The 132,645-nt window shown below is 33.8% G+C and overlaps 9 protein-coding genes and 2 long non-coding RNA genes across 21 annotated transcripts; 2 read left to right on the top strand and 9 right to left on the bottom strand.

Moving 5' to 3' along the window:
* Positions 1-11,251: 11,251 nt before the first annotated feature.
* LOC123221501 (UPF0481 protein At3g47200-like) lies at positions 11,252-12,484 on the bottom strand. Its single transcript, XM_044644341.1, has one exon. The coding sequence runs from the start codon at positions 12,482-12,484 to the stop codon at positions 11,252-11,254; it is 1,233 nt and encodes a 410-aa protein (XP_044500276.1).
* A 15,059-nt stretch (positions 12,485-27,543) lies between these two features.
* LOC123220073 (serine--tRNA ligase-like) lies at positions 27,544-31,257 on the bottom strand. The gene is made up of 9 exons (XM_044642075.1): positions 31,045-31,257; positions 30,892-30,962; positions 29,959-30,120; positions 29,772-29,877; positions 29,305-29,498; positions 29,004-29,107; positions 28,733-28,916; positions 28,259-28,438; positions 27,544-27,927 (listed from the first exon to the last, which is right to left on the bottom strand). Exons 1-9 carry the CDS (start codon positions 31,175-31,177, stop codon positions 27,718-27,720), a joined length of 1,344 nt encoding a protein of 447 aa, XP_044498010.1. The 5' UTR covers positions 31,178-31,257; the 3' UTR covers positions 27,544-27,717.
* Positions 31,258-41,099: 9,842 nt separating this feature from the next.
* On the bottom strand, positions 41,100-45,993 carry LOC123221090. The gene is made up of 2 exons (XM_044643776.1): positions 44,565-45,993; positions 41,100-43,981 (listed from the first exon to the last, which is right to left on the bottom strand). The coding sequence occupies exons 1-2, from the start codon at positions 45,706-45,708 to the stop codon at positions 41,562-41,564; spliced, it is 3,564 nt and encodes a 1,187-aa protein (XP_044499711.1). The 5' UTR covers positions 45,709-45,993; the 3' UTR covers positions 41,100-41,561.
* A 5,667-nt stretch (positions 45,994-51,660) lies between these two features.
* Positions 51,661-60,251, bottom strand: LOC123221252 (acyl-CoA-binding domain-containing protein 4-like). The gene is made up of 18 exons (XM_044644044.1): positions 59,879-60,251; positions 59,192-59,262; positions 58,713-58,776; positions 58,535-58,606; positions 57,931-58,125; positions 57,748-57,825; positions 57,394-57,495; positions 57,181-57,247; positions 56,932-56,993; positions 56,441-56,580; positions 55,772-55,898; positions 55,578-55,692; positions 54,638-54,726; positions 54,006-54,089; positions 53,732-53,920; positions 53,101-53,256; positions 52,447-52,506; positions 51,661-52,197 (listed from the first exon to the last, which is right to left on the bottom strand). Exons 1-18 carry the CDS (start codon positions 60,038-60,040, stop codon positions 52,006-52,008), a joined length of 2,025 nt encoding a protein of 674 aa, XP_044499979.1. The 5' UTR covers positions 60,041-60,251; the 3' UTR covers positions 51,661-52,005.
* Positions 60,252-61,347: 1,096 nt separating this feature from the next.
* On the top strand, positions 61,348-68,367 carry LOC123221013 (lysine-specific demethylase JMJ25-like). Of its 6 annotated transcripts, none has more exons than XM_044643676.1 (14): positions 61,350-61,562; positions 62,303-62,884; positions 63,307-63,449; positions 63,528-63,627; positions 63,790-63,922; positions 64,001-64,055; positions 64,402-65,083; positions 65,216-65,545; positions 65,870-66,289; positions 66,384-66,456; positions 66,609-66,694; positions 67,396-67,515; positions 67,691-67,761; positions 68,032-68,367. In XM_044643676.1, exons 2-14 carry the CDS (start codon positions 62,357-62,359, stop codon positions 68,129-68,131), a joined length of 2,841 nt encoding a protein of 946 aa, XP_044499611.1. In that variant the 5' UTR covers positions 61,350-61,562; positions 62,303-62,356; the 3' UTR covers positions 68,132-68,367. The 6 variants fall into 6 exon arrangements, 5 of the variants coding, with proteins under 5 accessions (XP_044499612.1, XP_044499609.1, XP_044499608.1 ...); XM_044643675.1 differs by having other exon boundaries at positions 67,396-67,542; XR_006503195.1 differs by having other exon boundaries at positions 61,348-61,562; positions 63,790-64,055; positions 67,396-67,591; positions 68,032-68,167.
* A 1,372-nt stretch (positions 68,368-69,739) lies between these two features.
* Positions 69,740-72,500, bottom strand: LOC123219905 (protein indeterminate-domain 12-like). Its single transcript, XM_044641870.1, has 3 exons — positions 71,891-72,500; positions 71,078-71,474; positions 69,740-70,678 (listed from the first exon to the last, which is right to left on the bottom strand). The coding sequence occupies exons 1-3, from the start codon at positions 72,117-72,119 to the stop codon at positions 69,919-69,921; spliced, it is 1,386 nt and encodes a 461-aa protein (XP_044497805.1). The 5' UTR covers positions 72,120-72,500; the 3' UTR covers positions 69,740-69,918.
* Positions 72,501-90,540: 18,040 nt separating this feature from the next.
* On the bottom strand, positions 90,541-95,120 carry LOC123221932. Of its 3 annotated transcripts, none has more exons than XR_006503325.1 (2): positions 94,768-95,120; positions 90,541-94,384 (listed from the first exon to the last, which is right to left on the bottom strand). It is a non-coding gene; the product is annotated as an uncharacterized LOC123221932 (long non-coding RNA). The 3 variants fall into 3 exon arrangements; XR_006503326.1 differs by having other exon boundaries at positions 90,541-93,616; XR_006503327.1 differs by having other exon boundaries at positions 90,541-93,576.
* Positions 95,121-98,888: 3,768 nt separating this feature from the next.
* LOC123221859 (nuclear transcription factor Y subunit B-4-like) lies at positions 98,889-100,132 on the top strand. Its single transcript, XM_044644804.1, has one exon. The coding sequence runs from the start codon at positions 98,892-98,894 to the stop codon at positions 99,441-99,443; it is 552 nt and encodes a 183-aa protein (XP_044500739.1). The 5' UTR covers positions 98,889-98,891; the 3' UTR covers positions 99,444-100,132.
* An 8,922-nt stretch (positions 100,133-109,054) lies between these two features.
* LOC123220596 lies at positions 109,055-112,766 on the bottom strand. 4 transcript variants are annotated; one of them, XR_006503074.1, is made up of 5 exons: positions 112,736-112,766; positions 112,508-112,633; positions 110,791-110,891; positions 110,581-110,641; positions 109,055-109,655 (listed from the first exon to the last, which is right to left on the bottom strand). It is a non-coding gene; the product is annotated as an uncharacterized LOC123220596 (long non-coding RNA). The 4 variants fall into 4 exon arrangements; XR_006503075.1 differs by lacking the exon at positions 112,736-112,766 and having other exon boundaries at positions 109,055-109,380; positions 109,612-109,655; positions 112,508-112,697; XR_006503073.1 differs by lacking the exon at positions 112,736-112,766 and having other exon boundaries at positions 109,055-109,400; positions 109,612-109,655; positions 112,508-112,696.
* A 1,893-nt stretch (positions 112,767-114,659) lies between these two features.
* LOC123220036 (luminal-binding protein 5-like) lies at positions 114,660-117,434 on the bottom strand. The gene is made up of 7 exons (XM_044642034.1): positions 117,275-117,434; positions 116,919-117,180; positions 116,613-116,824; positions 115,803-116,525; positions 115,560-115,714; positions 115,385-115,467; positions 114,660-115,304 (listed from the first exon to the last, which is right to left on the bottom strand). The coding sequence occupies exons 1-7, from the start codon at positions 117,423-117,425 to the stop codon at positions 114,809-114,811; spliced, it is 2,082 nt and encodes a 693-aa protein (XP_044497969.1). The 5' UTR covers positions 117,426-117,434; the 3' UTR covers positions 114,660-114,808.
* Positions 117,435-118,782: 1,348 nt separating this feature from the next.
* Positions 118,783-122,366, bottom strand: LOC123220331 (formin-like protein 11). The gene is made up of 4 exons (XM_044642517.1): positions 120,360-122,366; positions 120,092-120,282; positions 119,758-119,993; positions 118,783-119,672 (listed from the first exon to the last, which is right to left on the bottom strand). Exons 1-4 carry the CDS (start codon positions 121,952-121,954, stop codon positions 118,944-118,946), a joined length of 2,751 nt encoding a protein of 916 aa, XP_044498452.1. The 5' UTR covers positions 121,955-122,366; the 3' UTR covers positions 118,783-118,943.
* Between the last annotated feature and the right edge of the window lie 10,279 nt (positions 122,367-132,645).

Raw genomic sequence — 132,645 nt, 5'->3', positions numbered from 1 at the left:
AAAAATTAGATGAATTTTGGATCCTTCAGGAAGCTTTAATTTATACGCAACCTTGCCCACTCGTTGCTCAATCGGAAACGGACCATAGAATCGACATGCTAGTTTTTGAGAAGCTCGGCGAACGACCGTTTTCTGCCGATAAGGGTGTAGTCGAAGAAAGACCAAGTCGCTGACTTGATACTCAATGTGACGCCGTTTTGAATCAGCTACTTGCTTCATGCGGTTGATAGCCGAATGTAAGTTGATTTTTAGTTGGTTCAATATGTCACCTCGACATGCTAGAATTTGGTCCACTTCATGAACAGGAGACGTACGGATCAGGTAGCACGGAATGGTTGGAGGTAGTCATCCATACAAAGCTTGAAAAGGAGTCATCCCTGTGGAAGTGTGGTATGTTGTGTTATACCAAAACTCAGCCCATGGAAGAAAGGAAGTCCATTTTCGTGGTTGATGATGGACAAAGCAGCGAAGATATTGTTCGAGACACCAATTGACAACTTCGGATTGGCCGTTTGTTTGAGGATGGTATGAGGAGCTCATGTTTAACTTTGTGCCTGATAGCTTGAAGAACTCTTGCCAAAAAAGACTAATGAACACCGGGTCCCGATCACTAATGATTGATTGGGGCATTCCATGCAGCTTGAATGTGCCATCAACAAATTTTTCAGCTACCATTTTGGCTGTGAAAGGATGGGTTAAGGGCAGAAAATGCTCCGATTTACTCAATCGATCGACCACCACAAGGATTGTACTTTTGCCGTTAGAAGTCGGAAGTCCTTCAATGAAGTCCATTGTAATGTCATCCCATACTTGACATGGAATGGGCAAAGTTGTAAAAGTCCCACTGGTGCCAGCGTTTCAGATTTAATTCTTTGGCAAACATCACAAGCAGAGACGTACTCTTGCACTATACGAAACATCGAGGGCCAATAAAATTGTTGAGCAAGTCTTTTGTATGTCCGCAACACTCCGGAATGACCACTAATATGAGAATCATGGAATTCTTGCAGTAGCTTTTTAATTAATGATGAATGTGGAGGTAGCACCACCCTATTTTTATAGCGCACTAATCTATTTCTCTATGTGTAAGGAGCACCTGGCCTTTCAGTTGCTAATTTGCCAATCTTTTCCATGTATGGATGTCCAATAGCCTCGGCCTTTAGTTCATCCCAAAGTGGAGCTTGAAAAGTGAATAAAGCATTAAGAGAAGGGTTGCCCATGACTCTGGAAAGTGCATCTGCTGCAGAGTTTTCTTGACCCGGTTTGTAAGTGGTTTCATAGTCATATCCATGCAACTTTGCAACCCATTTTTGCTACTCCGGTGTTGTTATTCGCTGCTCTAGCAAGTATTTAAGGCTTCATTTATCTGTTTGGATGTAGAATTTTCGTCCCAATAGATACAGTCGCCAGGTTTGAATGGCATGAACAATGGCCAACATCTCTCAGGCATAAATAGACCACGATCATTTGGACACTCCCAAAGCTCAGCTCATAAAGGCTATTGGTTTTCCCTGTTGAGTGAGAATTGCACCAATTCCTTCTCCTGAAGCATCAGACTCAATGACAAAAGGTTCATTAAAATTAGGCATAGCTAATGTAAGAGTTGAAGTCTAGCCTGTTTAAGTGCGTGGAATGATGTTTCGACATCCTCCGTCCTGTTATCAAGTATAAGAATGAAAGAAGATCAGGAGTATTAAAATGCTGAAGAAAAGATCAAGTGACAGATTAAGAAAGTTACGCCGGAGCAGAGTTGTAAAGTGAAGGAAAACTTGAAAAACAGAGGAAGATATGAGAGAATTTTCTGCTGTATTTTTCTGCTTTTTTTCGTTCATAATACAAGGCTTTTTTAACATCACTAAAACAATGAAGCCATGCTTACATTAAATGCAAACCATACTTGACTGAGCAAAAGTACCAAAAATTATGGATCATCACACATTCTAAAGTTCAACTGCCTTGAATAAGTAAAATACAAAAATAACCTCAATATTTAACACTCCTCCTTTGAGGTTATTGTAGTAACACCAAGCTTAGTTCTTAAATACTCAAACTGTGGCTTAGGCAAAGCTTTGGTGAATATATCTGCAACTTGATCTTTGGAGGAGCAGTGAGCAATTTTAATGTCTCCAGATTTAACAGCCTCTCTGATTGCATGGAACTTAACACTGATATGTTTTGTTCGGCCATGGTAAACTGGATTTTGAGTGATGGCTATGGCAGCATTGTTGTCAATATGAAGCACAATCCCATTGTTCTGCATTTGTCCAAGGTCAGTGAGTAACTTCTTCAGCCAAATAGCTTGGTTTGAGGCATTTGAAGCTGCTATGTATTCAGCTTCAGCTGAAGATTGGGCAACTACAGCTTGTTTCTTTGAATTCCAGCAAAAGACAGCACTTCCAAGTGAAAAACAATAACCTGAAGTGCTCTTTGAATCTGAAAGACTTCCAGCCCAGTCACTGTCTGAGTAACCAATAACATCACAGCTTTGAGATTTCGAAAACCACAGTCCAAACTCTGCTGTCCCTCTAATGTATCTCAAGACTCTTTTAGCAGCCCTCATGTGAATTAACTTAGGTGACTGCATGAATCTTGATAGCAAAGAGGTAGAGAACATTATGTCAGGTCTAGTGGATGATAAATACAAAAGACTTCCAATTAAGCTTCTGTAACTAGTGACATCTACAAAATCACTGGATTCCTTGTCTTTAAACTTTTCATTTGCAACTAGAGGAATGGTCACAGGCTTGCAATTCTGCATATTAAACTTCTTAAGCAAATCAGAAGCATATTTGCTTTGAGAAATAAAAATGCCATCCTCAAATTGATTAAACTCTATTCCCAGAAAATATGTCATCACACCTAAGTCTGCCATTTCAAATTCACACTGCATATTGTCTTTAAATTTTGAAATGAAGCTTAAGTCTCCTCCTATCACCAGCAAGTCATCCACATACAGAGACACAACCATTTTTACTTTACCTTTTCCATACTTGACATACAAAGTGGATTCATTTAGGCTGCAGAAAAAGCCTTGACTAAGTAGATAATTATGAATTCGGGTATACCAAGTTTTTGGAGCTTGCTTGAGGCCATAGAGTGCCTTATGTAATTTATACACTCCATCTTCTTTACCTTTCACAACATACCCCACTGGTTGCTCAACATAAATGGTTTCATCAAGAACACCATTAAGGAAAGCCGATTTTACATCAAGGTGGTAAATTTTCCAATCTAAATTAACAGCCAAAGTAGTCAAAAGTCTGATGGTGTCATACCTTGCCACTGGAGCGAAGGTATCAGTGAAATCAATTCCACATTGTTGTTGATATCCCTTCACCACTAATCTTGCCTTATGCTTATTAATTGACCCATCTGGATTGTACTTGGTCCTGTAAATCCATTTTACTCCAAGCACTTTGTGATCTTGAGGCCTTTCTACCAAAGTCCAGGTTGAGTTTTTATTTATCATTTGAAGTTCATCATCCATAGCAGTCTTCCACTCATTACTTTGGACAGCTTCTTCATAAGAGCTTGGTTCAACTAGTGCCATATTACACCTGTTATAAACATCTTCAAGAGATCTCATTCTAGTTTCAGGAACATTCTCATCATCACTGGAATAAGATTCATCTTCAGACCTTTTATCAAGGTTGGGCCTAATTCCAGAAGGTTGTTCTGTTTCTTCATCAGCTTCCCAATTCCAAGCTACAAGCTCACTGAATTTTACATCTCTGCTTATCACAACCTTTTTTGTTTTAGGATTATAAATTCGAAATCCTTTAGTAAGGCTGCTGTAACCAATAAAAATTCCTACTTCAGCCTTTTCATCTAGTTTTGTTCTTTTTTCCTTTGGTACATGCACATAACATAGACAACCAAACACCTTCAAGTGATCCACCTCTGGTTTGTTTCCATACCATAACTCATGAGGAGTTCTATAATTTAAAGCCTTGGTAGGAAGTAGATTTAACAAATATGCTGATGTGTTTGAAGCTTCAGCCCAAAACTCCTTAGGGAGTTTTTTCTCAAACATGAGACACCTAGCCATTTCCAAGATGGATCTGTTCTTTCTCTCAGAAACTCCATTCTGCTGTGGAGTATAAGGGGCAGTGAACTGATGCACTACTCCTTCAGCACAACAGAAATCAGCAAACTCTTTAGAGGAATACTCACCTCCATTGTCAGTTCTTAATATTTTCAACTTGAAACTGGATTGCTTCTCCATTTCTGCTTTAAATTTCTTAAACAAATTCAGAACTTCAGTCTTTTGTTTCATAAAATAAATCCAGCAGAACCTTGAATAGTCATCAACAAATAGCAAGAAGTATTTGCTTCCATTTAAGGAAGGAATGCTCATAGGTCCACACACATCTGAATGCACTAAATTCAGTCTTTCAGAAGCTCTAGAGTTGCTGCTTGCAAAAGGAGATCTAACTTGTTTACCCAACTGACAAGTTTCACACACATCTTCAACCTCATCAACTGTTGGCATTTTTAAAACTATTTGCTTGGCATGCATTTGTTTCAAAGTTGAGTAACTGAAATGGCCAAATCTTTTGTGCCATAATTGTGAATTAAACTCAACATGATGTAAAACATTGTCACACAATTGCATCCAACTTATTTCAAAATTTTTATTATGCATTTCAACTATCATCAATTCATTTCCTGCTTGATCTTTAATTGAGCATGATTTGTTTTCAAAATGCAAAGAATAACCCTTATCAACCATTTGAGCAACACTCAGCAAGTTATGATTTATTCCAGGAACATAAAGAACATCATTAATGATTTTGGTACCTGTTTGAGTTGGAATATGAACAACACCCTTTCCTTTAACTTCCAACAATTCTCCATTACCAATCTTCACTTTAGATGAATAGGAAGTATCCAAGTCCTGCAAAATTGATGCATTAAAGGTCATATGGTTCGAACAGCCACTATCTATCAACCATACTGATTTGTCATCTTGTTTTGCATAGCTAGAGGCAACAAACAGGTTTTCTCCTTCATTATCCTGCTTTTCTGCATTTTGAGCATGCTGCACTGGATGATTTCTAGCTTTGTTTTTGCACACACGATCAATATGACCAAGCTGTCCACATAATCTGCATTTTACATTTGGCCGAAACCAACACTGATTTGGAAAATGCCCCTTTTTTTTGCAATGAGGACAAGGGTTGTATTTTCCCTTTTTCTCTCCACTTTTTGAAACTTCGCTGCTATGTTTACCTTTATCTCCTCCTTTCTCAAAGTAATTTTTCTTACTGGAATTATATCCAGATTTCTTCTCATACAGCTTGGCATTAAAAGCTCCTTCGACTGACTCCTCTTGTCTAAGTGCTCTTCTTTGATCCTGAGCTTTTAGAGCATTGATTAATTCTGATATGGTGAGCTCAGAAAAATTTTTTGTATCCTCAAGTGAGGATATTTTTGACTCATATCTCTCAGGAATACTAACGAGTACTTTCTCAACTATCCTCTGATCAGTTAAAGTCTCTCCAAACAATCTAATTTGGTTGACAATTTTCATTGCTCTATCAGCATACTCTTGAATAGTCTCTGTCTCCTTCATCTTCAACACTTCGAATTCTCTTCTTAAGTTTAAAACTAACATCTGTTTTGAACGTTCACTTCCCATGGAGTCTTCCCTTAGCCTATCCCAAGCTTGTTTAGCTGTCTCACAGGCCACAATCTTGGAGAAGACAGCATCTGTAACAGCTTGGTGTATCACAGACAAAGCTCTGGGTGCTTTGGCCACTTCATCCTCATGCATCCTCAACTGATTCAGAGTAGGATTCGGTCCTAAAAGAGGTGGTTCCCTTTCCTCCTCAACATATTGCCACAGGCCAGCACCTCTCAAGTAAGCTTTCATCTTAACAGCCCAGATATGGTAGTTTTCTCCATTATAAACTGGAGGTGACATGGAAGAAGAAGATGTTGAAGCCATAAATTTTTAGAAAAAACACAGTTCAAGGAATTGTTATTTTTTGAGCCTTCAACCACACAGCCCTTTAAGAACAATAATGCTCTGATACCATGTTATCAAGTATAAGAATGAAAGAAGATCAGGAGTATTAAAATGCTGAAGAAAAGATCAAGTGACAGATTAAGAAAGTTACGCCGGAGCAGAGTTGTAAAGTGAAGGAAAACTTGAAAAACAGAGGAAGATATGAGAGAATTTTCTGCTGTATTTTTCTGCTTTTTTTCGTTCATAATACAAGGCTTTTTTAACATCACTAAAACAATGAAGCCATGCTTACATTAAATGCAAACCATACTTGACTGAGCAAAAGTACCAAAAATTATGGATCATCACACATTCTAAAGTTCAACTGCCTTGAATAAGTAAAATACAAAAATAACCTCAATATTTAACACGTCCATGTGAATTATCCTTTCTTTAACAGATTGGTAAGTGGTCGAGCAATGGTGTCATAGTTATGAATAAACTTTTTGTAATAACCTATAAGGCCTGATGATAGTCGGCTCGAAGGTCGAGTTTAGTAAAGTAATTTGCCCCATAAAGCTCATCAAACATGTCATCAACCGTAGGAATTGAAAAGTGATCTTTGATGGTTACAGCGTTAAGTGCCCGATAGTCAGTATAAAAACACCATGTGCCATTTTTCTTTTTAACCAATAAAATAGGAGATGAAAAGGATTACTACTTAGTCTTATAAGCCCCAATTTTAACATGTCATGAACTTGTTTTTCAATTTCAGCTTTTTGAAAATAGGCATACCGGTAGGGTCTCACATTGATGGGTTCAGTTCCTTCCTTGAGGGTAATTCGGTGGTCAATCTCCCTTTCTGGGGGTAATTGGTTTGGCTCTTGAAAAATATCCTCAAACTCTATAAGCATTTGTTGCATGTCTGGGTGTCTTTCTTGTGGTTCTTTGTTAGTTGTAGTTCGTAGGTAGATGGCAAACACCGAACTACCATGTCATAATTCCTTTGAAATAACGTTCATAGGTGCCATTTGAATAGGTGGAATATCAGTGCCATGTAGTCGATGTGTGCGTTCACCCCATTGGAACTCCATTGTCATTTTCTTCCAATCGCATATCACTGTATCTAGTTGTTCTAACCATTGTACTCCTAGGACTAAGTCTAACCCAGTTAGTGGTAAAGGGTAGAGTGTTAAGGAGAAAGGAATACCTTGGAGTATCACAGGCATGTGTTCAAATCTCCCTTTGCACATTAATGGTCTTCTGTTGGCTACTTTGACGGTGAATGGCTCAGTTAGGATTGCAGGTAAGTGCAATTTATCAGCTATCTTTTCGCTAACAAAATTATGAGTGGAACCACTATCGATAAGAACAACCACCTCGTGATGCCCGATCTTTGCTGTAATTCGCATGGTTTTTGACGTTGTCCATCCGGTGAGTGCATGGAGAGAGATTTCAGGTTAAGTTTGATTGTTGGTGACAATGTCTTCTATCTCATCATCTAGATCTGCTTCCATATTTACACTAGAATCCCCTACTAGCAATAATAGTTGAGGTCCTCGACACTTATGGCCTAGAGTAAATTTTTCATCACAATTGAAACAGAGGCCTTGTGCATGCCTCTTCTGCATTTCCTCCCAAGTGAGACGTCTCATAGTTGCTGCTGATTTGGATTTTGTTGGGGAAGAATAGTCCGGTTGTAAACGGTTGGTCGATAGTGGTCTTATGAGCCTTCGTTGTCGATTAAGTTGCTCATCTCTCATTCGTGCCAAACTGATTGCTTCTTTTAACGATTTGGGTTTGAACATTCGAATGTCGTTGGCGATTTCCGAGTTCAGACCACCCATAAATGTCCCAACCAACGCCTTTTGTGTCCATCCTTGAACCCGATTTCCCAGCTTTTCAAATTCTCGCTGATAATCTCATAACGTGCCCACTTGTTTCACCCGTGATAAGGCCTCATCAAAGTCTTCGCACTCCGTCAGTCCGAAACGAGCCCACAGTTCATCTGAAAATTCTGCCCAGGTTATTTCTCGTCCTTCCTCCTTGTTTGACCGGTGTAACCACTGCCACCATTGATTCGCTTCTCCTTCTAAATGGAATGGCGCCAACGACACCCTTTGGCTTGCTGTGGTGCCTTGGTATTCAAAAAATTGTTCCACTCTGTTGAACCATTCTGTTGGGTCGGTGCCGGAGTACCTCGAAAATTCCAGCTTAGCTAATTTGGACGAAAAGACGTGTCGGCTTCCATCTGTTTGATCTCGATAGTTGTCACTCGTGTTTTTGAAATGGCCATGACGATCATTAGTGCTGGTATTTGATCCTTCTCGGTTGGACAACAAAGCTTCTGATAATTTGTGGATGGTTTCTTCCATTTGATGCAACTTGTCGGTGAGACCAAATTCTATCCGACTCATGCCGTCTTGAAGTCCTCCTAGCCCAGATTCCAGCTGTTCGATCCGTTCCCTGTTGGTTGCCATTGAAGTCTGGCTCTGATACCACTGTAGGTCCTAGTCCAAGCTTAATATATTAACTAGCAAATAGTTCTCTTCGGGTGAGAACAAACCACAATATTTGGAAATTTTTCTCTGCCCTTCTTTATTCATTAGAAGCGTTTAAATACAAAAGATTCCTAACACCCTCTCCTATTATTGCGACCACGTCCTACATGCATAAATAGAAACTAACTACATGAATAAAACAGAAACTAATTCATGGCAACTTAAATAACAACGTGCCGGAAAAATGGTTGTTTACGTGTCATCATAAATGAGACCATAACTGCACTGTGACTCCTTTGTGAACGTTGCTGCCCATGACTTAGTCCATATACTTCTGATTTGGCCGTTGAATTCGCTGAGACCTTCGTGGTTGTTGAGGTCGTGGCTTATCAATCTACATGAGTCTCCATTCTTCTTGTGTATAGTATGCAATACCCACGTTGCTTGGAAGCAAGGAGCGTATAAAATAGTAATATATCTATCTCTCGGTGTTTCTGAACCTATTCAAGTGACTTTTGTTTATAATTTTCAGAAAGCTTCTCTGCAAAATCTGCATCATTAGAACTATTAGCTTCCTTTCGCTGTATGTAGCAATCTTACTTTGCCTAATCAATACCAAGTATTTATTTAGATAACATGAATACTTATTTCTTGATTAAAAAAGGTGTCTCTTTTGGGCTCTCTGTCAAGATAGTGAGCTTTGCTTTTGAGTTTTGTAAGCCAAAACATGTCTTTGAATGTTTAGAAGTTATTTGATTAATCTTTTCTTATAATTTCCTAGCAAATTGGGATGTCTATGCATACCCAAGCTTTGTCAACATGGGATTTGGATAAGAGTGTTATGGTTGCTTTACAGTTTTTTTTTATGAATGCAATTGTTTGATGGCACTGGGATTGGAATATTTGTAATAAAATCTATACACAGTTCTGTATGATAAAAAAGTCTGCTCGATCTAACTATTGTTTGCACGCATTTTGCAGGATTTGGTGACTCCGAGAATCTTTTTCTCAGGGAGGTGAGAAATCCCTTCATCTATACTCAAATTTTGGTTTCAGACTTATTAGCACAAATTTAGCTTGATAATTTTGCTGAATTATGTAGTACTGAATTGGTGGCTGAGCCCCCTGGGCACCATTTTCTTCATTCGAATGGCACTTCGCGGCTAGCATATGTGAAATGCAGAGGATGCAATGAGGTGCTGGGCATGAAAATGGTAAAATTTTTTTACATAGTTTTCCTTCTTTGTTTTCAGGAATATTGTAAGCTAACTTTTATATTACTTGTCCAGATTTATGAAGAAGATCCTAGTTAAGGACTCCTAGCAGAAAAAGTTGGTCTGGATATGTAAGTTGGTAGAAGTTGTTCATTGATGGAAGACATTCAAGTACATTACTGTAGGCCTGATAGGAAAATCTTATTGTGGGACCATGCTGAAGATTTGGAATGGAACTGTTCACGGGGTGTTTTCTTTAATGAAACGCGAGACAATGCTAATGTACCCTCTGGTGTTAGAACATCCAAAGATACCACCACCACCACCACCATCACCATTGTCGCCGCCGCCACCACCAGTGGACACTTAGTTGTGTTGAGTTGGAAGTTGCATTCAATTGTCAGTAATCTCTGTTGACAAGCAATTGTGGCGCTGGACTATTCTTTCATTTTAGTTTTTAGTTGTTTCAAGACATTGAGAAAGAAATGAACAATTATATGCTCTGAGGTCATAAGCTTCAAATGGAAATAACACTTGACAATTCCAAAATTGATAGTTTGATCAAGTCAATTTTTGGAGATGCAATCAAAGATTTGAGAAGAAGATTAAATTCAAACTAGAGCTCTAATTTAGTAAAGAGGAACTCGCATTGGTTAAGTCTTCTATCATTGCCATCAGAGTAAAATGATTTGAATTAAGTAGAGAATTGTTAACCATGCTTTAGACATTAGTATTCAATGCTCCAACAACATAAGAAGGATAGAGGTTTAGAGAGAGAATAGAAAGAAAATCATGTGAATAATTGGCTTCTGTATATTCAATTTTTCAAACTCTACACTTTAGAATATATTCAATTACTAATGAAACTGTGAACAGAGAAACATAATGTATTAGAGAAGAGTAACTATGTGAAGAATGATCTCGGAGGTTAGCTTGAGGGTGAAGCGAAAGGGTTACTCATAGAAGGCTAGGGTTCAAATAGCATGAGTTCTCTCTCATGTGAAAGAATCTTGGACCGACTTGCTTGAGGATTATGGGTCCAATCACTGCTCTGAGGGTTTATTTGTCCAACGAAGTTAGATAGAATGATTATCAAATTATGGGTCCAATCACTGCTCCGAGGGTTTATTTGTCGAACGAAGTCAAATAGGACAATTATCAAATCAAAATATGCTATTTATTTCTTAAGACTAAGGGTATAAGACCTACTTAAATTGGTCTAACCTAAAATTTTTCTTGGTGGGTTAAAGAATGGTATTACATTTAGAATGACGGGTTAAAGAAGGGTTTATTTGTCCAACAAAGTCAGATAGGACAATTATCAAATCAAAATATGCTATTTATTTCTTAAGACTAAGACTGTAAGACCTACATAAATTGGTTTAGCCTAAAATTTTTCTTGGTAGGGAAAAGAATGGTATTACATTTATAAAAAATTAGTAGAAGCCGTGCCATAAAAAGTGATTATAGTAAAATAGTGGTTTAAAAATCAAAGAGAACATACATTAAAAATGAATAATATGTAAATAGAAAGCTTTTATTATCAATAATAATACGGACAAAGCTTCAAATGCAAAATAACTAATTCACGATTGCTTGAAAGAATTTATGGTTTGTAGAAAAGTGAGTATCAAGAGTACAGAAGCTCCAATAGTTGCTGTACCTTTCCAGACATCACCGAAATACAACCTCTGCAATTTTGCCATGTTTCGATTGTATTTATTTTTAGAGTAATTCTTCAGATCCTGATAAATATAATTGTAATAATCTCCATATAAAAGAATTTCCACGCTAAGTTTGTTGAACAAAGAGGCTAATGCCTTACTGTCGCCCATGGAATTGGAAATAATTCCCGCATCAACAAGCAACTGCGCATCCCGTTTGTCTGCAATAAGAGCATCTAGCAGTATAACATAATCACAGACGATAGTATGACGTGGATTGTGACATTGCTCTAAAGCCATTATGTTCCGAAGCACAGTTTCTGTGTGGTGGTGAACTGAAAATAGTGGCATTCTCAGCTCGCCTCCCCCAAATTTTACCTCAAGTAATTTCCGTGATCGAACAGGTGTAAATTTCACTCCTGATTCATGTAGCTTCGTGGCACAAGGTAACGGGTATAAATCGTCATCTTCATAGTTTACAGAACGGAACTCGTTTGCAGGGTAGTGTTGCACCAGAGTATATCTTAGCATATGCGTGAAATGCTTGAAACTTTTTTGGCGGTTAGATACTTCACGATGAAAAAACAGAGACCTGAAGAATTTTAAACAAATATCAATGAAGGAAGGGCTACCGACAATTGACTTGTATATTCTTTCAAGTATGAAATATGGAAGTTGATTTTCCAGTAACAGCAAGTCCACCTTTAAAGCAAGTTTATCAGCTGGTATCCTTAACAACTTGTCGTCTTCAACTTCCTCATAATTCCTCAAAAGGAGCTCTAAGATAAAAACAGCATCACGTAGAATCATCTTTACATACTCATGACTCCTGAGGTTAGAGGTCTCTGAATAACACTTTCGTATCTGTAGCTCGTGAGCTTCGATGAAGGCTAAAACGTCCTCATGTTCTTTACTAGTTCGTTCGAAAAACTTATTCACATATCTCCGTTTTAGCTTGTCCATGTCTCTTAATTCTTTTTTATCACAGTGAAAAGGGCCTATTGAAACTATTTGAGGAGTGTAGGCTTCTTCCTTTCCTCTACGAAAACTATGAGGGACTCTATAAATACACCAATCTGAAGGATCAGGCTCCGATTCAACTAGCAAATAACCGTACCGATCCTCCTCGACCTCTCTATTAAGAGAATGACTCATCTCCGTGTTCGTAATGTAGTACCTAGTTAATAACATAATAAATAATGATAATATTAAACCTCAAACAGAGATCATTTTGCCTGCCTTTGATATTTATAATAATTAGATTACATAAAATAGTATTCAGAATTAATTTATGAATATATAAGACTGATTGTGGATAAACTTTATTTTGTTCAAAATATCTCTCGTGTGTGTGTGTGTATATATATCTATATATATATATACATACATACACCAGTACATGACACAATATGTAGGGTTTAATGACCAAAAAAGACAAAAACTTCAAATAAAAGTTAACTCTATCTAGTAAGAGTTGACTTTTTTACTAAAAAAGAAAAAAAGAAAAAGATGTGCTCATGCTAATAAGAAAATTACAGAGACTATGTTTCTCAATTATATGGCCTGGAAATGTTTATTGATTTCATGGTTTTATAAACTGGATTGGATTAATTAGTCCAATTAGTTAAACAACTAATCATTAACTAAACTGATTAAATTATATATTAAATTAGATTTGACTAAGACAATATAAAAAATTGATTTTTTTTCAAAAATTTATTATAAAAACTTAAACCAAAATCTTATTTATCATATATATATATATACACACACACATACACCATCAAACTATGTTTATTTTAATGTTAAATAAGTAAAATTATATATTTGATCATAAATTATATAAATTTTTATCAATCTAACCATCAATTAACTAATCCGAATATTAGTTGGATTAGATCACTCTTTACATGGCATAGATATCCGATCTGGTTTTTAAAACATTGAACTAATTTAATATTAACACAAGATCATAATCAAAGGTCTAAAGTTCAAATCCTTACACCCAACAGGATAAAGAAAAATTTAAAAAAAAAAATTCCAACGTTTCATGTTAATAAGTAGGTCTTTTGGACTATTTAATATTAAGCTTTTGAATGGGAAGACAATTTAATGATATTTCCGATCCTGAGTCAATCCAGAAAGTCATTCCAATATTTCATGTATAGTTATTAATTTCTTCCAACCAAACATCAAGCATGAATGGTAAATAAGTTAAGCAAATTAATCGTATAGAAAACTAAGAAAATTAAGTGCATGAGAACCTGAGTAATTTTTCCGGAATAAAAGATAGCCTTCTCAGCACCACTACCAGAGTTGCCAGCGCCGAAACTCAGAGGAATGTATTAGTATCTCTCTGATCGCTTCCTTCTCTTTGCAATGTGGTTTTCTCTCTATCTTCACTGTACACTTATATGCATGTTCATCTCCATAATGTTCTTCCCTTCTTAGTTATGCGCATACCCAATATTTGAAATAGTGTTAAAACACGATTATTATTAAATTAAATCTATAATTGCTGTATTAATTAACTATTATTAAATATATTTTCTCAGTAATTTAACAATGTGTTCTTTGATTCAGTGACCACTAATTGTTGTCTTCTTTGACCGTTCATCAAGTGCCAGCGGTGCTTGTTGTTGGAGATTGGTTGTCGACGATTTCTTTAATTCTTAATTACACTGATAGCAACAAAGCCTTCGGCTGTACACCTTTGAATTCACGTGGTGAGATGCTTCAACAGCCCCTTTGAAGCACAAGTTGCGTAATTACCAGATTAAAGAAAGACTATACTTATGACTGACAGATAACACTTGAATGCTGGTGAGAGATGACTCAAATAGATTACTCTGGTCAGAGATCGGCCTATATAAAATTACAAAGACAAATAATACTTAAACGTTGGTGTGAGAAAACAATCATATAACTTTTCAAATATTAATATTGGAAATCAGAATCACATCCAAATCCCTAGAAATCATGCAAATCATATCCCAGAATTCATGCAGATCATCACCCATATCATATCCCATATAATTAGCTATCATATCCCTAGAAATCATGTTTGTATTGATGAAGTAGATTATTCTTCTTCCATTTCTTTTGTACAAATATTATGTTACCAAAAATAGGTTACAATTCATAGTATATAAGCCATTGCATGTAAAGATTGAATATACAAGTAATAGAAAACAAATTCTTTCTTACTTTTCTTGAGCTTCTTTGGTTCGCCATATTGAACCAACTCCGCTCTCTCAGTTTTTGGCATGGTATCAGAGCAAGGTTCCGAATTGCTCATTCCTTAATCTTCTGTCCAATCTTGCCTTCCATAAACCTACATAAAGAAAAACCGGGTTAGATGGAGCCAATCAAAGCAACATCCGTCGATCCTGTGTCGCCTGAATCCACCACTGAAACATCACAAATGCCAACGTTTCAACTGGTTCATACAAACAAAAATAAACTGGAGCTTGGGGATGTCCTTTACGCCTCACCATCGGATGGACCAGGACTCGTTTTGATAAAACAAAAGCTGACCGGAGCTGAGAATTATGCACAGTGGGCTAGAGATTTCAGAAGAGCGCTCATTGTAAAGGACAAGATTGGATTCATCGATGGCACTGTACCCATGTCGTCGGAACCCGATCTTGCCCATTTTTGGGTACGATGTAATACCCTTGTTTGAACCTGGATCAGCAACTGTTTGACTGAAGAAATTGTAGTCGGTTTACCACCAATAGAAGACGCTGGCAAGTTATGGGGATTCATCAAAGACATGTATGGAGTTTTAGATCTTGCAAAGATCTACAGCGTTCGGCAAATCCTTGCGAAGATCTGACAAGAAAATTTGTCTGTCATGAACTACTTCAACAAACTTTCCACTACCTGGAACGAATTAGATGTCATTGAAGAGTCAATCATTGCACCACCGGAGGTTCTCCGACAGATTCAACGTGCAAAGGAATGGAAGAGGTTGACGTTTTTTCTGATGAGGCTGAATGAAGGATTTGCTGCTTTCAGAACCCATATACTTACCTTTGCGGAGGCATCTTCGTTGCGACGTGTATATCATCTTGCTATCCAAGATGAAAGCCAGAGGAGTATCGGCCATCATGAAGAGAAAGGCATGGCAGCTCTCAATGTTTATCAAAGGAAGGAGGCACCTAGAGAAGAAAATGAAATAGGGCCAGCTCAAGTTTTTAATTTATATGGCAAGTTGAACGGACAGGATGGAGTCAAGAGATCTAACAGCTTATATTCGCCCACAGCTCAAAATCAATTTGGCACCCAAACTTTTAACAATTTTCGTCAAGTCCCAAGCAATTTTAATAATTACAATCAGCCACCCAAACAAAAGGGAAAGCTATATTGTGATTATTGCAAGTGACGTAATCACACCAAAGACACTTGTTGGAAGCTGCATGGTCATCCTAGATCTAGCAAAACAAAGGCAGAATGGCCCACTGTAAATCAAACGGCTTTAACCAGTATAGGAGCTACAACCGGACTTTCATCTAAATAATATGATCAACTAATCCAACTTTTGAATCAGATACCAAAGGGTAATGACATCTTCATTCCCTACGCAGGTACGATTTTGTGTTTTAATACTTTTATTTTTTTGGATGTTTGGATAATAGATTCAGGGACTAGTGACCATATAATATGTTCTCCAGAATTTTGTATCAACAAAAAATATCTGTCTCCTCCAACACCAATCAAATTACCAAATGAGACCACAACTCAAGCTACACAAATATGAGATGTCCAATTAGATAAACTCACACTAAAAAATGCCCTTTGTATACCCACATTCCGTTTTAACCTCATCTCAGTTTCCAAATTATGCAAAGACAACAAATGTAAAGTAATCTTTCTATCTACTATATGCACATTTCAGGACCATTCGACTGACAATCTGATGGGTTTGGGTAAAGAACAACATGGGCTATACTACTGGATATCGAACCCCAAGACATTTTCTTTATTGAATAAAACTTGTATTACTTTTCCCTACTGTAATACAAATCAAATTAATAAAGTGTCATTAATTTCTCATCAAAGATTAGGGCATTCAAGTACTATCTCATATCCAAAATGTCTCATTTGCCCCCTTACTAAGTAAACTCGCACTACCTTTCCCACAAGTACTATTTCAACCACAAAACCATTCCAATTGATACATTTAAATATTTGGGGACCTTATAGTACTCTTAATTATGATGGATCCAAATACTTTCTTACCATAGTAGACGACTTCTCATGTGCTACATGGTTATACCTCATGAACTCAAAAGCCCAAACACATACCTTTTTCTTGAAATTCGTATCCATGGTCTAAACTCAATTCTACACAAAAATCTAGCGAATCTGAATAGATAATGCCAAAGAATTTTTTAACCATACCACCACTACCTACTTTGACTCTCAAGGAATTCTACATGAAAGTTGTTGCCCTTACACACCACAACAGAATGGTATTGTGGAATGAAAACATATACATCTATTAGAAGTAGCCCGTGCCCTTAAACACCAATCCAAAATACCACCTAAATTCTAGGGAGATTGTGTGGTCACGATAGCCTATCTGATAAATAGAATGCCAACCAAGGTTTTGGGTGACAAAACACCTTATGAACTTCTCTTTGGCAAAAAACCAGACATCAGGAATTTAAAAGTATTTGGGTGTCTCTGCTACTCCACCAAACTTCAGTAAATAGACAAATTTGACACTCGAGCAACTCGTTGTGTCCTCATGGGATATCTCCTACTTCAAAAGGGATATCGCCTTTATGATATGGTTGTAGATAAATTCTTCATCAGTACAGACGTCACATTTCATAAAGATGTTTTTCCTTTTGCTAATGAGATTACGGACACGACACCTATTGGTTCACCACCGATGACACATAATGAATTCCTTGAAGAAAGATATGATGTAATCCTATTGTCTCGCAACACTAGCGGTATATCAACAGGATCTAATAAGGTGTTGACTCACCTTCACCTATTCAAGATCCAACTTCACTATCCATGGATGTTCCAGTTACCTTTGATGATCCTGCACAGGTTCCTTTGAGACGATCATCACGAACCAAAAAACCTCATATTTGGAGCACTGACTATGTTTGTGTTGTTTCATCTGAACCATATGCTATCTCTCAATATATTAATTATGACAGGTTATCTCCAAGGCACAAAGTCTACATCAATCACATCTCTACATATCGAGAACCTAACTTATATTCAGAAGCAGTTCAATTACCTCAGTGGCATCAAACAATGGCAGAAGAGTTAAAAGCTCTGTATCTCAATAAAACCTAGGACTTAGTACCATAACCATCTTATAGAAAACCCATCAGTTGCAAATGGGTCTTTAAGATAAAACACTAGGCTGATGGTTTCATTGAACGGTATAAAGCTCGATTGGTTACAAAAGGGTTCACTCAACAGGAAGGACTTGATTACCGAGAGACTTTTTCACCTGTCATCAAACATGTTACAGTTCGCACACTCCTTGCCATTGCAGCCTCTCATGATTGGTCTCTTCATCAGATGGACGTTCACAATGCCTTTCTTCATGGGGACTTAGATGAAAAAATCTATATGGAAGTTCCACCAGGAATTCGCAAACAGGGGGAGAATCTAGTATGTCGATTGCGAAAGTCCTTGTATGGCTTGAAACAAGCGTCCTGACAATGAAACACCAAAATTATAGAAGAATTAATTAAGTTAGGTTTCAAACAGTCAAGACATGATTATGCCTTGTTCATAAAAAGACAAGAAAAATCATTCATATGCCTAGTGGTTTATGTAGATGATATCCTCATAACTGGGAATGACACAATCGTCATAGAAGAGCTGAAAACTCACCTCCATAAGTCATTCAGGATAAAAGATTTGAGATCTCTAAAATATTTTTTGGGGATTGAAATTGCTAGATCTGCAGATGGAATCGTCCTCAGCCAAAGAAAATATGCCTTGGAATTAATAGCAGACACTGGACTATCTGCTCACAAACTAAGTACAATCCCAGTAGAACAAAATGTCAAACTCACTAGTCAAGAGTATGATCATAACAGTGAAACAACAGAAGACTCGTCACTACAGGATTATCTCGAATATCAACGACTAGTGGGACGACTAATCTATCTCACAATGACCATACCAGACATTAGTTATGCAGTTCAGAACCTTAGTCAATTCATGTATGCACCAAAGCAGTCTCACATGGATGCAGCCTTAAAAGTGATTAAATACCTAAAAGGATGTCCAGGTCTAGGGTTATTATTCTCTCGAGATAAAAACCTGAAAGTAACGACTTACTGCGACTCAGACTAGGGTACATGTCCCATGACAAGGAAATCACTAACAAGCTTCTATGTCAAACTTGGGGATTCCCTTATCTCATGGAAAATGAAGAAGCAAACTATTGTCTCTCTCTCTTTAGTTGAGGCAGAATATCAGGCAATGGCAAAAACTACTTATGAAATAATATGGATTCGTGGTCTGTTGAAGGATTTGGGCGTGATAATCTCAGAACCAGTTGAACTCTACTGTGACAATAAGGCAGCAAATGATATCTCTACCAATCCAGTCTTCCATGAAAGAACTAAGCATATAGAAATCGACTGTCACTTTGTAAGAGACAAGATACAGGAAGGATTAATAAAACCTTACCACATTCGAACCACAAAACAGTTGGCTGACATATTCACCAAACCTTTGGGATCAAGATAACATTTTTATCTCTTACACAAGCTTGGAGTTTATGACATCTACAAACCACCAGCTTGAGGAGGAGTATTGGAAATCAGAATCACATCCAAATCCTTGGAAATCATGCAAATCATATCCCAGAATTCATGCAGATCATCACCCATATCATATACCATATAATTAGCTATCATATCCCTAGAAATCATGTTTGTATTGATGAAACAGATTATTCTTCTTCCATTTCTTTTGTACAAATATTATGTTACCAAAGATAGGTTACAATTCACAGTATATAAGTTATTGCATGTAAAGATTGAATATACAAATAATAGAAAACAAATTCTTTCTTACTTTTCTTGAGCTTCTCTGGTTTACCATATTGAACCAACTCTGCTCTCTCAGTTTTTGGTAATTAAAATTGTTTGATTTGTGCAAAATGAATGAGAATTAAAAATAATTTCCTGTCTATATGTTAAGTTTTTTTAGAAAGTTTGAGTTTCACATTGCTTAAATATGTAGTCTTATCTTTAAAAGCGTAACAAAAACTCGAGCCCAGACTTTTTTCTTATAAATTCTAATATTTCACTAGTTTTGTTAACCTCTGATAACCTTTATAATATTCTTCCTTTTGTGCATAGCCAATATCCATCTGATGGTACCTCTTACAATTTGCTACGTCAAACTACCAACCATTTCTTTTGATATACATCAATTTTTTTTCTTCTCAATTCAGTTGATGAAAATACGTGAAGGCCTCTAGTGTATTAATAGTGTTAACACAATGGATTCGTTTTGTGCTATAAATAGATGTGGCCTTAATGGGAAGGGAGGAGATTAACCGGGCTCGAGGCAACAACTAACTTTATGTAGATGCAAGTGGAGGGCATTCATTGGTTGTGACCATTAAATGAAAGCTAAATTTGAAACAATCAAGCTAAAAGAATTGCTTTTGTCTGTGGCATTATTTGATAGAAAGGCAGGCATACCAAACGAATGTCTTTGTATGCAATTTGAATCAAGGTTGACATTATGATACAGAATGATGACTCATGTTAATTCCCGCGTATCTCTTAATTTTTTTTCACTCCAATAACATTTTCATGAATGAATTGTGCTCTTCCAAATTAATAGAAACAAAGCACCACAGTTTTCGTTAACTACTTGGATAGATCATTAGTTATCAATTCAGTTTCGATTTCGTTATTTATTAGATAGAACCAGAACTAGAATTGGTTGGTTCTATAAAATTAAAACCAGTACTTACTTGGGACAAGCAAGTTCTTGATAGGAATTAGAACAAAAAAATCGGGTGCATGATAGTTTCGATTTTGATTTGGTTAATTTGCTCACATCTATAGATGACTTTGATATGAGTAGGGTTGGATTCGAGCTGAGTCGAGCTTGGCTCACAGCCAGCTCGGGCTCGATTCGGTTTATTTATGGCCGGCTCGAGTTCGGCTCAGCTCGTTTACTACTCAGTTCGGCTCGTTTTTCATATCAAAATGACATCGTTTTGTATATATATAGATCAAAATGACGTCGTTTTGTATAAAAAATTTTTAAAAAAAAATCTACCGAGCCAACTCAAGCTCGGCTTGAGCTCGATCGAGCCGAGCAGAACCCAACTCATTTCGGGCTCAAATCGAGCCGAGCTGAGCTTGAGCTCAAGTTGGCTCGACTCGAGTCTAGCCCTAGATATGAGTTTGCATTTTCCAATGTTAAAATTGTCAACAATCATTGAACAAACCAGGGTTTGAATAGTATGAGCTCTCTCTTTAATATAAAAGAATCTTAGACCAACTAATTTAGAATCTTATCCCTCCTTAGTGGTTGACCCCATCTTGAACCTATCCAAGGGTGAAAAAATGAATATGCGAGAAGGTTGTTGGTTATCTCATCTGAACAATTATCAAATCAATATATGCTATATGTTTCTTAAGAATACGGCAGCAAGACCTACTTAAATTGGTTTAGCCCAAAAATTTTCTTGGTAGGTTAAAGGACGGTATTAGATTTAGCAATAATTAATAGAAGGCATGTCATAAAAAGTGATTATAGTAAATCAGTGGCTTAAAAACAAAAGAGGCTATCATGGTATATGACTGAACATATAAATATACATTAGAAATGAATAATAAGTAAATAGAAAGATTTTATTATTAATAATAAACGGACAAAGCTTCAAATGCAAAACAACTAATTCACAATTACTTCAAAGAAGTTATGGTTTGTATAAGAGTGAGTATCAAGAATACAAAAGCTACAATAGTTGCTGTACCTCTCCAGATATCAGAGAAATACAACCTCTGCAATTTTGCCATGTTTCGATTGTATTTACTATTGTAGTAATCGTTCTGATCCTTGTAAATATTATTTAATGATATCAGTATCTCTAGTCGCTTCCTTTTCTTTGCAATGTGGTTTTCTCTCTATCTTCACTGTACATATAAGTACATGTTCACCTTCATAATGTTCTTCCCTTCTTAATTATGCCCATAACCAATAATTGAAACAAAAATAATCACAATCAATTCAACCACCAGGGTTTTATATTTTAAACAATATTATGAAATCGTGTTAAAAGACAATTATTATGAAATTAAATCCATAATTGCTGTATTAACAATATTTTCCCAGTAATTTAATACAATGTGCTCTTTAATTAAGTGGCCACTATTTGTTGTCTTCTTTGTTCGTTCATCAAGTGCCAGCAGTGCTTGTTGTTGGAGATTGGTTGCTGACGATTCCGTTAATTCTTATTTACACTGATAAGAACAAAAGCCTTCGGTTGTATGCCTGTCAATTCTCGTGGTGATCTGCTTCAATATTCCCTTTGAAGCACAAGTTGCGTAATTACCAGACTAAAGAAAGACTATACTTATGACTGACAGATGATACTTGAATGTTGGTGAGAGATGACTCAGATAGATTACTCTGACCTGAGGTCGGCCTATATAAAATTACAAAGACGAATAATACTTAAATGCCGGTGGGAGAGAACAATTATATAACATTTCCGATGTTAAAATTGTTTGATTTGTGGAAATGAATGAGAATTAGAGAATTTTGCTGTCTACATCTGAAATATTTCTAAAATGTTGACGGGTAGTCTTGCATATGTAGTCTTATTGTTCAAAGGGTTATTTGTTGTCTGCCAAAGATGAGAGATATCTTTTTGTCTAGTCTTTAGATGATCGTTGGAGAAGGAAGAAAGAAACTTTAGAGATTTGGGGGGAAAATTCATTTTTCAAAATTAAAAAAGTTGAGACAGAAGTAAAATTGTTAGTTTTTCAAATTCAAAAAGATTAAATAAGATTAATTTTTAATTTTTTAAATATTTCTGATAAAATAATAGTTTTATCCTTACTTTAACAGAAAATTCTAATAAAAGTTGAGTGATAAATGAGTATTTAAGTTTTTGAAAATTGACGGATATGAGTTTAAAATTTTCTTATACCTAGAGTAGGAATAAAGTCTTTTGGCCTATACATACATGTTCACCTTCGTAACGTTCTTCCCTTCTTCATTAATATGCGCATAACAATATCCATTTGATGGTACCTCCTACAAGACGCTATGTCAATTAAGCTCATAAACTACCAACCATTTCTTTTGATACATGTCGTCAATTCTTTTGATCTATATCATTATCTTTTTTCTTCTCAAATTCAGTTGATGAATATATGTGAAGACTTCTAGTGTATTTATAGTGTTAACACAATAGATTCGTTTTGTGCTATAAGTAGATGTGGCCTTAATGGGAAGTGAGGAGATTAACCGGGCTCAAGGCAACAGCTGACTTTATATGTAGATGCAAGTGGAGGGCATTCATTGGTTGTGACCATGAAACCAACATTTGAAACAATCAAGCTAAAAGAATTTCTTGTCTGTGACATTATTTGATAGAAAAATAGGCAGACTAGACGAATGTCTTTGTATGCAATTTGAATCATAGGTGACATTATGATATAGAATGATGACTCTTGTTAATTCCTGCGTATCACCTAATTTTTTTCACTCCAATATCATTTTCATGAATGAATTGTGCTCTTCCAAATGAATAGAAACAAAGCACCACGGTTTTCATCAACTACTTAGACAAATCATTAGTTATCAATTTGGTTCCAATTTTTTTATTTATTAGGTGGAACAAAAACTAGAACTAGAAACAGCCAGTTCTATAAAATTAAAACCAAAACTTACCTGGGACAAACTAGCTCTTAATAGGAATCCAAACCAAAAGTTGGGTACTTGATAGTTTCGATTTTGATTTGACTAATTTGGTTGCCCCTATAGATGACTCTAGTATGAAGTCAACATATAAAAAATTACAGAGACAAATCATACTTAAATGTTGGTGAGAGGGAAAAATTATATAACATTTCCGATGTTAAATTTGTTTACAATCATGGAACACTCTCCCATAAGCAAGTTATTCAAAGTTAGGAGAATACAATTAATGTCTGACTTGTGGAAATGAATGAGAATTAGATAACTTTACCGTCTATATGTGAAGTATTTTTAAAATGCTTGGGTGTAACATTGCTTAAATATATAGTTTCATTGTGATTTATTAGCTTACTTGTTTGCTACTATATTCGAAGGGCATTACCACAAACTCGAAGTGTTCATATCTTGTCTTGAATGTTGTATTGGGTATATCTTACTCAACTATCTTAATTTGATGGTAGCTTAGGTATCAGATCAATCTTCAAGAAAGTCACAACTCTTATCAATTGATTAAATAAATCATCGATTTGGGGTAGGTGACTTGTTCTTTATGATTACCTTATATAACTCTCTGTAATCTATATATATTCTTAAAGATCTATCTTTCTTCTTTACAACTAAGATTAAACTCTTTGAGAGTGACTCAGCTTGATAAACTCATTCTCAAGCAATTCTTAGAATTTCCTTTTTTACTCATATACCTTTGCTAGAGCCATCTTGCAGGGTGCCTTTGATGTTGGTGTTATGTCTGATGTCAATTTTATACTAAACTCGACCTCGTTCTCTAATAATAATCTAGATAACTCTTTCGAGAAGACATTTTGAAACTCTCTAACAACTTATGCCTTTTCAATACTTTGGCCTGTTTCCTCTTTACTCACCATATGTGCCAAAAACCCTACACTCCCTTTAATAAGCATCTTTTTTGCCTTGTATAGCACTAATCATCATGCTTCTGATTATTCATCCCTCATTGAACTTAAACTCATCACCTTCCTTGAGACTAAACCAAACTTTCTTAAGTCAATAATTAATCTTAGCTCCATAACTCCCCATGAAATCCATTCCCAAAATCATATGGAAATATGGCATATCAAATATTATTAAATCCACTAACAACTATTTGTCTTTAATCACAACCATTTGTTCTTGAAGCATTTCATCACTAACCATTGATCCACCATGAGGTAATTCTATCCTAATCTTCTAAGCCGCCTTTACTAGTTGTTGTTAAGATAATGCCCTAAAGCCAGTCTGTTTATACTTGTGTATAATGTAATTTATTTATTTATTAATAAAAATGTCTCTGTTAGTCATTCATATTAATGTTTAATAGATCATATAAGATAAGAATCAAGGATGAATGATTATTTATGCTCTATGAATGACCGTTCATGGCGTCTCATAAATAAGAACATGATTTCACAATTTCATACTTTTTCGTTGAAACACAAAGATGAATACCCATTCATCCAAATACCCTCCCCGTTCACAGAGTTGTAGTAGACTCTTATGTGTACTTTTAACCTCTATTCGTTCGTGTTTCATGTGGATGCCAAGATATTGTCTCATAGTTGGTTGGTTAGTAAAATTACCACAAAACGACTAAATGAGCCTCCAAACGCAAGTATTATTTTCTTTGAAACTATTGATTGGTTTTTTTTTACCATGATTCATGGATAATTACTACTAAAATGTGATCCAATGGGCTTTTCAAAATGTTTATAAAATTTTTCTTATATATTTCGCTGCCTTCACTAGTCTCTAATGACTTAAAAACTCTAATAATGGTATCAAAGCCAATTAGATGGTTATTTATGAAATAATACCCGCCTTTCTTGATTGAATGTGTGTGTGTATATTTGTATCAATCATATTATAATTCTATAATTGTAATCTGCATCGTTTGAAACATGATTGTTAATGATTATGACAATGTGAATTTGTTAAATTTAGGAATTTAAACCTCTATTTTGTTTGTGAATATTGCTGAAATTTTGTAGGTTCAAATTCGGTTGAATGCCAATAGATTTTGCATTGTTACGCGAAACTGTCTATGATATGCATTTTTGTGTGTTTCGAGGGTTGTTGCAAGTATAAAGTAGGCTTACATGTCGCATTGTCTCATCTTGGTGAAAGTGATAACTACTACGATTAAGAGTATACAATTGATGTTTGATTTGTGGAAGTGAATGAGAATCAGATAATTTTGTTGTCTACATGTAAGGTATTTTTAAGAAGTTTGACTCTCACATTGCTTAAATACGAAGTCTTACTATAATTTATTAACGTACTTGTTTATTAGTTAAAAGGGTTGGTTTTAAGGATGGCAACTAGAAGAGGTAGGAAAAGGATATCAATCTCAATCTTTGTTCCCGTCTCTGGCTTGTCCTCGTTACAGAAATGATAATGATTTCTCATCTCCTTCCTATCCATTCTCTATCCCTGTAGGGAAAATTTTCCTTTTCATATCCTGTAACTACAACATAAATATATTAAATAACAAATTTAATTAAAATTAAAACCAACTCACTATTTCAGTTGTCATGAATATCATATATTAACCACTTTAACATGCACAATAAAAACATAAATAAATTTAAAAAATATAAATAATCTAAAATTATAAGGATGTGCTCGTATTGGGTGGGGACGGGGCCAAGGCAAGGGCACAGACAAGGAGGGGACGGGGATGAGGTGGGGAGGGGATACATGTATCCCAATCTTTGACCCATCCCTAATTACAATGATATTTTTCGTCCCTTTTTATTTCTCCATTTCTATCAAAATATCTCCCTTCTATTAGGGTTAGTGACCCTAAATTCGAACTGAAATTGCTATCTTTAGTTGGTCTCATGCTCATGATAATTTTGACAAAAGTTTAATGGATGTTCCCTCCCATACAAGAAATATAGAGCCCTTTCCATTTTTATGCGTAGACAATCGCTTAATTTACGCCTCAAGCTATTACTTTACGTTGGCATTGATAAGCTTTAGTCGATACTCAATTGTTTGCTACACCTAGCTAGCTCTCTATTTCATTAAGCCAGAATATCAAAATTTTCACTTTCTTAAAAGTCATTCAGGACAGTTCTTTACACATAGGATGGCTCTCGGTCAAAGACAAAGACAACATCTTCATTTAGAGATAAAAAATGAATGTTGAATCGGAGTACTAACTCGGTGAGATTACATCCGAAGGAAGACCATCAATGACAAAAAAAGAGAAATCACGGTTGAATTTCAACCGTTAGAGAAGATGGGTTGAAAATAAAACTCTAAGAGAGAAATGTAACTTTTTAAAGTTTAATTTTAAAGAAAAAATTATTAATTTTCTAAACTAAGGAAGAGAAATAAGATAAATTTTATTATTTTGTAATATATTATAATTAAACTACAATTTTACTTTTAAAACTAACTGATTTTATTAATTTTAATAATACATAAGTGAAAGTTTGAGTTTTTAATACTTAACAAATACCAGATTTCAATAAATCTTAAGTGGGAATAAGTCTTTTAAGCTTTTTTATTAATAAAAATTGGCAACAAGTGAACAAATAAATTTTGTTCAATTTAAAATAATAAAAAGTTGTTATTTTGTCAAAGTTAAGCAAATAGTGGTTCAACCTTTATTTAGTTTACCCTCGATACATGAAAAGTTGTGATGAATTAATATTTATTTTTTTTAACCAACCCTATAAATACAACAAGTGAACATACTTTAAAGATAATTAAGTATAAATTATTATTATATTTAATAATATTTAATAAAATATATATATATATAAATAATTATTATATTTAATTAAAAATAATAAAATAATAATAGTATATTATTTTATTTAAATATTTTTAGATATAATTATTCTAAAATATTTTTTATATTATTTATTATGTTAAATGAAAATAAAATTATTTTTGTCTTAAAAAAATTAAAATATAAATTATATGTTATAATAAAATCAAAATTATCTAAATAATCTTTTAATATCTAAGAAAAAAATGATAATCAAAATACCTCTTATATTATTTACCACATTATCATTAATAATAAAAAACTACTAAAATCTTTATTATTATAAATAAAACAAAATAATATAAAAAATAAAAAATAAATTATCAAAATAATACTTAATCCCTTCGACCAAACACCCACATAGGGTTTTGGAGGTCCACTAACTACGCTAAGAGTGGTTGTGGTTTTTTATCTTCAATTAGCGTGATTTCTCGTTTCAAACATGTCTTTGACAATAATAATATATGTTTTTGAAAACTCTTCTGGTCATATAACTAAATGACAATTCTAAGGCATCCATAAAAAAAAGGCCTATCCTGCTTCATGGCAATTCATTACACAAACAATTTAGGTAAGTTTTCAGTGTTTCCTCTTATCTCAGTCAATCTGCGTTTGTACTCCAAAAATTTAATAGGAGACTTGACTAAGCCTTAGATTTCTTCCCTTTGGCTTCAGCAACTGGTTTTGTTTTGAAAGGCAGGAAGGTCTTGCCACCCATGTATGGTTGTAAGACTTCTGGTACTTCGACACCATCTTCCTTCTGGTAGTTCTCAAGAATACAGCAAATGGTCCTCTCGGTTGCTGTCAGTGTCGAGTTCAACAAGTGCACATATTGTTTCATCTGTTCGTTACTCTGCAACAGTTCAAAATTACAAATGCAAAATCATGAGATTGGAAGAATTCTGGCCACAGAAATTATATTTAAATATCAGAGAATGCTCTTCTGTATAATCCGCAACACCTACAAAGTTCTAGACATAAACAATACAACACTATACTAACTGTCCAATTTAGAATCAGTACATCAAACAAAATGGATAATACTGTGCATATAATACAATCAGAAGGGGCTAACCTTCTGTATCATAAAACAGTTTGTTTCATGGAAAGTTTATAGGGGCAGCACAATAATCTCAGCATATGGGTTTGCCTGTAGTAAATAGGAACATGTAAACAGAGCATACCTTTTTCTGACCATATCGAATCTCCAATCTTCTTGACTGATAATCTGTACAGTTTGAACATGATACCAACTCTCTATAGGATTGTGATGCAGGAAACCATCCTTCCAAATCATACTTCTTTGCAGCTGCATCATTCAAAGCACCAGAGACAATGGCCACAATTTGATACGGGATTTTTAGCTGCACTTAAAAATAAAAACATCCATATAAGAATATATGATTGCCTCCTTGACAGAAACACATGCAAATCAGAAATTTGAACTTTGTTTCTCAAGGGTTAAAAATAAAGTCAGAATCCCAAAAATTGACATGCTGCATATGTTTGGCCTGTTTATCTTACAGGTTCCCTACAGACTTACTGGACAGAGATATAACAAAGATAACAAAGTAACTAATCCTAAAGGATGAATAATAGACAGAAATATGTGCAATTGCATAATCATTTCGAATGAAAGTGAAAGAAAATCATTATACCATCTGGTAAAAATCTTCAGAGTTTTTCATCATTTCCTCATGCATTTCCCATGAGTCATTGCCATTTGGACTGGTGATGCAGAATTGCTCCACTTTCTCAAATTGATGAACTCGGAAAATTCCAAGAGTATCTCGTCCATGTGAGCCAGCTTCTTTACGGAAGCATGAGGAGTATCCAGCATATCTGATTAAGAAAATGCCATGTCCATAAGCAAACACCTACAAGAACTCTTTTGTGGCAATAAGGACAATGACTGCAAAAGATTGTTACCTTATAGGTAGCTCAGAAGGATGAATCCAGTCATCTATATGATAAGCACAAAGTGGCTGTTCAGCTGTCGCAATAAGGTACTTATCATCTCCCTCACCAGTCACCTATCATTACAAACTAATAAGTCATGCTCAAATATTAGTCATGAAATTCAAAAGGAGAAGCATTAATATTTATTTGATTGAAAGATACATTAGTGTCTGTGAAAGGAAGCCAGCTTCACAACAATGACTAGGTCTTTTTAACACAGTAGGAAAAATAGACAAAGTAATGTGTATTACTACAAATTTAAGAATGCAACCTTGTAAAGCTCTTCATCAAATTGCGCTAACTGAGCACACTTGGCCATAATGTCTTTTCTCATGAAGAATGGAGTTTGTAATGAAGTATATGCTCTTTTCTCCAAGAAATCAAGACCAAAATTTATCAAAGCTAGATTAAGTCGTACACCATCTCCTTTCAAGTAAAAACCTCTACCACCAGCAACATCAGCACCTATTCCAAGGCATAAAATGATTACACAATATACTATAATGGATGGAACTTGAATCAAGAATGACAAGAAGTGAATAGCATTGCATATTGAACCTTATCAAAACATATTAGAACCAGAAAAGACAGTGAAATGGAGATTGTAAAACCATCCAATCATGGATCTATTGATCATTTAGGACAATCTATCATAAACAACAAAAAGTTATGCATCTCATCTCCAAAAAGGAAAATAATAATAATAATAGTGCCTGAATATAAGTGAACTTTTGATACCTTTCTTCAAATCTGCAATTCCAAGAAGTTCAACAAGCTCAACATGATTCTTCAGTTTAGGCTCCATTCTTTTCTCTCCCCATGTTCTAATCACAGCATTATTTGCCTACACGAATCATTCCCAATTCATAATTCACCTTCAGCATCAGGCAACACGGAAGTAAACTAACTCAGTCAAGTAACATACCTCATCATCACTGACAGGTACTGAATCATGCACAAGGTTTCCAACTATTTCCAATTTTGATTTCAATACACTCCATGCCTCACGTACTTCAACTTCTTTGTCTGCTGTTGCTTTCTTGACCTCCTCTGACTTTGCAATCATCTCAGTCGCATCATCTTTTGACTTTTTCCAACCCAATTACACAATTCAGTTTCATAACAAATAACAATAAATTTGACAAAAAAGAAAAAATAAGTGTTTTCAACATTTAAGTAAATAAGTTATACAACATTAGGTCAATTCTAAACCCAGCAAAGAAGATAGTCAAATAAGAAATCCATACATGTCTCCCATTGATCTGCTTTTAAAATATAAAATTTAACTGAAGATTAATGATGCAGAATAGTTACATAACACTCAAGATATACTTATGCATACCATATTTAATTCGGCAAATACATTTTCAACACTCGTGCTACTGCATCCAAATATGAATGTAAATGTTCTAAGAATTTCAGTTGGGCTATCTATGGTGGCACAAATTCCAGCAATCTAATTACATGTAGATGGACCTGTAAGGCTATTAAATTGCATACTTAACAAACTAAGTTTCAGTTCAAATACTCCTGATGTAACGCCATGTACAATGGCATGGAATAACTAAAAACATTAAAAACAACACCCAAGCTTAAAAAATGTAGACCACTCTGTCATACCGAAAATTTCTTTCTTAAATTAGAAAAAAGTGTTTTAGAAACAAAATGTTCCACATTTGTCAGTTCTTGTGCTAAAGATTTTTTTCTAGTACAATCTTCATATCTTTTCCATTTCTAGCTACTTTTTTAGCTCATAGAATATCAAACTTACCTATCGATTCTCAGCAAACAAACAGAACATAAAAATTAACCGCACCAAAAGTAAGACTAGGAAATTCAAATTAAATAAAATACTCACAATTTTGAGCTTAGCTATTTCCTTATTGATCTTGTTGATCTCTTTCCGAATATTCTCTAAATCAAATTGACCTACACAAAACATATAAATAAATAAAAGAAACAAATAAACAAAAAATGAAAAGCCAAACTAAAGTGAAGAAGAAAAAATTACGCTGGCGCCATTCTTTGTCGAGCCTGATGATCTCGTTGACGAGATCGACACTGGCAAAGCGACGCCGTTGTGACTCGCGGATAATCTCAGGGTTGAAGCCCTTCTCTTCTCTGAACAAATTGATGTCCAACATTTTTCCAATGTCATGGGAGAAACAAGCGAAGGTTAAGTGTATATATAAGCCTCCACGAAACCCTACCTTTCTCTGGTGGCGGTCTTACTGGGTTAAAATTCTCTGACTTCCACTGGCCTCTGGTAAAATTTAAAGATTCCCTGTAATTTGGAAATTATTGCCAAATTAACCAAATATGCCCTGTGCTGTGATACACGAAAAGTATATTACGAAATTATATAATATAAATAAAAATTAATATATATTTTAAATTGTATTAAGATAATATTAAATTAATACGATAAATTCTATATTATTGAAATAAATTAATACATTTTAAAAAAAAAAAATATGATAAAAGTGTATATAAAATTTTTTTAAAAATATTTATAATATATTCTAAATTAATGAGAAATTTTTATCGTTTTATTAATATTATATTATTCTATTCTTAAAAAGGCATATTTGATGATAACATACAAAATATAATACAAAAAATTAGGGTTTATATATGCAATTAGTCAAATTCTCAAACTACAAGGGTTATAGGAACGTAAAATCTATATGTTTGCACATTTTTTATTAAAAGACTTATTTTTACCCCAATGTTTGATATATTTTTAAACTTTTATCTATAATATTTTAAAATTTTAAATATCCATGTTTTTGTTGAAATTCTTTAATGAAATTAAAGATGAAATTATTATTTAATAAAAATTAAAAAAAAAATTATCTTCTTGTCTTTGTTTAATTTAAAAAATGAATATTTTTTTTTAAAAGCTTTTATTCCTCCTTTTTTAGTTTTCTTTTTTCTTTGTCATTTCTATCATTCGAGTTGACACCCAACACTTCCTACCCATCTTACCATTCCAACCACTTAGGAGACATCATTGGTGGCCGAAAAAATGGACCGGCCACTGTTAGAATCAAATAAAAACGATATTTTAATCTGATTTTTTTACACAAAATCTCAATTTTTTCCCCTTCCTATATGGTAGTAGTGTTTGTTTTCTTGATCCACCCAATGACAAGTAAATACAACTTTTTTCAACACTCAATTACAATGTTCCAGCTTCCACCAAAAAATGGCAATCAATTTTAATTAATGAAATACATAATCTGGATACTTGTTTGATCAAACAAGACACTTGTGAGGTCACCAGGTTGCCAGAAACTCAAGCTGTGTTGTTCTTTCCCATCCGACCAGAAGCTTTATTATCCAACCAAGTTGGATGCCAAGTTACTAAATAGAAAATTTCAACTTGCACTGGTATGCTTAATAGCCAACCTGCAAGCCTGGGTAAGTTTGGAGGATTAGTGGTTACTAGATTTGCCCACAAGTTTGCAAGACGTAGAAAAATAAAAGAGTGCCCACTATTCAAACCACCATCTTCATATCTGGTACATGCAATCAACTAAAAACTCAGAAGATTAGGCAGAATTCAACAAAAAAGATGATCGGATTCAAATCAAGACGAGACATTATGATGTTTTACCTGGCATTGTTCCTGCAGCTATGAGCGAAAGCCGACAAGTAGGTTCTTGTCCAGAGAAAAGATGGTTGTAAAGTCCATGTGCATCAAGATCATGAATATAATTGATGGACTCTAGTAATTCCTTGGGAGTTACGTTACACTCCAAACCGATCAGATCAGAGATACTTCTGACAGCCTCTTCAAGTCCAGAACTTGACCACAAGCTAAAACACTCACTTAGAAGAGTGAACATGTCAGTGGAATCAGCAGAACTTAATAGCATCAAAGGCTTGAAAACTTTGGCCAAGGATCCAAGAACTTCAACAACTCCGCAAATTTCGATATACTGCTAGCCGTATCGCGTTAACCACACAACCATACAAAAGTTATATATTCAGTATTAACTATCAATACGTTGAAATAAATCAGTACCTTGACAGTCAGATAATAATTGATTGGAGACATTCTTATCAAGGCACCATGCCTCAGCTCTTGAGCACAAACAGATGCCATTCTGAGCCAAGTGGAAACGTAATAAGACTGCTTCTTCGCAACTTGGAAGCTTTGATGCTGATGCCTCCTGATTTTGGAGTTCAATTGCTGATCTCCCATATTTCTCAACCTATTTAACAAAGTGAATGATTCAAGTGGCATAAAAACAAGCCTGCAGTATGCAAAATAATTTATACAGCCCATTCAAAAATAGAAAATAGAAGCTTATTTTATCATACTTGGTTCTTATATATCAAAAGATAGAAGCATGTAGTATCTGTTAAACAAGAAAAAAAAAAGTATTGTCCTTTATCAAAAAATAAGAGAAAAGACACTTACTAATGACAATCTCATTGATAAATTATATTGCCTCAAGCACACGGAAGTGTGGTTCCTGGAGCACTTCAATGAATTCATTAAGATGAATATTGCTCAGTGGCCAATTATCAGAGTGAACTTGCAAAATTATACAGTCTTGGTGCAACTCTAGTATACACTTAGGCAACTCTCATATCGACAAAGTACGAGAAAGATAGTAAATTTGTTTGTGCGCCCTATATTGTGTAGGGGTAAGAAGATTTGACTGATTAAATAATCTATAAACTCTTTAAGTTGTCAAGACATATTTTGGGTTGTAAAGTCTAAAAACAAAACTATAATAAATTGTATGTCTAAAATGGATAATATTTTAACAATGAGTTAGACTATTGAATCAAAGATGTTACACAGATCTTGCAATAGCAGAGAAAAGAAAAGATTACTGAGCATACTAAGCAAAGTTTCTTACAAGTAATCACAGAAATAGTGATGTGTTTCTACATAATCATCATGAAAGGAGGAAACTCAATGCAATTTCAAGTATTTAGTTATGTCAATATCATTGCTTTACTACAATTCTTTTGACAATGCAAGAAAAGAATTTATTGCATAGAACTCCATCCTGATTTTCTCAAAAGACTCCCAAAAGAACTGGAGAGTAAAACAAAGAGGAATAAATTTTACATTTTCTTTAAAGGATATTGATATTATTTGGCCGCATTACCAAAAGCTATAATAACAAGAATTCATGACCTATAAAAGGAAAGCCAATGAAAGTACTCATCAACAAGATACAGTAACCAACCTAGATTTCCTTTTCAACAACTTCTAGCTTACCAACTTCACCACAGAGCAGCAGTGCTTCGTTCTTTCTAACAAAAAGTGAGTTTAAAAAGTTTAGAAGGTTTAAAAGGCCAAAGGACTATTTCCCACTTAACTTTAAGTGCGGTCTCAAAGCCACACATGTGAGGTTTGAAAAGCAAAAACCTCACCCATCCGTTAAAAATCTCATATATAGTTAGGGATAAAATCGTTATTTAATAAAAAATTTTAAAAATATGAAGTTTTATTCGTTTGCCCCCCTCAGTTTGAAAACTCACATTTCGTCGCACATGAAGTTTGAAAAATCAAAATTGTTCCCCTAGAGTTTGCAAACCATCATTGGAGACAACCGTCTCTAGCCGTGTTGGCTTTCCCTCCTGACTTAAATCTCCTTGCCAATCACATCCCAACCACCAATGAAACCTATTTTCTCTGATGAAGACAAAAACGATGTTGTTGTTTGAGACCTCCAACAATTGTCTTCATCTCAGGCAAAGGAAATAGGTTTCGTCAGTGGCTAGAATGTGATCGACAAAGAGATTTAAGTCAAGAAGGAGAGCCAACATGACTGGAGATGGCGAAGTTTGGCGTCTCTGGCAATGGCTTGTAAACCTTGGGGGAATTTTGATTTTTCAAAGGAATTATAATATTTTCCAACTGAAGAGGATAAAAGTAATAAAACTTTAGTTTTTTTATTAAATAACGGTTTTACCCTTGATCCTAACTGAAATTTTTAATGGATAAATGAGACTTTTGACTTTTCAAACCTCACAGGTGTAACTTTGAAAACACACCTAAACTTTGGTAGGAAATAGTGCTTTGGCCGGTTTAATAACTTAGACATTTTTGGGGGAAAAATCAAATCTTAAGAAATCTTCCAACCTTCAGATTGTCAAGATGGCACCGTGCAACAAACCATAATTCACCCTCCAGTTTGAAATAAAAATCTGCATAATCTTTCTGCTGAACCAATTTTTTTGCTCCACCTTGGTAGAGCATTTCACATGTGAATCTCCAAGACCAGGAACTAAGATCTAATCATCTACCGTTCTGGAAACAGCACCTTTAAATTCCCAAAATCATCATCAAAACTACTCTCGCCTACTAAATTATAATTCACAACTTTCTGCAAAGAATCAAAACCACTTTCACTTGGATTCTGTGCATGTTTAATTTTCTGCTCAGCTTGACTGTATAAACTTGTTATGAGATCACTGATAGATACACTCAATCACTGACTCTTCTTAATCTCATCTGTTCTGGAGGAAGCAAGATTGTAATTAGGAACATCTTGATGAATTGCGGAATCGTCAATTTCTAGATCACCCCTGTGGCTCTCCGACCTGGGTAAGTAGAAATCACATTAGAACATGAAAAAATTCTCATAAAGCATGTACAAGCAATGTAAAAAGTAAATGTAGTCCTGAAAGCAGGACTTATTGGAGCCCGCATTGACTCATTTTACAATCATGAGGAAGCTTTCACCATATAGTCCAAAATCTAGTTCACAGTTAACTAGATTTAAATGGATATGGGAGGCTGTCATAGAAACCTAACAACTTTCTTCAAAACCCTTACCAAAATTAAGTGCTTCTCCTGAGAATGATCTTGTAATCTCTATTCACACACTGTCAAAAAATTTTTCCAGAGTTTCTAATAACATAACCATGAACATAAACTCCGAATAATAAGTTGGATTACTTTAAAAAATCATTCTACATAGAATTCTCACAACACATTTAATATGTCATCACGATGAATAAAATGATTAATTAGATGATTCTCACTGCTGCTACCGTCACTTATCTTATGTAAAACTCTAAATTATGCATATAGGTAAATGAAAATAAATCTCATCAATGCTTTGGCTTTAGAGGAACCGAACATGCTAGTGTATCGTCAATCTCTAATGAGTAATACTATGTGTGTTTATTTTGAATATATAAATTGATACACATTTATGTATATCATCATGTGATTAAGTGTTATTTAATCTTTAATTCAAAATCATCGAATCAAGTGATGACACACATCAAGTATATATTCATTTGTGTATTCAAAGTAAATATATATAATTTTATTTATTTCTAACATATTGCTCTTCCCGAATCTTTTTACAGGTGAAAACATTGCATATGTGTTGGTATTAGATAGAGCATCCTTTCTAGAGCTCTTTGTGGAAAGGTATTAAGGAATATCTCAAATGGTTACAATCTCATATACACACTAATGCATGTATGATATGATTATTCTGACTAATGACATAAATAATACAATAAGATTATTATAGTATTAAATGATTTTATCAAAAGTTATTTACTAGAGGATTTCTTATGTATGATACCTCTAGTTTCTATTAAACAAATCTTCTAATGTACTGTGATATATGTGATAATTATACTTGAAACCATTGGAGCAACTTATACACTAATCGATTTAGTTTAATATTTAACTTAACATAGTCTTTTTTTAATACTATTAATACAGTAGTGGTTGACTACTTAAAGAAGTGTACCAAAGTTATAGTGGTACAACCAAAGTTTTTAGTTTTTCTCTGCATTTTTTTATAAAATTTAAACAGTGTTGTCTTCATTTTTTTTTAATAATAATGGAAATTAAAAAATAAAAAATTTATATTTTTATAGGCCTGCAAAAAGACCCATGAAGGTAAGTTTCAATTTGTCATTAACACTGAACGGTAGAAAAGAAAATATGAAGCATATGCAAATATTTGATGAATCTCTGAGAATTGAAGGAAGTCTACAAAATTATAGACTGAAAGCACTTTAACTAATGTACCAAATAAACATGCAATCCCAAAAGCAAAGCCAGGCAGCTGTGATATCCCAAACCCACCTTTGAAACCAAAGAATTTGCTGCACTAGCAAACTTCCCTGCAACTGTGCTCGTAGAAAGTACCACAACCATCCAATCATCTTCCGAGCCAACGCCAACGCCAGTATACTTGGAGTCGTTCAGATACTTTGAGTACCGAGAATGTGTATAGTTTGTGAGAACAAGGGCCGGCACCAATTTGGGTGCGCAAACCGGCAGCACAACTCCTTCAGTTATGGTGCTAGGATCAATTTTACACTTCTTTATGTACATGCTGTAATTTGCAGATTGAGGTGGGCAGGCGGAGAGGGTGCTGCTACAAGGCTGATTCTCTAGGTCATCTGCGATTTCGTTGGCTAGACATCCTGCTTTGTCATTCTTTAGGAGGGGTGGAAGGTTTAGTGAAGTCCTGTGACTGTTAAGGCCTTGAAGAAGATTGTCCACATCTTCGTCTGCAGACGGGAAATAGTGAAATAAGTATAAAGTTTCGAAGGCATAGGAGATGCTAACAATCATGAGCTAATTAATTGAACAACATGATTAATCAATTTCGTTCTTGTTTCTAATGTTGATCAGTCTCTGATCTGTTAAAGGATTGAAATTGAAATAGAAATTGTAAATTAGATTAGTCATAATCAATTTCATTACCGAGATTCATTCTTCCACAATATCAACAAAAAACCCATATGTATTGAAACCCTTGGACTGTTTGCATATATTAACGTTCATGCAACTGGACTTTTACATGTAAAATATTCAAAGAGAGAGACTAAACCTTTCGAGTATACCCCTTGAGGAAGCAAGAGAGCTACATGAAGGAGCACCGAGAGAAAGAAGAAGAAGCCAAGTTTGAAAAGGGCCATTGTTAAATAACCAATTGCAACAAGAGAGAAATGAACTATTTATCAAGAATGCACCTGAAGGAATTAAGCAAATGGAATATTTTGAGTTTTGCTTGATGTGCTTATTACTCTGTATGTGCTCTTAAACTTTTTCCCTTTATCTATGTCCTAACACATGTACACGAAGGGTGTTTACAGGTGCCAATTTGTGAGCTCACCGATGCCCGAAGAGTTGATTTCCAGATGGCAAGTATATATAAGTGATAGCTCGAGCACGTGGTATCCAGATGCCATGCAAAACGCCGATTACACCGTACTAATCTCTTGTTTTTGTTTTGACTGATTCAAATGTCTATATGCCATTAAGCTGATATTAATTTGGTTCTAAAATCTGAAGTAATCAGTTTTTTATAAAAACATATATGTGTTTATTAACACTAAGAGTAGCTTTATTTGTATAAATAATAAATACAATTTGTATACAAACGGTAGTATTATATGATTGAATATTATTTTTAATTTTAATTTAAAAAGTTAAATAATTATTTTTTATCCAAAGTTTGATATAAATCTAACTTTTCATCTATTAATTATTAAAAATCAAAATTTTCACCTATGAATTATTAAAATTAATAAAAATAGTTAACTCTATGGGTAAAATTATTATTAACTCATAATGTATTAAAAATAATAAAATATTATTCATTTTCCTTTTAAATTTATAAAATTAACAATTTCTCTCGTGATTAAACTTTAAAATCTTACATTTTCTCTCTTAAGATTTCTCCTTCCCCTTTTTTAGTATCACAACTGGCGGCTTTACTCTCTCTTCCCTTTTCTAACATATTTTTGACATGTTCCCCCAAAGTTTATGGTTAGTTTAAAATCATCTAATCATATAATAATATATTATTGTTTGTATATAAGTTTGTATTTATTGTTTGTATATATAGTTTTAGTATAACAATAATTCTCCTTTTTTCTAAATTCTACCTGAAACCTGTTAGGGCAAGATATGACTAGTTTTCATCCTAATTTTGACAGAAGACATAATTTTCGTTATTTAAGTTTGAACACTTATCACCTATCTTACCTAGACTTAAAAAAATATCAAAAATTTATAAAAATTTTGTCAGCACATCAATAACACTTGAACAAATAAAAATTTTATAAAATTAAAAGATTTATTCTATATAATCATCGTTCCTTTTTTATCTCCTAACTTGTTACTTGGCAATGATTCGGGTGAAACCGTAACAATCCATTTTAAAATCCTCCATATTCCGACATTTCTTCGATATTGTTGTTTTGAATGGTGTTGTTCTGCAGGATAGTTTGTCCAGCCTTGGCTTTGATTGAAAATGCTTGATCTCAATTGGATGATTGTTGCTCAGCATAAAGACATGCCTCTTTCCCTAATATTCAAACCTCCAAACCAGTGTTCCTGTTTATATGGTATGTTCTCTCTAATAGTCTCTTTCTTCTCTATTGCTTATAAGCTATTGGCAACTTAGATTGGAGGACTTTTTATTGTCATGAAACTGGAGTATCTGTTAACGCATTTGAACATACTTCATGTTTAAGACGATTACACTTGGATTGGTGCTACCTTTAACTTTTCGGATCACCTTAATTGACTTGATGTTTGTACTTGACTTCAATTGTGGATGCCTAAATTTTCTTTAATTGTCAAACAGTTAACTGCTAGATCTCCTTCTGATCGTGTTAGATTTCATTCTGGTGACACGTTGCCAATACAAACCACAACTCCCGCCTTCTTCCCTCCACTCATGCATTGCACCACCGCTGGAGGCTGGAACTAGCGACAGTAAAGGAGAAAGAAGGAGAGAGATGTAAGCAATTTTCATGATCAATGGGAGTGTCCCCGAACAATACATTATGAGTTTACAGCATTATGAGTTCAGCCGAACTACGTTTACAAAGGCGCATAATTCGAGAATTTCTTGTCTTGCTTTGACTTTGGACGGGCGTTTCTTGGCTACTGCGACTTGTAAGGGAATTTTGATTAGGGTTTTTAATACTTCGGATGGATTGCTTCCGCAAGAGGTATTAGGGTTTTTGAACAGGTTGTAGTACTTCTAAAAGCGCTTTTTATGTTGTCAATAAGTTTGTTCTGTTCTTGTTTTAGCCAAAAATACTTAAGAGAATGCAAGGCATATAGAAATTCCTATAGTATTTCTGTTGAAAGTTCTTTTGAATGATAAAGAATGCTAATAAGCCAAGCACTTGGAGAATTAAAAAAGCACTTTTTGTTGAAGGTATTTTTGCGAAAGCTCTTACATTTGAATTGTTGTGATGCGAAATTGCAGGTGAGGAGACGAGCCGATAGAGCAGAAATATACAGCTTAGCATTTTCTAAAAGTGCCCAATGGCCAGCCGCTTCAAGTGACAAGGGAACTGTTCATGTTTTTGGCCTTAAGATTCATTCTGATACTTGTTCACTAACTCAAACTCAAACTACTACAGAGCCTCAACTTGATGTTTCCAGTAACACCACATCTCTTTCCTTCTTCAAAGGTAAATTTTAATATTATAAACTCCCCCTGCATCCTCTCTCAGTGATCTTCAATTGACTTATTTGTTTGGATCCATCTTTGTGTGCATTGCCCTACTATTTCAACTCAGTGAGGTCAGTGGCTCGGCTAAGATTGAAGGAAGGTGTGAAGTATCTTGTTAGCTTTGGAAAAAATAACTTCACTGTTCATTCTCTTGTTGTTTTCCTGAAAATTCATGTCATGCAAATAACTGTTCATTTTTAAATGCAGCTACTATACATGTGAGTTCGATCCAGTGCAGAGTGGAGAGATGACTTGGCTTGAATATTATAATTTTATCAAGAGAGAAGAAAGTTTCTAAACTATATTTAAGCTTTCTGTCAATATTATTACATCGTTTCGTAATGAGAAAGTTTCATCGGCATGTGGTGGTTCTAGTTGAGTGGTTTAACGCCACAATTGCGGCTAAGACAGGTGGTCTGATACTCCCCAGAAAAGGTGGCGATGGCATGGACAAGCATGTTGGAGATTATGTTTGCATATTGTTGAAAGTTGCCCATATTTGCCTTAATTACTTATTTTCAACTTGTAATAAAATTGGGCAATGAAAGCTGTATTCTAACAAACTAGAGACTCAGCAAACTGGAATGGAAATCCAACAATCAAAGGCAGCCAATTATCAAAACTCTAATGAGTCTTAAAGCCTTACCCCCAACCCAGGTGGATGAGGCACAATAATGAAATCAAATCAAGCAAATAAAACTACCAGTCCAAAATTTCCACCATTCCTAATACAGGTACAAAGCTTAGCTGGCCCATATACTACAAAGATCACATTAATTAAAGAAACTCAAAGCAGACGGCTGGCAGGCACTATCAAATATCAATACGAGTGTTGTTTTTTCAACCGCACAGCACCTACATTTTGAAACCCAAATGCCTCGTTACCGATTCTCTTCAATTTTGACACTTTTTTTCACAGCAAAATGACCTGGCCGGTTCTCCTTTTGGTTCCGTTTGCTTTTGCAGCTTTGAACAAGAAGGTTATTTGGCAGCGTTTTAGTTTGATCCCTTTCTATAAAAATCCGCTATTGTTTTGCCCAAATCAAAGAGGATGGTAAGGCACATAGCCTAATAATCCGGTAACATTGGTTACCACATCATTGCATCTTGTCAAAAGGCTTAACATCTGCTGTGAAATATCGATTGTTGAGGCAGTGGGTGGTGGGAGTGGGACTGTGAGTAGATTAAGAATGCGAGAATTTCTGGGCGGTGATACTACTTCACTATGATGTGAATTATTAAATTGTGGTTTTGCAAATTGTGGCGGCGGCGGCAAAATGGGTGATGAAAATGGAGGAACAATAACCTTTTGAAAGTTCTTACTATTAAAATCCATTGCAACAGAAGAAGATGCACCACCATCAGCAAAAGAAGTAGCATTGTTGTTGAAGTTGCTTCTATTACCAATCATCAATGGCTCTGTCCTACTACTTTCTTCCCCACCCAACATGAATTTTACACGAGCTGTCCCTCTACTGCCATTACCACCTGTTACCTGCCCAGCTTCATCAGCTGTTGGTTTCTTCAAACAGGACTTCAGCTGGATCGTTGGCTGCAGGAAAGGTGTATGTGTTGGTCGATCAAGAACGGGATCCTTCATACATGAGGTCTCAACGGCAGGGTCATCTCCTCGGCCTTTGTCAGTTTCAGGTACTTCTGCTGCTGCAGGAGCTTCTACCTCCCGAACAATGTATCGCACATTCACATTGCCGAAGAGAGCATTGTTTCCATTAGCATATTTATACGCTGCCTGTGCATCAGCTTTGTAGCGGAACACAACTCGACACGTTGAAGTTTTCCAGAACACACGGATAGCCGATTGGTCTATCGACCCAAAACGACCAAATCTAGCCTTAAGCTCAGCAGCAGATGGAAGTGATGTGTCTGGAGGAAACTTCATCACCAGCATAGTGGGCTTCGGTGCTCTGGCTGGATGCTCTAATTTCTTTATAGTATCAGGTCTAGTGGGCTTTGCACGAGCAGTTGTCGTGCGTTCTTTTTCCTCTAATCGCTTGCCATCCGATGTCCTCTGACCAGACTTCTCTGTGGTCAATGATTTCATAAGACTAATCTTTTTCAATCGCTTTGAAGCAATTTCTTCCTGGCGATCAGACGGAAGATGCTTTCGCCCAGCCTTTGTAAGATCATCAGACCTGGCTAGGTGTTTCACTGGTTTTGATGACAGCAAATCTCTAACATTATCACCTGGAGTAACAACACCCGATAAAGATTTTGCACGACGAACATCAACAGGCTCAGTCTCAGATGACAGTGATAGAAGCAAGTTTTTCTGGTATACAAATGCAAGGGATCTGAACTGCAGAAAGTACTGCCGTATAATTGCAGGGCAATTCCTTCCCACACCATGAAAGGGATTGACAGCGAGAGCATGTAAATCACTCAATAACTGCGGAAGCCCAACTTCAATATTCTCCATGCAAACTCCTGGCGTGGTCACAACTGAAGGCAACACAGAAATACCATCACCAACATCTTTTCTCTGATTATTAACCTGTGTATCTTCCCTAGTAGCTAAACCAACCTGAGAAGATTTTTTGGTCGGCTTCATAACTGCAAGCCCAACTTTTCCAATAGCCACACGCTTCTGGTGATTATCAGAACTTGCTTTCAAGCCAAGCTCCTTTTTCTTCTTCTTTTGCTCCCCCATCATAGAGTTAGGAGGGCTCATGTCCACTAGAGTCCGCTTAAGAGCTTTAGGCTTTTTTACTTTACCATCAGGACTAACTCCAACAGAATGTTTTGTGTTAGTTGGCAAAGAATGAATGCTTGGGCGACTGTCCTGAACTTGATCTAACCTATGACCTTCTTCCCCTCTTGCCAAAATCCTTGGTTCAGATTGCTGATAGCAGTCTTTCGATCTGAACATTTTTGCACTCCCCTCATTTTTAATGTCAACCATAACCTCCTCTTCCAGTAAAGAAAATTGCAATGCACCATCCGTCAATCCTGGGACCACCTTTTCTAATATATCACATCCACCTTCACTAGTGGAACCCAAAACAATACCCAGTTCCGCCCTCTCTTTCATTTCATCTGGAGATAATCTTCCATCTATAGCAGCAACTTTGCCGCTAGGAGTACCACTGAAGGCTGGGGCACGATCTATGGTTGCAGTTTCTTTTCCAGATGCATCCCCACTTGAGCCTGGACTGTCCTTGCTTATAAACTCAGTTTCTTCAATTTTTACTGCCATATGAGCTGCTGGAACCCTGTTCTGCAACACATAATCTTGAGCCACCAAAGTTGACAATGACTCCATGACAGCAGATGGTGTTGATGAAAATTCTTGCCCTTGGCTAATCTGATAAGTTCTTGAGTCACCTAGTTCATCCCTTCGCTTGAAAAGATATTTTTCTTTCTTTGAATGATCTTTGACCTTCATAGACTTTTTCTTCCCACCGCCCAGAGCTTCAGCATATACCCTTGGACCACTCAAAGGAGCTAGAGAAGGCAGCAAAAGCATAAGGGAAAATAGGCAGTGTTTGCATGCGAATAGATCTATTTTAAAATTGGCTTAACAGAGAAGCATTTTCACAAAAATATGATTAGAAACCACCCCAATAAGAACAAAAATGTGAAATTCACCTTTAGTATCAGTATCAGCAGAAAGCAAACATAGTAAGAAAGGACAGTTAGCCAACAAAAACCAATAACATATCTATGCTTGACCATCCATTAAGTGGGATAAAATTGAGGTGGAACTATGAGATCACGTTGCACACAAAACATAAACCTTAAGAAAATTCTTGCTAGGCCTCATTATGTAGGCTTGTTTTCATCAATAAAATTTGAGAAGAAAAATAGCAATCAGACGCTCTCAAAAAGTCCAAAAACTTTGCACCCCATGTTCTTCTAAAATGATAAAGAAAGCATAGAACAACAGTAAGATTGTTTGAGTCACCCAAAAAAAAAAAAGAATCATCAGCTCTGAATAGGCTGAATATGCATTACACTGTTCAAAAATTTGACAGAGCATACAGATATAAAATAACTAAAAAGATTTGGCAGAGCATTAAACTTGTACCTCTAGTTGACTGTCTATAAGACTCATCTAATAAAGCAGCTCGATCCTGATAAGGGTGTGCTGGCTGCACACCAAAAGCTTGTGCGTAAGTCTCATCAAACTCCTCAAACAATGCCTTACGAAAAGCAAAAACAGTAGCCTTATTCTTTATAAAATCAATGCTCCACTCTTCACAAACTTGTGGTGCTGATGCCAATTGTTTGACAAAGGAAAGAGTCTCAGAAGGCCGAAACCCTTCTCTTGCCTTATTAATCTGATCAGCCGAATAAAGCCCACCAAGCTCAAAATCCAGCACGTCAACTGTAAAGTACCCCTGAACATTTGTAGGCCGAAAATTATATGGGTTCCTACATTTACATGCCAATCCAAGACCACGCCTCCTACTCGCCTCATCCACAGCTTCCTCCACAGCCTTAACAAAAGTCCTAGCATTTGTTTGTTGTGATTTCTCCGCAAAATAGAGGTCAAAAGGAATAAGCTCAGCTGGGTCAAACCACCCATAACTACTGTCCCCAAAGAAAGCAACCAACACATGACCATCGCTCCTTGTGCGACGCACCGAGGAAGTCGCAAAAGATTCATTAAATATATGCCCCGGCCACCATGGATGTGATTTAACCTTGCCCCATACCATATCACCCACTTCAAAACCATAACTCAACGCCCTTGATGTTCCCGTGTTCATTTTTTCATTGGCCACAAAATCATCAAACTCTGACAGCAAAGAATTATAAGCCTCTCCATGCCCCTCAACCCTAGAGACATTACTCACCACTCTATCACTTTTATTGTCAAATTTATCATTTCCAACGTCAAAATGGTCACCATTTTGTCTATCAATTCGATTAAAACTCACTTTGTTCGTCTCAACTTCAAGCCCAGATTCCATTACATTATCTGTACTGTTACAATTATAACCGATCTCCGAAGGAGCCCAAACCCTAACTCTAACCTCCTCAGATCTTTCAGCCTCGGGAACTACCCTAACTTCGTTAACCACTCCCGATTTTAACAAATTCTCATCTTTAATTAAACAATCCACAACATCCTCGTCTGAAACCCTACGCTTCGCCTCATTTTCTTCCTTAGTATTAGTAGCAGATTTTCTATCAAATTCACAGTCGCCCTTAGTAACAGAAATCATTCTAATCCAACAGCTAGAAAAACCTAATTCGAAACCCTACAAATCGAGTTCTTTACAGGTCGGCTGTAAAAGCCCCTAAAAAAGAAAAAAGAGTGTACCTTGTTTATTGTATCTCATCAAATTGAGAACGACGTTGCGTCATTTGTTTCGCGAGATATTTTGAAACTGTTTTTACAGAGAGTGTGCTTTAGGAATTTAAGAAAATATGGATTGAGATTTTCTCCCTCTCTCAGAGTTCTAGTTTATTAGAAATTTGTTTGGTTCGAAGTTGATAAGGTAGAGCAGGGTATACAGAGCGGACGGTGGTATTCCACTAAGATAGTGAGACGTCAGACCTTTATATTAAAAGTAAGGTCAAAGAATTAATTCCCACCCAAAGTTAGTTGCATCACTGGTTGGTACCTATTAATTATTGAAAACTCAAATATTCACCCACTGAGTGATTAAAATTAACAAGAATAAAATCATTATTTTATTAGTAATATATTCAAAATAATAAAAAATATCCATTTTCTTCTTAGGTTTAGAAAACAAACAATTTTCTCTTAAAATTAAACTTTAAAATATTACATTTTTCTTCTTAAAATTTCTTTCTTTTCTTTCTCCCTTTTACAACATCATCACCGACTGGCTTACTCTCCCTCCCCTTTTTTGGCACATTGATCATCCTCGTCATTGGATGAAAACGATGTTCTTCATCCAAAGACACATTGCAAAAGGAGAGGGAGAGAGTAAAGTCAGTTGGTGATAACGTTAACTTTAATTCGGGGGGGGGGGGGGGGGAGGGGGGTACTATTATTTTTTTAAACCTAAGGGATAAATTAATAATTTTAACAAATTCTATTAATTTTGGCATATCATAAATGAATGTTTAAGTTTTTAATAGTTAATAGATACTAATTTGATAATCTAATAAACTTTGAATAGGAATAAGTCCTTTGGCCTAAAAGTAATTAATTAAAACAAGCTTTTTTTTCCCCAGTATATACAAAACTAGTCCATACTACAAAGTTTATTAGAATATAATCAATAAGGTGGATGAATTTGTTCTAATATATAAAGAATATTTTGATCAAAATTAACCACATTCAAATTTCATAATCGATGAACTCTAATCTTTTTCAGCCGAAAAAACCAATCACTTGATAATCACATTTCGCTTCATATAAGTTCAAAATGGTAGAAATTTGTTAATTTGTCTCTTTGAGTTTTTGAGATTATTACAGCGTTTTTAACGATGGGTTGGGTTTACAATTTATTTTTCCATTTTTGAGTTTGGGTTTAAATTTTTTTTAATTATGAAATTGTGTTTTTTGAATTAAAATTTATTCATGGTTACCTGAGAAATGGTTTAGGAAGGTCCTGGTTGTTTTGTTTGGATCAAAGTAAAAACTTTGACCGGAAAATATTGAATTCCCATCAATAAGCATGAAAATTACCCAGTAGACATGATAAATCAAATCTACCAATGGGATTTCAATAAAGGGGTAAAATATATTTTTCATAATTACCAAAAAAAAATTCATTTAGATATAATGACGAGATAAAATGAAATTTTACTAAGTATAATGCTTAATGAGAGATAAATGATTATTTGTGGTAGACATTATATGTGGCTGTTTTGATATTTTACTACGTGTAATATCTAATGAGGATTAATGGGTATTTGACAAGAGGTTTGGGGGAAAACAAATTTTTGGTAGGTACAAAAACCCTATGAGACTTATATGATAATTAATTAGATGGTAACACCTAGGGGGTGAATTAGTACTTTTTTTGTTGTAACTTAATTAATATTTTACCATTCAAGTAGAATTTCTTTTATTTCGGATAATTTAGGGTTTGGGTTTAATATTTAAAATATTAAGTGCTTTTTACTTTTATTTGATTATTCATTTGAAATAATCTAAGTTTTGAATCTTTATCCCAATATCAACATCCAATCGGAAGAAGAACATGATCTCTTACATCCTTAGCCTCAACCCCATGGTAGAGAGATTTCGTCCATGACATCATTTTCTAGTGTAGTTAATGATTCAAGACCAAAATGACACATTGGTCAAGATATACAAGAAATTTATTGCAAATTAGAAGAAGTTATTCTGTAAAACTTGTTTTAGAGTCTTCCTAAATCTTAAAGAGTAGAGATTCAATATAGTCTTTATCTATTTCGTACTACTATAACACATAAATCGAGGAGACTAAACTTTAAATTTTTGGTTTAGGCTTAATAAAATTTATATTCATTCTAGCTTGTTAGATTTTATTATAATGACAGGGCTAAGATTTAGTCATTGGATCAGAAGCAAAATCATGTTCATAAGTCTTGAACTGTTTTAACCAGTATTTGTTAACCACTCACTTGTGACAACAATTATAAACATTGGAAATAATTGATATGCACATATACCCTTGCTACCAAATATGGTTGAGATATCTTTCAAACTATAGATGTTTTTGGTCATCTAGTCCAATATACAGGGGACCTTTCCTAATCCAATCAACTTTGTCCAGCCCTCTAGGTTAATTAGTGTTTTGTATATCTAGACCTACAAATAGAAATACACAATTTTTAGTCAAAGTAACATATACATTAAATGATCATTGTAAAACATATAAAGTAATGCGGAATGCTTATGAGAAACACCAAAATCTATCAAGGCATAATGTATGACCCACCTCATTGAATCTACTGTTAATTTCCAGATCAAAGTGCCCCACAGATAACAACTATAAGCCATCAAGTCATTTGCTAGCATAAAAATGCAATCTAGAGTCTTCTACTTATTGTTTACATTCAATAGGTCATAATGTAAAAGATATAACAATACGAGTTTGGTGACGTCCTCACTATTGTTCCTCCCCACTATTGTTCCTCTCATGGACTCGTTTCAAATACCAAAACCCCATTACATACCAAATTGCATCCCAAAAAATATGTCTTCTTAAGACAATTTACCTCTAACACTAGCATGTATGGATAAAGTCATATTGATATCAACCTGTCTATCATGGATTTCCTTAGCTTCATCGAGTACAATACCACATCTAGTAGTCATTGACTATTGCTTATGATGTTAGTCTAATATAGATATCTCATAGGACAACGTCTCCATAGGTGCCCTTCTCCTTAATTCTACTTTTGACCTAACATTTGGCAACATCTTTTTCGAGTTCATGAGATGATATTTAAGATATTGTCAACTCATGAGAAGATGCTCTAGATCTTGATAGCCTTTATCTAGGAGCAATTTGACCATCAAGTTAGTGTGATTAATGTTTTGACCTCCAAGTTTCAAGAAAGAGTGGCAACTCCTTTGCATGAATGGTTTCCTTGATAGCAAAATACAAATTCACTTAGTGTTTACTATGTTTGTGAATATACAATTTTGTATAAGTATATTTTTGTTTTGTATGTGAAATTAGGGTAGACATTTTAGAGTCAATTGTCAAAGATGTATAAACAATTGTAATCACTATATAATTTAATAAAATAAAATTAATTATCTATATGTTATATTTTGTATAAATGAGTGTCTTTAGAATGGTAGAATCGTAATAAAAAAATCAGTGTATATCAATTGATCGTAAGGATCCTATGTTCATATGAGGTGTCTATTCTAGAGTTGTTCATAGTTCTAATATTACTTGAACGAGGATATAGGTAATATTGTTAAAACTATTATAGTGTTGAATACCTCACTGAAAGGTAATAGCAAATCTTATGTGTTAAAACTGGCCAAAGATAGCTTAACATACACGTAAGTGCATATTATATAGACGTGTCCATTGAATTGACCCACTAAAAAGATTCCAAATAAATATGAAATATATTTTCTTAACAAATGGTGGTACATATGATCATTTGACTTCAGGTGTCTTGTACAAGAAGTGATATAGTTCGATACCAACCTAATGCAATCATTAAGAAAAAGTTGTCAAAACGGTGATGATTGATCATATTAAAAAATGTATGAAGACTATAGTAGATCAACAAATGATTTATAACTTTTATATTCGAGAGTTTATATCTACAATAGGCTTAATGTTGGATATCAATGATTATTTAAATTTGTGGTCACACAAGGATTAAGTCGTTGCTTGTCCAATACTGTTCAATCATTGATACAAACGTCAATCCATCCATATCAAAGGTCTACTAAGGTGGACATTGAATCTATGTCTTACTCTTGAAGAGATGTTACATGATAAAGGGATCGAGTTGTACAATAACTATATTATTGACAAGTTGACAATTTGCTAGAGGTCAATTTTGGTTTGTACATGGATAGTTGCCAGATTGTGGGTTCGATACGAATTCTTGCACTATTGATTTAACGAAGAGCCTATAAATCACACACGATAGGAGTTGATCAAACTTTGAAAACATAAAAGTAGATGAGATGAATCAAGTCTAATATCTAGATTGTCAATTTCAAGTCTTATGTAATATTGGGACTCAAAATATAAGTTATGTTACTTTGAGGACCACAGTTTAATAATCCAGAGATGAAAGATGTGAATGATATTATGTATGGATGATTTTATCCAAACATGATAAGAAATGATTTGTTAACCTTTAGTATAATTTTCATCATCGAAAAACTACTCAAAAGTCAGTGAAAGTTTTCAATTTCAATATATGTGAGTTCCATTTAGTACACGAGGTGAAAATGCAATTTTTTTTAACTTGAAATTGAATTTAAGTTATATGGATATGTTCATCATTTAGAAAATGGTTGGTTATATTAGTTTATTATTAAAAATTTGATTAATCACAATTAAATTTAGTTAATTATGATTAAATTAATTAATTTTTCCAAAAATAATTTAAAATATATATTTTATGATAAATTATATAATTTTTTAATATTATTTTTCAAAAGTTAATCAATTTGATCACTTATCAATCATTACAACCGCCAGTAACTGTCTCTTTCACTTATTCAACATCCAATATAGTTCCAAAAATATTGGTTCTATGTTCATCCACCATTTAGTTTACAAGCAATTTTATATATATACATTTTTTATATACAATTTGAATATATAGATGATATATCATTATATAATTAGATGTTATTTTATCTTTAATTCAAAATTATCTAATCACATAATAATACACTATCAATATATTTACATCATATATCAAAAGTATATAAAAAAAATCCCCATTTTATTGTTAATTTTATTGTTAGTTTCCAAACCAATTGTGTCACCATTTTGGCAATATTACCGATAGAAAGAGAGTACGTTACATATAACATAAAACACATAAATAGGGATGACAATTTGAGTTCGGTTGTAGGGGTCTCGACCCTCTTCAACCCTAATGGGGAGAGAATTCCCCGATATAAATGGGGAAAGAGACAAGAACGGGACGAAAATAAAAAAATCCCCACAATCGGAGACGGATCGGGGATGGGGATACATGTGTCCCCTCCCTGGCCCGCCCCTTCCCCTCCTCGCCCCCATCCCCATCCTTTTATATTAATATATTTATTTAAAATACTAATATATTTTTTATAGTTTTAAATTATTTAGGTTTTTATTGTATATATTAAAATAGTTAATATATTATATTTGTTATATTTAAAATAGTGGGTTAATTTTAATTTTATTTAATTATATTATTTAATATATTTATATTGTATTTAAAAGGTAAAAAAAAGATTTTTTTTTTTTTACAGATACGGAAAAGAGATTTTTCCTCGCAGGAATAAAGGGAGAATGGAAAGGGGATTTTTCTTTGCGAAAAAGGATCGAGAAATCATTTTCATCCCTGTAACGGGGACGGATTGGAAACGGGGATTAATATCCCCTACGGGGATAGGGATAGGGATTAAGATCCCCTCCCCGCCCCTCCTCATTGTCACCCTTACACATAAATATCACAATATGTCTTCCTATTACGCAAAAACAAAAGAAATTTAAAAATTGGTACACGTCCACTTGGGTGCAAATAATAACATTACATTTGTAATTGTTGGGAAGCAATGGAAACCTATACGTTCACTCAGAATGGTATATTCAGCTTAAAAAGGAAAAAACGATAAAAAATTAATGATATTTCATCGACAGCCATATGCAACTTTTCTTTTAAACTAAAACTACATCTATTTCACGCCAAAAACCCCCGAGGGTGTTTTGATTTGGCTGGCGAGAGAACATTTTGATATCTTATTCCTTTCAGAGAAAGAACAAGGTCGGGTAAACGGAAAAAATATACTTGCGAAAGATTGATGAATGAAAATCAAATCTAGCAATCACTAGTCAACTCGAGGCTTCAACAAAATTTTAAGCATCATCAGCTTTTTGGTCAGGAGAGGGGGTTCCCGCAAGCCATCCCCACACACCTCCTGAGCCCTGCTTCTGTTTTGCATTTAAGGCCGCTTGTTCTGAAGCAGCCTTTTGGCGCTGCAGGAGTTCAAGTTCCTTTTGCAATGTCTCCATTGTTTGTAACTTCTGTCTTAGTTCCGCTACGTCAACCTATCAGTTACAGACACTGATTCGTTAACAACCAAGCAATTCACATCCACCACATGAAACCAATACATTTATCATCAATTGCAAGTGACAAATTAATTTCACTTGAAATACAAACTTCACTCTATCTTCAAAGGCCTTCCACTTTCCTTCTATTGTATTGTGAAATTTTCTTTAGAGTGCATTAAGATTGTATTTTCTATGGGCATAAGCTTAAAAATGAACAAATAACAACTCTTCCACCGTGCATACCTCTAATTTGAAACATCTTGATTGCTCAGCAGCAAGCTGACTGCGAACAGATTGAAGCTCCTACAAAATATGAAAAATAATAAATAAAACTAGGGGCCTTGAATCTTTTCAAGAAAAGAAAAAGAACCTATTTAAAATGTCGAGGGACATTTCTTGCGTGAGCAAACTTGATTTTCTGAATATTATAGGACAATATTTTGAAACCTCATATTGTAAAAGATATTTTTGACGAACCATCTCCAAATATTTTATATTGTACACAATTAAGACAGCTTTTGTAAGTTGTATCTCATTTCTACTTTTGGTGAAAATTAGTGAGTGAAAAACTAAATATGGAATTCAGATACTGCTGGTGGAACCGAACACCTGAAGTATGTAAGCTCCAGTTTTCCCTTTATAATATCTTCCCACTCAGGATTTCCCTATAAAAATTCCATCCATAAGGCATGTTATTTGCCATGAAAAACTAGAGGAAACTGCCCAATGTTCTTTCTAAAACAAACAGTATTCCGTAAATTTAGAGGACATGGAAACATTGTTGGAACCCCCATAGACAATTTTTTAACTAATAAAATGTCTCTAGAATAAAACTCTATGTACAGCAGTGAAAGTATGAAACTAAGTAACAGGCAAGTACACATATCAAGCGATTACCTTGCAAAGGTCTGCATTCCGAGTCTCAGCCTCAGTTAATTCTTGATTTAGCTGGATAGATTGCAACTTCTCCTTGTTCAGTGATGATTCTAATTCTTCTTTCTCCGCCTTAAGAGCTGCTATAAGATGCCCAGTACTTTGCACACCTTTTGATTTCTGCATGACAGACATATATTAAGTGAAAAGAGAAAATATAAACATATCTAGAAATATGGCACTCAAAAAAGTTGACGTAGTGTCACAATGATAAAAATCAATTAGCATATTTTTGTTGCCAATGATATACATTAAAGAATCATTTGGCAAACATTTTGCTGTTTGAAGACTAAAAACCAATTAATTTTCCAATCATGTTTAAAATAACATTCCCAAGAAAATTATCCTGATAGACCAATAGCTATAGTCAATCAAAAATGATGTGAAGATGATAAAAGATTCAATCACTCCAGTGGTAGTACGCAGCATATGCACTATAGATGTAAAAACAAACACCTAACATGCAGACAAGGATTTAAAAATAAAAATTATATATTTTGCAGGTAAAAACTAATGGAGATTTCTACGTTGCAGAATTTCAAAAGGCACACATATATGCAATCTGTTTAAAATATTGCATCTTTTAAACACATACCGAGAGCTCTGATTCAACATTATCCATAACAATTTCTCTTATTTTTCCTTCTTGACCAACTTCAGACTCAGACTCTACATCTCTGGTTGCATTTGTAGCATTATGAACAGCAGAAACACTGTCAAGAACAGGAGTCTCTATTATCCTTGATGGCAAAGTTGACTTGTGGCTAGGTTTAAGAACATGAACCTAACAGCAAAACCAAAAATCAAAATAGGAATCTAACCATAGAAGGAGACAAAGGTATGCACAAGTCACTAATTTTACCCTTTACCTCACTGTTGTAACGCCCATTGTATCCTCCAAAAGAAACAAGAACATCCTCACCACTATAGGAGCTCACAGCTAAACTCAAGCCCTGCAATAGGAATTAATCATCAATAATCTTTTTAGCCAAAAGATCCTGCATTACCATAATGCCAGAAAAATGACAGTAAATATGATTTAATGTCAAAACATTAGCAATACACAAACAAAAAAAATTATATACCAGAGATTGATAAGAGCATGTTATTTTCCATATAGAAAATTTTCTAAACATAGCATAGGTTTTATGATCAGTAGGCAGTAGTTTTTAGAACTCCTAAAAGTAAATGCTAGCAGTACTCCAGTCACAAATTAGAAGTTAATGATGATACAAAAAAAAAAAAAATCCAGTCGAAGTATTACAATATTACCAATCTTGTCATATGATAGCCTAAGAGGACCTCAAAAACCAGAAGAATTTGTAAGTTTTCCATTCCCATTTCATTTATACATATCCTTGTAGCTTATTTATCAATGTCAAGCAGCTTTTTAATTAACTAGCATTCTAAACTATATCTGAATGACAACTCAAGGAAACTTCTAACAGATTGAGTCAAACTGTATATCAATTACAACTAGCAAGTGTTCCCAAAAGAATACCTCACTAGCAAGAGGAACTCGTCCCTGAACAGAAGTTACGACTGACCAAACAAGGGTAGACATATTGAGGACAACAGTTTCTGAGACCCCTGCAAAAATTCAAAGAAACAAAAACAAACCAATTATAAGGGATAAAGATACAAGGACATCATAAGCAGTTCTAACAAAACCATGCTTTTTTTTTTTTTTTTTAAATCTTTTAGAGAAGCCAATTAAAACAAAAAATATTCTAGATACGTTCACAAGGCTGGAAAAATATCCAGATACCTGAAATCCAAAAGAACGCAGTCTAATTTGAAAAGTCAGAAATCATTAATTCCAGTAAGCCGAACAGATCTATATTCTGTTTTGCTCAATCAATTTAAACCCTCACTAAGCCCAAGGCATAAGGTACTAGCTCTATCCGAAACACAATGATGCAAATGCTATGTCAAACCATCTCAGAATCCCACATAGCTGATACAAGAATTTCAAGCATTTAGTACAAACTTCCTACCATACAATTATTTGCATTAGTTTTTATACTTAAAACTATATTTCCACATTCATTCACCCCACTCTCTCTTCTGTATTATAAAAAATTAAGCATGAGCAAGCCCCAACAAAAGGATCCATATTGACAAAACAGACAATGGAATAACCTTAATCTGATTACAGTTGACTAATGGCTATTTTAAATGTCCAAGCATCCTATGCATTCAATCGTATATGCAGCTTATTTCCCCTCCACTGTCAGTTAATACTTGCTTCAATTGGATTCATTATTCTACTGTCAGATTATAGCATCAAATAATTTTAACCCTGACACGCAGTCTCTTGTAAAATATCAAAATCAATCTTTATGTTTTCTTCAATTCAAATGCTTTCTGAAAGCATGCCACCAAGATTACAACAGTTAACACAGGTTTATATCTGTATGCTGACGTTGTAGGATACATACCACTCTTATTGTCACCACCACCAACAATGAACCAATTTTCTCCGATTGTTACACCTGCATGTCCAGCCCGTGCAGTTGGTATCTCACCTTGTTGAGTAGGTCTTGACCACTCCATCTATAAATGCAAATGTAAAGATGTTAGAAAAGAAGTCATCAGATGACCATATATGTATATACTCCAATAGTTATCTTACAGTTTGTAAATCAAGAACATGCAGATCATTGAAACAAGTGGCATGTGAGCCCCCACCAAAGATAAGAAGGTAGCGTTCTGCATGTACTGCAGCAGTATGATCAGACCTTGGAGAAGGAGGCACACCCCTACAAATTTATGTGGATAAATTAATAACAGGAAATCAACACACAAACTCGGAATGACTCTGTTCCAACCTAATTGGAAAAAGAGTATTCCTAGAATGAAAATATAAGGTTGAAATATGCTGCTTCTTTGTTTGATGCAGATGGCTAAAAACATGTTGGATTCAGTCCCAAACTAGCAGAAACCAAGTTTGCTTCAAATAAGACAAACTAGAATTCAACTTTATATTTAAATTATTCAAAAATTTTAATTCTACTCAGACCCATAAAGGCACAATACATGCTAAGTATAATCTATGATAATTTTAGACACTGACAATTTCAATAAAATTTGAACCTCTTTTTAATTTGGCTGAAACCCATCTAGTATTCAGATATTGTTATGACCAATTCCTAAGAACTAGTTACAAATTACACAATGTGATCTGGTCTAGTATGACGCTTAATATTAACTCGAAAAAGGTCTGATAGATCACAAATGGTTTCTTAACCACTTAAGAATAATAGTTAAGAGCTGACAGTGAAATTGTGAAAAGTTATCTTACACAGCATCAACTTCATCCCAGGTCATGGTTTCAAGATCAAGTATATGTAAATCATTCAAGAGTAATCTCTTCGCATCCTGACCCCCAAAAATCACTAAGCTTGTTCCAAAAAGGGTCACAGATTGACCTCCACGAGAGACCTGAAATGTATAAATGATGAAACATTCACATTAAGAGTAATAAGCATGGGAAATTGAAACGATATCAAAGCACATGTTAATGTTTAATCATCTTTAAGTCTAGATAATCGAGAGATGATATTAAAGTGATAACAAGGATTGCCAATTTTAAGTGCACCGATTTGATCCACAAGCATGCTTTCACAAACTGGAAATATATAAAACTAAGATTTTCATTTTCAATTGCTTCAGAGGACAGTCCAACTGGTAAGCCACTGCCTCAGCCATTGCCAAATATCAGAAGTTAATTTTATTTTCTTTTTCAGAAGGAAAAAAGAAAATAAATTAATAAGAAAAAGAACAGATAAATACCGGAGGCTTCCCATAGATCTTTATTGTTGACCAAGAACAAGTTTGTAGATCAAACACCTTCACTGTCATGAGAATGCAAATTAATTCAATAGATTTTTAAACTTTTCCCTAAGAACTCATACGCATAAATTTGATCTAACTTATACCTTTCCACAACTTTTTTACACCTCTAAAGAAGCATATGTACAACACTCGTGATGCAAACCAAATAAGAAATCAGAAGATAGTAACATTAATAGTAAAAAGTACCTTGAATTGTTTCAGAAGGATCCTTCGTATGACCAGCAATTGAAAGAAGTTTATTCTCCCATGGTATCTAGAGAAACATTTGATATTAAAAGAATATTCAACAGCAAAATACTTGTTCAGAAAATGGAAATTATGAAAATGGGCATATGTTTGTCAGAATATATCGCAGAAAGCAGTGACAGAGAATGAAAGAATACTCCGTATCATACTAACCAAGGAATGACCAGCACAAGGGGTTAATGTCACTGCATTTGCTGACTCAGTCCCAGCCTTAGCCTCAACCTTTGACCAGGTCCAACTTCTCAAATCCAGAACCTGAATTGATCACCAGAAAAGGAAAAAACTACTTAATCCATTTCTACACAAGAGAAGCCAGAGGAGAAAAGCCACAAACAGAAAAGAGAGATATTCAAATTTCTTCAGCAAAGGAACAACAATGAGATCACATGTATAAAGAAGCTGTGATCAGTGTATATTAGCAAATTCATTGCCATTCCTGCCTGCAGTCCTGTACAGAATTTTGTATCAAATTTATGTGGAACATGCTTGTGCAGATGATGCTCTTACATGAAGATCATTGAGGTAGCGACCATTATGGTTTCCACCATATATATACATCTTGTCTTGAACAATTGCAGCTCCATGCTGAAAGAAAGACAAAGGCCTCAGTCAGGGGACAGAAGAATGACCAAGAGGTAAAAAGAAACATATAACAATTGAAATACTATTTAAAAATAGACATTCCAACACCTCATATCGAGCTTTGGGACATTGACCAGATATTGGAGGTGCAATCCATTGATCATAGACAGCAACTGAACCAAGGCCTTCTAAGATTACATCTTTATCCTGAGTTTCCATGAGGCTCCCATTTTCAGTGGAAACAGTCTTAGTCTCAAGAGACGAAATCCCATTCTCCATCACAGGCTCAACTTTCGAATTATGCTAAAAGACAAAAAAAGAGGTACTAATAATACACATCATTATATTTGATGTCAAAAGTTCGACAGAGAGAATAAATGAATTAAATCTTCTTGTATTATGGGTCAATTGTTCAGTTCCTTCAGTTTGCCATTACAATCCAAACTAAGGATAAAGTAAAGAAATTTCAAATATTAAGAACAGAGAACTACAAACTCAACCAAACTAGATACAAGACCAAAGTCAAATTAGACAAACTTAGATTCAATTGATGCAACAGGAACGTAGATTCACAACCCTCACCAATTTAATTACTGTTAAAGATGTTAATCATATAAAAACGTAGAAATAACACTCACAAATAGTGCTAATCTATTGCCAATTTAAAGAAAGAATTGTATTAATAAGTTATATGAATTTCTCATGTACTTACATTCATTTGCACATCTACAACAGGCTCAGCAGCAAAGTTAGATGCCCTTGAATACCAACCTGGATCTTCCTCCTACTCAATTGAAGATTAAAAAAAATAAAAATCCATTGGCTATGGCCATGAAGAAAATATATATATATACACATATATTGATCACAAGAATTATATTGGAATAAACCTCCAATATTTTTACAAAGAGACGCATAGCCTCTGTGGCAGCCATGTTTCCAAGTCCTTGCCAGCTGCACATATGATGAAAAGATTGAGCAAACAAATTCAAGACAATGTATGGAAATGCATGACAATGCAAATATCTAGTGGGACGTTCAACTCAACTAGACAGCAAGCCATAGCTTAAATACAAACATTTTAAGAAAATACATCAAATAAATAAATGCATACATAAAGGTTGAAAAAACATATTTAAACTACATTATTCTAACCCCCCTTCCCAAAAAAAAAAAAACTCTACACGGTCTTTTCCATTGAAACAAAGAATTAAAAAAACGATGAGGAATAACAGTGCAGCAAATGCACTTTAAGAATTAGAACAGCACTCCAATACCCACCAAGTATATTTTACGCTGACTTTAGCAGTAATCCACTCTCAATGCAACAACCAAAAGCTGAAAATCCCATGCATAACAATAAACTAACCTTTTCCATTTGCTTTGTTCCACAGGACTCCATGAGCTAGGTTTTGGAATGTTACAAGGTCCTACTACAGCCTGCAAGAAAATAAAATGCCACATCAGCACAAACACATTCAAAATGTCGAAATCTAAACACACATCCTCGTAAACATATCAACTTACCACATATTAGTTCAATATTACACAATTTTGAATTTACATGTTGTGATAGCACGAATTTGTTACAAATCAATATAAGATGTCACTACTTCGATTTTATACATTACAAGCGTGTGAGACGTTAAATAAGAACGTTGCTGGAGTTAAGTGAACATGGCGCAATTCTTACAAACTAATATCACTTTCTCTAGTCTTTCTTGTAAACCAAAAGGACCAACAGATCTTACATTTTCACAAACTGACTCTCCAACCATAAGATCAGATCTAGCTAAATTACAGTCAAAACACACATATTACACAATTTTCGCTTCAGAAACCGAAGCAAAAGCAAAATCCACGAACCATGATTGCAAAATTTATGTACAGGCGTCATGTATTAATCATGATTAACAATCAAATCACCAAACAAGCTCATATATGATCACAAATAAGCAGAAATGAGAGCGCGCCACGTCAATTAACCGGTAAAAGCAGTGGATCCAGTCACGAAATGACAAGAACCGGAATGAGAAATGTAATAACAGTTTAGCACCTGCTGATACAAGGCGTACAGGAGCAAAGCGCTGTCGTTCGAGAACTTCGAGGTGAGACCTTTGGCGGCGGAATTAGGTGATCCGTCGAAGCCAACGTACGACGCTGCAGCGTAGAAACGTTCCGGATACGCGAGGCCTGAGCTCGCCCTCGCCATGGACATGTCTCTGTCTGGCTTGTTCAGATCAAATCAACGCAGACAATTGAGTGAATTCTAAGACGAATAATTTATTAAAAAATGATAAGTTGCTTGTTTGTTGAGTCGATGGGCTGAGTGTACATACGGGCACCTTTGGTGGTGGTAATGTTCAGGTAAATGGAGTTCGTATTTTGGGATTTGCAGTAATGGGTAATGACTGTTGACAGTTTGGCTAAATGGTGCATGAGTAGAAAATTCTATGAGAAAATTCTAAGGCCAAAGAACTTATTCCCACCCAAAGATGGTTGGATTTTTAATTCCTACCATTTAACTTTGAAAATCTTATTTACCTGTCCATAATCTATTAAATCTATTAGTTTAGAGATAAAATTCTCATTTTATATATAATATTAAAAATAAACTAAAATTTTATCTTATTTTTCTCCTAAATTTTAAAAAATAACAACTTTTCCCCTAAATCAAGTTTTAAAAAATATCATATTTTCCCTCTAGAGTTTATTTTCAATATTCAACCACTATTTTTTACGTCATCGTTAGTTGTCTCTCTCTTCCAACGGTTTCTCTTCCTCTAACGGTTTGTCTCAACGAAATCTTAACCACTTTGACACCATATGACATCATCTAAAAAGACGAGATCAATTTTGTCTTTGTTTTCACACGATATTAAAAGGGTTAAAGTTTCATTGAGGTAGAGCACTACAGAAAGGGGAATTATCAATAGAAAGAGATGGTAGTGATGGGGTCAAAGAGAATGGTCAAATATCGAAAATAAATCCTAAGAGAAAAATGTGATTTTTTAAAATTTAATATAGAGAAAAAATTATTAGTTTTAGGGTTTGGGGGGGGGGAGGGAAGGGGTAAAATTTTAAGAAAATAAAATTTTGTTAATTTTAACTATCTATAGTTAAGTGGGGAAATAAGATTTTTAAAATTAAAAGGTAAAAATTTGAAAAATTAGTAATTTTTAGGTGAGAAAATGTCTTTTTATCAAATTTTAATAGTAATTAGTGGAATGATGAACATTTAAATTTTTACTATTATAAGTATATTTTTAAAATTGTGTTAAAATTAGAATGAAACGTAATCCTTTCGGCTTTGGCGAGGCCGAGAAATAAAGTTCAGTACAAGGGGTTGATTTAAATTTGTAAATTTTATTTAAAAAAATTACTTAGAAATACGGGACTCAAAATATTGCTTGTGTCGAGTTCGAGTATTCAGTAGTTCTAATTTCTGAGAAAAAAACGTTTTTCCTTTAATCGAAAGAAACGTTTCTAAAAAAGACCGTATATACAGGTAGCAGTAGCAGTTCTTTTTTTCTCTGTACGACCGAGGAACAAGTTGAACCGTGTGGGTAGAGAACGGCTGGTGATGTTCACAGTTGACACTTGTCTGAAAAACAAAAAAACAAAAAACGAAAAAAAACACAATGATGAAGCCTTCGCCTTGCGTTTAATTAAGGTTCTTGGAAATTAATTTCGTCATCATGTTGTGTTGTTCTGAGAGACTTGACATACCCTAGCCCAAGGTATCTTCTTTTCTCAGCTTCTCTCTTTCTCTTTGTTTATATTTTTGTGGGCATGATTGAATATTTCTGTTTGTACTACATTTGCATTCTCTCAATTTTTTTTGTTTCTTGCAAACCCATCTTTTAATTCTTATTCTTGACAAAAGTTTGCTTCTTTTGTTTGGTAATTGTGTAGCGTGTGAGACAATTTGGGTTTTTAGGGTTTTAAAATTTGTTTTTGTTCTGGGACGGGTTCTTTGGTTTAAACTAGTAATTCTGATACTTCAGTTGTGTTGATAATTGGTTCTTAGTTTTGTGGAAGTTACGGTCAGCGAAACCTTAGTGTTAAGAATTGGATATAGTAGTATATAATGCTTCTTGAACTGAGTTAATGTTAGTGCGTGTAACTGTTTTGTTGTTCTTTGTATCTCAATTCGCTTCAACATTATTTTGCATGATGAATTGCTTGTTTTCTTTACTAAATGGATCCTGTGTGAGAAAATTTGGGTTTCTGTAATGCCAAATTTTGTTTTGTTATGCATGGCATTCTTTCTTTTCTTTCTTCTTTTTAATTGTGTTTAATTCTTTTTGTAAAGAAAACTAGTTATACTGATAGTTCAACCATATTATACAAAATATTTTCTGGACCAAGTTAATATTAATGTATGATTGATTTGTATTCTTAGTAGCTTGATGTGTAATGGTGTGATTATAGATGAAAATTTTGGTTGTTTTTGTTAAGTTGGTTGTCATGTGTGCAGGTTGGTTTTGTGAGCATACAGCTGTGATTTTTGTATTGCTGTTGAATTTTGATAATGGATCATCCACGGTCAAGTTCAGGGAATGGTGAAGACAATGTTGGGATTCCGGATGATTTGCGGTGCAAGAGGTCTGATGGGAAACAGTGGAGATGCACTGCAATGTCTATGCCAGATAAAACAGTGTGTGAAAAACATTATATCCAGGCAAAGAGGAGAGCTGCAAATTCGGCATTAAGGGCTAGTTTGAAGAAAGCAAAAAGGAAACCTTTAGTTGAAAGTGACATATACTTGGAGAGTAAAAGTGATGATTATGACATGCCAATTGTGAACATGAAAGATGGTGACCATCCTTCTGTGTCTGGCAAGAAATATATGGAGAAGGTGTCCAAAAGCCATTTTCGCTATTCACCTGAAACACCTCCTACAAGGAGCTTGTCAGCACATAATTCTCTGAAGGAAAATGATGATTTACAGCGAGATGTTGTAGACGAGAATTTGAGGTCTTATAAGACACCACCCCATTCTGCCATGGACTCTTCCAGAAATAGATCTCAAAAGAGTACCGATGCTAGTACTATGATGGTGAGTCAAATTGCAATCTTTTTAGCAGAATTTGTCAGTATTTTTCTTGAGTTATTGTAATGGGTTTCGTGACAGCGATATTAAATTAGTATATGTATGTTTATTCTAAACAAAAACACCACAAAATAACTGGAGGATAATAATGTAATGGTGTACTTGAAGAAAGTAGCACACATGAATTAACTTTGAATTAAAGTTACATTACTCAAGAGGATTGTTCTTGCTGTAGAAAACTGTGTCAAATAGATGGTATTTTCTGTTGTAATGATTATCTTAATTGCTTTTTTGGTTCCCATTTTTCCCATATTACATCACCAATTGTAGCTGGCAATTTATCTGTTGGAACGGTTATCCCTAATGGCTCTTTTGGTTCACATTTTTCCCATATCACATCTCTGATTGTAGTTGACATTTTTATACAGGAATATTCAGATGGAAGCATGAATTGTTCTGAAGATACTGGTGGACAAATTTGTCATCAGTGCCGGAGGAATGATAGAGATAGAGTTATTTGGTGCCAAAAATGTGATAAGAGAGGATATTGTGATAACTGTATCTCAACATGGTGAGGCTGAGTTTTTTGATAGACATTCAGATATTACAAATTTACTAGCATATTGATATTTTATTTTCAACTTCTCAGGTACTCAGACATCCCATTGGAAGAAATTGAGAAGGTCTGTCCTGCATGTTGTGGTTCTTGTAACTGCAAGTCATGCTTACGTGGGGATAATATGGTTAAGGTATTTCATTCCTGAACCAAAGGTTCCTTGTAACTGTGTTATTAAGTTTCGTGTTATCTTATCAATAAGGAATGCTGATATTGTTTGGTATGATTGATATTTTTTTTGGTAAGACGTATAATAGTCTAGTTGAAGGAAAATATTCTTTTGACTGAGTTGCAGGTAAGGATACGAGAAATACCTGTCCTGGACAAGTTGCAGTATCTCTATTCCCTTCTGTCTGCTGTGCTTCCTGTGATTAAACAGATCCATCAAATTCAGTGCTTTGAAGTAGAACTGGAAAAAAAACTTTATGGTAAAAAGCTTTTCATGTTCAATTTTCAGCATATAACACATATGCATAATGTGACAATTTTTGCAATTATTTTTCCAGGCAATGACATAGATCTTGTCAGGACAAAATTGAATGCAGATGAACAGATGTGCTGGTACCACTTTTGGAACTTTTAAGCTATTGCTGATTAGTGCTGTTTGATTTACATGTGATTAGAGTCTTAAACATTAATATATTAAGGGTTACAATCCAAGAGTGTGATCTTGTTGTCATAAATACATAGAGCCCATTTTGTATGGTGTTTGGTGATCTACATCAATTACAAAATTGAAGGAAGAAATTATTCTATTGATTAATTTGTTCATATGATATCTTATGTGTTGTTTCCTTGAGGTTTATTGTAGAAGCGTGTAAAATTGTCCAATAGACAAAAATGTTGGCTTTTGATTCAATTTAAACCATTTAAGTATTGCAGTTCATCATTATTTGTTCTCTTGCAGCAACTTCTGTAGAATACCTATCATTGATTATCACCGGCATTGTGGAAATTGCTTGATAGATCTGTGCCTTAGTTGCTGTCAAGATCTTCGAGGACCATCTACAAGTGATATGAAAGGAGAAAATCATGCTACTTTGAGAAGTCAAGGCTCAAAAACTGTGTCCGAGCAAGTTAAAATATCCAGACTGGGAATAAATATATCTGAAAGGTTCCCTGGCTGGAAAGCCAATAGTGATGGCAGTATTCAATGCCCCCCCAAGGAGCATGGTGGCTGTGGTCATCGATCATTGAACCTTAGCCGAATATTTAAAATGAATTGGGTTGCAAAACTAGTGAAGAATGTGGAGGAAATGGTTAGTGGCTGTAAGGTTCATGATGCTGGAACTGTTCAATTAACTGGGTTGAACAATACAAGACTCCTCCAGTGTGCTCACAGAGACAATGGAGAGGATAACTTCTTGTACTGCCCATCATCTCAAGATATTAAAAGTGAAGGGATTGGCAATTTTAGAAAACATTGGGTCAAGGGTGAACCTGTTATTATTAAGCAGGTATGTGACAGGCCATCCATGTCAGTCTGGGATCCAAAAGAAATATGGAGGGGGATTCGGGAGACAACAGATGAGAAGTCAAAAGATGAGAACAGAACAGTGAAGGCTATAGATTGCCTAGACTGGTCTGAGGTGGTCTTTTGTTTATTTTACTTAAATTTATGTTTATGATTATTCTTTCTTCCTGGTATTCCTAAATATTTCTTGAAATTATTCCTGTTTGCAGCTAATATCTGTGATATGTGGTTTTACACTTCTTGGCAGGTTGATATTGAACTTAGTCAGTTCATCAATGGATACTCAGAAGGACGATACCGCAAAGATGGTCAGCCAGAAATATTGAAATTGAAGGACTGGCCTTCTTCCAGTGCTTCTGAAGAATTTTTATTGTATCATAAACCTGAATTTACCAGTAAACTGCCTTTACTTGAGTATATCCATTCTCGGTTGGGTTTTCTAAATGTTGCTGCAAAACTACCTCATTATTCCTTGCAAAATGATGTTGGACCTAAAATTTATATGTCTTATGGGACTAATGAGGAACTTGGTAGAGGTGATTCAGTGACCAATCTTCACTTCAATATGCGTGACATGGTACGTTACAGATTCTGCTTTCTTGTTGACCTTTCATCGAGTTTATTTTTAAGAGCTACTTTTCTCTATTAATCATTGAAGAAGAAGATCAATATATGACTTGTAATTCCACAGTTAGCTTCTATAGAACTTTTATGGATAAAGTCTATCTTATGTTGATGTGAGGAATTGAACTTGGTTGGGTTCTTACACAGAAATCCTGCCAATGTCAAACTTATAGGGCTTAGAAGAAGACGAAACTTTTTTTGTCTATATTATATTCTTCCCTACAGTGACTTGACATGTGAAAAATTAAATTGCTGATATTTTTTAAACTATTATCAGGTATATTTGTTGGTGCACATGTGCGAAGTGAAGCAGAAGAAAGCTGAAGCTGAGAAGATCCAAAGATCTGCATCAGAATTTGAGATGAATGAATCAGCTGAGAATCCGGAAAAGAGTTTGAATGAAGGAAAGTTACCTGATATATCACTTGATGGACATGATGTGAAGAATGAATGTGGGGAAAAGTCTGCTGAAGACGAGGATGAGGTAATGGAGGATCAAGGGATTGAAACTAATATTAATGAAGAGAAAGTCATTAATTCTGAACTGTTAAATGGAGATGGTGAAGATAAGTCTGAAAAGAGTCTTCCAGGAGCACATTGGGATATCTTCCGTCGGCAGGATGTTCCAAAGTTAGTCAAGTATTTGCAAGAACACTGGGATGAGTTTGGGGAGCCTGGTGATGATATAAAGGATTTTGTAAGTTTCATTGCGTAGAAATAATTCCTTTCATTGAGCATAGACAGTTGGAAAACATAGCCTTTAATTACTTATTTTATTGTTTAAATCTTAGGCTACACGTCCTCTTTATGAAGAAAAAGTATACTTGAATGGGGATCGTAAAAGAAAATTGAAAGAAGAATTTGGTGAGTTAAACTTTTTGTTAAATATATTCATGAGCTGGGAAGATTTGTGAATATGTGTCTCAGTTGAATCCATTTTCATTTTCTTGATTGGTTAGTCAATAACTCATTGATGAATTGGATCGATGCTAACATTTCTTTGTTTTCTCTGTCAGGAGTTGAGCCTTGGTCATTTGAACAGCATTTGGGGCAAGCTGTATTTGTTCCTGCTGGCTGCCCATATCAAGTGAGAAATCTTCAGGTGAGTCATTATGAATGCAATCTGTCATTTGGTGGGTTTTGCATTTCATTTTTAATCCTAAAGAAGAGGTCAGAATACATCAAATGTGACTGGTGAGATCTCTCAGTTTCTGTTTTTACTTTAAATGGCATGATAGCAAATTAGCAAGGGGCATCTATAGCTAAATTAAAAGCATTTTTATGTGTTAGACGGCAGATATTACAAGTAGTGTAAAAATTGATGCCAAAAGATATTTTGGACTGCACATGAGGAAAAATATATACTGCCTTTGATTAAAAGGTAGAATGCCTCTTGAATATTTTGGATCATTGCATGGCATACAATGCCGTTTACTCTCTTCTGTGTGCCTCAGTGTTCATGCAAGCATGTGATTTTTCACGTTCATTGTTATATCTGTATATCAGTGTAGTGCCTATTGGGTCAGTTTTTGTAAACTACAATTGATTTTTGGAGAAAAAAGAGAAGAAGAAATAGGAGAACTGAAGTTCTCCTCGACTTTCAATTCTCTATGAATTTACTTCTCGCTATCATCATCTGTAAAGTAGTTCTGGAGGATGCTTTTAGTTGATTGGGATTTTAAAGAAGGGAAAAAAAAGTCTAGATATACTAGTTTTAGGTCGGCCTTGTGGTTTTGATAGTGTTATTCCAGATTTTCATAATGTTATGCTGAATAACTTGTTTCCTTGTTGTAAAATTGTCAGTCCACTGTCCAGTTGGGCCTTGATTTTTTATTTCCTGAAAGCCTTGGAGAGGCTGTGAGGTTGGTTGAAGAAATCCATTGCCTTCCGAGTGAGCATGAAGCAAAACTTCAAGTTTTGGAGGTCAGGGAAAGGAAAATTTTCCCAGAAGTACTCAGTGCCTTCCTTTTCCCTTAAAATTTCTTTCTCCCCTTTATTTGTATTCCCTTTCCTTCTCTTATTTCTTTCTATATTTTTTTTGTAAAAGTAATGTTAGGCATGTTATAATAAGGAATTTTCTGATTTTGTACTAATGCAGGTCGGCAAAATATCACTATATGCAGCAAGTTCAGCTATCAAAGAAGTCCAGAAATTGGTGCTTGATCCAAAGTAAGCAATTCGGGCATTTAAATGTCTTATTATCTACATTAATGATTTTAAAATTGAAATTCTACCTTTGTTAATGGAGAAAAAGATTGATTTGTTCCATTTGGCTGTAAGCCAATATGACCTGTGTTTCAAACTTTTTTTTATTTATTCACAGTTGTCATTTCATTTTTTGGGGGAATGCATTATATTCAGTACCAGAATTTTTTTTTTGAAAGCCCCTTTTCTTGAGAATATTAAAAGAAAAATTTTTACTTTACCTTGCTATGACAGGCTTGGTACAGAGCTTGGATTTGAGGATCCTAATTTAACTGCAGCTGTTTCTAAGAACTTGGATGATGTTATGAAGCACAAACAGATAACTTGTGCTTGAATTAGTGTACAATAATTGTAATTTAGTCACAGGATAGCTAATTCTTATAGCTGCCACATTATGCCCCAGATAGAACTGTAATATACCAATGTATTTATTTTTGGTATTTTTAACTTAATGTGCTTATATTTTAAGTAGCCAGATTATAGATGCTTTAGGGAAAATGATAGCAAAATGTTTATTGCAAATTGATGAAACTTCTTGTGAAATTCAAGGGCTTATCTGATTTGATGGCATCATATTGTTTATGAGGATCATTATCAGAAGACTTCAGAGAAAGACTTTGATTCTATTAGAGTTCCCTTCACTTCTGTGATCATCTGAACTATGGCATCTTCCCTTCCCTTTGGCCCTCCAAATGGTTCAATATCGATACAGTCGGAAAATGAGAACTTTGAGCTCCAAACTCTACCTCCCCACAAACTAACACCTGTAAAACACTTTGATGAGGACTGGTGAGACTGTAACACTAACGTTTAGCTGTCCACTTGAACCATAAGGTCCAAATGCAGCAACTGCTTCATTAATATTCTTGAGCCGCCCATTGTTGAGGGGGTTGAGTCAAGTGATCTCTCAAAATCTCTCTATACTACAACGTCTTGCCTCCCACCCAGCTTTCCGGGTATATGAATTCTGCAGTTCAAAACATAATTTACCAGACCATAATATTTACAAAAACAAAAGTACTTCATGAAAAGGATGATATTTCCCGTTTGGTGACCGTGGCTTGAGATATTAATTTTATGATGTGGGCTGTGTTGTCTGGACTGTCTATGTCTATGTCTATGATTTCTCAGAGGCAACCTTGGTAAATGAAATTCTTAAGAGCCACACGCAGCTTCCTCCAGGGATTTGTTGACACTTCCTTTTGAAGTTTTGATATTTCAAAGTTTGGATTTTTCGAGGAATAAATCCTGTTTGAATGTAAGGTTATCATTGGCACATTCATTCAACTGAAGAGATATTCTAAACAATTTCTAGCTATGTATCATGAATATATTATATATCATCCTGCGTGTTGCTTCTTGAAATACATCAAGCTTCTAGCTAGCTAGTGCCATAAAAATGTATACACTTCTTGTAGCGAAATCAATAAGATTTTGCTCCTGGTTTTCATAGTGGATTTTAAGGCAAAAGCTGAGCTATACTTTGCACGTGAAAGGTGTTTTAAAGAATATATTGGTGAAAAATGTTTTTGGGTACAAAAACATTATCTTCTTGTGAAAATGACAGAATCTTAGGAATATTAAGCAGTATTATACATATCAATTTTGAGTACATAAATAAATATACACTTAAGTGTGTCTACTTGTGTACTCAAATGGATGCACGTAGTATAACTCATATAAACTCACAAATAATAAAATTCAAAATTGATTTTATATCGTTGTATGAAAAATAGTATCAATAAAATTATGTGTACATAATTTTAAGTACACAAATGATATACTTATATGATAATACTTAATCATACGACGATATATTATTTATATACTTATTTATATAATAAAAAAGGTGTAAGTATGGCATTGCTAAAAAAATGTATATAGGAATGTCATGCCTGCTTCTTCATAATTAAAGTATTTCCATGAGAGATATAACTCAGAATTAAGGGTATAAGATAAAAAGTCTAATTAAAATTGATATATCTCAACCAAAATCCTCTATGCCTCGCTCTTCAGCAAGACATGCATGACCCTTCTAAGTTCCACCGAAAGTTACAAAATGAAAGTCAAATGTTCAATAAACTAAATAAGCTAAAATAAAAAGCATATCTTCATATCTAGCTAGACTCCCCACATATGCTTCTCCATTGCTGCATACTGCTGAAAATTGTTCAAACCTTGCATTTGATGAACCCTTGATTGATGTTGATTCTGAAGGAGGTCCCTGATCGGTCTTGGCTCCTCAACTCCTAGGAAATCAACGGTCATCATGTCCCCACAAAATGTTGAATCGAACCCAGTTGGATTGTTATTTGCTCCACTAGTGTTAATGCTGTTAATCAAATCTGGATTGTTATCCAGTTTATCATTAGCAATGTTGTTCTGGTTCAGATTCTTCATTGATAGATTATTTTGATGGTCTAGAAACCTGAAAAACATCCCAATATCATTCATGGCTGGGCTCTGGTCATCAACCGCCACCTCAGTGAAAATGGGGTTCAAAATCTGATTATTCTGATGAATCTGTTGCTGCATTGTGGTGGTAAACGGTGGCGCCATGCTTGTCACAAGAGAAGAAGTTCTGGTACCGTTACTGGAAGTGGCACCCATTTGAGCCGCCTTCTGCAACAATGCCGTAGCCGACAAAGAAGCTGTAGAAAACAAGCTGCCTCCTGAAGAGTTGTTCGAGAACATGGCACCTGTTGGCGCCGTATTCAGGCCAGTTTTCGCCGGCATAGGCATGAGCCCGGCAGGCGCGATGTCAGGAGCCATCTGGGTTTCTTGGTCCGAGCCAGTGTGAGCCATTTTCCCCTTGTTGGTCTTCTGGTTCTCTTCAGCTAGGGCATCACAGAAGGCTCTGTGGGTTGTGAAACTGTCTTTCCTGCAACACCAAAATTAATATCAAGTTAATTACTTATAATATTACTGATTAATAACAAGACAAATTGATCACATTATTATAATGAAGAATAGAATATTGAAATAGGAGAAAGACTGAGGCTTCAAAGTCAATAATATTATATGGTCAAACTAAGACTTCAAGCGATGAATGAGAACATAATCACATTTATGATATAAGATTATGAAAATGTGCAGAGTCTCATCACTTTTACAAAAAGGAAAAGACTTTGTTCGTGCATATATATATATATATATATATATATATAAAAGACTGTAACGAACCATACCTATTATCAACTAACCTTAATTTGTCTTCCAAATCTTATTCATGAGATTATGTTAGAAGAATGATTAATATGAATTAAATGGGAAAAATTACCTGGAAAAGATGGAGCCACAGTCACATTTGTATTCCTTGTTACCACAAGTCTTTGAATGAGCTTTCCAGTCAGAATAAACTGCATATTTCCTGGAGCACTTATCACATTTCAGCTTCTTCTCACCGTGCTTCCTGCTGAAGTGCTTCTTGATGCCGGTGAGATCCCCCAATGCACGAGCCGGGTTGTGATGAACACACGACGGCTCGGGGCAAACATAAACCCGCTTCCTGATTTCGCCGCTGGTTCTTTGCTTCAGCTTCCAGGGTAAATTGTGGCCACGCCTGTGAAGCTGCAAGTTTTGGTCTCGCTGAAACCCTTTGTTGCAGATCTCACAAACGAAACGGTTCGTCGCCATTAGGGAGTTTGGCGATAGAGCAATGACTTCAGCCGCTGGATCTACAGAGAAATACAAAGAAAATATAGGAAAATTTGATGATGTTTGTTGATTACATGAGCAGAAAAATATGACTTAAAACAGTTTTTTATTTTTTAAAAAAATTTGTGAAAAGCAAAATAAACAAACAGTAACTTCACTTCAATGATTGTGATCCCTGTCCAATAATTGAACCCTTTCAACAACCTTACAAACTTCAATAATTAACCCATTTTATTTGCTTGGATCAAGAAAGTATTCTCAATCTTTTTCTCTCTGAAACACAACAAAATTTTACATAAATTCTCTCTTTTTTCTGTTAGTGTTGGACTCATTCTTCAGATCAATTTTCTGACTGGAAAATTGGTGTGGAGCATGTGAAATTAAAACCAAGGAATCTTTGAATATATTATGATAATAATGATAACAATATCTATACCTGGATTTCCTGGAAGATTTCTCTTTCTCTTCTTGGCTTGAGGAGGAGGTTGATGCTGAGCGGTGGAAGTGGAGCCATTGCTGTTAGTTTTGGTGTTTAAAGGCAAAGAGCTTGAGCCGCCATGCAAGTGAGTAAGGAGCTCTTGTTCTTGATTTTCATAGCGAGCTTCATCTCCACCAGATGGAGAGGAAGAGAGACTGAGTGCACAATCACCTATGATATTTGACATGGCAGAAACAAAAGGAGGGAATAATAATAATAAAACTAATCAAGATAATTAGAAAGACAGAAAGAGGATGACTAGAGTTTAATAAAAAAAACCCTTTTTGTCTTTCTCTTTTTCTCTTCCTTTTCTAGTTCTTGAAGATGATGGTGGTGGTGGTATCTAGAGAGAGATGTGTTTGTTTTTGTTTTTTAAAAAAAAAAAACACAAAAAACAAAAGAAGAAAACTTGGGATTTGTTGGCACTATCTAGCTACTTATAATAAGAGGAAGACAAAAAGAAAAAAAAAGTAAAGAAAACCAGGAAATTCTCTTTCATTTGTGGTCAAGAAAGAAGAGAGTTCTGCAGGCACACAGAAAAGATTACAAGAACCAGGTCTTCCTTTGGATTTGTATTGTCAATAATATTATCAAATATTAATATATATGTTTTAAAGGGGCACTGTACTTGACTCTATTCCAACTTTTGCCCTCATTTTCTTGGGTATTTTAAGACTTACCCTTTTACCAAAAATAACTCACAATTAACTCACTTTTTAATCCCTCAATTTAATGTATTCATAGGAACTCCATAAAAGGATTCAAAAACTTTCATATGCATATGTTGAAATTTTGTATCTCCATGATGCAATAATTTTTTTTTCATTTAGTGAGAAAATTTGTTAATAAATTTGTAAAAATACTACTTTTGGTTCATTTAACGCACGGTAATCTAAATTTGGAAACAATGTATATAGATGGTATGCAAACGCAGATCTGACATAACATTTAACTTAAAGTTAGAGCTAGATTAATTTCATTAATTATATTATATTAGTGACCGTTAGAAACACGACCAATGGGCGACAAGTCAAAGTGTCAAGATATTGCCCACTCAGACTTTGCAAGAACATCCTTCCATATATGAAAAAGATTTGTTTTTAAACTTAAAATTTTCAATTGATTTAGTCCTACCGAATTTCTTAATTATGAAGGTAAATCATCTTTGTAAAAATTTCAAGTCCTTGTCCAATCAAAGTTTTGCAATAAAATTGTTACGATTTATGGTGCAAAACATGTATAGATAGCGGAAGATATCATTTTAAAAATTTTGTAGTGATCACAAATATGCCATAAAGCAAAAGCAAGATTTGTTTAATAAAAATTATATTACAACATGGCAAAACAACCATAGGGGTTTCAAAGATTTTATTGGAATGAGCCAAAATACGCTCACAATCCAAGTTTAGGATCGCACCTCGATATCCATATGAAGCACAAACGGAAAAACATCGAAACAAACACCAATAGTCTACTAGAATGTGATACACGAGAAGAGGTGTTTGATGTATGTACATACATAATGTGTTTGGGACAAAAAGTTAGGAAATTATGAAATCATGTATGCTTATGTAGACGCCATGCATGACCATTCATCAAAGTACACGGTCATGCATTGATCTTATCCTTATCTCATACAATTTGTGATATATGGATTTTGGAGCAGATAAAGACCATGGATATTCCTTATCTAAGGATAGCACAAGTTCGTGCATGGTTCATACATAGTCCAAAATTATCCACACAAGTTTTATCCTTATCCAATTGGATAAAACCCATCCTTCACAAATCATATACTTTGGTCCCTAATTGCACTTTAAGCTCAAAGATATCTTGAGATTCAAAATCATCTATTTGGATATCAAACTGAATTCATCTTGAATAATCATATACCTCCAAAGTTTGATCAAACCGTATTGTGTGTAACTCATAAGCTCTTAATTAGATTGATAATGAACAAATTTGTGTCAAGTTATCAACCTAGAAGCCATCCAAACACATACTAAGATTAGTCTCTAGCATGACATCATAGCCACCTGACTAACGAAATGTCAATGGTTGATTCTTAATTTGTCAATAATATGGTTATTTGTACAATTCAATATTTTTTTCATATGATATCTCTTTGAGGCTAAGATTTAAATTTAATGTCTCAATCAATAAACCCTCAATGTACATGGACTGATGTCTATCAATGACTGAACAATATTGAATTGAGCACTAAATCAATCCCACTATGACCACAAATTTTAGTTGTCATTGTCATCTATCAGTAATCCTATATGAGATATCAATTCTCATACTTGAGAATGACGAATCCTTTATTAATCTAACATGGTCTTTGTACATATCTTGATAAGACCAATCATAATCTTTTTGAAAATCCTCTGTAAAGACTATTTGAGGTAGTGTCAAACCATATGATTCTTATATAAGACGGTATAGTGATATCAAGCTTAAGGATCATATGTATCACTGTTTCTAAAATGATTTATTTAATAGACATTAAAGTAACCATTTATATGAAGTCCTCTTGGCGAGTTTATCTAATAGACAAGTGTACAATATGTACCCATGTGTTATACCAAGCTATCAACAAATAGTTTTGACACGTGAGATTTGCCATCATCTTTCAATGATAAGGTCATTACCTATGTCTTTAGTCAATGTAATATCAAAATTACTAATGTTTTAAGAATGACTACCTAATGTGAACATAGGGTTCTCATAATCAGTTGATATTTATCTAAATTGCATATACAATGTAAAATAAAAACTGTCATTTATTAATTAAAATATGATTAGATATAATCATATCAAAAGTACATTGGTAATGATTATCTCTAAGACACTACACAAACAATCTTTCACTTGTATTATAGCCAATTAGTCATATGTTTAATGTTATACAAGGTTATATGTCTATCATGTTTCTACTATAACAGAGGTTTTGATAATGGGTTTTTCAAGTTGTAATTAGTGTTAACTGTACCTATTTGCACTACACATATCCACATTGAATGATTCTTCTGATTAGGCAATATCATTTGAGTATGTGTTTGGATTGCTTGTGAGATCGTGGCTCATTTGTTTGTGCTACAACTCCATTGTTGTTACAACAAATAGGGCTGGATTCGAGCCGAGCCAGCTCGAGCTCGAGCTCTGCTCGGCTCGGCTCGGCTCAGTTCGAGCCCGAAACGAGCCGGGCTCAGCTCGGCTCGATCGAGCTCGAGCCGAGCCCGAGCTGGCTCGGGATATTTTTTCAAAAATTTTTTAATACAAAACGGTGTCGTTTTGATATAAAAAATGAGCCGAGCCGAGCCGTTACCGAGCCGAACTGAAAACGAGCCGAACTCGAGCCGAGCCGAATTCGGCTCGAGTCGAGCTTGAGCCGAACTCGAGCCGAGCCCGAGCTGGCTGCGAGCCGAGCTCGGCTCGGCTCGAATCCAGCCCTAACAACAAAGCTCTATAGGTTTGGCTATACTCGGAAACACCAAAATTCGATCACAAACTTCTTGATTCATATTACTTCTTTTGCCACATCTAACAAATTATGCATTTAGACTTAGTTGTAGAATTAACTATAATACTTTACTTAAAGCTCATCTAACTGAATACACTATCATTCAAACAAAAAATAAATCATGATTGAGATTTGAAATCATCTCAGTCTGTTTGAAAACTAGTATCAATGTATCCTTTTATAATGAGCTCCTATTCATGTTCATAAATCAATAATACATCTTTAGTCCTTAGATACAAGACCTTTGTGGTGGCATGTTATAGCCTGGTCGGTTAGTTAAGGCATCATGCATGGTGCATAAACTTGATAGTATCATTAGATAACAAGAGAGATATCATAATCGTTACCTAATATTTTTCTTGATAAGTAGTTGCATTTCCAATGCATGTCGTATATCAGATAAAATTTGTGTACCTATTGCCTAAAGGCACCTTGTTGTCATCTCCACTAAAAGAGACCTTGGTAAAAGGTAATGAATCTTAAATGTTATAAATCTTAGAGAGGATTTGGGATCCCTTATCTAGGAGAACCAAGTCATTGCTCGCATTAGTGAGAATGATTGATAATCCCTTGAGAAATAGGGATTCTTTAATATGACTAACCATTTAAGGGATTAGTGTTATTAATCTTGCCATTGGGGCAACATATTTAATTCTTTCTGTTATGTGTTAAGGATTACACATCAAGAGTTAGAATTGTGAGTCATTAATTCATTGCACAAGTTGTACATGCTTGATTGATGTAACAATATAAATAGGCTTACTCTTAGAAGTAGTGCATAAGGAAAGAGAGTGAGTTACTTGAGGTAGATTGACCTCTTCACTCTAAAAGATTATAAGTGCATTTCAATGGGCATTTCTACACTATATGTTGTTTTTGTTTTTGACAAGTTAAACTCTAGGTCATGTGTGATATCTATACGTTGGATTTTAGCCTTTTTATAGTGTGATCTATTAACATGATGCATTAGAATGCATATGAGAATATGACCATCACAAATCTTCTTTGGTAAATTTTCATAAAGAGTTTCATAAAGGATGTTTTGCCTAAGATCAACACGTCAAGGAATATATTCACCTTCTAGTAGGAATGGGAAAACAATATATCAAAAATTAATGATATACAAGCATTTTTGGTAAGGCCCTTCTAGCGTCAAACTGCTAATTAGATTTTTCGTCACTAACTGATGTTTGTAGTTTAGAGTTATTGCATAAGATAGGATATAGTAGCCATTGTAAAGATCAATAAATTAATCTTGATATCCACTATGATGAAAGATAAATTAAATACAATTAAAATTAGGCACAAAGTGGTTTTTCAGTGTGATTTAACTTCTTGTTTGGGAGCTTATGTCCATGATTATATTATCAGTAACTCTAACAAAATGTTCTAGTAGAGTGTGAATAGAGATTACAAGATAAGTTTCCTTAAAGAGATTTAATTTTGGACAAGGTCTTGAAGAAAATTATAGGATTTCTATTAGAGCCTCCTTACCTAACTTATGATGACCTTTATTCAGTCTTAAGTATCAGATTTCAGTTATACAAAGTTGTGTATCTTATTTAGTATTCAATTATTTCTCTTTTCTTTTTTTTGCAATTGTTTGTCCTCCCCATTTTTTTTAAACAATCATTTATATTTATAGGAAGAAGGAAATAATTACAGTTTTATCACTTATATGTTAATTCTTTGTTTTTGGGAAATAAAATGAATATTAATGATTGATAAAACAGAAAGTTAATGCTTTTCATCATTGGTGAGTGACACAAAAGGAATGTCAACTTGTAGATTGTGTTCTCCGCGTGAGGGATGTCTATCCATACGTTAAGGTGCAACTAGGCCTATAATTAGGTTTGAAAAGCCCAAGGCCAATTGTTCGACCTGAAATATTAATTTTGGATTGAACAATTTTTTAGCCTCAAGGGACCTAAGCAAAAAACAAATCGCTCATTAAGTTATCAAACTCGGTCTTGAACAACCTAATAACTTATATTTGTTAATTTATATGAATGTTATATTTAGAAAGAGTTTGTTAAATTATTTAACTTTTGAAACATAATAAATTTAAATGTTATTACAAATGTATAACTAAAACTAAATTTTTAAACTTTTCAAGTTTGAAGTGTGTTTATATATATATATATATATATATATATATATATATATATATATATATATATATATATATATATGAGAATTCTCTAATTATATTTTTTCAAATCATATATATTGCAAGATTATATTATTTTACTCATTAATTTTAAGTCTATAACTATAGTTTTTTATTTTATTTTTGTTTTCGTAGGCTTAAAAGTAAATTAGATATAAATTATAATGGTAGTTTATAATTGTTTGAATTAGTTATTTATTATTTAATGAGATATTTTTATAGGTTTTTAAAATTATAAGGCCAATTTTACAAATTTTAGAAGTTGAATGGACATGCCCTAAATAGACTCGAAATTCAATTAAATTTAATAAACTGGGACTGAACAAAATTTTGAGGCTCGAATAGGCAAGTTTGAAGCTCAAATCCAAAATATTTTTAGTTAGAACATGAACAAATCAAGCTCGATTCAATATACCCGATTGACAAGCCTAGGTATAACTAGCTAGTAGTTTCTTACTTTTGCAAGTTGAAGTTTTCCACATAACACCAATCAAAGTTAGGATAGAATTGAATAACCAGAACTACTAACTTAGTTAGGGGTTTCAATATTGGTTAACCGAATCAATTTGAAATTTTTTTATTTTTTAATCGAACTGAATTTTTTGTTCAAACAAAATCTAAAAACAACATCAAACCTAATTATTGATTAACTAGTATTGAGGAACTAAATATAGCAAATAATCAAACCAAATTTTTGATATTTTAATTTTATGATTTTGAATTGAATTATTTTTAAATTACAATTATACCCCTAGAAACAATAATTATCTCATTACATGGGACTGGGTCATTTAGCTCAAACAACTATTCCATACAAGAGAAAAGAAATTAAAACTTCCTAAAGCAAAAAGTTGAAAAGGGGTAATCTTATGATGGTTCATAAATCAATCAAATGTGTTAAAAATAAAAAAGCCACAGAAAAATGATTGTATTTTTTCAGTATGAACAATAGGGTATCAAAGATTGAAGAAAAGTAGACTGAGAAAAATATATGCACCCAGAATTGATGAGGAACTGCAACAGTTAACAATCCCCTCTTTCGAGTTTGAAAATGTGAAGTATGATAATCTAACTAAGTGTTCAGATGATACATTATTATGTAATTAAGTGTTACTTTATTTTAATTCAAATTTACTTAATCACAAGATAATACATTATTTAGATATTCAATTATATACTAAAAACTGTGAACACATATTTTTATTGTTTGAAGCTAGGAAGCACGGAAACTTATCTCATGGTGCATTTCCACGTTTTGGAAATGTTTCTGTTTCTTAAACACCCCGAAACTAGTACAAAACAAAACATTTTGAAGGCATTTCAGAAGTATAAAAAAAAAAAATTTAATCGATAAAAAATTGATTTTATGTATTACTTCGTTTTATAATTTCAAACTCTAACTGTGATTTCGTCTCCTCTTTCTTGCATTTGAAATTTCTCTCTTCTTCGATATGTTAAAACTTATCTCTTTTTCATCTCTGACTTTTTCAACTATCGAAGAACACTCAAAAAATTGATTTGATCAAATATAATATATACTATTTATTTGATTATCGGTTGATAATCTAAGTTGGTTGAGTGTAGGTTTTATTATTACTAAAAAAATTATTGTATTTTTTAAGGAAATACAAGTTTTGTATTCTTTTTATAAACTTTGTTATTTATAAAAAAAATCTATATATTTTTCATATTTATATTTTTTTTTCACGTTTTCGTTTACTATTTTTTGAGAAAATATGTTTTAAAGTTTTCGTTTCCATGTTTTCAGGTTTCCACATTTCTGTTTTTATACTCCATCGGTTTGAAGCATAGAGTGTTTGAAGTTAAGATTGTGCTTGGCTGTGATTCCTTGAGTGTGCACTAAGAGGCAGTAACTGATATAGAGACTCTATTGTGGCATCCAAGCGGTGTTCCATGGTGAAAAGATTGAAAGAAAAAGTCAAATTTTAGGACGATTCAGCGAGGAGATTTGACTACTCCACATGCAGAGCGTAAGAAATGACATGTCTGTCATCAAGAATCAAGATTGGAAATGGTGGAAATGGTGAAAATGGGAGCTGCGGAAGAAGATGCAAAGAGAAGAGTGTCTAGAGAAAACAAGATTTTTTTTTTTTTTTCAACCGACGAATTCTGTCTAATTTTATTTCAATATTTCGCTTTATTTCAGTATTTTTAGTATTTAATTTTAAATTAATTCATCCAAATTTTTTATTTAAAAAATTATATTAATCTAAGTCTTACTCTTTTACGAAAAAATTATTTTACATAATTACTCAAACTAACATATGGGGTCGAAAAACATGTTTCGATTTAGATTTTTACTTTTAAGGAAAACCAATTTGGTAGAAGTTCGAATATGCCAAACTTGTAACATGCTCCTTCAATAAATGACTGTTGTAATCTAAATTCAAATGAAAAGTCAGTTGATTTCAAAGATTCTAAAGATGGTTAGACATTTTTTCCGATCACAATCCTCTAAAGTAATAATTTTTTTAATGTAAAAAATATGTAGAGATTCAACATCATGGTACCAAGTATTACTTTATTCAAAAAGTTTTAAGTTTTTATTTTTTTTATAATAATTAAATAATAATATTATATACATAATTTTTATATATAAATAATGATATATTATTATATAATTAAATATTATTTTATTTTAATTTTTTAATAATCTAATTATATAATACTACTCATAATTAAAAGGATTAAAAAAACAGATCAAAGCAGCAAATAGCCCTCCATTGACATTTGCTTTTCACGTCACTTTCCAAGTGGGAAGGGTATTTTGGGTATTATGTTAAATTGTGTGACCCACAGTGCAGGCGGAAGGGGGCTTGTAGTTAGGAGTTTTGTCTTATTGTGGTGATATTTTATAAGAGTAATTATATTCCGAGAATGCCACTCATAATAGTCCATATAACGAAATTGCTGCTATACGAGCAATAGGATAGCCTGTCACGGGGATGATAAAATCCTCCTCGAAAATGAGCCGACAATGATACGGAAGTTCTCCTGTTCACGTGCATATGTTGCTCCTCCCTTAATATGTTTTTACTCAAAATATCCATAAGGTCCATCAATTTCGTTATTTATATTTGAGTCATACTAAAACCGTTTCTACGAATATAATTATCAATATCTTATAATACATATAATATATCTTTTAATATAATATGATACAATATTAATATAAAATGATACATATCATAAGGTATATCAAATTAATATAATACAGTACATAAATCATATAAAATGATACGTATTATATAATATAATACATATTATTAATATATATTTTATGATAAAATACATATTATTAATATATATAGATATATTTTTAAAGAAAATAATGATGTTATAGAGGTGTATATGAGAAATTTTAATTTTTATTAATATTTATAATATTTTTCAAAATGAGAACGCGTCAATTAGTTTTTTTATTATTTTATTAATATTTTATTTTTTAAAAACTATATTATATGATATCATATCATGTACGATACAAAAAATTAAATTTTTAATATATGATACGACAGACGATTTAACTATTATGTCTATGAGTCGTTAGTGTTACTTGGACGAAATCATCATAGGGATTAAAATGTTATTCTTACAACTTCTATGGTAACTTTGTGTAATTGTTGTTTTTTATTTTTATTTTTAATTTTATAATTCAAAAATCCCCGAGTTTGTAACTAAAGCCCTTGTTGAATCTTACAAGTTATAGGAAATATCAATATTATATGTATTCATTTTTTTATGTCTAATTGAATATTTAGATATTATCATTAGAACAAAATAAAATTTATTAGGAATTTTTTTGTGACTTTGGATTAAAAGCCACTAAAAATAACTAAAGATGAAAAAATTAATAATTTATTATGATAGTTATAATAATTGCCGCTATAAAATAAAAAATTTGAAATTTATTGTAACATTTATAATTTTTTTTTTTTAACTTCCTTTTTTTTCTAATTTTGGGTAGATCTAAATCTATATATTTTTATGATTTTTATGTATTTTAATATGTTTGATTTAAATTGAAATATCGTTTTTTATTTTGAATTTTTTTGGTTATAATATGAATTAATTTATTTTAATTATTTATTCCATCATCCATTGACATTTATCTCTCGTTTTTTTAGCCTTTATAATATGAATTGATTAATCATTTGGAATTGTATTTCTTCAATCTTTTCTTAGAGTTTGTTATAATCAAAAGTTATATGTTTTTTTTTTTTAAATTCATATATTTTTGTGCACAAATTTTAAATACCCATTTAGATATATGTTTCCGAGAAGCCTAAACTCTTGTATATATATTTGTGCTATTGTATAATTTTGTTATTTACAATAAAATTATAAAATTTGATCAAGTGATTAATGGTTATATAAATTTTATTTCGGGTTTATACTAATATTCCAAATAATTTTTGTTAAAACTTATAACGACATAGGATACAACAACATTTGTTTAACTGTCTTTAAAAATAATAACGACATTTATAAATGTCATTGAAATTTAAAAAAAAAAAGTCACTAAAGGGTTATTATGTTGTAGTGTATGTTACATCCGATTGGATATTATTTTATTATTAATTCAAAATTATTCAGAAATTACGTATTCATATAATGATATATTATATAAATACTCAAAACTAGGTGCATATAGTTTTATTGTTTAGTAAATAAACATCAGCACCATTTAACCATTTGTGAAGCAAAATTTGAAATTGGAGCTCTCTTTTAATCTTATATGTACAAACAAATCTTACTAATTTATTCATACACCCTAATATGGTAGTATGCAATTGAGTGATCTTGAAGTAAGAAAAAAAGTAAACAAATATATCACTCAATCATATACTATCACTTGAGTCTGTATGAGTAAGTCTGTATAATTTGTTTGTACAAATAGTTTTATTCAATAGACTTAACCATCGGATTCTAATATCAAATGTATGTGCAACAGTAATGAATATGATTTATCTTTCTCTTAGTAGTTAAACTATTATACACACAAATTTGGAATTCTAACCATGATTATCATAAAATTACGTTACAATAAAATTATTTATACATATTTTTAGTATATAATTTATGTATACAAATAATACATCATTATGTGATTAGATTATTTTAAATTAAAATTATGTCCAATTAAATTATAATATATTATCTATATATCTAAATTATATATAAGAAAATATGCACATATAATATTACTCATTACATTAATGTGTAACATTTTGCATAGGGTTGAATTCAGACCGAGCTTGTTTGAGCTCGAATAAGCCTGAAACGAGCTAACCCCAAATGAGTTTGAATTGTTTTTTAAACTCGTAAGCTAAAAATTTGATATAAAATAAAGTTATTTTGACCAATATTTATTAAAACGATATTATTTTAATAACGAGTTAGTTAAAACTCGAGCTTAAATCCAGTTTCAATCGAACTCGAGTTTAAAATGAGTCAAACTCGAGTTTATTTACAACAAGTTTAATGAGCCCAAACTCGAGTTTAAGTTTAACTATTATAAATCAAATTAAATTTAAATTTGACTCGATTTAAATCTAACCGTAATTTTGTAAATTGACATTGCTTTTATTTTTTATATATTTAAGTAGTAAGTGTTCACATTACCACGTTTTTGTAAAGTATTTTGTCACATAGGTAGGTTTATGCGTGAGCTTTTGTTGAATAATTTGTCCTTGTGAAATAATTTTGGCTGTACAACTGGCAAGAAAAAAAAAACATGAGGAAGATTCGTAGAAAGAAACAAGTCTAGCGTGAATCTATAAGATTGTCGTAATCTTTGACAGGAATGAATCGTCGTACGTGCATGTGTTATTTATCTTTTGGGGCAGTACATGCATGATCCTCATTCGCTGGATTCCATTTTCAATTTAATTTCTTTTGAAACATGATTCATTTGCTTAGTTATTAATTAAAAATTTTATTAACCCCTTATTATTATTATATTAGTTCATTTGTTAATATTTTATTAATAATAATAATAATAAATAATTTATATTAAATATTATAATTAGATTATTATTTATTTTTTTAAAAGATAATTTTATTTTTAATTAATATAATAAATAATATAAAAACATTTTTAAAATAATTATATCAAAAACATTTAAATATAATAATATTTTAGTACCGTTTTGTTATCGATAATCACATACAATAATAATTTATATTTAATAATCACTTAAATAATTTATTTTTATAATAATTTTTTATTTTTAATAATAAAAAATTACTTAAATTCAACATACCCTACATATTACGAAATCAAATAAAACTTGAAATATTTCTTTAATACCTTGTGCGTAGGGAGATGGAAACTCCCAAATAATCATATTCAAGAAGGGTTGCATCACCGCATGCATGCATCTAGTGGCGGATCCAAGGGGGGTTGGCTTTTAAACATTTGTCATTATCCTCTTTTAGTATAAAAAATGAGTATTTTAATATAATTTTTTATTGAAAAATTATTAATTTTATATATTAAAATAATCTTTAAATTTTTACATGGACCCATCTCAGATTTCATCACTTTTAACTGACCTCTTATATTTTTATTTTTACATAATTTAACCCCTATATATATATTGTATCATGCATCCTTATGCTTTGATGGTTAAGTATGCTTTGATTGCATCAAATTTTGACAAGCTTGCTAAGATGTATTTAATTGTTCAGCCAAAGGACTGTTTACCACAAAAGTTTTAGCCTAATTTCGAAAGTTTATTTGTAGCATTTCAAAAACTTAAACACTAATTTATAAGCTAATTTTTGTTAAAATTTTTTATTATGGACAAAAGTAAAATCATCATTTTATCACTAAACTCTAAAACTCTAAAAACTTATATCATTTCTCCTATTAGTTTGAAAAACTAACAAATTTTCTTTAAAATTAAGTTTTAAAAAGTTACCATTCCCCCCTAGGGTCTAAAAATTGTCTCCGACCAACTAATCTGACGAACAAACAGTGATTAGACAATAAAAAAATGGTGTCTAGATGACAAAGTGTCATTCGTTGCCTAGATGACAAAGGACGATGTCTTGTCGTCCAAATCTAGATGATGCTTCTTGATGAAGCATTGTTGATTTTGATGACGCTTCTCAAAGATGAAGCGTCATCGATTTGGATGACGTTTCTTCTAGATTGTCGATATTTTTTCTTTGCAATGGTTGGATTTCGTTGAGCCACTTGAAAAATTAAAACCCTAGGTGGAGAAATACTACTTTTGAAAAGTTAATTATGAGAGAAAATTATTAATCTAAATTAAGAGAGAAAAATAATATAATTTTTTAGAGTTTCAGAGTTTAATAATAAAATAATAATTTTATCTTTGCGTCTAACAAAAATTAATTTATATATGGATAAGTGTTTAAATTTTTTAATAATTATAAATATATTTTTGAGATTAAATTAAAACTTAAATAAAAAATAATCCTTGGCTTTAATTGTTCATGATAATGTGTAAGATCTCTTGTAACGTACGTGTGCGTGTATGTGTGTATATATATATATATATATATATAGAGTTCATGGTGATGGGACTTTCGTAGAAGCATCTTCGGATGTGAGATAATCCAAAGTCTCAAATTTGTTGGTAAGTGCAAAGGAATGCAGGTGATGGGGCTTCGTGAACACTGTTTGACATGCATTCAAATAATATTCCATAGTGACGAGGACCACTCATTCACAAAGCTAGCTAAAAGCAAACCTACCTTATTATTTCTCTGTCCATGAAGTTCCATTTCTCTCTGCATGTGCTCTACTCTACTTGAGACACAGCTGAATCATTGGGGCTAGCAGCATCAGGAAAGGAGATCTCTGCATTTGTTTTGTCCTCAGTTTTTCACTTCATCTTTTGTAGAGTTATTCTGTACACAAATTTGAACAGGCTCTAAGTAGTGTACTGTGTTTTACTTTTCTAATATGACTCATTTGCCATTCATATATTCCTTTAAAAGGTTATGTCCCCATAAAAAATAACTTTCATAAAGAGACCCAATTTTACAATGAAATAATTAAATAAAAAAACAAACGAGCTCTCAATTCAACATCCTGTATATTTTAAGAACTCTTTTACGCTTTATGATTTTTTGTAGAAAAATATTAAAATATCACAGCTACGATTAGACTTTTAAGAATTAAATTTTGATATATCATTAAAAGATATTTGAATTCATATTAAAGTAATATGTGGACTGTATGGGCAGATGAACTTGTGCCCACCAGAGAGAGATCATTCACATTAATCTTCATATTATATGCTCAATCTTTAACCAAGCAACACTAAAATAATATAAAATCACATCATGGTGCAATTAGTCTGGGATTATTATTTTTCAGTTGTCAATCATAAATTAAATAGTAGTTGATTCTTGAAAGAGATTAATCAAATATATTAAGATCATAATTATATATAGTTGAGCGGGTGGGTTTGGAGAAATGCTTGAAGTTTATATATTTTTATTATGATGGTTCCATTAACATTGATTATATCTGTTTTTATTGGTATATTTTCCTTTGTGTTTCCTCAATTATCTGCCCCAAATTTATATTTTTTTCCTTTTTTTTATATATATTTTTAGAGTTAGTTTTTCGATGTCGTTTCTTTCTCTCCGGTGACCTCCAGGCGACTCTTCTTCCTCTCCGGTGCGGCCACCTTCTGACTATTATGCTAGGCACGGTCGTCAAGTCTTCTTCGTCAGAGATGAAGACGACTCGTCTTCATCTCGACGAAGACATCTTCATCGATGACAGTTTCCAAGATAACCGTCGGAAGGAGGCCATGCCAGAGAGAAAGAGGAGTGGCCTGGAGGTTGTCAAAGAGGAAGAAACGATGCTGGAAAACTAACTCAGAAAATTGAAAACCCTAAGAGAGAAAATGTAGTTTTTTAAAACTTGGGTTGGGGAAAATTGTTAGTTTTTAAGGTTTAGAGGAGAAATTAAAATCAAATTTAAATTTATTTTTAATAATATAGACAAAATAATAATTTTATCTTTGAAACTGTTAATTTTAACTTATTATGAATGAGTAAATGATATTTTTAAAATTGATGAAGAGAAACTTGGACAAAAACGCATACTTTATATGGGAGATAGTCGTTTGGCCTTATAAATAATTGAGTGGTCTGTTGTGCGTATTGATAAGATAGCAAGCAAATGTATTATTCATGGTAGAAAAAACATCAATAATCAACATGAAAATCATCCTCGAAAGAACAAAAAGCTATTTTCTTTTTTGTTATAATAATTGCACTTAAAGAGACAAGATTTGTTCATGATTAGTGGAAAAACTTGCATATCAAATTTCAATTACTTATAATTACATGAAAACAAAACAAATCAAAATTACTTCATGTTTGAATCATGAATCCAAAGCTGAGGCCATCATGATAATATACAATAAAGGTGATATATCTTTAATATAATTTGTATATGATTTAGTTTAAATTATAAAATTAAATTAAATTATTTAAAAATTACGATTTTATTTTATTTAATTTATAAAATAGTTTAATTTAGATTGATAAATTTTAAAAAAATAATTTTTAATATTAAACTAAATCATAAACTATATATTTTCAAAATACTTATATATAATTATACGTAATAGAATTTTTTAATAAAAACTTAGGTATACATCTTTTTATTATATTTATTTTATCATTATATATATATATATATTATGTTATTTTATATGCATATATTATATTTTAAAAAATTATAATTTTATTAAATAATATGTATTTAAAAATAAATTATTTTAATATATTTAAACTGTAACCTAAACTGTATTAAATAATATTTTTTCGATTTGATTTGAAAATTTTTTAAACCGATTTTTAATTTAAATTTAAAAGGCTTTTTAAACTACATAAAATCGGATTGTGCATACCCAAAATCTCTACAAAATTTGAACATGATTCTTTTTTTTTTTTGGTTCAAAATTTTAAAATATTTTAAAAAAAAAAGTGCTTACAGGGTAGAATCACTTTTGCAAGTCATTGGTTCGTATATATATATTTTTTGGGTTTTGCTTTCACTTTTGTCCATGTATCCAGGGGAAGTGTTGCACGTAATAATATTGAAAAAGCAACTTTCAAAGAAAGGAAAGATTCTTTTGTCTCGAAATGAGATACTAAGTAATAACTCTTTTTTACACTTCAACTATAAAGCCAGGAGTTTTAGAACTCATGATTTAACCAAAGTTATTTTGCTTTGAACCGCCATCATTATTTCATTTTTTTTTAAATAATTAAAAGAAAATAATATAGATGGGATTCTTTTGTAATTTCCATACCAGAAAGAATTCTACTTAAATATAAGTGACATGGCATTTTGGTCATTGACTTACAAATTGTTTGAGCATGATTAGTGAGTGAGAGACAATTGGCCCCAATTTGAAGTTGCCTTCTTGATGGAGCCAACGACAAAATCAAAATGCCTAAGATGAAAAAGAAACTTGACCAGAAAAGATAGCAAGGTTCATGGAATATTAAAATTTTCAGAAAAGTTTTTGTCATACTTATAAAATATTGATTTATTTGATATAATGATTATGAATATAATTATTATACTCTAAGTTTATTCCTCTAACTAATATGAGTGAGATCTCTGATTATTAAAAAATATATATCGGGTCTTCGGTTATTAAAAAATATATATAAAAAGTTAACAAAATTATTGAAATATTAAAATTTAAAAAAAAATCTTAAATACAAATCTCTGTTATACTTAAAAAACCCTCTTATTAATTATTTATTAAAAAAATTGGAAAAGAAACTTTATGATGGTAACGTTTTAATCTTGTTGAAATTTCCAGGAAATATCATTGAATTTTTTTTCCAACATGAATAGACATTGAAAAGAAAAAATAAAATAAAAATTATGATTTGACAATACCCCCACCTCATAAATATAGAAATTTTTAAGGGTTCAAATTAAAGTATGGATGCATGTGACAAATGGTTCCACTAAGTCAAGTTATAATAGTTAACTTTCTTTTCTGATAATTGAAAAGGAAAAAAAAAAAGGACATATATCTTGTCAATCATTCATGGAGGGAGACAAAAAGAGAAGGGCTGATAATTATTAAATTGGCAAGGCAAAAGAAGAAAGGTGTTAGCATGATCAAGATTTCTACACTTTTATTATTGGCAAGAGGAAATTATTTTCTTTTGGACAATATTTTTTTAATATTTATATTGTGTTTTCTGATCTTGAACCCAATGTTTGAGTGTAGAGATAGTAGCATGACTTAATTTTATTTGGTAAAATTATAGTATAAAGAAAATCATTATGTTTGGTTGACAATAATAAAAAGACAATGAGATAATTTTACATTTTTAGAATACCATTGTATGTTAAACTAAATCAAAAGTGAAACTATAGGGATGAAACTACAGGAAAATAGAAGTGGAAGGGGAGGGATGAGATAAGGAGGAGGAAACTTTGTTAATGAGAATGATGAGACTATAACCTAAAAGTCCTAAAAGTGTTGTATAAAGTTGTTGTCAACATCTCCAACAATTAACACAAGTAAATTGGCGATAAATATTGTCAAGCAACTGAGCGATATGTGTGAGGTTCATGATTTGTAGGTTCAATAGTCGAACATCGACTTTCATCTCCTCTCTATCTCATTCAAGTAAAATGGGTCGATTTTGTGCAAGTGGTTAAACAACGATTTTGTGCATGTTGTGGAAGAATGGTAGTTGTGTGGGTGTTGGCACATGGTGGTGAATTTGGTAGTTTGTAATTTTAATTGAAAGTAGAGGTATTTTGTCTTAAAAAATAATCACAATAAGGTCTACGATTTATTGATATTTTAACTGAAAATAAAAACATTTTTTTCAAAAATTTAATAAAGATAAAAATATAATAAAATTAAGATTATCGAGATAATTTATTAATAACTATGGACGCCACAAAATTAAGATTACCTAGATTCATATGGGCGTTACTTGGAATGAAATTGTTAATCAGTGAGCTTTTGCAGGATATCCAGAGGCTGTCTCTGGACAAGCTCAGCTTATAGAAAATCAAGAAAATATAATCGAAGTAATAGTTCCAATCATTCATAGTCTCGGATTGTCAGCAGGAGAAACATGCCAATGACATGGTTCCATTTTCATCTGGACCTTAAACCACTGCAGAAACTTCATATAAAAGCAACAAATTATCATTAAGACTGCCAGTAACTGAGAATGTTCTAATTATCACCGGTCATCTTACTCTTCTGCAGTTCTGCTATCAGGAGAGCCCACAAGTGACAATGACTGTCATACAATCACAGGCACCACATCAATATCAGAGTCAAGTTGATTGCTTCATATTGTTAAGATCTCAAATGTAAGATATGAGACTTGAATCTCATATTGAAAAATATAGACAACTAGTGTGAGGTTTATATGACCTTGGACTCTCCTATCTCAATAGCTAGCTTTTAAGATGTGATTTTCTTAAGGTTCGTATCATTTGGTATCAAAATCATCATAATATCTCTCAGTTACAATCGTGCAGCATGGGGGATAACATCGACATTGTAGTGTTTGCCTTAGATTTAGCAGTAAGCTAACACACAATCAACCCACGTGGATGTCGGGACTTGGAGCATGATAGTATGTTAAGATCCCAAGTACAACATATGTGACTTAAATCCCATATTGAAAAGTATGGGTAATTAATGTAGGGTTTATATAACCTTGTGTTCTCCTATCTCAATAACTAGTTTTTGAGGTGTAATTTTTCGTTCGTATTATATATATTTTCAAGAGAGAAAAAAGAAAAAGACAACACGGGTATGCTCCAGCTGAATTGGTTGTTTGCACGGTGACGAGTGCCCAGTTTGGATGGTTAGGATTGTTGCAAGCTAGTATATACATATGTTTAAAGAGCAAGTTGTCTTCTGTAGCACACTAGGTGAAAGCATTAATTAGATTGCCGCATATCAGTATCTCTTGGTTGGCAGTAAATACAGGCAGGAAAACTTTCTAAAAGAATTTTGCTGCTTCAAGATTGCTCCAAAAGTATCAGTATACTGCGTCAAGCTCAATGCATGATCTTCAAAGGACAAACCATCTAATAAGCAGCTTTAGAAATTACTAGTAGATAGGGAGACTCTTCCCTTCAAATTGGCCCATAGGTTTACTGGTGATATCTTTGTTTACAACAAAAGTCTCATTCACTTCCTCTTTTTTCAAATCTGCAATTACTGTGCCAGAAGTAATGTGATTGGATGTTCCCTTGACTCTGCTACGAGCCCTGTGGGAAGGTCTTGAGAATGAGACTTTTTGTCTGTGAAAATCTTTGCTTTTCTCTTTCTAATTAATGCTCAAGAACCCACAAGCGCGGGCTTCCAATGCTTTAGCAGTCAATGCTCAGTTTCTAGTGCTTTGTCTACTGGACTCAACACCAAAAGAGATTTTCTGTGCCTCAGGATTATGCTTGTTCTCGTATAAGAATAAACCATTTGCGTTTGTACCTTGACTGTCTTCCACCTCCCTCGTTACTAGTTCACAATTTCCAGAGTCCAGCAGAATAATCTGAGAAAGGTTTAAATCAATTGATATAGGAATATGATTGTTCTCATTTTTCACCAGAGACACCTCCTTGTCAAAACAACTTCCATTGTATATACGTCCACAACCATGCACCTCATACTGTTTCAACTGACAGTACCAAATTTAACCTTGCTAAGCTCAGAAATACCTGTTTTCTTCTCTATGTTCAATGGTATATTAGCAGCAGCAAGCTTATGCTCATCCAGGGAATTCTCAAAGTACCCATTATTTTCTCCTGAAATAGCAGTCATTTTGGAAGAACCCTTAAAATCAGCAGGAAAAAAAATTCTCAATTCTCTCACCCTGGATGATTTTCCTCAATGGACCAAGCTGGAATCTACAACCATGAGCTTCATATGGTCTGAATTGTAACTAGAGCTACAAGGTTTTAGGTAACAGTGGGGTTTATGACCTGATGGATCATCCTGATCAGATAAATCTTCTGCAACCCACTGGTCTTCGCCATTGTAGCTGCTGACACTAGATTCTTCATCTTCAAGTTCAAGGTTCAGAAGCCACTTTGTTGAAAATATCACCAACTGAATCAAAGTAGTGCTCTCCTTTGACAAGTTTCCTTCTTGAGAACTTCTTGATTCCAGGCATAAGAAAAACCAGATAATCTTTGGAAGTGATGTAACATGATTCTTGGGTTGCTCAGAGTGCCATCCTCTAGCTGGCAAACGTGGCCAAACAGCTTCCCAGAAAATATCATTACATCAAGCCTTGCTTAATCTGAAGCCTCCATTTAGAATCTTGATTATGTCACTGGATATAAGTGAGGAGCAAGCTTTGCCACATGGAATTTTGGGACAAACAGGAAACACTTGATTGATCTTCACAGGCTCCATGGAAAGGCTTGTGAGATCCTCCTTCCCCTTACCAATGGCTATAGATTCTACAACAGCACTAAGTCCAACAGTGGCCTTCAAATAGGAGACATAGATGTCGAGTTAAGTTCTTCCCTCTGCTAATTACTTGGGAGAGATCAGAACTAAAATAGAGATTGGAAATAGAAAAACGATGTCAAAACAAGAACAAGTAATTTTAACTGTTAACATAAACAGGAGCAATAATGACTGTAAAATCATATTACTTCCCTAGCATTCATAAAATTCTTTCCTCACCAATGTTACATTCTTAATGCAGATTTTTCCTATTGATAAAATTTCTTCCCAGAGTCAGCTTTAAGGAGTGAAATATATGTAAAAGAGTTTTAGTTAACAAGTGGGAAGTTTACAATGTTTTTGTAACCTATTGCATCACATTACAAATTTCGCTATTGCAGCTGTCCTATTTTTCAATCAATTTTAGTAATTTATAATTCCAATATAATGATAAACCACCTAGCAAGAATTTTAGAGCAGGGTTGTAAAAATAAAGAGAGAAGAATTGTAGCTTCAATTTAGAACTAAAACAGAACAAAGATTGTTATTCTACACATATGTGACAGATTAGAAGGCATCTTTTTCAACTCATCTGAAAAAAGAAGAGAAAAAAAGATAGTAGATACTTCAATGTGACAAGACATATCACTACTGAATAGGAACACAATAATATCTCACATAAACACTAATGCAGTACCACAGGCAAAGAATTATGAGATGCCTCTGGAACACGGGGAAGCAAACGAGATACCAATTCTTGTTGCCTCCACCCACTAAAAATTTTCCTCCTGTATACACACTCCCTACTTCTTGGTTTCCGGCAATCTAACCGCCTAAGGTGTTCATTAGACCTATAAAATTCCCCATAGTAACATGATAAAATCTCTCCCATCTCTTTGGTCTCAATAAATCTCTTTATCTGAAAAAGGTTTTTGCTGAATATACATAAACAAAGAAGAAAATTATCCTTTTCAGCACAGCTCCAAGAGTCTCCTAGCATACCAGGAACTGGAGAATAACTAGTGCATTTACAAAGTCTATCCAAGTCAGTTCTTCCTGCAATCCTTGCTTCTAAAGTTCTCTGGTTTTGATTCTTTGCTGACTTTCAATCTAACACAGAAGTCCAGAATATTGAGTTCTGGACCTCCCCTACCTATATTAATTTGACCCATTTTGCTCTTTTTACATTTGAAAGACTCATCTTTACGAGCTGCATCATTAGTATTATTTACTTCATCATTGACCCACACAATTGGAATGGGCAAACCCATTTAGAAAGGCATGAGAAACATCTAACGTGACATTTGAATCAGCAGGGTTCATTAACAGTTGAATAAACTGGTTCCAGTTATCATGGGAGGAATATTCACTTGGAATTCTTCTCCAATTTCGGGATTCACACGTGGATCTCCATGTAAGTCACTTTTATGAGAAGAATCTTGAGGAAATAAGTCATGAAGAGATTCTTTTCCTGCAAAATTGTCATTACAATCTAGATAGTCTGATTCCATCTGCCAAAACAATATAGACCAAGAAGAAACGTAGGTGCAAAAAATCAATAACAACAGCAAGGAATAGAAGCAGAAATCACCTACACACTATGACAGAACTCTTGGACTTGTTATGATTCACTGACATTTAAAACAAAGAAAGAAAATTAAAGAGTACATGAATGAGTAATTAGAGTATGACATGGAAGCACAACCATTTCAAAGGCTATATTATTAACATGTGGCTATGACACGGAAAATGAATCAAAATCCCCATAGTGTCAAAGTTTAACTCCAATCAGCATAAAATGCATTGAAAAGAAATTCAAAGCACATAACAGAACAATGAAAGTATTGGGAACAGAGAACATAGGCAGAGTGATAACTGCAGCCTGCCATTTTCATCATGTCTAAGAGAATAGTATCCAAGAACACCAACAATAAGGCAACATTCGTGCACAGACACACAAACATGAACTTGCAATGATACACAAATAGTCTCTTCAGTTCACCATGAAAACAAGAAAAAGAGAAAGCCATCTGGCCTCAAGAATTCAAGCAACTAAAAAACCTTTATTACCAACCAGAAGTTCCCAAACCAAAAATGAAAACCTGGAAGAAAGAATCTCTTCTTTCTGCGCCAGATAGAGAACCAGCTAAATCTATAACCACAAGCATTTTTCCAGAACAAAAACATTGCCATAACCAAGTGAGACCCACAAACCAAATCCCACATGGAATGCCCACTAATCATCTATTTTAGAAACAAAATTCCCCAAACTCCTCTCTCTGCACAAGCCAACAAACGCAATGCCATAAACACTTGTCAGATATATAACTTAACAAACACAAATACACTGATCCCAGAAAAATCGACATATCAAATATATAAACCGAAAGAAGAAAAGAAAAGAAATCATAAACAATATGCGAGTTCCAAAATAAACATCCTGCAACAAGACTACTAAGCCCAAATCAATTTTCACATAAACTCGATATCAAAGCTCGTAAATATATACAAAACCAATAATCTGAACAACAACAACAAAAAATCTAACGAAGCAAAACCTTGGTCAAGCTTATGATGAACAGAAAAACGCAGTTGCTTTAAGAAACCACATTGAAGATAAAAACATAATGCAAAGATGAAGAAAGAATCAACATTCACCAACCTCCGTTGAAGATAGCTCGAAGTTGAAACGTGAAAAGGTGAAGAAGCAACGTGAAAGAGAGGATCTGAACAAATGGGTTTCATTGTTATGCCATGATTTACATCTGTCGACAATGTTTACATTCAAACATGGACACAAAACCAGCGCATCCAAGAAACAAAACGAAACAGAAGAAATTAATACGAAAAAAACAAGTAACTTGGTTAAAAGAAAGAAAAACTTGGAGTATTGTCGGTTGCAGGGCTTCAACAGAGGGGAAATAAGAAATGGCAACAGTGTTCTTCCGCTGTATGAACAGGGCGCTACAGATACAGATTTTTGCGAAACAATGTAACTTTAGAATGCCGAAGGACAATTGCAGGTAGAGACAAACATAAAATTATTATTTTATTATTAAATTGTAAAATTATAAAAATTTGCATATATTTTTTTTTAATTTTAAAAACTAATGTTATATCATCATTTTTTTAATTTGAAAAGTTAATATTTTATATTTAAGAGTAATTTCCTTTCTCCGATGACAGTCATTTTGTTTGATAATAAATATTTTTAACTTATATTTTATATCTGACTATAAAGGATAATCACCCATTACCATAAAAGACAACTCTTAATCATATCTTTCTGATCTGAAGATACTTTGTTGTTCAAATCTGGATAACGAAAGATTGTCTTTTATTGAAAAAAGTCATTGGACTATCTTCATCGAAGAAGATTGATAGTCGGATTTCCTAAACCATCAAAGATGAAATTTAGAACTAAGAAGAAACTGAATTTTTTAAAGTTTAATCATAAAAGAAATGTTAATTTTTTAAATTAAGGGAGAAAATGATATAATTTTTTAGAGTTTTAGTTTTTAAAGATAAAATGATAATTTTACCTTTATTTTTAATTGAAAATTTTAATAATAATTAATCTATGAATTTGAATTTTAAATAGTTATAGATATGTTATTGAGAAATGACTAAAATTTGGGTGAAAAATAATCTCGGGCAAATTTTAGAATTGGATTATGTTAAAATACATATTAAAATAATAATTTAAAAATACAAATTTGTAGAAAGTCATATAGAGGTGATGTATTTAGAATAGCAATATGGGAATTATAAAGGTTATCATGAGTGTCTAAGTCAAGTGGCTCGTGAGTAATTTGTGGCTTAGTTTGAAACTAAATTGAGTTCGAGTTATTTGACTAGATTTTGAGTTATGTAGTTCAATGTAAGTGTCAAACTCGATTTTAATATTGGTTAGTTCGATAAAATATATAGGAGACCCACACCTAACCGGAGTGAAAGGAAGCAATTTATGATGAAATCAGTGCATTAGAAAAACGAAATCTAGAAAGTTATGGAAGGGGAAGAGGACTCTGGGATGTAAGTGGGTACTCACAGTCAAATATGAGGTGGATGGGAGCATTGATAGGTTGCAAAGCTATGCTTTTTGCCAAATGATTCACCGAAACCTATGGCATAGACGATTAGGAGAAGTTTGCTCCAGTTGCCATACTTAACACCATAAGAGTCCTATTTTTTTCAACCAAGTTGGACTTGACACTGTAACAAGTGGATGTGAAAAATGTCTTCTTTAATGGTGGTGATCTATACAAGAAGTGTATATTTACTTTCCTTCCAAGGTTTGAAGAATATGGAAAAGATTGAAAGTCTCCCAAAGAGTGGTTTGATAAGTTTGTCAAGAGTCAGGGTTATGGACAAGCCTAAACAAATCATTCCTTAAGCACTCTGATGATGGTAAAATTGCCATACTAATGGTGTATGTGGATGACATTATTGTCACTGGGAATGATCTTGCAAAGATAGGTTTACTGAAGAAATTCTTGACTAAAAAGTCTAAACTTAAAGACCTCGAAAATCTAAGGTACTTACTTAGAAATGGAGGCAACAAGGATTAAAGACAAAATCTTCATCCCGGAGAGAAAATATATCTAGATCTTTTACAAATGGCTAAAAAAATGTTTGGTTGTATGTTTGCCGAGACCCCAGTCAAGTTGAATCACAAGATAGGTTTCGAAGAAGATTGAAAAAAACTGTTGATTGAGAAAGATATTAGAAGGAAGTTAGTAAATTTACTTACCTTTCTCACACTAGAGCAGACATTACTTCCTGTTTAATAAAGTGAATTATGTATTATCCAATGAAATATGAAAGTAACCTTGGAAGAGGCTTATTTTTCAAGAAGAATGAGGGAAGATTGATTGAGATATACACAAAAGTTGATTGGCCATGCTTATCAATTGACAGGCTATCCACGTCAAATTATTGTACCAATGTTTGGGGATACCTAGTAACTTGGAGAAGTAATAACAACCTGTTATGGCTTGTAGAAGTGCAATAGTCTTGTTTAGAGCTTGGCACATGAAATTTGTGAAGGAATATGATTGAATCATCTAATGATAGAGCTTAGGGTGCCCAGTGATGTCCCAACAAGACTGTATCGTGACAATAAGGCAACTATTAACATTGAACACAATCAAGCCTAGTGCTACACCCAAATTGAGAGCTTGGCTGAATTTAACTCAGTTCGAATTTATTTAGTTTGAATATGAATTGAGTTCAAGTTCAGAGATTCAACTTATTTTAAAATCGAGCTAGACTTTGCCTCACGAGTTGGTTGGATAGCCTAATTCGGTTCGAATTTAACTCATAGATCGATTCGAATTATATTAAATAATTATTAAATAATATAGTTTTATTAATAAATCACAAATTTAAACCACGAATCTGAACCACATATTCTATTCATAAATTTGAAGTAAACTTAAACCGAACTATTTTCATTCAAACTGAACTCAAATCATCCTTAATGTTGGTTCAATGAATTCGAATCAAACTCGGACTAAGTTATTTTTTATTCAAACTAAATTCAAGTCAAGTTATTTTTAATTCAAATTGAACTCGAGCTAAGAGGTTTTTAAAATCAATTCGATTTGTATCCATCCTTAATCAAGCCTATCATGATAGGGAAAAAACATGTAGATTTTGATTGATTCTTTATTAAAAAGAAGATCGACAATGGGAGTGCCTGCATGACCTACATTCCGACCAAACAACTAGTTGCAGATACCCTTCGAAAGAGCCTATCCAATTCAAGTTTTGAAGATCAAATGAGCAACGTAAATATAATATAATTGTACGCACACAAAAAAAAAAAAAAAAGAATATAATATATTTTCTTTTAAAAATTTCACTTTATTTAATTAAAAAAAATGCACCTGACTTTCAAAAAGCCACTAATAATTTTTTTTAACAGCACCATTAATACAAGAAACTAATTACAATATGAGTATTCTAAAGCCTTTCTTATCTTATGTAGATGAAACTTCTCTGTCACAAAACTTGACCAAAACCTAACAGATTTAATTTCATAAACAAAATAATGTTCGACCGTCATTAGAGCAATAAACCTAAAACTAAACCTAATTAAGCCTAGGTAATCAAGCCGCACTACCATTTTTAATCACTCCTTTTTAGGTTTATGCTTCCTCATTAGATTAAGAAATTGTCAAGCATGCAAACGTCCACCACTCATTTGAATATCGAGCCTTTACAGATACAATTACTATCTCAATTTTTACAGATACATTTGTATAATTTATTCATACGTATAATATTAATCATTCAAATGATATATTACAAGAGTCAAAGAAGGATTGGTGGTGGGGAGGGGACAATTATCAAGCCTTTGCGCTTTAGAACTTTTCCCAAATTATTCCTAAAACCTAGGGGTTGAAGTTGCAAAGCAGTAGACTTTGGTCAGATTCTAATTAATAAGTGGAATAAAGGAAGAATTCTTGCTCATTTTTTACTCAAGATAAAACTTGATTTGCTAGAATTATTGTGAAAGTTTGGTCATGCTGAGCTCCTTAGTTTGACTATAAAAGTGAATATAAATCAGTTCACTGCATGTTAACTTACATACTGGAATATATAAACACAAGTAGAACCATGCATGCTAGATGGAACATATATGACATGGTTACACCTGTAGAAATTCAAATCCCCTCCCCCATTTGATGATGATGATCATACTTTTACCATGACACGCAACATCGTCACCATTTTCCATGATGATATATGACATGGTTTATTATTCACATTAACATGAACATGAACATGCATATGCATAGATGTAGACACAGTTATCTATCTATTTACTATATAGAAGTGAGTCTGCAGACAAAAGGAAAGAGACTGAGTATAGAAATGGTGGATGAGCAAGAAAAGCTACTGCCTATAGCCAACGTGGGTAGAATAATGAAGCAAATTCTGCCACTAAATGCCAAGATCTCCAAAGAAGCCAAAGAAACAATGCAAGAAAGTGCAACTGAGTTTATAAGTTTTGTAACAAGTGAGGCATCTGGCAAGTGTCACAAGGAGAATCGCAGGACAGTGAATGGAGATGACATCTGTTGGGCTCTCAGTGCTCTAGGGTTTGATAACTATGCTGAGGCTTTAGCAAGGTACTTACATAAATATAGGGAAGCTGAAAGAGTAAAAGCCAACCAAAGCAAGAGAGTCACTAGCAACCAAGACAAGGATGAAGATTCAAACCATAAAAGGGATCAGACTGTGATGTGCGGGCAGCAAATTGAAACTTTAACTCCACCGGAGTCCAGGGCTCTAGAGAAAGGTAAATCCCCTCTTACAAAGCCATCTTGAACAACACTTTTCTGTTTAAGGTGAAGAAGATGATGAAAATGATTATCTTTGTAATCAGTCTGCAAAATTGTCCATTCTCTAGGTTTGAATAGAAGCAAGCAGAAGCAAAGCTGCTATTAGCAACATAGTTAACTTGTATATCTCTCTCAAGTTATAGTTATGGCTCTCTTTGCATTAATTTGCTTCCTCTATTCCCTTGTACTTGGAAAAGAGCAACTTGGTTGAATTTGTGAGCTGATATTACCTAGCTATCTTGGGATGAAGATCAATTGAGTCTAAACTTATAATTTTACTACTTTATATTTTGGTTCTACATATGTTCTAAAGGAAACTGCTGCATTTGGTTTCTCCAGAAAGATCAAACATGTCCAAGTGTACGGGCACGCACACACGCACATGTGTCTTAGTCAGAAGTTCCTGATAAAAAAAGCACTTGATGTTCAATTATCCAATCACTGCATGTTTGATTATGACTGAGACCTTGTGTCCAACAGTTTCCTGTACATAAAAATACTTCTCCTTTCTAACTCTCTGTTTTTCTGGGTAAACTAAAAAAAGTAATAAATTAGGACTGTTCATCTTTAGAAAGTTTTAATTCAAGTAATTGAACTTTTCCTACCATAGCAATTTTTCTCAAAGAGGGAAACAAACAAGGAGGAACTAAATATCACAATTCATCATCAAACAAGCAGTTCATTTGTACCATTCAAGTGTATAAAGCTCCCAAAAGACTCTGATTCATTGCTTCCTTTAATGTTTTTAAACATCAGCTTTAAAGTTTACTTAGAGATAATACAAAAAGTTATTTACCTAGAAAAGATAAAAGAAAAGGAAACAAGCATAGTCAAGGTAGCATCTGTACTTGATTTAGAGCTTTACTAAACCCTAGAACAAGGGACCACAACTCAAATCTAAGGGCATGCCTTTTGTTTATTACAAACTAAAGGATTGGCTAATTTCTCCAAAAAAAAGATGATTGCTAAGACCCTAAAAATAAAATTAGAATTTGTGTCAGACTTAGGTTATCAAGATGCAATACTTGGGGACCACTTCTCAACTATGTTATGTTTTTCTCTCTCTCTCTGTTCAATAGATGATGAAACCTGAGAGGCACTTGATACAAAAGGTATGGAAGAAACTCCCACTACATATGTAAATGTTCCCCCCCAAAAGAAGAGAAAGGATGCAGACAATAAGAAAGAAAGAGGGACAAAAGCTGAAAACTCTAAAAGTTTCTGTACTAACCATGCCAATGAGCAGTTAATATGAGATGGTTTCTTTAATTATAGGATAATTTTGAAAACCTCAAGAAAATGGGACCAAATATATCAATGCAGAATTCTGGGATGGTTTTCCACTTACAATGTCTTTGGAAAGAATGTTGCTTCCATGGGCTCCGACCATGGAATTGAGGTATCGAAATTCATAATATGCTCACATCACATTGATAGTCCAGCAAGCACCAACCAATGCTTCGTAAACTGATATTGTACCACATCCGGTGCACCCATTCTCCAGGACAGAACGCCAGAGGATCATGGGTTATCCATGTGAGGAGCAGCAGTCACCGTAGGCAAATGCAACACTGTTGCGACTTGCAATGTACTCTAATACACATTTCAAAAGATTTGATCTACTTAAAAGTAATTTTTTCACCTTATCTCTGATGGTCCAGGGAAAAAAGTTCACATATCAAAATATAACGGAAAGGAGTCATGTGCTCGCATGTGCTTGTGTGATCACATGTATATATGTGTGCGCGGAGAAAGTGTGCTCACACGTGCATGTAGAAAGATATTCTTGCACACACAACATCATATGAGTACAGTGACACCGATATCTTCCTCCTTGTTCCCAAAATCAGATTGACCGAGTAACACTGATATTGGATTCAAGTAAGAAAAAGTTTTCGCTATAAGCACTAAAATACGTTTTATCATGATAGCTTTCCCAAGTGAATCATTTAATGCAACAGAATTAGTGAAATGGAGGCATGCTATCCACAAGCTTGCACAAACTGGATCATTGTTCTCCATGAACAAGAAGATGGCAACAACTTTAATTTGGTGATGTTTTGTTCAACACATTCAACCAATTACTATTTAGCGCAAAGGAAGAATCACTAATTCCCATTCATAACAAAATTTACCAATGCAAAGTAAACACGCACTTATGTGTGAAGTTATGTGTAAACATTTGTGTGTGCAATGAAGAAAAACTGCACGCACAAGCATGTAGATATTATTTATCACACAATATCTTTTATGAATACAGTGACACCAATCTCATCCTCCCTCTTCCCAAAATCACTTGGAGGAGAGTGACATAGTAACTCTTAGTTTTATTCCTAATTCAAATAAGAAACACTTCACTATAATCACTAAAATAATTTCTGCTACGATAGCAATCCCAAGCAAAGAATTTTGATACAACAGAAATAGTAGAATGAAGGCATAATATTCACTACTTGCATACAACTGGAATATTGTTCACTGCAAATTTGAAAGCAAATAATCATTTTTATTTGGTCATTTATTGTTCAGCACATTCTATTGATTGCTTAAACGGAGGAAGAGTAGCTAATTCCTGTTCATTTTCCTCCAACCATGATAGTAAGTAAAAGGAATGTAAAGATCCATTAAAGGTAATTCAGACAAATTAAATTGTTAATAGCTTAAACATTTTAGCACCTATAGTATAAAATCAATAAATTGTTGATCTGCAAACATCATCCAGATAATCATTTACAAAGAATATATATTGATTTTATTATGTTAGGATTGGGACACTTGTCCCCAATCCAATGGCTCATTTCTTTTATAAATATATATGTTTGAGTTTTAAAAAGGAAGAGAAAAAAATATTAGGGTTTGGGGTTTGAGGGCAGCCACCTTTGGCTGATTTAGGGAGGTCTCCGGCGCCTCGAATGGCCGGAAAAGGGGAGGTCTCCGGCGCCTCGAATGGCCGGAAAATGGGAGGTTCCGAATTCCTCGAACTATTCGGTTTATCTTGTAATATTTTTAGTAATGAAATATTTTAGTTATTATGTATTTTGTGTTTTGATTGAATAAATGCTGGGTTCCTAACAAATTGATAGAGGCCTAATTACCAAAGTTTATTTTCGTAGGCCCAAGAAGAGATTAGAGGAAGCAGACCCAAATTCAGAAGAAAGGATGAAACTCTCAGCTGAAGACTCAAGGATGGATCTGATGGAGGGCAAACTGGGAATGACAGAAGCTGATCTGGAGCAGAATAAGCTTGGCCATTCAGCTGTGACCACTTGGCAGCCTATCAGTGGGCAGGAGGCAGAATTCGGTTAAGGAGGCTCATGCTTTTATAGAGCAGCAGAAAAAGGAGACGGAGCCTGGTTTTTTGTTATGAAAATGATGTACTGAAGTTTGTTAAGAAGGAGGAGGGGTCTGGCTCTCAAATTCCAGAATTATTCAGTGTCCATTTATTTTGTTTGTTCCAGTTTATTTTCCTTTAGTTTCATTGTTCTGTTGTTGCTTGAGTTGAGTTGAGAAACATTGGTGTAAACATTAGCATTGACGAATGAATGAATTTCAGATTGGAATGCTATTTCTATTGAATTGATTGAGTTTGTTACATTGACTGAGTATACATTATACAAAATAGAGGCGGCCTGCTGAGGTCCAAAACATTACAGGATCTTCTTTTCACTTAATTCTGCCAAGAGACATTGAAGCTGGAGCAGCAGGGAACTTGACCTGAACAGGTACGCAACAAACTTGGTATCAGAGCCGTTGGTGCTGGGTTATGGTAAAAACCAGAATGGAGGGGAGAGTGAAAGATTTAGAAGAAAACCTTAAAAGCCTAACGGAAAAGGTGACCATTATGGATGAAAGATTTGTAAATTCAGAACACCAAACAACTTTTCGGTTTGACAAGCTTGATGAAAATTTGCACGAGATAAGACAACTTCTGCTGAAGGATACAAAGGGGAAGGACAACGAAACAGTAGTGACACCTACTGTCACCCAAGAACCACCGCAATTTTTTTCAGAACCATTGAACACTGGAGCAAACTTTGGGTTTCAGCAGCCGATTCCTCCACCACAGCAGCCTCCCTACCCACACAGCGCTGGTGTAGCGTTTGGAGAATCATCTAGAAACCATCGACCACCGCGTTACGCTGCTCCGGAGACGACGAATCGGCGTGACCATTATCACCGAAAATTGGAGATGCCTCTGTTCAGTGGAGTGGACTCATGGGGGTGGGCAGCCAAGGTCGAGCGCTATTTCCAGATGAACGGCATGGACGAACGGGAACGTTTGGCGGCAGTGATGTTTTGTTTGGAAGGGGAGGCGTTGAGTTGGTTTCAGTTCAGGGAGCTCTGGAGGCCATTTCGTGAATGGAGGGAGGTGAAGGAGGAGCTTCTTCTGCGATTCGGATCAACACAGCACCGGACGCCCTACGAACAGATTATCTTGCATCGGCAGACGGGAACGGTGGCCGAGTACAGATCGCGTTTCGAACAGCTGGTGGCAATGCTTCCGTCGGCACCAGCAGAGTGGGTGCGAGGAGCCTTCACCGCCGGACTGAAACACCGAATTCAGGCCGAGCTTCGTCTCCAAGCACCGGCGGATCTTTTCACCTTGATGCAGCAGGCGGCTGATATAGAAGAAAGGGACCGGGTCGTGCACGGGCCGGATTGGGACCCGGATCCAACAAGGGCAGCCCAAGCCTTTGCAACTCCATCCAGTTTTCAACCCAGCCCAAGCCCATTTCCTTCTTCCTTTAATACACAGCCCAACCACAAAATTTCTGCCTCCTGCCCAGTCCACCCAAACGCGTTTTCCACAGCAGCTTCGTCTCTTGTTTCAAACCACACCAGTCCACACTATCAGCCACCCACCCAAACCGCTCCAACACCCAATCCAACTCATAAGCCCGCCCATCAACCTGACCCATACCCATTCCACCGACCCGACTCAGGCCATAATTTCCCACCCACGCTTTCGACTTCCCAGACACATTCCTCTAATATTTCAGCCCCAAATTCAGCCCCACCTTCGACGCTTTCTTCCGTCGTTCCACCAAATCTCCCACCATCAGAAGCTATCCATCACTCTCCCCATACACCTCCTACACCCAACCAGCCACCAATTCCTTTTTCTCCTCGGTTCAACTCGTTCAGTCGCCGCCCTAACCTAACTTCCAGACCGGAATACCCACGCCTCTCCCAATCTGAAATTCAGACCCGCATAGCGCAAGGCTTGTGCTTCAAGTGTGCAGGCAAGTTCGGTCCGAACCATCAGTGCCCCTTCAAACAACTCCGTTTGATGCTTTGTGATGAAGATGAACAGGACCCAACGGAATTTTCGGAAGACGCCAGCCAACTCAAGCTCCGAAACAGTGAGGAGATGGAGCTTTCCCGTCACTCTGTTGCTGGTATCAGTACTCCTAAGACGTTGAAATTTTTGGGCAAAATTCACACTTCCCCTGTCATCATTCTGGTGGATTCCGGTGCTTCCCACAGCTTCATTTCTCAACAATTGGTCAACAAATTGCAGCTTCCATGCTCACCAACAACCTTCCAAGTGATCATCGGAAATGGAAGTTCGGTCGCCGGCGGAGAGAAGTGTCCAGGCGTTGAGCTACTGTTACCAGAGATGAAATTTCTTCACGACTACTTTGTTTTCCCGTTGGGCAACGTGGATGTCATTCTTGGTGTGGATTGGCTAGCCACTTTGGGCGTTATTAAAAGCAATTGGCAGGACCTCACTATGGTGTTCCACTGGGAAGGGCGGAAAATTACACTTCAGGGGGATCCTTCATTAGTCACCCAAGAAACTTCTCTTAAGGCTGTTTCGAAATCACTTAAAATGGGTACCCATTGCTATTGGATTCAGTTAGCTGCCTCAGAAAATATTTCAGAAGAGCCTCCAGAAGCAGTTCAGAGAATTCTGGTAAATTTCCAACATTTGTTTGAGGAGCCCATGGGGTTACCGCCATGCCGAAAACATGATCATGCCATCCGTTTGTTTGATGGAGTCGCACCGCCTAACGTCCGACCTTATCGGTATCCTCATCACCAGAAGACTGAAATTGAGAGACAGGTTCGTGAAATGCTTCATGCTGGAATTATTCGCCCAAGCCACAGCCCATTCTCCAGCCCTGTTCTCCTGGTGCAAAAGAAGGACGGTGGCTGGCGTTTCTGCGTTGACTACCGCGCCCTCAACAAAATTACCATTCCAGATAAGTTTCCTATTCCTGCTATAGATGAGCTGTTAGATGAATTATCTGGTGCTACAATCTTCACCAAACTTGATTTGAAATCTGGCTACCATCAAATCAGAATTATTGATTCTGATGTTGAGAAAACAGCTTTCCGGACACATAACGGCCATTACGAGTTTCTGGTCATGCCCTTCGGCCTGTCCAACGCCCCTGCCACTTTTCAGGCCCTCATGAATGAAGTCTTTCGGGCCCATTTACGGCAGTTTATTCTTGTCTTTTTTGATGATATTTTGATTTACAGCAGCACCTTATCTGCTCACTTGCATCATCTCAGTTTAGCTTTGCAGCTTCTTTCCGACCATCACCTACTCTTGAACAGAAAAAAATGTTCCTTTGGGGTTTCTCGCTTGGAGTATTTGGGCCACATAATTTCAGCTGAGGGTGTAGCTGCTGATCCTCAGAAAATTCAGTGTATGATTGATTGGCCGCGACCTCGCGATATTACGGCACTTCGAGGGTTCTTGGGACTTACAGGCTATTACCGCCGCTTTGTACGCCACTATGGACAAATTGCAGCCCCATTGACACAGCTGTTGAAAAAGAACTCCTTCCACTGGAATGAAGACTCTACAGTAGCATTCGAGAGGTTGAAGACAGCCATGACTACTGTTCCAGTTCTTGCCATGCCTGATTTTACCCAGCCTTTTCTAGTTGAGACGGATGCTTCGTCCATAGGCGTCGGGGCTGTTCTCATGCAGGGGGGTAGGCCTATTTCTTTTATGAGTCAGGCTCTCTCCCCTAGAAACAAAGTAAAGTCAGTTTATGAACGTGAATTAATGGCCATTGTCTTAGCCTTGCAAAAGTGGCGTCATTATCTATTGGGGAAGCATTTTATTGTCCGCACTGATCAGAAGAGTTTGAAACATTTAATGGATCAAACCATCATTAGTGGAGAGCAACAACGATGGGTGATGAAACTACTTGGTTTCGATTTTGAAATTCAGTATCGTCCGGGAATGGAGAATAAAGCAGCTGATGCCTTGTCCAGGTTACCAGAAGCCTCTCTTTCTTTACACTCCATTTCAGCCAGCCATTGGATCGAGGGGGAAGTGATTGATCAAGAGGTTCGCTCCGACAGCCGGTATAAACAAATCATTCAGCAGCTCCTCCAGGACCCCTCCAGCCACGCCAACTTCTTATTAAAGAATGGCACTCTATTCTACAAAAACAGGTTGGTGATGCTTTCCTCTTCTGCCCTACTTCCAGCCTTGCTTCGGGAATTCCATTCTTCACCTTTCGGTGGCCATTCAGGGTTTTTTCGCACTTACAAGAAAATAACAGCAGTTTTTTTTTGGATTGGCATGAAAAAGTGTATTAGGGATTTTGTAGCCCACTGTGAAATCTGCCAAAGAAACAAATATCAAGCCATGAGTCCTGCAGGCCTCTTACAGCCTCTTCCCATCCCTGATAAAGTTTGGGAGGACATATCTATGGACTTCATTGGGGGTCTTCCACGAACGAAAAAGGGAGATACCATTTTGGTGGTAGTGGACCGCTTGACCAAATACAGCCATTTCCTTGTGCTCTCCCACCCGTATACGGCCAAAGAGGTGGCTGCCTTATTTGGTAAAGAGATAGTTAGGCTTCATGGTTACCCGCGTTCGATCGTGTCGGATCGCGATCGCCTATTTATGAGTCAATTCTGGGGGGAGCTTTTTCGTTCCGTGGGTACAACTCTCAAGTTCAGCAGTGCATATCATCCACAATCTGACGGTCAAACTGAAATTGTCAACCGTGGCCTTGAAACATATCTCCGATGCTTTTGCTCTCAACAACCAAAGGATTGGGTTAAATGGATCACTTGGGCGGAGTATTGGTATAATACCACTTTCCATAGTTCTCTTGGGATGACTCCTTTCAAGGCTTTATATGGGAGAGATCCCCCAACGCTCTTTCGGTGGGGTTCCGAAGCCTCCAAAATAGATGAGGTTGGCGCTTTTCTACAGCAAAGAGATGCCATTCTGCTTGAGTTGAAACAGCAGCTCCATAAAGCCCAAGATAGGATGAAACGTCAAGCCGATTTGAAACGTCGCGAGCTCCACTTTGAAGTTGGTGAGCAAGTGTTCCTTAAAATTCAGCCTTACCGTTTTAGGACTCTTGCTAAGAAGCTCAATGAAAAATTGAGCCCTCGCTTCTACGGCCCTTATGTCATCCTTGAAAAAATTGGTGCGGTTGCCTACCGTCTTGCTTTACCTTCCACAAGCAAAATCCATCCGGTTTTCCATGTGTCACAGTTAAAAAGGGTCTTAGGGGCTGCTATACAGCCACAACCTCTGCCTGGCTGCCTTTCGGGGGACTTAGAATTGCAATTACAGCCGGAAGCTTTATTGGATACTCGTTATTCAAAAACTGGTCACTTGCAGGTCCTCATCAAATGGCATTCTCTTCCGGACTGTGAGAACTCTTGGGAGGATTACATCGCTTTACGGGACTGTTTTCCCGAATTTCACCTTGAGGACAAGGTGCGTCTCCGTGGGGGGGGTATTGATAGAGGCCTAATTACCAAAGTTTATTTTCGTAGGCCCAAGAAGAGATTAGAGGAAGCAGACCCAAATTCAGAAGAAAGGATGAAACTCTCAGCTGAAGACTCAAGGATGGATCTGATGGAGGGCAAACTGGGAATGACAGAAGCTGATCTGGAGCAGAATAAGCTTGGCCATTCAGCTGTGACCACTTGGCAGCCTATCAGTGGGCAGGAGGCAGAATTCGGTTAAGGAGGCTCATGCTTTTATAGAGCAGCAGAAAAAGGAGACGGAGCCTGGTTTTTTGTTATGAAAATGATGTACTGAAGTTTGTTAAGAAGGAGGAGGGGTCTGGCTCTCAAATTCCAGAATTATTCAGTGTCCATTTATTTTGTTTGTTCCAGTTTATTTTCCTTTAGTTTCATTGTTCTGTTGTTGCTTGAGTTGAGTTGAGAAACATTGGTGTAAACATTAGCATTGACGAATGAATGAATTTCAGATTGGAATGCTATTTCTATTGAATTGATTGAGTTTGTTACATTGACTGAGTATACATTATACAAAATAGAGGCGGCCTGCTGAGGTCCAAAACATTACAGGATCTTCTTTTCACTTAATTCTGCCAAGAGACATTGAAGCTGGAGCAGCAGGGAACTTGACCTGAACAGGTACGCAACAAATTACAAATTCAATAGAAGCACAGCTGATACCATTTAGAAATGTGTAAATTATAAGCTGACTTCCTTTGAGTTATTCAAAATTGAATGATTTCTAGTTACTTTCTTCATCGTCTTCTTATTACAGTTCAAATTTTACCCTAACTTTAGTTTGCAGTTTCTTTCATATATGTTGAATGGCATCATATTTGATTAACTCAACAATGTAAATGTAGTTAGTTCATTTATATTTTTATTTTTGTATGTCAAAATAATATTAAAAGCAATTAGTTTCACATCTTGATGATTTGAAATCTAGTAACACATTCACCAATCAACAACGTTAAACAGTGTAGGATATAGTTTATTGACAAACACTCGTTTAAGCCAGAGTTTGAAATCTGTTTGGTAGTCAACAGCCTATTTCACCAGTAATATCCACAAGTGCCCTCATGCCAATCAAATCCAGCCAACCAAATTTCTTGTATCCAATTATATTTGGATATTTTTGACATCCTATAGAGTGCAAGGGCTTTTATATCATAGCCTGAGTGATTCTGCAACATCCATATAGTAACTTACAGAAAAAAGAAACCATGCAAATCAGTCATGATCATTGGGAAATCAAGTAATTTGTTTGAAAAAATGCTTCTACAAAACCCCAACCATCATCAACATGTGGTCCAACCCAATAACCAGTTATTTTCATATGAGTACAAGAACTTATATCCAAACAAGAAACAATTTCATAAGAAAGCTGTTAAATGAAAATGAGAGCTCTGACTCACATGAAATAACCCTCTATCTGAGCTGCAAGCGGCAACAGGATTGGCTGCTTTAAATGAAGTTCACATTGTCAAAATTTGAGAGTGAGCAATGAAAAGGCTTGTGTTAGTTTCCAATATGGACATGTCCAAGAACAATCATGCAATTCACCCCATCAGAGTTTTTAAGCCATTAATTTCCTATGAATATGGCCTTAAGTAAACAATACTACAAGTCCCAAAAATTATCCCAAATTTTCCATCCCAGGTGATGTGTAATCCTATTTGGTGATGAATGTAAATGAAATGGTGAGATTTGGTGAATGATATGACAATGCCAAATAGGTTGACACATCATTTTGGATGTGAATTTGGGATATCTTTTGGGATGTGCAGTATCACTCTCAAGTAAGATGCAGTGAACTGACTGTTATATTTTTCAAATTACTTCATTCCAAAAATCCCAAATAAATTAGCAAAGTTCCTAAATTCAATTTATTGCCTGCTTTTGAATCACCTAACCTCACTAAGAGCATTGAAATTTTGAGGTTTTAGATAATTCATTTCAACTCAACCCAGGTTTGAAGGGATTCACATAATTTTATTCAACTTATACAATTACAAATATATCTGGTATGAAAGAGCAATACTATACGTATCCACTTGGAATACACAAATAAGTACACGCTTACGTGTGTCAATACATGATTGAGTGTCACTTTTTCCTTAATCCAAAATCACTCAATCACATAATGACACACATTAAGTGTATATCCATTTATGTACTCAAAATGGATACGCATAGTTTTATTGGGTATGAAATTCACAATCGACAAGACTGTTCTCATCTTTGCAACTTGATAGGAAATAAACATCTTCAAATTAAGCTCAAACACAAGAGAAAAACTTAGTTTAATCATGATTTAGTAACAAAGTTAAAATAAAAAACTAATCTTTCTCAGTTTGGACTACATGAAAATTGAAGAAGGATACCTGTAGTAACAATTGCTTTTCATGAAAACCTGGCCGACGCCAATTTTCCCAGATAAATTTTCTGTAAAACAAGTTAGACAATCTTAAAGTTCATTAACTATTCATGCAAAGGCTGTAAAAAATGAAGTTCAAACTTTTCTTGGAATCAAAACAGGTGGAGTTTCAAACACCAACCATAAAACAGAACAAGGGTTTTGGAGAGGAACTTACATTGGGTGAAGGAGGACAAAGATGGATTGAGAAGTTTATGGAGACTATGCAAGCCATTGAAGCTTTTCATCAGCTGAGCTTGTGAGGTTTTAGGTTTCATTCTGTTTTGTTTAGCCAAATAAAACAGAACTAAGCAACATCATTTTCACTGAAAATAAAAGAATAAAAGAGCGAATTGTAGTTTCTTGTCTGTCTGTCAAGTAAATTTTCCTTTTGAAGTATTATCTTTCACAATATGTTGATTTTTTTGTTGATTATTTGATAAACACAAGTAAAAATTATATATAAGAAAAAATTTCAAAATAATAATATGATACTTCATATGTTGTAATCAATTTTACCCATAAATATCAACCACAATATTATTTTGCTTTTAATTATTAAGAGAGTTGTTGCCTGCAAATGTGAACCAATCCTAAACTTTTGTTAATAGAACTAGTATGCATTTTTCGTCTTCCAAAATCTCCTTAAAGACTCAATTATTAGATACAGAAAAACAAACCTGAATTTCAAAAGGGAAGTAAAATGAACTACACACTTCTCGAAGTTTATTTTCAAAAAATACACGCATAGACTGTTATTCTTCAATATTGAGGGATTTTGGACAAGAATGCTTTTCAGTTGACATAAAACAATAAGACTATCAAATATAAACCATTTGACAAATAGACAATATCAAAATAAATGGGAGGCATCAACAAAACATTTAACATTGTCTTTCTGAGGTTCTGGGAACGAAAATGAACCGTCAAAATCTACTTCCATTTGTGTGGTTCCATATTTTAAAATACAACAGAGTCTTAGCAACAAATGAATTATCAACTGTAACATGAATCCACCTTATTAATAGATCATATAATAGAGAAACAGTCACACTCATGGTAGCATGAGAGACTGCCATGCTCAGCCCCGACATAAAATGTTTCATCAAACAATTCATGTCCTATACAAAAGGAATGACAACGCCTAAAGTCTATCATTGCATATGCCAAATTAACTTCATGGTAAAATATAATTTTCAAAGAAATTTCCAAAACTGGCGTTCATTCACAACTGCCCCAACTTCAATTATCAAAACAAACAAAAATTTCTCACCACATCAACTATGACAGACAACAATATTTCATACTTCTCATTCCATAAGAAGATCACAAAAGTAATGGGAATTATACTACTATACCGCCAGTAACTTTATCAAGCCCATAATAGGCTTACAATTAAAGCATGTTTATTTCCAGGAAACAATATTTTAGAATCATAATATATAAATTAAATTGCTTGCCTAGATAAATCATTTTTATTTGTAATCAAAGCATGGCACGAAACATTACTAGCCCATAGCAAGCCCCTAAACATCACATAAAAAATTCGAATGCACCCACAATCATTAAAGTAGGCTCCATCCATTACCTTCTCCAGAGTTTGTATTGCTTTTGATTGGAAGCTTTGTATTTTTCAACCAATATCACCCAAAAACGAACCTTTAACTACTAAGAAATTTTCAAATATAAAATCGAAAAAATAAATTGAACTTGAAGTTTATAAATGACAACCAAAACAGACCATAGAGCAGGTTATGAATCCAATAATTAAATCAAAATTAAAATTAATAATATTAAAGAATCCTAGTAACTAACACTCGAACTATAAGAAACAAAATCTTCTCTCACTTTTCCTACACTTGCTCAGCTGCCTAACAATTATTTTGCATACTTACAAGTTCTTGATGAGTGAAAATCCACTTGGCTCGGTGAGTTGAGGTCTGAAAATCGGCCATCGCTTTAGTTCTTCACTCGTTACCTTAACGCAGTTGAGTTCCGTTGAGTCGATTTGAACTCGTAATCTGAGTTAAAAAAAAACAAAATTTGAAACCTATTTTTCGTGTAGTCCGATTTATTTGAATTTATATTAAATTTATTGATTAAAAAAATAAATCAAATATGACCTGAATTGAATATGCGAATTATAAAATTAAAACAAATAAAATATGGCCGATATTACAAATAAATATATATTGAAAAGCTATATAATTATAGTCATTATTAATTAAAGAAATAATTATTTTATCAACCAAGACGCAAAGGCCAAAGGGCTCATTCCTACCCAAATCATCCACTATTTTTTTTAAATTTAAATCCTTATTTATTTATTAAATTTTATTATTGTTATTAAATATAAAATTATTATTTTAAAATTTTATTTAAAAAATAAATAATTTATTTTCATTTTTTATTTTAATTTTAAAAATTAACAATTCATTTTCTCACTTAATTTTAAAATTTTATTTTTTTATCTCACTATCTATATTTTAAAATTAATAGTCACTCTCCAAAATTTTAAAATTACACTTACACTCTAAAAATTTATTCTCTCTTTTCTACGATTATTTTTTCAAATGATTCACTCTAACGTATCATCAATCTCACAAACAACACCTCCTCTCCCTTTTTGATGGTTTTTTTAATACAAAAACCATCCAAATTTTGATCAAAATAATCAAATTTATCTCACAAATCTATGTGAATTGATCGTTAAAGCAATGAAGTGTTGTTGAGACGATACCTTTATTGTCTAAATGAAAAGTTTCATTTGGATGATGATGTGTTCAAATGAATAATTTGGATTCATCAAATCCAAAGCTTTCTCAAAATGATAAAGAGAGACGGTGACAGTGTAGGATGGAAATGGAAAAAAGAAATCACCAAAAGACAAAAATAATGGTTGAAAAAGTAAAGAACAAATCATAGGTTTAGAGAGAGAAATAAGACTTTTTCCAAGTGAAAATCCGAAAATACACCCCTCCAAGTTGGTATAAGTCTTTTGGCCTTAGGCCAAAGGACTTATTCCCCCAATGTATGTTAATCTGTTAAATTTTGTTCTTTAATTTTAAAAATCTTAAATATTTATCTATGACTAGTATTATTTTATTTATAATATTAAAAAGAAACTAAAATATGATCTATTTTTTCTCTCCTAAATTTTAAAAACTAAAAGTTTTTCTCTAACTCATATTTTAAAAAATGATAGTTTCCCCTAGGGTTTAGTCTCAAAATCTTCGATATCATTGTCAACAGTCTCTTCCTCCGACAGTCTCTCTTCACTCAGTTGAATGTCCGATCGACATCCAACAAAGTTTCAGAGACGATGAAAAATAAAGAGCTTCGTCGAAAAAACAAAGACAAAGATCTCATCTTTATTTGACAAGACGACCGTCTTTCTAGATGTCTTCTTATGGGAAGACGAAGAGCTTCATTTTCCTGACGAAGCTCTCCGTCTCCCAAGCTTCTTTAAACATTGATCAAACATCCAATTGAATAAAGAGAGACTGTCAGAGAGAAAAAAAGCTTCAAGAAGGAGAGACTATCAGTAATGATACCGAAGATGATGTTAGAGATCTAAAAATTAAACCCTAAAAAAAAATTATTATTTTTTAAAATTTGGATTAGAGGAAAACTTTAGTTTTTAAAATTTAGGGAATAAAAAATAAAATTTTAAGGTGTTAATATTTTGTTAATTTTAATTGTTCAAATAAAATTTTTAAAGTAAAAAAATGAGAACTGAAATTAGTGGATGCTTTGAGCAGGAAATGGTCCTTTGGTCCTTACATTTATTGAATCGTGATATCATTGTTATGATATCTCCGTTACATATCAAGCCACCAATGGGAAGTAGCCATCTGTATTGTATTAGATTTTATTTTGTGATTTGACGTGATAATTTTGATATCACTGATAATTCTTTCAAATATTATTTACCACTCACTCAGCATTAAAAAATAGCCACCTTTTTTTAATTGAAAATTTTCTATAAATATGATTAAAATGGAAAGCAATTAAATTTTGATTAGAAATATAATATAATTTTTTCCATGATAAAAAGCTTCTGCAAAGGTGTATTAATGGTGCTATTACAAATGGAACATTACATTTGTGCTCTTAGCCTGACAAATAAGGAAAAAAAATTTACATAACCAAAAAGAGAGAGAGAGAAAAGTTGAATCTCAAATCCTTGGAAATTTTCACAACTCATCATGGGGTTCTTCGTCGTCATCTTGTGAACCAGCTGAACTCGCACCACTCTTGTCATAAACCTGTTTGATGACAGGATTACATACAGCTTCAACCTCCTTCAACTTCTCATCATAATCATCCTTCTCTGCATTCTGGTTATCATCCAGCCATTCAAGAGCCTCTTTCAAACTGCTCTCAATCTTCTCCTTATCATCAGATTCCAGTTTATCAGCCAGCTTGTCCTTGTCATTGATGGTACTTTTCATGTTATAAATGTATGTCTCCAGTTTGTTCCTGGAATCAATCCTCTCCCTCACCCTCTTATCTTCCTCGGCAAATTCTTCAGCCTCCTTCACCATCCTGTCAATCTCTTCTTGACTCAGACGCCCCTTATCGTTGGTGATGGTGATGGATTGTGACTTCTTAGCTGCCTTGTCCTCAGCTGTCACATGTAGGATTCCATTGGCATCGACCTCAAATGTTACCTCAATTTGAGGAACTCCCCTGCAACCCAAAAATAAAAAATATACATAAGAATGAAGCGTCCCATCAAATTGAAGAAAAATCCTATGGTTTTAAATTACCTTGGAGCAGGTGGAATGCCAGATAAATCAAACCTTCCAAGCTCTCGGCAATCCTTTGTTAAGCTTCTTTCACCTTCATATACCTAAAGTTTTCAAAGATATGTTAGTCTAAGAAAGAATGAGTTTGCAATATCATTTCGGTTTTCGAATATAGAGGTAATTGTGTTCTTCATACCTTAATGGATACTGTGGTTTGCTGGTCTTGGTAAGTGGTAAAAGTCTGAGATTTCTTCGTAGGGATGACAGTATTTCTTGGAATCAATTTGGTCATAACACCACCAACTGTTTCAATACCAAGGCTGAGAGGAGCCACATCAAGAAGAAGAAGACCTGCAGCAAACCAAAATCAGAACCCCATTAGGTACCGAAACATTCGAATCCAAATTCATTAGGATGAAACATGGTTTCTCTAATTTACCTTTGGTTTCTTCGCCGCCTTCGCCACTAAGAATTCCACCCTGAACTGCAGCACCATGTGCAACAGCTTCATCAGGATTGACTCCCTTGTTAGGCTCCTTACCATCGAAGAAATCCTTCAGCAATTGCTGAATTTTGGGGATTCTAGTACTTCCTCCAACAAGCACAATCTCATTAACATCTGTCTTCTTCAAGCCAGCATCTTCCAAAGCCTTCTTTACTGGTGTCATAGTTTTCTTAAAAAGATCCATATTCAATTCTTCAAATCTTGCTCTCGTCAATGGCTCAGAGAAATCAACCCCATCAAAAAGTGACTCAATCTCAACTCTAACTTGGTGCTGGCTACTCAACGCTCTCTTAGCTCTCTCACATTCTCTTCTAAGCTTCCCAAGAGCCTTGTTATCTTTACTAATGTCTTTGTTATACTTCTTCTTGATCAACTTGATGAAATAGTCCATCACTCTGTGATCAAAGTCCTCCCCTCCCAAATGGGTATCTCCACTTGTAGCAAGAACCTCAAACACACCATTGTCAATGGTCAAAATACTAACATCAAATGTACCACCACCAAGATCATAAACCAAAATGTTCTTGTCTCCTCCTTTCTTGTCTAGACCATAGGCGATCGCCGCGGCTGTTGGTTCATTGATGATCCTAGCCACATTGAGCCCAGCTATGGTCCCTGCATCCTTAGTTGCCTGCCTTTGCGCATCATTGAAATAAGCTACAAGAAGCAATAAAACGGACCCATCAGCCGATGAAACGCAAACATATAATGATTTTTTTCAAACTACTCTCAACAATACTATACCCGGAACGGTGACAACAGCGTCTTTAATTTTCTTCCCCAAGAAAGCCTCAGCCGTTTCTTTCATCTTCTGTAAAATCATGGCACTGATCTCCTCAGGGCTAAACACTTTAGTCTCACCTTTAACCTTCACTTGAATATAAGGCTTTCCATCTTTATTCACAACCTTATAAGGCAGGAACTTTATATCTCTCTGCACCTCAGGATCATCAAACCTACCCAAAAAAAAAAAAAAAACCTCAATCACTTCTTCAGCACTTTATGTCCAAACGTCAATAACATTAGAAACAGAGTAAGAAAGTCGCTTACTTTCTCCCAATGAGCCGCTTAACATCAAAAATAGTACGCTCTGCATTGAGAGCCGCTTGATTTTTGGCGGCTTCTCCAATCAGACGCTCGGTATCAGTAAACGCCACCCAGGATGGAGTAATTCTGTTCCCTTGATCGTTCGCTATAATCTCCACGTGGCCATTTCTGTACACGCCCACACAAGAGTACGTCGTCCCAAGATCAATTCCAATCACAGTTCCAAGTTTCGGAGCATCGTCCGCCGCTAAACTTAACGAGAATTCTGCAAAAAACAATACAAAAAAAAAAACAGAGTGTCATAATCAACAAAAAAAAAAAGGGAAGCATTTTGCGAAAAAGAAGAAAACCCTTCTCACCTAAAGTGAAGAGAAGCAAAAGCACTAGAGCTTTGGTTTGGATATTCATTGTTCGGTTTGGTTTGAATCGCTTGTTTTCTGAAAGTGTTTTATTTGTTTTCTCTGTTTTTCGATTGAGCTGGAGCGAAAATGTTTTGCCGCACGAGTTCATTTATAAGGTTCCTTCTATGCTCTTGCTAGAGTATTCTTTCCAATAAAATTGAAACACGTCATGATCACCCTTGAAGAAGTTACACGTTAAATATCCAATGAAAAACCGCCACGTGGATTACGTCGGGTTGCCTGCGAGGTCTCGAACGTTCATGAAATTTGGCGAGAGGGAAAGAAACGACCGAGCTTATTGCGGTGGCATGCGCGGGTGTGAAAGTGAATACAGCATTTATCCAAAACGAGTGAATTACATTTACTTTTCATCCAACCAAATTGTTTCTTTTATATTTGATATGAAATTACCATATTATCACTCTTCTTTTTCCTCTATCTTTCTTTCTTTTTCAACCTCAATTTAATCAATTTTTTCCCCAAGCAAGTCAACGTTCACTATTTTTTTATCCATTTTTTCATATTGAATGGCTAATATTATATATATTATCTAACTTAATAATTTTAAAATAAAGAAAAAAATAATCACATCATCAGTAATAAGTTATCATTTAGTCTGTATAATTTATTTATAATAAAATTATATATATTTATATGTGTTATCATATAATTGATGATTTTAAATTAAAAGTAAAATAACATCTAATTATGTGATAATATATATAAAGATATACGTATTTATATATTTAAAATGAATACATATAGTATTATTCATTTAATTAAAAAATTTCATAGTTGCTTATATTAAAATATTGATCTATAGTTAAACTTTTCATTGAAAATCAAATTTATTTTCCTTTGGTTTATCAACAAAATTAATAATTAAATTAATACGAAATAAATTTTATTTAATTTCTAATTAATAATAATAAATAAATAATAGAGTTTCATGTAATAAATGGGTTACTTAGGTGCTCCAATTTGATTAAATTAGGATCGGTCGCAATGACCAACAAGTAGATTTCTGCGAGAAGATCTGATTGTCAAGATGTGGTTGCACATTGTGCGAGGAAGAAAGGAAAAGAGAAGACGGAGAAGGAGAAGGAGAAGGAGAAGAAGAGAGAATATAGGAAAATAATAGGAGACAGTGAGGAGAGAGAAGAAGATAAAGAGAGAGGATACATATATGGTACAAAATATATTTTTAATATAAGTCGATATATTTTTTAAATAAAATGATGATATTGTATAAATATATATAAAAAATTTTAAATTTTTAATAGTGTTTACCATATTTTTTAAAATAATGATATATTAATTAGATTTTTTTATTATTCTATTAATATTTTTATAATTTTATTTTTAAAAATTATATCATATAATATAATACGATACATGATTCCATTAATATGCTTGGAACATGGCATTAGTCTGACTAAAGAGTTACAGAGGGTTAATGACATTTTGTGCAAAATTACAATGCTGAATCCCAATGAAGTGAAGCGCTTGGGATCAATCCAATTCAAACTAAACACTCAAAAACTTTAAATATACAATATTTCAATACACAGTTACTGGTGATAAGATCATTATTGAAGAATCTCACAAGCATGCCAACCAATCTAATCTATTTGAATGGAGCCAAAGGATGTGGACTGCTGGAAACTTTCAAGTTTCTGAGCTCTTTACAAACATGATCTAACATCCCCAGAAAATCTCTCACAATCACAAATATCCTGAGAGGATTAGCTTCATCTTTGCCCACATTTCCATGAAAGTACTCAGTGATTTCTTTGACATTTAACATCACCCTACTCTCATCTTCTTGCAATGCCTTTATGTTCTTCTTTGCATACATCAAAAATGCATTCATTGAGTGCACAAAGTTGCCATTTTTGTCATCCGAAGACAATTTGTTTTGTACCAAATGTTGCAGTTTATCCATTCCTTCTGATAAGTTTGAGACTGAACTTGCAAGAACATCAAGATCGATAGTTGCAGTCTTCTTGACATTGTAAAGTTCAGTGCTTAAACCTGATACAAGGTCTAGCCCCATTCTTCTGTAATCTTCCTCCCTCTCTTCGACAGTTTTCGACTTGCTTCTCTGGTTGATCTTCCCCATTATGCTATCGGAAACTCTAATTCCTTCTGACCTTATAATTTCTTGCACAACAAAATGGAGCAATGTGGTTTTGCCATCAGTTCCTTTCACATCAGCAAGCTTCAGGAGAGCATCCAGCTTGAATGCTTTAGCTCCTCCTCTTATTGTTCCAACATTCATTCGGTTGCCCGTTTTGAGAACAGCTTCAAGTAGCTTTAAGAACAGCCTGCTTGATCTGAGTTCCTTGCAGGCCTCCTGATGGATGAGAAATCAAAACAAGAGGTGATTAACAGATTATTTGAAAGATTGGTTAGATTAAGGTTTGTGTAATATGCAGTACCTCTAGCATTGAAAAGGAGTTTCGAAGATGAACGACTTCATCATCAAAAGTTTCGCGGTAAAGCATGACTTCAGCCCGTTGAAAGGCAAAGGGGATACTGAGCATTGCTTTGACAAACTTCTCAGCTGATCCCAGTTCATTGATGTCTCCTTTATAGCTAGATAGCTTGTCTTCTTCTTCCTTTGTTGGCACCATCCTTACCAGTGCCTCTAATTGTTGCAAAGACAAGCCGTCCCCTGCTTTTCACCGTATGTTTTGGAAATTGTTTTAGCTAAAACGCGAGTATCATGTGAAGATATGTGTTCTTAGTTGCAGATTCTAGGAAGAATTTTACCTTTCATCAGTGCTGCACAGACTTGCTCCGCCGTCACATTCAAGGCTTTTGAGAGAATTGTAATGTTCTGCAGTCTCTTGGGCTCAAGAACATGCTTGCCTGGAGATGGGGTTTTGCTCTTTGTTTCATCATTCCTCATTGAACATTGTATATTGTATCCAAAAAGTGACTCAATCATTTCTTCATCCAGTCTGTTCAATGTAAATGGTTAAATGTGGAACAGAAAGAGAAGATGAATTAATGCAAAAAAGAACATGAAGCAACTTACTCAAATGAGCTTGATCTCAGCTTGTCCCAGACCATGGACTGGTCAGGCACCGCTCTAACTTTGTCCCAATGAAGTGGCTTCAATTTCGGCAGAGGCGATCCATCTTTTCCCATTGGCATAAATTGAGGAAGTAGAGATGGCGGCGATGGTGGCCCTTTCAAAGAGTTATTGTTTGGTTTCGGAAGTGGGGGTGGGCAAGGAGGAGGAGGAATACCCGGTGAAGACTTTTGAGGCAAAGGAAAGTCATTCTGTGGAGTTTGGTTTGATGTTGAAGATGATTCTGAAGGCTTAGCAGATGACAAATTTGGCAATGTAGAAGAGCTAGAAGCTTTTGATGCACGTTTAGCTGCCCAAGAAAATGAATCTAATTGAGATAAGCCCCGAATTGTAGGCAACGGAGGCGGAAGAGGCGCTGGAGGGGGCGCGGGTGAGGGCTTGAAGTTCTCATGTGAATTTACAGAGCTTCTGGCTGCCACATTTTCCTCTTTGTGATAGCAGACAGTTTGTTGGGTTTCATTGGGAAAATTTAAAGCAGAATTTGATGTGCAATTTGTTGAACAAGGCTTATGTGATTGTGATATATTTGCTACAGTTGGTGAGGAAATTTCAGCTGGGTCACTGAGACTAGCAGCTGAAGCATTCGAAAGGCGGATATTCGAAGAATGTGAATTGGCAAACGAATGAAAAGATTCGTCATCAGACGAATCGCATTCGACAGGAATAACTTTATCACCAGACGAAGAATTCCCACCATCAGAATCATACTTGATTGAATCCACATCTTCATGAACAGATTTGATCTCTCTTGTGGAAGAACCACTAGCATTATATGATTCTGATTTAATGGCCTCCCTCTCTTGCAATGCACAATTTGCAGTTGTGATAAATTTTTCATCTTCAACTTGTTTTATACATGAAGTTTGTTGCTCCAAATCAATGCCTAATGAGTTAAGATAAAAGAGATCAAGTCCAGGATTTAAATTTACCTTTTTGGCTGATTTCTGAGAACCCACATACTGAGATTTACCTTTCATTATTCCCTTTTTCGCCAACACCGACATTTTTCTTGCAGGCTTCTTATGATGTTTTTTGACTTTACAACAGAACCAAGTGAGCCCCAGAGCACATACTAAGAACACAGCTCCTCCTGAAGCTACTACTGGTACTAAAACTCTCCTAACTCTCTCTTGATGAGAAGTTTCTTTCGGAATCTTGTGGCGATGCGGATTAGGATTTGATGTCGGTGATGGATGATGAGGATGAAGATGAAAAGGTGGAGCTGGAGCTGGAGCAGGAGTCTCGACTTCAATGGCAGGCAATGGAGAAGGTGATGGAGAAAGAGAAGCATCTTCATTATCACCACCCCCAAATGGCCAAGTTTGAGTTTTGAACCTTTTCAGTCCAAGTAAAGCTCGAAACTTTTGCAAAATCAAACCCTCCTTTAGCACATTTTCATCTTCACCAGAAACTTTCTCAACTTCTTGTAGGCCATGAACTCTCAGCTTGTGAGAACTCTGCAATGATGCAACAAGGCTCAGAATGATGAAGACAATGATGAAGATCTTAAGGAAGAAAATCTCAAAAGTTGAAGCCATGATCTTCTTCAACCAGAAAAAATCATCAAACTTTTGTGTTTATAAATCCAGCTCCTCTTTGTCACAGTCTTCTTCCTCTAAAAACATTTATTTCGGGTGGTGCAGGTAATCACAGTCTTTAATGCTACTCCAAGGAACCCCTGAGCCTGGCAGTTGTAATGGGCCTTCTTTGCTTATCTATTCATGTACTTTTATCTCATCTGACCGCCATTAATCCTCTGCAAAACACTGTTAGGAAGAATCAAATTTTGTCCAAAACCAAAAATCTTCCTTATCCTCCAAGGCGGTGAATTTTTTTTTTATCTCTGGCAACTTATAATTAGTTTCTTTTGTATTATCATTATTGGACATCATCATTTGAGAAAAGTGTAAAGTTTAGAGTTGAAGATGAAGCTCTTCTGATGTTAGTCATGTAGTCAGCAGTTGAGCATGGCTTTTTAGTACCTAAGTATCATAAAGTAACTACATAGAGTTTCTCAAATGGGTCCCTATTTTGTTGTGGTCTCTCCTAACTCTAGGGCTTTCCTTCTCCCACGCCATTACAAAAAATGGTCCATCACTTTCATGTGAATATATTTTGTTGTGATGGGATCGGGATCCTCTTCTATTTTGATGCTTATCTACATCAAATATAAGATTATTGTTAGTAATCAGAAAATTTGTCATATGATGAATTACAATCTTAAGTTTTAATCGTTAAATAAAAATGACTAAAGTGTTAAACCTGGACCATTTTGTGTACAATCTTAGGTTTTAATATTTGAATGGGGACAACCAGAGTGTTGGGCCTAAACCATTTTGTGTACCTAATTGAGTAAATGATATGTTTACATAATTTTAAATTAAAGATAAAATAAGATTCAATCATATGATGAAACATACTTTATGCTGATTTTGATTTGTATGTTGTCAATGATATTTATTAAAGTGAGGAAAAGATAGTAATTGGATGTAAGAAAGGAGTATGTTGAATGTTGAAATATGGGAGATTGTGTGATCTCTTCTTCAACCTAATTTGTGTCCATCTTGTTGGCTTTTTGTTGTTGTTGTTGTTGTTGTTGATGTTTTTAAGTCCAAGACACTAGCATCCACCGTTTGGTGAGAAGACTAAGGTGAGTTTACTACCAAACAACAAAGAGCAAGCGCCAAATGAAATTTCACAAAAAAGGGCATATGCTGTTGGCTTATCTTGCACTTGTTTCCTCTGTTTCCAACTCACACTTACCTACACTAGCTACCACCTGGACCACTTTTCCCACCACTATTCCCTCCAATTAATTGTAAGATTTATTTTGCATAATTTCGAGATCTACACACAAATTTTAAAATACTGAATTTATAAAAATATATAGATTCCTATTTAGTTTGAATTCGTAAAGCTGTCAAAATTACCACTCGATATGATTTGGTCTCTACTCTAGAAACCTCTCTAAATGACAAATTTCAATAAGATAAGTTATACTGTAGTTATACATTTTGGAATGAACACCTAACCAATATATATAGTAGATTTAATTGACTCAATCAAAATATAATAAACTTTAAGACTCACACTTATGTTGTTCACCCATAGCATAACTTTTAAGTGTATTAGACTTATCTTTGTTGATCACTTAAACTCATCTGTAAACTAACATTAGACTATTTAATTATCTAGTTTTATTAAACCAAAAATATAATTAATATTAATCCACGTCAAAAAAATTTTAAAATTAATTTTTCGATAAAACTATATATATTTATTTTAAACATACAAATGATAAAACACTTACTTATATTATTATATAATTAAATGATTTTAAATTAATAATAAAATACTATCAAATTATATAATAATACATATAAATATATATTTTTTATATATTTAAAATAAATATATATAATATTATTCATTATTCCTTATTTATCCAAACTTTTCTGTGTCAATCTACGTTTTTCCTTGATCACATCATTATTTAAAAATAAAATCAAATTTCAATCCATCGAAATTTAAAGCAACTGTCTTTGGATATATTGTTTTCCCATCTTTATATTAGTATGTTGTCGGTAGACCTATAATGTGGGGTAATAGGTCTATAATATTTTCACTCCGTACAACTTTTAAATATTTTTTTTATGCCAAATACTTATTCCACCGAAGATTTAATTTATTATCAAAATTCTTATTTATTAAATTTTAAAAATCTAAATATGTATTTATCAGTTATTAAAATTAATCAAATCAGCTAGTATTAAAGGTATAATTATCATTTAACTAATAAAATTTTATTTTATTTCTTCACTTTAATTTTAAAAACTTACAATTTTACTTTTTCAAACACTCTCCTGGCAAAATCTCTACCCCTTTGGCATTGTCTCTCTTTCTCAACCGTCTCTCAGTGCATTGCTCATCATCATCTAGATGAATGATTCGTCTAGACAACAACGAATTGTCCAAATGAAAATGATTCATCTCTAAATGAATCGTTCACTTAGATGACAATGAGCAATGTGTCAGGGAATGGCCAGAAAAAGGAGACAACACTCAAGAGGGAGAAACTTTCTCAGGAAAGCAAAGGAAAAGGTGGTTGTTTATCAGAAAAACTTACTGAAAAATTGAAATCCTAAGGGGCGGGGGTGGGAGGGGGTGAGAATGTAACTTTTTAAAACTTTAGCTAATAAAAAATTATTAGTTTTTAGAATTTATAGAGAAAAATAAGATCTAGATTCTTACATAGATAGCTAAAATGTTATTTCATTGTTGATCTTGACAAATTAGATTCATGCATAGTTATGCTTGGATAAAAATTTCTGAAAAATAACAATATGAACACAGAAACATGACATATATTTAATCATGCTTTAAATGGGAATTTTCAAAGGATTTCATAATCAAAATTCGGGATATTAATTAAAATAACCTCATTTTTTTTCTTTTATATATATATATATAGTTTTTTTTAATTATAAATATATAATTTAAAACACCAAATATTTAAAATGTTTTTAGAGTTTTTACTCATATAACCAAGATGTAAACTTATTTAACCAAGACATAATAACACACTTGATCGATCCCTAACCTATTAGGCCAAACTACCCGACCATAGTCAGCCAACTAACCAACTTGACCAACTTACGCAGTCATGTTCAATTGACTAACCTATTTAAGTACTACCAAAATCTTTTTTAAGACAAAATCAAATTATAAAATAAATATATTTATATAATTAAAAAACGATTATATAAATATAAAAAACAAAAAAAAATAACTATTTTAATTAACACCCTCAAAATTCCTTATTCTATATCATAATTATTATGTTCCTATCATTATTTTTTTTGTTTTAACGCATCTATTTGTTTGTTTTATTATACAGAGCCATTATTGTTTTGCCTTCAAGATGTTTTGCTTTTTGTCACATCATGCACATGTTTACTCTCAAAAGTAAATTCGTTTTATCTCGTAGACTTCTTGACCATTAGAGATCCTCTTTACAAAATATCTTGAATTTTTGTCGATTTAATGGAAATTCTATGCCAAAAGATTATTTTCACCAAGTCATAGTAAAAACATATACTCATGTTTGTCAATTTTAAAAAAACTTAAATACTTATTTATCATCTAATTTTTATTAAAATTAAGAATAAAACTATTATTTTATCAGAAGTATTAAAAATAATTATAATTTTACCTCATTTCCTCTTTAAATTTTAAAAATTAATAATTTTAGCTCAGTTTTAACTTTTTTAGTTTTGAAAAATGACTCTCTTAATCCCTATGTTTCGTTCTTTCCGCTTTGATGACAATCTAACTACAGTGATTCATCTCCTATTACCATCCAAGTATGACGACTCATCTTCACAAGACGTCTCCATCGACAAGAGATGAAAACGTCTCTTCTTCAATGAAGATGAAGAAACATCTGTAGGAGATAGGTTGCCATAACTAAATTGTTGTCAGAGAGGGAAGAGCGAAACTCAGGGATTTGGAGGGAAAAAAACCATTTTTCAAAACTTAAAAAGTTGAGACTAGGTTAAAATTATCGATTTTCAAAACCTAGAGGGAAATAGATTCAATTATAATTTTTAAAATATCTATAATAAAATAATAATTTTACCTTTAACCTTAACAGAAAATTTTAATAAAAGTTAAATAATAAGTGAAAATTTAAGTTTTTAAAAATTAACAAATATAAATTTAAGATTTCACGATACTTTGAATAAGAATAATTCCTTTGGCCAATATTGTATCATATAATGATACAAAAGAGCCTCTAGAGTCGTGAGATTATGTTTTGGATTGATATACTCTGCCCAACAGTGCTTGTTCCATCCCATAACTAAATAAATTTGATTGGTTGTTTATTAACTAAATTAATGTGCATGTAAGCATATGACACAATTAAATAATAAAAACATAAGGTAAAATTACTATGTTCCACCTAAGATTTAGGCAAATGGTGAAGTTTTATCTATTAACTTTGAGAAAACTAAATACCACCCTATAAATTGCTTCCACTAATAAAATTTGTTAAAGATAAAGGGGATAATAATCATTTTACTTATAATTATTAAATCAAGGGGTGCATTTAACGTGCATCTTAAAAAAAGGGTAATACTGTGAGCGTTACGACAATATCAATTTTATTGTATATTTAAATTTTAAATAATTTAAATTAATCTTATCTTATCCTATTTTATTTTAATTCTATCTATTTTATTTATTAATATTAATATCATAAGATAATATTACATGTATTAATTTTGAATATATAAATAAATATATACTTAATTATTATATTATTAGATATTATTTTATCTTTAATTCAAAATTATTCAATCATTTGATGACACATATAAGTATGTGTCTATTTATACAATAAAAATAAATATACATAGTTTTAATAAATACGATATTATCTATCAACATTAATAAATTTAATAGAACTATGTATATCTACTTTAAATACACAAATATGTATACACTTAATATATATCATCATATGATTGAGTGATTTTAAATTAAAGATAAAATAATATTTAATCATATGATAAAATATATAACTGTATGTTTATTTATATATTTAAAATAAAAACATATAATATTACTATAATAAAATTAATCTTTCCCTTAATTCTGTCGTAATTAATGTCACTAACATTAATAACATTACCCTTGTCTTGATTTTATCCTCATGAAACAAAGAGGTAAGAAATTATAGTGTTGGATTTGAAGGGTTTCAGTTTTCTGGTGACCTCGGATAGAGGTAAGAAATTAGAGATTGATGTTTAGTTTCATTTTTATTTAACCTTCTCATCTCTTTTTTAGCTTTCTTTGCTTTGTTAAATTTGATTATAATTTTTTGTTGAGTATTATTATATGTATTTATTTTAGATATATAAATAAATACATATTTATATGTATCATCACGTGATTAATATATCATTATTTTAAAAAATATCATAAATACCTCTAAAATTTTAAAATTTTTCATATATACCTATACAATATTATCATTTTTCTCCAAAAAGGTGTATCAATCCGTATAAGTAATATGTATTGTATTATAAGTTTGATACATTTTTTTATACATATCATTTTTCACATATATCATATGGTATCATATAACTTATAATATTAATAACTACGACTGTATCATCTTAATTTGATATACTTTCTGATGTATATAATTTTTTATCTATATTGTATCATACATCGTATGATACTCATAACTATGAATTCAATCGTAACATGGGCTATACAACTTCAATTGACCTTATTGTAGTGGCATTGTAAACATAAAACGCAAGGTTAACTAAGCCAGCTTTGAGTGTTCCTAATAAGACTCCGAATGAGAGGTATAAGACAACAGCTGCAAGGAAGTCACATACCAGGAAGACTGGTACTTCTGTTCGATGCTCAAATAGGAACAAACAACTTTGTCAAACCTGATCAGAAACTGAGGAGTAGCTCAAGAAGGTAGAAAAAGTTTGAGAGCAGAGGAAGAAGGAACTTGTTCAAAGGGAATAATTTGTTGCTTGCTTGTTTAGGGGAATAATCTGTTGAAGATTGAAAAAGGAAACACTTTGATGAAGATGAATTTTTATCTCTGTTTAGGGGATTTTTTTTTTTTTTGGTGCTTTTTGAAGATGAAATCTCTATTATTTCACATATTGTTACAATAATTTGTTGAAGTTCTTTTGACATGAAATGTCTTTCAACTGTGAAGAAAGAAGAAGATTTGAAATCGAAGGGATTTAACCTCACTCAACTATTTTTTACTTTTTATATTATTTATCACTTTACTTTGTAAATAAAAAATTACCATAATTAATTATTATTTTATAAGCTAAACTAAGTAATGCTAGTAGTTAAAAGATAAATTATCAAAGTAATTAAATATTACCATGAATCAAATGCCATTTAGAAGTTAATACATATTTTTTTTCATATTAACAGGTTGCTCTTAATTTATAGCGCATATGGAACTCCTAGACGAGTACAATTTTTCAAAGATGATTTGCTCCTCTTGGTTGGCCATGACATGGGAGCCAAGCCCATTAATCAGCATAGTGAAAGATGTTCTTAACAACATTAAGCAACAAAAAGAATGGGAGGAAGGAAATGTTGAGAGTGGACAAGCTAAAAACAAGAAGAAAACACCCTTCTCAACCAAATGGACTTATTTCTATTGGGTCGCTCGCGACCAAGGCTCATTCGAATGGTTTAAAGGTGTCATGAACAAAGTCACAAAATTATGTAGACAGAGTCATTAAGCTTCATAACTATTGTTGTAGTGTCTACGAAAACGGAGATATAAAATCGGTTCTAATCATTGTGCTTCAAACTCTCCATCATGCTAAAAAGGTGTTACTTCATACCAAACACCCAAGTGAACGCAAATTTCCCCAGACTTAATTAACAAACAATTTTTAAGCATCTTACACAAATGAAAACGTCAATTAATGTCGTATTTTATTTACAAGTAATTATATCAGTTTTATATTCTAACTTTAACCTAAGAAAAAGGGGCCAAAAGATTATCTCACCCAAGGGTTTGTTAAAATAAAAAAATTTTATCCGTTAAGTTTTAAAAAATCAAATATCCACCAATCATCCATTTTTGTTAATGTCTTCTATTAGCTTTCAAAATAAATAACCGATTTATTATTTTCTAATTTAATGACAAAAACACTTCCATAAATTAATATACATTTAAATTACAAATTTATACTTTCTTTAATTGAATATACAAAATTACCCCTTATATAAAAAAATAAAATTTAATCAATATAATTAAGATTAATTTACTAATTTAATTCACAATTTCACTGCAATTTACCATAATAATTAAGTAACCCATTACACAAATCTCACCATTCATCTTTACACCATAAACTTCATCTTCCAATAAAGATACTGTAATTGGTCGATATTAAAGCTTGTTGGACATTCAATCAAATTACTGTAAAATTAACACAAGGTCGAATTTACCTACCCGCAATATAATCTGATCAAACTGATAATTGATCTGAAGCTCGATGATTAAATTTCCACCGCACAATTTTGTTCGCTGGATTGCTGTTTTTAGTGTATTTTGCTTCAGGGAAAATGTCAGAGAGAAGAGGCAATATACTCTTTTGGTTTGCGTATATTTTATTGCACTTGCAGTTGAGCGACAGTTCTAGGGCTTTATATAAAGTCCTAACTACCCTTCTCTACTTTCAACTGCCTAGTTAATTAAATGTAAATTGGCGACAATTTTTGGGACATTTTATATTTATCCAAGTGCCAAGTCAACTATCTTCTCAATTCCCACCACCAAGTGCCACCAAAGCAATTAATATAGATGGGTCGGGTCTAATAAAACTATAAGTCACTTTTTCTAGAAAACATATATTTTTGGTCTCATATGATTTATAAGACAATGTTTTTCTGTTATAAATAATTTAAAAGTATATTTTTAAATACTAATTACCAAGGATTATTGTGTCCCTACCTTTAACAGATTTCTTTAATAAAAATATTTTACAAATAATATTTGACTTTTTTGAATTTAACAAATGGAAAATTATTATTTCAACCAAGTCAGAAGACCTAGCCCCACCCAAGGTTTAGTTTACTATCAAACTGATACAAATAACTTTTTAGAAAATCTAAATATCCACCAATCATTCAACTTCTATTAAAATTTTGCATTAGTTGTAAGCGTAAAAAAGTCATTTCACTAGTAATATTAAAAAAATAATTTTATCATGTACCCCCCATGTTTTGAAAACTGACAATTTCATCCCAATATCAATTTTTTCAGTTTTAAAAAGTGATTTCCCCTCTCCCCCATCCCCAAGGCTTTTTTTTTTCCCTCTCTAGTCATCATATCTATCTTTGACGACTTTGTATTCCCACCCTAAACCTTCATTGGTTCTCTCTTTTAATTGGCACACAAAGAAGAAGATGTATTGTCTTCATGTTCATCGACAAAGAGACCAAGATGTTTCATCTTTATCTCTTCATTGATGGAGAGAGACAAAGTGAAAATTCCAAAAGAGATGAAGGACAAATTGGATGATTGGAAGATGAAACCAAACGGCCTAATTTTAAACAACATGTGAAATCAATGCTAAATTAGGACTAAGAGAGAGCGTCGATGAGAGGGAGAGAGACTGGTTGAAGATGGGTCCAATGGCCAAAAAATGTAGGAAAGAAAAATAAACTTTAGGGGGAATGTAACTTTTCAAAACTTAAACTGAGGGAAAATTGTAAGTTTTTAAAATTAAACTTGAAAAAATTATGAATTTTTAAAATTAAGATAAGAAAAAGGTTTAAAACTTTATTTTTCTTAATTTTATTGATTAAATGATAATTATATCTTTAATATTAATAAATTTTATTAATTTTAATAAACGGTAGATAGATATTTAAATTTTTAGAAAATTACGAATATCAACTTTACAATAGATTCTACCTTAGGTGGGAATAAGTCTTTTGTCCCTTTCAGCAAATCATGGATGGGAAATGGTTTATTGGCCAACAAAAGGTTTATTAAAGTGAGACAAGATGAGTGAATTGATTATCTTTATTGAATTTGGGAACAAAGAAATGGTGGATTTTGCTTTTGTTGCAGGGTTGTTTTACTGTGGAGCTCTAGGATTGCCTAGGGAATTAAGGCAGCTAGCTCAATACTTTTTCTAGGAAAACTACAACCAAATTTGATTTTCTCAAAGGGAACTTTTGAATTTGTCTTTGGTGCTTTCAATCTTTACTATATTTTTATTTTAATATAATTCTTAAACACTTGCACTCATTTGAGTAAGTTTTGTGATTATCTTTAAACACTTTTAAAAGTAATGCTTCTTGTCCTTATGAGTGAACTACATTTTCCCACCCAAGGTTTGGTCTTAAAACACTTTTCCACCCTTAGTTAATATAACTACCACTTTTCCATCTAAAAATCTAGTATAAGTGACACTTTTCCACCCTAAATTAAAATCAGTTAATAAAACAAGAATATTATGAAGTGAAATTACTATCTATCCCTACTATTTTATTTTTAAAAAAATTTAAAATTTTGAAAATATTATGATTTTTTTTTTGAAAAAAATTAAGGGGTTACATATTGGGAATTTGAAAAAAGTTTGAGATCTTTTGAAATTTTTTGAAATATTAGTGTGTCTCACAATAGTTTCAAAATTCACAGTTATATTTTCAATGAATTAAACAAAATACATGTATAAATATTAATTACAACTATAAGGGTCATAAAATAATTTCAAAATATATGGGCATTTGAAAAGATTTGAGAGATTGATTTATAAGTTTTTAAACAATTTTAAAGGTTAAATTGTTATATTTAGAATATTTGAGTCTTATAATTGTTATTTTTATCTTTATTTTTCAAAATTAATTAATAATAAAATTCATATTTTACCCATAGGTTGTTAATTTTTTTTAAAAAGAGTTTGATTTGGGATAAAATAGTATTATTTATGTTAATTAGGGGTGAAATATGTTTTTAGGCCAAACATTGGGTGGATAGATTTGAGCTATTCAGCATTTATTAAAGGTAAACTAATAAATAATTAACCTTTGCATCATTGATTATTGCATACAACTAAGACCAATAAATTGGTTATTAGTTGGAAGTTATTGATTACCTTTTATATTATAATTGCAATAAAGTTTGATTATTCTACATAAATAAAAAGCCAAAAGACTTATTCCCACCCAAAGTTTGCTGAAAGGCAAAGTTTCACCCATTAAATTTAACCCAAAATTAGGATAAAAATGTTATTTAACTAAAAATATTTTAAAAAAACTAAAAATTTATCATATTTTCCCTAAATTTAAAACTCTAATAATTTTTTTCCACTTAAAATTTGAAAAGTAACCATTTTTCTTAGGGTTTTTTCCTATCATTGGAGATAGCAAAATTCGTTGTCTCTGGTCGTGTTCACTTCCCTTCTCGGTCAATCTCTTTCTCTTGGTCTCTATTCTATTTGTGTTTTCGTTTTAGATAAAGATAATTTCATCTTCGCCTGAGACGAAAATGATTTGTCTTTATCTCCAACAAAGATAATAGAGGAAGGTAGCTAAAGAAACCATGAGGGAAAGAGAAGCTAAGAGAGAGAGAGAATACTGATGACCAGAAAGGAGATAGTCATCGAAGAGGAGGAGAAAAAATTATAAGAGAAAATGATCATTTTTTAAA

This window comes from Mangifera indica, chromosome 7 (genome assembly GCF_011075055.1).
Source record: "Mangifera indica cultivar Alphonso chromosome 7, CATAS_Mindica_2.1, whole genome shotgun sequence".
Taxonomy (NCBI): domain Eukaryota; kingdom Viridiplantae; phylum Streptophyta; class Magnoliopsida; order Sapindales; family Anacardiaceae; genus Mangifera; species Mangifera indica.
The sequence above is the reverse complement of the archived record's forward strand: the minus strand, read 5'-3'. Positions and strand labels throughout refer to the sequence as shown.

Coding starts and splice junctions, on each gene's coding strand:
- LOC123221501 (XM_044644341.1), bottom strand. CDS start 12,484: ATGAGTCATTCTCTTAATAGAGAGGTCGAGGAGGATCGGTACGGTTAT.
- LOC123220073 (XM_044642075.1), bottom strand. CDS start 31,177: ATGTTGGACATCAATTTGTTCAGAGAAGAGAAGGGCTTCAACCCTGAG. Junction 30,963..31,044: donor CGACAAAGAATGGCGCCAGC/GTAATTTTTTCT, acceptor TGTTTTGTGTAG/GTCAATTTGATTTAGAGAAT. Junction 29,878..29,958: donor TACCTGTCAGTGATGATGAG/GTATGTTACTTG, acceptor TGATTCGTGTAG/GCAAATAATGCTGTGATTAG.
- LOC123221090 (XM_044643776.1), bottom strand. CDS start 45,708: ATGATTTCTGTTACTAAGGGCGACTGTGAATTTGATAGAAAATCTGCT. Junction 43,982..44,564: donor TTATAGACAGTCAACTAGAG/GTACAAGTTTAA, acceptor TGCCTTCTCTAG/CTCCTTTGAGTGGTCCAAGG.
- LOC123221252 (XM_044644044.1), bottom strand. CDS start 60,040: ATGTCCATGGCGAGGGCGAGCTCAGGCCTCGCGTATCCGGAACGTTTC. Junction 56,994..57,180: donor TCCTTCTGAAACAATTCAAG/GTACTTTTTACT, acceptor TTCTCATGACAG/TGAAGGTGTTTGATCTACAA. Junction 53,921..54,005: donor ATGGGCGTTACAACAGTGAG/GTAAAGGGTAAA, acceptor TTTTGCTGTTAG/GTTCATGTTCTTAAACCTAG.
- LOC123221013 (XM_044643673.1), top strand. CDS start 62,357: ATGGATCATCCACGGTCAAGTTCAGGGAATGGTGAAGACAATGTTGGG. Junction 65,546..65,869: donor ACTTCAATATGCGTGACATG/GTACGTTACAGA, acceptor AACTATTATCAG/GTATATTTGTTGGTGCACAT. Junction 66,695..67,395: donor ATCAAGTGAGAAATCTTCAG/GTGAGTCATTAT, acceptor TAAAATTGTCAG/TCCACTGTCCAGTTGGGCCT.
- LOC123219905 (XM_044641870.1), bottom strand. CDS start 72,119: ATGTCAAATATCATAGGTGATTGTGCACTCAGTCTCTCTTCCTCTCCA. Junction 71,475..71,890: donor AAATCTTCCAGGAAATCCAG/GTATAGATATTG, acceptor ATTTCTCTGTAG/ATCCAGCGGCTGAAGTCATT. Junction 70,679..71,077: donor TGTGGCTCCATCTTTTCCAG/GTAATTTTTCCC, acceptor TTGGTGTTGCAG/GAAAGACAGTTTCACAACCC.
- LOC123221859 (XM_044644804.1), top strand. CDS start 98,892: ATGAACATGCATATGCATAGATGTAGACACAGTTATCTATCTATTTAC.
- LOC123220036 (XM_044642034.1), bottom strand. CDS start 117,425: ATGAACTCGTGCGGCAAAACATTTTCGCTCCAGCTCAATCGAAAAACA. Junction 115,715..115,802: donor AGGCGGCGAAGAAACCAAAG/GTAAATTAGAGA, acceptor GGTTTGCTGCAG/GTCTTCTTCTTCTTGATGTG. Junction 115,305..115,384: donor GGCATTCCACCTGCTCCAAG/GTAATTTAAAAC, acceptor TTTGGGTTGCAG/GGGAGTTCCTCAAATTGAGG.
- LOC123220331 (XM_044642517.1), bottom strand. CDS start 121,954: ATGGCTTCAACTTTTGAGATTTTCTTCCTTAAGATCTTCATCATTGTC. Junction 119,994..120,091: donor CTGTGCAGCACTGATGAAAG/GTAAAATTCTTC, acceptor GGTGAAAAGCAG/GGGACGGCTTGTCTTTGCAA. Junction 119,673..119,757: donor ACTCCTTTTCAATGCTAGAG/GTACTGCATATT, acceptor CTCATCCATCAG/GAGGCCTGCAAGGAACTCAG.